The sequence below is a fragment of the Mchenga conophoros genome, linkage group LG6 (genome assembly GCF_057382185.1).
Source record: "Mchenga conophoros isolate Kocher_MC1m ecotype Shallow Benthic linkage group LG6, M_conophoros_male_GT1.1, whole genome shotgun sequence".
Lineage (NCBI taxonomy): Eukaryota > Metazoa > Chordata > Actinopteri > Cichliformes > Cichlidae > Mchenga > Mchenga conophoros.
This window is the reverse complement of record NC_140531.1, coordinates 12,488,934-12,593,140: the sequence shown is the minus strand read 5'-3', so window position 1 is coordinate 12,593,140 and position 104,207 is coordinate 12,488,934. Positions and strand designations below refer to the sequence as shown.

General features: G+C 40.3%; 6 protein-coding genes across 14 annotated transcripts in view; 3 read left to right on the top strand and 3 right to left on the bottom strand.

The window, feature by feature from the left end:
* Nucleotides 1-3,858: 3,858 nt before the first annotated feature.
* On the top strand, nt 3,859-55,042 carry mslnb (mesothelin b). 2 transcript variants are annotated; one of them, XM_085276239.1, is made up of 97 exons: nt 3,859-3,959; nt 6,230-6,327; nt 7,782-7,800; nt 7,912-7,945; nt 9,262-9,384; nt 9,613-9,812; nt 9,896-9,999; nt 11,324-11,436; nt 11,594-11,821; nt 11,946-12,020; nt 12,123-12,361; nt 13,001-13,085; nt 13,225-13,368; nt 13,496-13,698; nt 13,789-13,898; nt 13,993-14,111; nt 14,210-14,386; nt 14,738-14,769; nt 15,199-15,296; nt 15,435-15,457; nt 15,629-15,650; nt 15,742-15,769; nt 15,861-15,939; nt 16,031-16,177; nt 16,312-16,520; nt 17,251-17,351; nt 17,449-17,567; nt 17,671-17,847; nt 17,943-17,974; nt 18,075-18,172; nt 18,414-18,430; nt 18,522-18,543; nt 18,629-18,656; nt 18,756-18,840; nt 19,613-19,759; nt 19,873-20,084; nt 20,187-20,290; nt 20,536-20,654; nt 20,768-20,923; nt 21,162-21,376; nt 21,460-21,545; nt 21,885-22,021; nt 22,104-22,229; nt 22,307-22,497; nt 22,577-22,671; nt 31,108-31,235; nt 31,356-31,483; nt 31,569-31,686; nt 32,119-32,337; nt 32,436-32,606; nt 32,731-32,880; nt 32,976-33,040; nt 33,208-33,337; nt 33,745-33,824; nt 33,906-34,035; nt 34,182-34,372; nt 34,510-34,600; nt 34,714-34,837; nt 34,932-35,119; nt 35,427-35,588; nt 35,674-35,810; nt 36,550-36,692; nt 36,778-36,872; nt 37,120-37,666; nt 38,112-38,139; nt 38,239-38,323; nt 38,415-38,561; nt 38,675-38,886; nt 38,989-39,092; nt 39,338-39,456; nt 39,570-39,725; nt 39,964-40,178; nt 40,262-40,347; nt 40,686-40,822; nt 40,905-41,030; nt 41,108-41,298; nt 41,378-41,472; nt 43,899-44,026; nt 44,130-44,257; nt 44,343-44,460; nt 46,790-47,008; nt 47,107-47,277; nt 47,403-47,552; nt 47,644-47,708; nt 47,838-47,967; nt 48,375-48,454; nt 48,536-48,665; nt 48,812-49,002; nt 49,140-49,230; nt 49,344-49,473; nt 50,859-51,040; nt 51,829-51,990; nt 52,076-52,212; nt 52,480-52,622; nt 52,732-52,826; nt 53,087-53,381; nt 54,483-55,042. In XM_085276239.1, exons 2-97 carry the CDS (start codon nt 6,276-6,278, stop codon nt 54,566-54,568), a joined length of 12,459 nt encoding a protein of 4,152 aa, XP_085132365.1. In that variant the 5' UTR covers nt 3,859-3,959; nt 6,230-6,275; the 3' UTR covers nt 54,569-55,042. The 2 variants fall into 2 exon arrangements, with proteins under 2 accessions (XP_085132365.1, XP_085132364.1); XM_085276238.1 differs by lacking the exon at nt 3,859-3,959 and having other exon boundaries at nt 6,192-6,327.
* On the bottom strand, nt 53,455-57,086 carry LOC146572226 (lipopolysaccharide-induced tumor necrosis factor-alpha factor homolog). Of its 2 annotated transcripts, XM_085276262.1 has the most exons (4): nt 56,958-57,086; nt 56,779-56,808; nt 56,504-56,636; nt 53,455-55,352 (listed from the first exon to the last, which is right to left on the bottom strand). In XM_085276262.1, the coding sequence occupies exons 2-4, from the start codon at nt 56,801-56,803 to the stop codon at nt 55,244-55,246; spliced, it is 267 nt and encodes an 88-aa protein (XP_085132388.1). In that variant the 5' UTR covers nt 56,804-56,808; nt 56,958-57,086; the 3' UTR covers nt 53,455-55,243. The 2 variants fall into 2 exon arrangements, with proteins under 2 accessions (XP_085132388.1, XP_085132389.1); XM_085276263.1 differs by having other exon boundaries at nt 56,779-56,967.
* A 3,599-nt stretch (nt 57,087-60,685) lies between these two features.
* txndc11 (thioredoxin domain containing 11) lies at nt 60,686-71,195 on the bottom strand. 3 transcript variants are annotated; one of them, XM_085276244.1, is made up of 14 exons: nt 70,938-71,195; nt 70,633-70,823; nt 69,456-69,552; nt 69,143-69,262; nt 68,624-68,721; nt 67,620-67,749; nt 67,442-67,535; nt 67,126-67,238; nt 66,804-67,007; nt 65,644-66,337; nt 63,982-64,169; nt 63,628-63,740; nt 63,232-63,312; nt 60,686-62,711 (listed from the first exon to the last, which is right to left on the bottom strand). In XM_085276244.1, the coding sequence occupies exons 2-14, from the start codon at nt 70,755-70,757 to the stop codon at nt 62,192-62,194; spliced, it is 2,577 nt and encodes an 858-aa protein (XP_085132370.1). In that variant the 5' UTR covers nt 70,758-70,823; nt 70,938-71,195; the 3' UTR covers nt 60,686-62,191. The 3 variants fall into 3 exon arrangements, with proteins under 3 accessions (XP_085132370.1, XP_085132372.1, XP_085132371.1); XM_085276246.1 differs by lacking the exon at nt 70,633-70,823; XM_085276245.1 differs by lacking the exons at nt 70,633-70,823; nt 70,938-71,195 and adding an exon at nt 69,971-70,084.
* A 2,546-nt stretch (nt 71,196-73,741) lies between these two features.
* LOC146572224 (bifunctional apoptosis regulator-like) lies at nt 73,742-82,551 on the bottom strand. Of its 2 annotated transcripts, none has more exons than XM_085276258.1 (9): nt 82,102-82,551; nt 80,648-80,957; nt 79,633-79,731; nt 77,974-78,067; nt 76,804-76,976; nt 76,578-76,722; nt 76,260-76,439; nt 75,785-75,981; nt 73,742-74,860 (listed from the first exon to the last, which is right to left on the bottom strand). In XM_085276258.1, the coding sequence occupies exons 2-9, from the start codon at nt 80,947-80,949 to the stop codon at nt 74,668-74,670; spliced, it is 1,383 nt and encodes a 460-aa protein (XP_085132384.1). In that variant the 5' UTR covers nt 80,950-80,957; nt 82,102-82,551; the 3' UTR covers nt 73,742-74,667. The 2 variants fall into 2 exon arrangements, with proteins under 2 accessions (XP_085132384.1, XP_085132385.1); XM_085276259.1 differs by having other exon boundaries at nt 82,375-82,551.
* A 2,934-nt stretch (nt 82,552-85,485) lies between these two features.
* Nucleotides 85,486-97,749, top strand: LOC146572223 (uncharacterized). Of its 2 annotated transcripts, none has more exons than XM_085276248.1 (12): nt 85,486-85,862; nt 88,636-88,798; nt 88,896-89,323; nt 92,359-92,560; nt 92,849-92,901; nt 93,175-93,325; nt 93,413-93,496; nt 93,604-93,678; nt 93,791-93,877; nt 94,239-94,316; nt 95,945-96,187; nt 96,611-97,749. In XM_085276248.1, the coding sequence occupies exons 1-12, from the start codon at nt 85,854-85,856 to the stop codon at nt 97,393-97,395; spliced, it is 2,358 nt and encodes a 785-aa protein (XP_085132374.1). In that variant the 5' UTR covers nt 85,486-85,853; the 3' UTR covers nt 97,396-97,749. The 2 variants fall into 2 exon arrangements, with proteins under 2 accessions (XP_085132374.1, XP_085132373.1); XM_085276247.1 differs by having other exon boundaries at nt 93,410-93,496.
* A 1,844-nt stretch (nt 97,750-99,593) lies between these two features.
* The window catches only part of LOC146572222 (uncharacterized), a 7,072-nt gene continuing 2,458 nt past the window's right edge, over nt 99,594-104,207 (top strand). Inside the window, exons 1-5 of one of the 3 annotated variants that reach the window (XM_085276256.1) lie at nt 99,594-100,129; nt 101,661-101,735; nt 102,202-102,324; nt 102,403-102,530; nt 103,645-103,706. In XM_085276256.1, the coding sequence (XP_085132382.1) occupies nt 99,894-100,129; nt 101,661-101,735; nt 102,202-102,324; nt 102,403-102,530; nt 103,645-103,706 (624 nt within the window). In that variant the 5' untranslated portion in view covers nt 99,594-99,893. Of the gene's footprint in view, nt 100,130-101,631; nt 101,736-102,201; nt 102,325-102,399; nt 102,531-103,644; nt 103,707-104,207 lie in introns of all 3 variants that reach the window. The other 2 variants (XM_085276255.1, XM_085276257.1) reach the window with 2 other exon arrangements.

Genomic DNA, 104,207 nt, shown 5'->3' with positions numbered 1-104,207 from the left:
CCAGAAAATGTCCTACTTTATTTGCACATTTATTTATTTTACTGTGGATATATTGTTAGGAAATAATAATAAAAATAAATAAATAAAAATGAAAACAAAAATCTATCTATATTAGATAATGAAAAAACAGGAACGTTTCTGTCATTTAATTAAATCTACTGTATAACTTTACTTCTGGTGTAATATGAATGGCTGTAAGGGATTCCTTTATCAGGACAAGCTGTAAAGATTATGAAAATATATGTGAATGTGTAAAATTGATTCCCGCCTTTACATTTTCCAAAGCTGTCGTCTGGGTCAGATTAAAGTGTTTTCTGGGCGATTCTGAAAGGTCAAATGCACTGCAACTTAAAAAGTTGCAGAAGCACATAAAATACATCAGAAAGAGAAAATAAAACACCACAAAAGCACACATACAAAAAAAGAAAACTCACAAAACATAACTGTTCCATGATTTGGGTGAGACAATATTGTGAGGGAGCAGTCATAGGACAGTGAACTAACAGTAAAGGTTAATACCAAACATGTATATACAGTTTTAAATGAACCATGCAGTTAAAAAACACATCACCTGCATCTTTTTCTTCCCCACAACACAGATAAATGCTCAGTTCTTTCAAGCGTGCCTGAGGGCAGTTCTTCACAGCTGCCACATTATTGTCTTTCTTTGTGTTTTGTGTGTTTTTGCAACATTTTCCTATTTGCTGGTATTTTCTTAAGTTGCAGTCCAGAGCCTTATGTTTACACCTCTGTCATATGCCAACACTTTTTTTTCTTTGCAAAAGATTAAAAAAGACAACAACAAAAAACTTTAGAGATATTTACAGGCTCCATGCAACAATATATAATTAGAAAATATGCCACATGTCCTCCCTATCCTATTACCTTCAAGGGTGGCTGATATAATAAACCCTTCTCTCATTTCCTATATACAGTTCGTTATATTGTTATAAGTATTGTTATATACAAATACTGAAATATAATAATAATAATAATAATAGTAAATTAAACTTTTTGTTAATTCATTCAGCAAATACTCATGTACTGTTACATGAGCCAAAACTTTCGCAATACAATTTTATTTGCTCTCCTTCCAGCTCGTGGTGACCACACTGAGCACACAGTGAAATCATTTAACCTGAAGTGACTCTTTGTGACGTAACAGTGATATTTATAAATATTTCTCTTGAGTTGTGGACCCTTGTTGTTTGTTGCCTATTCCATTATCATAATAATTTTGAAATATGGTTTATTTAGTAGCGCTTCTGCTTCTCTGAGGAGGAATATCTTAATTTCTAAAGCATCTAAACACCAGTTAAGTGATGTTTAAAGAAAACAAGCATCAAGACTGATAATGGGTTTGAATATGGAAACATTGGGGTAAATACAAATGTTTGCAAATGTCCTTGAGACCACAGAAGAAGCTTGGCAGATGAAAAATGAATCAAAAAACTCAAGGGTACAGAGAGCCGGGGAACACTGGGAAGTGAACCAGCAAACAAAACAAAGTGATAGCAGGGGACACCACTGTAAGTCAGATGAGAAACGGCTGGGGAGTAATCATGAGGCCGTATGCCGAGGGATCACTCAGGTGATGTAGGTCAACAACAGATCTCTTAGTCACACCTAAGAGACGTACAATCCCACATCTCATGGTTAACCTGTATACTTACAACCAAATGTCATGATTCATAGATGGATGCACTTTGAGATGCAGATGTTGGACCTGCAGCAGCATTTAGGACCAAATTAGGTTAAATTACAACATGAAACTGCTCGCAGTCTTGACCAAAACTAGCAAAAAGTGATTCAATGTTAACCTCAGAGGATTGTGCAACATAACAGGTTTCACACTGACAGTAAATTCTAGTTTAGAGTAAGTCACAGTTGTTTATATTAGACACTTTACCAGCAACTCTTGTCGAAGACAGGAACGGGTACATAAACAATGTGTACATCCACTTTGGGCAGACAGTAAGAGACATACACAGTCTGGTAGGTGGAGCAGCTGAAGTTCCTGGTGCTGAGACAGGACAAGAAGTGCTTGGTGATGGATTTCAGCAGCGGTTTCATGTTGACCTCCATCCACATCTTGAACAGATCTTGATTCAAACTCCAGGCCTCAAGGGGCGGTGTCCTGCAGGTTTTAGATGTGTCCTTGATCCAATACAGCTGATTTAAATGGCTAAATTACCCCCTCAACATGTCTTGAAGTTCTCCAAGCACTGGTAATGAACTAATCATTTGATTCAGGTGTGTTGACCCAGGGTGATATGTAAAACCTTCAGGACACCAGCCCTCGAGGCCTGGAGTTCGACACCCTGCTGCAGAGGGACTGCTGCCAAGTCTAATTCCCTCCACACTCAACACTGTCCCGACAGTCATGCTTGATGTCTGTGGCAGCAGTGAAGGAGAGGCTTTATTCATGTGTTTCACCAAAAAGCTAATCAGCATTCATATGGTTACATATAACCTAATGTTTAGAGCAGTAAGTTAGCATATCATGGGATGGAAAATATCCATGTTGTGACACAGCAAAACAAAAAGAAGGAGCAGAAAAACTCATTGTATCCCTCACTGGTCTTCTGAAGAAAGCTTGTTGAATTCATACCATAAATGATGCACGTGTCTGTTGTGTTCAAGAAAAACAAGTTCAAGATAGCATCTGGGACCTTCAAATTTATGACAAGTGGAAAAGTTAAATGGGAAGAAAAAAAGAAACTTACGGGAGAGCTGAACATGACCTGAAAGCAATGTGTTAATTAACCCTAACATCTGACTGTGATTCATTAAATAAATAGCCCAATGCCTCCCAAACATCCATGAATATCAATAGCCATGTTCTTTTCATAAGTAGCTAGAGAGATGTAATACGATACACTGAAAACAAACAATGTGCATAAACAAACCGTCAACTTTAAGAGGAGCAATAAGACTTGTTATACACCAGCGAGTGTGAGTTAGGATTGTTTTTCTTGAAGTGCTCAAGAGTGTGTCACTCACAGATGAACTGCGGACAGATTTGTGAGGCTGTCTAAAGGTTCTCATATGTCCTTAATAATGAACTAATGTTAACTCGCCGTTAATTCACCGGCTTAAATTAGTACATCTGGACATCACGTTGTAATAAGAACCTGGTGCGTGACATCAAAAGTAGTTCAAGGTTGCGTTGCGTGTGTGAAAATGGCTTGATTATAGTGAGACAAAAAGGTAATGGAGACATGCCGTGATTTCTTCTCCTTTTTCATATTGTGAAATAACTTTGAAGTATGTTCTCACTGCACCCGTCGGACACCATTTTTCCTGAATCGATTCACTCTGGTAAAACCTGTATTCATTTCTCTTTTCAGCCAGAGCAGCAAACCAGTTTAACTGGATCTGCGTGTGCATGCCATGCTGTGTACGTGTTTATGATAACAGGCAAATGAAGCCTCTCAAAACCCAAAATAACTTGTTTTCAAAATGATTGGACGCAGCATTTACTGTAGATATGTTGATTTTACAGAGCGAACGACAAAAGTTACTAAATGACAGAGGAAAGCCTGAAGACTGACAAAATCTCTTTTTCATCATTGGGAAAAAAGTCAGCCTTTATTTTGGTGTCTACAACAAGTTGCCAAGAAATCCAAAAAACAAAGTGGAAGTGCAACCTGCTATTCAGAAATAACTTTATGCTGTATGTCTCTTGCTCCACTTTATACACACATTCACAGACAAAGCAGCAGATTCCTTGCCGTCATCTACATAAAAGCTCTGATTACAATATGATACACTCCTACAAAAAAAGAAAAAGGGCCAGCCCTCTTGAGCAACAGGTAGGATTCAGCCATCATCACCGGTGTCACAGTCACAAGGAAACACACCCTTCACTCGTGCGCCGGTGCCTCCAGTGTCAGAAGACAGTGTTTAACAGAGGCGATTTACAAGACCTGAACAACTCTACCTACAGACGTGATCTGGTAAGAAATCTGGCTTTGATTTGATTTGCTGTTTTATCATTTTAAGTTCCTACTCAGCCTTGAAACTCCATCAAAAGGACATATTGCTCATTTTAAAGCTTATCACAGACTTAACTCATAGATCTACTTCTATTCAAGAGATGTTTTTAATCACTGCTGCATGTAGGCTTGTTATTCAGTAGCAAACAGACGCAGACAAAGCAGAAAATCCCTTCAGCTCATAATAATTTGGTCTTTCTTGCCCTGCGAGGGTTTACCTCCAGTGACAACGCGCTATTTGCGGATTGCATGCATGGGAATAACAGCTACCTTATTAAACCAAGAGTCTTCAGGTTGGTGTGTTATCCTCGAAGAAATGGCATCACTGTGCTCTTTACAGTGGTACCAATAAAAAATATGACTTTCTAAAGGAGATCAAAATATTTTACTCTTGTTCATAAGAAAATATACTACACTGAAAAATCTTTAAACACAGAAGCAGGAAAATATTAAATTCAAAGTGCATACAGCAAATAGTACAAGTTATTACACGTCTATAAGTAAAGCATAAAAAATAAAGTACTTCTTATATTTACTTATTTTTACTCGAACATAAAAGGCGTCTTTAGCGGGGATGGCTTGTTTTATTTTTTCACGTTTTCTTATTCTCTATTTTATTCTCCACAAACTGACAGTTCAGATGACTGCCAGTAACAATGCAGTACTATTTGCTTTATATATCTCAAGCTAACATTTAGAAAAACAACAACTCTGAAATGTCATTTTTTATATATATATATTACATGTGTTTATTTTGAAATGTTTGCAAATTTGGCTATGCTGTGTAACCAGCATTAAAAGTACTAAAGTTTTCCAACACGTTCTGTCTTTGAAAATGGCAAATTATTCACAAAGTGTCTCAGTGGTGTTGGTCTTTCATCCGACAGGCGTACAAAGGGCCGAGGAGGAGGAGGACTGATACTGAGCAAACATTTTAACCTTAAATAATTATTTGTTCTCGCTGTTGCAACATATGATGAGGCATAAACAGGGCGAGAGTTTTGGGGGGAGCCGATGTGTAAAATATTTGTATGATAAGAACTGCACAATTTATCTATAACATTATAGGTTTTTCTCTTCTTTTAGTAAATGATTACATTTTGACTGTTGCTGGATTAGAAATGGTCATTGTGTGTGGCATAAGTAAAAATCAAATTTGACCTCTTTTTTAAATTTTTTTTACAAAAGTCTTGTAAAATAAAAAATAACAGTTGAGGAAAAACTCAAAAAGCTAAATAAGTCATGTTGGTTTTGTATGTTTCGTGAGTGTGTGGCCGCTTTGTGGAAACAAACAAACCTCCCAAATGCAGATCAAAGCTGCTCCTTATAAAGTAATCACATGTATATTGATAAAGCTTTTGGTCACCATATCAAACCCCTTACAAAAGAATTGACATGTAGGTGGAGGCCCATGTTTGGTTTGAGTGACTAACGTGTAAAGGAGCAGCATTTCAAGATACCAGCATGACTCTCAATATTGCGTGCGAGAATGTTTGTACTTCTTTATATGTTTCTCAAGGAACAGAAGCAAGTGCCTAACATTGTGACAATGGTGTCCACGGCCAAGCGTAACGATGAAGTCATCGGTGCATTGCGTGATTTCACTGTACTCAAACAAACGGACAGTTCTGTGAAAAGCAGCAGCAGCAGATTTGGATAAAGTTTTAGGTCATTTCTGAAGGAAAGTGCCACAAAAGTCAAAATTAGAAGGTTTGTTAAAGGAATCACTCTACTAGTGATGACAATTTGCAATGTGGTTTATGAGCAGGGTTATGTGAAGGTTATCTTTGTTTTCATTGTTATAAGCCGTGTGAGGCAGGGTTTCAGCATTCTTTCCACTAATGCTTCAGTTCTCCCATCATGCTTTATTGTCACTTTGTTATGGGTTACTTTAGGTGGCTGTATGTAAGACATCTAACAGCCACTCCCTGATTCCTTTCAGCCACTAAACACACAGGCATTCGAGTGAAAGGTCAGTAATAGACTGACTTTTCATTGTTTGCCTAAAAAGATTGGTTATATAATGTTTAAAGCTTTAGATGGCTTGAGCCACAAGCAGTTCGCCCCTAATTTGATGATGTCTGACCAAGATGTGATATATAGCACTTTGATACTGAGTGCCAGTTATTTAGACATCCCGATCATTAATCCACCTGTTAGTTATGTGATGCCTGTAGTTCCTGTAATGCCTGGATGACTGTGTCAGCTGCTTTCTCTTCTTCTCTCCCCAGTGATTTTCAACACAAAGCCCTCACATCTCATGAGACTGGTTGCATTATGAGAGCTCGCTACCTGTTCCTATTGGTTTACCTACTGGGGAGCTCCTTTGGTAAGAGGAAGTTTTGTGTGTTTAATGTATATATGTATAAGAATCAGCAGCTCATTAAAAGGAAAGACCGGTGGCATGATTGGGGGAAAAATCTCCTAAACTGACAATAAAATCACATCATTACAAATGTTGTTGAGATATTTTCATGTCCCTTTATTCCCATGACCTATGAATCATAAGGAACATGACTATTGTAGCCCCACAAACATTACTCTGCTGCTGTAAATACGCACTAGAACAATAAATCTGCATTCATCCACACAAGCTTTATTTGCTCAGGTTCAGTTAATGTTGATTAAAATCTTGCCAGAGTGTGGAGGGAAAGTACTCAGCTGATGTGCTTTGCTGACACTCACATAAGACCAATGGCCATTTTGCCTTGGATAGTAGATTAAGAAACTTACACATGATACACTTTAAATACTATAATCTAAAATTAACGTATTAATATTTATAAGATAATATTAATACTTCTTTTTTTTAAAAACCCACTCGTGTTCAGGTGGCTCATGAACTTCTCGTAACTGTCAACTTTGCTTTTGATGCTTTTGATGAGGACTACTTTCAGCTGTGGATTTATACATATTTGTTTTTTCATGACACCAGTATTTATTTAAGCCATGAATAATGAAAATGAGTCAAAATGGTGCAACAATGGTGCGGTTCATGGGTGTGTTTAGGTAGTTTCTAGACAACAATAACGGGCTTAAGCAGATAAATAACAATGGGTTATTTCTTAGAATCAATTCTTACCACTGGTTTTACAGAAAATGTTTTTATCCTTTTACTGTTTATATTTTATGCTTTGTAAGGTGGCCTTGGGCTTTAGAAAGGTGTCCAGAAACCAAATTATTATTATTAATATTATTATTGTTATTACAAAACCAGAAACATTTTGACCAAATATTATTTCAGCAGCACAATTTTAAAGCTACGTGTACCTTCTTGGTCATTTTGTGACATCTTCTCCCGTATATGATGCCAGTATTGTTGACAGTTTCAACACTTCTCTGTAACCAGTCTCTTAGAATAGAATAGGAGCTTCTTTTTAGCATCAGCATTTTAATAATATACACTCGAGAGAGAAAAAAAAGCATTTTACTATTACAAATATACAAATCCGGGTGGTTTTTGATGCCCTTCTACAACCTCATTAAACAACAAGCTGGGACTTTGTGTAAAATTGTAACTGAGAGGTGTGGATTGTATGCTTCTGAAAAACTCAAACCAAATCATTTATACTAAATCATGTCACTAATTAGCCCCACACAGCCTTTAAAGCAGCAATTTAAAAAACAAGAAAAGAGTTTAAACATTTGGTATGCTATTTCCTGGCTAATTTTGCATTAAAAATAGGACTTAAATAATTTCCAAACTCTGCTGCTTAAACAAGTTTTGGGGAAATGCATTGGTAGGATTCAGCTCTAACATGCAACTCTGTCTTATCCCAACAGCAGGATCCAGTGCACAGAGGTAAGATCAGGACACAGAAACAGACATAATATTTACACTTGTAAATTTTACACTCTTCTAAATGCAATAACCTGTATAATCTTTATTTTCTGTAATTGGTGGATCGTGCAGTAATGGAGTATGCACAAAAGATGCCTGCACACAGGTTAGTGTAACTGTAGCACAACACAACACAAAGCTACAAGTACAAACGTCATATTGTTATTGCTTTCTATTCTTTTAAAACATTTTTTCATGCAACATATGTTGAGCTGACTTTGAATATATGCAAACAGTCAGTATGGCTAGGATATTATTTCGTTAGCGTGGTTGCGAGATCACAGGTACCGTCATGAGATTCTTGTTATGACTAAAGTTGTCAAACTGCCCAAAACGCATACCAAAAAGATCAAGATTAGCTCATGACCTGTTCACATCGTTTTTTTCACTGAGCTTGATTAAATACTTTTGAAGAGTGACTGTGAAAACACTGGGTAGGGCACTGGTGTGGGTAAACATGTCAAACAATAGATTTCCCAGTATTTGATGCGAGTATGGCGAAATGCTTTATCACGTTAAGAAGATGAAAGATTATGTTTCATGACAAATATTTTCAATATTAAAGATTTTTCTGTGTTATCTATGAATACATTTTATTTCGGAATTAAATCACTTCTACTTTAATAACTTTTATTTTGTGACATATCCTGTTTTAAGAGCATTAAGCAAATGTTGTAAAAAGATTAATTTAGCTAGCTAGCAGCTAAATTAACAACACCTACCTTATTATAAGAACAGGAGACAGTTTAGAAATTAATTCAAGTGGCATAAATCTCACAGCATAGCATAATATTGTTCCGATTTGTAGTGTCAGCCCAAAGTTCGCTAAGATATGCATCTGAACAAAATCTCCCCTGGGCAACTGGAAACAAACTAAGTGCTGTTTATATGTGTATATGTATATAACAACGATCAGCATAGAATCAGCACACCTAAATCAGATACACTTGCCATAAAAACTGCGTCATCTATGGTGTGAACCTGTTGTTTAAACTAAATGACAACAGTAACTTCAGGACTTCTGACATAGTCACATTTAAAAACAAACTCTTTATATATCTTGCTATAATAATTCAGATCATTTTTATTGTCTTATTTTATTCTTTTTTTATTTTAACAGTTATTTCACATAATAAGGCCTTCAGTGTGGTGCTGTGGTGTTTTAAACAATGATGTTTTTATTGTTATTCTTTATGCTGCTGCCATAATACAGCAATTTCCTTTGCGGGATCAGTAAAGTATTCATATGTACAACTATATGAGAGGAATTATTAATCATGCAACCAGGCAATCAGTGTAATAAATCACACTCAGACAATCAGGCACAATTAATCTCATTGCTTTTGCTTTTTAGTTATTGAAATATTATTTTTGTTTTTGGTTTCCATCTTAGTAATTTTTCCACTTGTCATAAATTTCAAGGTCCCAGACGCCACCTCGAACTTCTTACAGTGTGTGGGCCTGCCTTCGACAGACACGGGCGCAGATGAAATGCGAAAGCTGAAAGGAATTCTTGAAGCCACAATGGATGTGTACACGTTTATGGTATGACTTCAACAAGCATTCAGCAGAAGAACAGATGTTACAAATTCCAGTATGACCAGTCAGGGATGGACTAAGTTTGTTTTTTTATTCTGTCACAACACTGACATTATTTGTTGGTCACTAACTTATAAATCCTGTTGACAGTAGGTTTCATGTAAGCAGATGAATGCTGAGTAGCTTATTGGTGAAACATGTGAGTATAAAGCCTCTCCATCACTGTTGCCACAGAAATCAAGCATGACAAGAGGACCAATTTTGAGTGTGGAGGGCGCTCTGGAATTAGACTTGACTGCAGACGCTCTACAAAATCAAGATCTGGTCAGGATGTGGTTGGAGGTCAACATGAAACCGCTCCTGAAATCCATCACCAAGCAGTTCTTGTCCTGTCTCAGCACCAGGAACTTCAGCTGCTCCACCTACCAGACTGTGTAGGCCTCTTACTGTCCTCATCTTTATTTCTGTAATTTTGAGATTTTAGTATAATAATCCAACATCCCACGTCTCCTCGCAGAGTGGAGGAGCTCAGTCAACACTATTCTGAGATGGATCCAGTCAGGCAAAAGTGGATCTACACATTCTTTATGTACCCGTTCCTGTCTTCGGCAACAGTTGATGGTAACGTGTCTAATACCAATAACTTTTTCTTCCTATAAACTAGACTTTACTTTCAGTACAAATATGTCACACGGTATTGTGAGGTTAGCATTTAATCACTCTTTGCAAGTTAAGGTCAAAAATAGAAACTGTTTCACATTCATATTCCAGCTAAACCTTAATTTATCGTAACTGCTGCTATAGGCCTAAGCGCTGCATTGTGCATGTGTTATCAAAATTGTACTTACACAGGTTATCAAAGTGTTATCTAATAGCTGTTAAAGTACTGCAAGCAGATTTGGAAATGACCGTGTGCCGGGAAATGTATCTGTATCGCCTTTCAGACACTCACACCGTGGCCCTTTACATGAAAGTTACAGTGCCAGTCTTTGTAGATCAAACATGTTAACATCATCTTAATATTTACATATTTACAACTCAAAGGCATGCAATGGTATTTCCTACAACTTTTTTCTAGAAGTGTCTCTCATTATCATGTGACCCTCAACAACTCTTTCACAAGCAACAAAGTTGCTTCTTGCTTGTACTGGCATGGAGACAGCACAGCACACAGCTAAGCATCTAATCATTTACTGAGGTTTGCTAAACGGTGTGTGGATGTGTTCAAAACAACAAATAAATAGGTTTTCTCAAAAGTTTTGAATGTTTCTGTACCAAATTAGCAGCTGTCACTAACTGAAGGTGCCAACGATGTTATAAATGTCATTCATGCAAAAAGCCTGTTTGCATAATAACGTCCAAATAAGCCTCTTGCAACAACTTGTGTTACTTTCTTGAGGTCTTTATTTGGTGGGTTTTGAGGTATTAAACAACATTTGTAGACAGAAAAAACAAATAGAAATAGCTTTTAAAGTGTTTAAAGGCTTTAACAAAAAAAAGGAGGCACCAAACTTACTAGATTTGGAGCAGTCACACACACAAAAACCCCGACAGGGAACACTGTGCAGGGAATGGGGTGGGGATTGCATTCTTCTGTGACAAAGAGGAAAATCATTGTCCAGAAGTTAAACAACACAGGACAGGGTCAAAGTGCAGCTAGGGCTAATAATGTGTTTTGTTCTTAATTAAGTTATTTGGGTTTTTAAAATGGATAAAATCAAATTTAAAAGAAGAAGCAAAGTTCTCATGTTAGACAATAAAGCATCAGAACCAATCAAGTGTTATGTTTTACTAAAATATGTTTGCAGTTTTTATCTTTGACAATCTGCATTTGTCTGCAGACAGACTGAAATTCATTAAGTCACAATTAAAGCTTCAGTTTGTTCAAATGTTGGAGCTAACTGCTAGTATGTACACAGTCGGTCAATGTGTGATCTGTGTGCAGGCTGTGTGAGGCCAGATGAGGGCAGTGCGGAGTGGCTGATGAAGAACTTTGGTGCCTTCAGTGTCATGGCCCGCTTGAAGGACTTTTCAGAGCTCAATGTGGTCTTCAATGGAGTGAGTTAAACTGAGCCTTAATTAAGATTTTATGAATTTTATACAGCTGTTTTTATGGCAATCTGGACACTACAGAGAACTCCACCACAACAAATATCGCTGCTCCACACTTCTTCCTGTTCTTCTTCTCTTACTCCTTTTTTTTCTTCATTCACAGCTGGAGGTTCTTAACTTGTTGTCTCCAGCACAAAAGGCCGAGCTGCTCATGAGCCCTTATGTTGCCAGTTTAGACAATGGCACATTAGCCTTGGTCTTCCACAGTCTGCTAACAGGGGAATCTGGCCCATCACCCACTGCTGGCCCTGGATGGGGCCCCAACTGGACAACCCCTGGGTACCCACCCTCCTATCCAGTACAGCTGTCACATCAGCCAGGCCTCCAACAGGTACAGTAACAGAGTGCGCATCCACCTGCAAAAATAATTGAAGATGTTTTCATCTCTAGAAAAAATATTCATAAAAAATTTAATTCAGTAAAATTTAACAGCCTCTGCTTCATTGCACATCCAGGTCGTAAATGGATTCATGTCAGCCTTCAAACCCATCGGGAGCTTTGTTCATAATTTTGTGTCCTTCACACGTGAGGTACACAAACACACGCGCACACTCATGTGTTGCCACTCTCTAAGCTGTCTAAACAGCTCTACAGCCAGTTAGAAAAAATGACCCCTGACCTGTTTTTTCCAGAGAAATCCGTCAAATATAAGAAGCACCACTTTGACCCAGTTCCTGCTCAACTGGACTCTTTCTGAGCTGGCTGGCAAATACCAGCCAAGCGCACCTGAGGTCCCAGAGGGACCTAACTTTGATGTGACAAATGTAGTAGACTGGTATCATTACGTTGTGAAGCCGCTGTTACGGAGGTTTTTGCCCGATGAAGAACTCCTGATGCATGAAAACATCACGCTCGCTTTCCATGAAGTGTTGTAAGTCGGAATTCCTCATTTACATTAATGGTTTCCATTGAAAATAGGAAAACTATCAATAATGCATCAGTGATGTAGACACATCAGCGGCTCTAAAGCTCTATCCAGCAACGCTCTGTTAAGCCTGTTTTAGCTTGTTTTTTTGGTTTGCTATGCTGTATAGTGACCCCATTCTCTTTGCTGTGCTTTTAAAAGCTCAATTTCTTCTTACGTATTAGTGCAGACTGAAATTAAGCTAAGAGTGGTATTAGAAAGCCAGTCTGCAACTAAAACAAATCTTTAAATAAATACCACAGTAATTAGCAGTCAGAGGCTTTAGCACCATTTAGGAATGATTATTTTTCTAATTAAGTAATTATCTGGTTTCAAAATGTGAGGAGAAATATACATAAGAGCATCTCATAGTCACTCAAGGTCAGAAGAAATTCACTAAGTCAATGTTACAATTTGCAGTTTTACGTTCCTTGTAGAACCTTCGTACTTGTCACTCTTTGAGGAACTTTTGTCAATTTCACATGTGCTAGAACACCTTTTAAAATGTGTCTGTTTGCCAGCATGGTCAGTGTGAACGTTGCTGTGCTGTAAGATGATGCATCACTATGTCTTTTGTGTTCAAGCGTGTTCTTTAATTTTGTGCAGCCGTCTGGACAACAGTATGGACAACATGACGGTGATTGAAATCCAGGATGTCTGTAGCATCACCCTCGATAAGAGCCCTTGCGGGGTGAGGTTTTATTTACCTTTGATTATTGACACTCGAATGTTTTGAATTCTTCACTTAAATTCCTGACATATAAAAAAAAATTGAATGTCAAAAGTTTTTCTAACTTCTGTGCCGATGATTTTTCTTTCCGTGCCGTCAGCTGACCGACGCGGTGGCAAACGTGGCTCATGTCTTGCACTGCGCTGCTCGTAACAACCTGACCATGACAGAAGCCGTCGTCTTGAAGCTGGTTCTAGAGCTGACTCAACGTCTGAACTTGCTGATCAAGGAGCTCTCCACAGCAGTGAGTACTGTCCAACAGCTCCACGGTGACTTATAGCTTCACAACATTGCTTTCATAGGCTTGTGTTTTCACTACACACATTGCAGCTTCAGCAAATCAATGCTTCCTCGTTCTTCATCCTCTGTAGAACTTCACGCAGTTGGAATCCGAGTTTAAGCAGATCTTCAGCGAGTCAAACTCAGCAACTCTGACCCAGGAGCACCTGACGGACCCAGCTTTCATCCAGCTCTGGTTCAAGGTCAAGCTGCTGCCCCTCCTGCCCGACGTACAGCCAGAGCTCCTCTCCTGCCTCAGCACCAAGAACTTTTCTTGCCCCGTTTACCAAACCCTGTGAGTCAACCGTTTTCATTTCTCTTTCATTTAACGAGAACGTGGTTTGGTGCAGTCGTTCTCACTTTGTCTTTGCCCTGCTGTGTGCAGTGTGGCGGCGCTCAGTGAACGCATGAACTTTTTGGATGCTGATCCGATGTACAGCAGCAACATCTACGAGTACTTCATCTACCCCTTCCTGCTAAATCACAACACCTCGGGTAAGAAGAGGACACAGACAACACAGATTAACACACAGATACTACAAAACCAGTTCCTTTGGCATTTATGTTAATGTTTGTACAAATGCTTCAGACCCCCAGTGTGTCTCTGCAGTTAATAACAGCGCAGAATGGCTGCAACTCAACTTTGGTTTCTTCTCGAGCTTTGCCTCTATCTTCGACTTCTACGCACTCAACCCTTATTTCTCTGGAGTAAGTTTGCAAAACACAGATGTGCTCAGACTTAACAGAAGCAGTAATTTTACTATACAGTAATTGTGCTCTCCTCTTCTGCTTTGTAACCCGCTCAGCTGGAGGCTCTTGACCTCCTGACTCCAAATCAGACGGTAGAGTTGCTGCTGTTGACTCTCCCAACTCCACCAGAGAAAGACGTTGTCATCAGCCAAGTGTTTAACTTCCTGACGGAGTCACCTGCAGCCAGGAAGTACCCAGAGGTCCTCAGCGCTTTGGTCAGGCTCGCTGGAGAGGTAACAGCTTTGGCTGAGATGTGTACACAGCAAAATCTCCCGTGTTAAATTAACACTAGAGAGTGTACTGGAATATTTCTAACATTTTGAGTTATTTTCCAGTGTTAGAACATCAGCACTGCTCGGTGTTAGTCATTGTTAATCTTCAAAACTGACTAGGTTACTTTTAAACATATAACACTGTCAAAAGTGTTAATTTAACACTCAACAGTGTTGTATTTAACACCCAGAGGAGTGGACCCATATAGACACTCTCCAGTGATAATTTAACACTGGAGATTTTGCTGTGATAGGTGTTGAGCATGCTTTAGCCTTTCTCAAATATTAATCATAAAATATGCAATTTTTCAGATCAATCCTTCCTGCGACATCTACAAACAAATGTGAGTAACTTTAACCGGTTTTCTGACTAAATGAACCTCACAATTCTTTCCAAGCTGTTTTGTTCAGTGAATCAGGAGAGCTCTCTCACTGCAGACTATACCTGCAACCATGTTCAAGCTAAGGCTTCGTAGCAATGCATTAATGGCTAAAACTGAACCACTGCTATTGCTATTATTAATTCAGAAATGAAAACAGAAAGAGAAAGAAATGAGATTACAATATACATTGTGGCATTAATATAGCTTATTAACTGGATTAATACAGGATAATGTAGAAAATTAATTACATGACAGGTAGTCATTTTTAATGCAGATTTAATTTCAGCTTTCAATAGTGGACATCACAAAAACAAGGTCTGAAGGTCTGATTGGGTAGCTCTCTATATACTCTTTATTTACATGTGTGTTTTGTGTTCTTTTGTATTCCAGCTTTACACAGCTCTATGCAGCCATACCATCTCTGCCTCCAGAAATGGAACCAGTCACCTGGGCCACTATAGAAGCCCTGATAAACATTGCACCTGTCGGTACGTTTCACTGCCTCACAAACACAAAGACAAGAAACGACTGAGTGCACAATGTAATGGCTTAAGCTAGTCCATGTAAGTAGACCTAAACCTGTGCTTTTGCTGACTGAATATTTTTTTATTTTCTGATTTGGACAGAGTGCGTGCCGGCGAACCTCAGGGTGAGATTTTTTCTTCTATACAATTTAGTTTAAATCCTAACAAATCACAACAACTGTTGTCTTTTCTGCTCATATCACATCTTAATTTGAATGCTCTTAAGCTGTGGTTGTCACAACGGTTTGAATAATATTTCAATCATTGTTTTAATTTGTTAATCCCGTCTTTTACAGTGCCCGGTAATCCCGCTCAATGGTAAGACTTTTTTTGACTGTTGCCAGCGTAAACACTAATACATTCTGTTTGTATGATTTCTGAAAAGAAATAATTTTCTGTTTTTTGACAGAAACTCAGAGCTGTGCAGGAGTCAACAGGTAACCCTTTTAATAGGATTTACATAGTAAGCAATGCTACTGCAGTTGTTTTCTATTCTGACGTGTATTTCCTGTCTTGTGTGACCCAAAGCTCTGATCTGCTGTCTTACTTGGACACCTTTAATCAAGTTCCCTGCAACGTCCCCTTGGAGGAATATGCCTGTGCACAGGTAATGATTTACTTTAACAGAGCCGGTGAGGACTCATTACTGTTTATTGCAGAGAATAACTACACGTCCTCTGTCTCTTTCACACATCCAGCTGGACAACTTCACAGCCAATCAACTGGCATCTCTTCTGATGTGTAATCTTTCTGGGAACAGCGCCCACTCCAAAACTCTGTGGAAAATCCTGCTCACTAAAGTCTCCAATGTTTTAAACCCAGCCCTGGACATCCTGGCTAACATGGTTAATGACTTTAATAAGCTTTAACAAACAAATAAGGATTCATGAAATGAATCATTCAAACACTAAGTTACAAGAATTGTGACCTGGGGAAAAGTTAATCCGCCTTTAAAATAACTCAATTATCTCTTGTTTAGCCGATGCCCGTGATTCCATCAGCGCCACAGGTCTTGGATGTGATTGGAGAGATCAGAGTGTCGCTGCTGACAGATGAGCAGCTGCAGAACAGCGAAGTTATCAGGTTGTGGTTCTCAGGCCGCCTGAGGAGCTTCTTGCCTTACGCATCAGGAATGTTTCTGCGCTGTCTCAGCAGCACAAACCTGACCTGTCAGTCATACCAGGAAATGTGAGTATTTGTCAGAATTGCTGCTGCACACGCCCAACAGCATGCATCCAGTGTGGTTCACAGTTCACGTTTTGATTTCCAAGATTCATCTGTGAAGATGAACCCTTCAGAGGATTTCTGCAATTAATATTTCTAAATTTGATCTGAACTTCATTCAGGTCTAGAATATTTCGTGTCGTATCCATTAATAAAAAAAAAACTGTCAGCGAATGGAGTGTGGAGTTGTTAAAGAAAGACGCAAAGGGCATGGCAAATCATAGGGCATGGCAGAGAGAATTAATCTGCAAAAGTTCACAGTTTTACTTACAATGAAATCTCAGTTAGCTGTTAGTTTGCTATTTTTCATATTTAAGATGAGTAATTACATAAAAAAAATCAGTCGTAAATGTAAGGAAGCGATAATAACGATTCATTATCAGATAAAAACAGTCTGGAAAATCACAAACAAGTCAGTAAAGCTGGCACATGGCATGAAAGTAAACCAACCTTCGCTGTAACATCAAGAACAAAAAGACAAGTAGGACAGGAAGTGTAGAAGGCACGCAGATGAGACTAAATCAAGAGTCGAAATACAACAATACAACAACGGTTGGTTTAGTCAAAAATCCAAAGGGTTCTCTGTTATATCCATGCAGTACAAATATAAATTTGTTTTTCAGTTACAAAATGTTATTGGTTAGTTAGTTCTCTTTTTTTTTCTTTTTTCTTTTTGCCGTGATTTCATTTTCAGACTGCAGACGTTTATCAGCCAGTTTAACCAGATGACCTCAAACCAGCAGCAGTTGGTCTTGCAGGATTTCATACTGCAGTTCCTGACGCAGCCACGCTCAGGTACGCGCATGCTTCGTATTTTAATTTAACAACTAAAAAAATAAAATTAAAAATCAATCATTTACAGTTATTTCTACTTTTTCAAAACTTCTTCTAGATTCCAGCTGTGTGTCCACCTCCAACAGCACTGCAGTGTGGATACAGCAGAATTTCGGTCCATTTTCAGCACTTCTGTCGCTCACTGAGCTGATCCATCTCAACCCACAATTCAACCCTGTGAGATGGGACTTCGGTTAATTGACGCGATTTTAAAAAATACAAACAAACAAAGCTGTGAACTAATAGAAATAACTCTCACTTGTTTCGTATTTCCTTTTAGATTGAAGTCTTGACACTCCTGACTGCACAACAGAGCGCAGAGCTGCTGTCGCTGTCGCTTCCAAATCTGCCGGACAAAGCTGTCATCATCAACGCGCTCTTTGACTACCTGACCGTGTCTGCTGAAAAGAATAAATTCACAGAGTTCCTGACCAACCTCACCGTGTTCATTCACCCGGTAAAAAGAGCAGCTGCCTTCCTGTTAAGTCATCATTTTTACTTTCCTGTGCTTGTTAAAGTAATGAATGATGTTTGCTTTCTTTCTCCTCCAAGGAAAACTTCACTTGCTCTTCATACAAAACGCTGTGAGTTTCACATCTACTTATACTCGGCACTTTTGAAGTGGTTAAACTTTTTTATATAATCTGGCACTATGATTAAAATCTGTGTGTTTACATGTTACAGGTTTGCCAGACTGGACTTGGCCATACCTGTGGTTTCTCTTGGCATTGTTGCAACTATCACACAGACTAAAGAGGCTCTATCCCACCAACTACCACCTGGTGAGTGTTACATCAACATAAAGATTTAGAACACTAATTCTCAAAGTCTTATATCCAGCTTTGCCTCTTCACTGTTTCATCTTATTCCACACACCACCTACTCTATGGACACGCTAAATGTAAATTGTCAATAATTAGCAAGCGTCAGGAATAACATCCAGTCTAACTGTAGCTTATTACTGAACTGATTTTTTTTTTAAATACATTAAACTGATTTGCATTTCCTGTGTTTTTATTTCAGACTGCATCATTGGAGAGGTAATTGTATGTTTTAGATTATTTGTTTTGTCTTACATTAGTCTTAATATAGTAGATTTGTAATGTGCTCTGTGTCTGTTTCTCTTACAAGTGTAATGTCAGCACGGCAAATGGTAAGTTCTCCACTTCTTTATGCATAAAAATGCAATTTTTTTTATTGTCAATTTATAACTTTTTTTTCTCCTTTTTTTGGTACAGAAACGGAAATCTGTATCGGTTTGAACAGGTAGGATTTACATGAACCTGTTGGAGAGTTTACTTTTTATGCAACGTTGTCCCAGATGTCAACAAAGTACCAATCACATGTTTTATTTTGAAACCACAGAACAGCAGTGCAGCTCCAACTCACCAGTGCACAGACGAGCGGAAACCTCTGTGACTTGGCCGTTGAGCAACTGGCTTGTGCCTCGGTAAGAGCGTCACATAATCTTTTTTAATTTATTTATTTTTTTGCCTGTCCCATTTGGTTCTTTAGCCGTCAGAATAGTTGTCTGAAGACCAGCAAGGATACCCAACGGATTTACTTTGCCAAATGGATCATCACGGCCTTGCCGTATTGGTCCATTTGATCGACCTTTGTTGTTATCATTTATTTTATTTTATTTTCAGTTGTTACAGACGAGACAGACATGACTGAGGGATAGAAAAGGGAGAAAGAAAGATGAAGGAAAAGAAAAACAGAAGGGAAGAGGGACAGTGAGGAAGGGCACTTAAAAAGAGAAAGAAGAGAAAAAAAATCTCCTGGATCACCTGTTGAGAGAAAAAGAAGAGAAAACAAGCAAAAAACCAGAGCAACATACTAAACACAACACCGTCACGTTAATCTAGCTAAGTGTAAACAGCAGTAAATACTAAATATTGAATGTTGTTGTGCAGCACGCAGGACCGACAGCGCACAATGTGCTTGGAAATAGCAGCCAATAAAGGTGTAGTTTATGTCTATGAACAGTGAACACCCATGTGCACACCTGTGTGGATCAGCGTGCTTGTATTCAAAAGGTTTGACTGTGAGTGAACCGAGCCGCAGGCCCAGAGGCCGGAGGCCCGAGGGCCCCTTTGCCCCAGAAGAGGCCTGACCAAGCAAAAAAAAAAAAAAAGCGTCACATAAGTCAACAGCCGTCTGTGATTCAGCTCGTTTTCACTTTCACTGTGGAGTCTAAACTGTTCTCTGTCGTCACGCAGCTGTCAACAATAACAGCAGAACAGCTGGCAATGATACTGAAGTGCAACCGCTCCTCCAGCTCGAGTGGGTCCAAATCTGTCTGGAAACTTGTCCTCTCCGAAACCTCTCAGGTCCTGGACCAGGCTCTGGATCTGCTCGTCAACACGGTATGAAAGCATTACACAATATTTTGTAAGACGAGAAGAACCTTCTGCAAACCGTCTGTTGTTGAAAGATAAGAAAAGTCAGTAGTTACATCACATTTTGATCTTTGTTATAGACTCTGGACGCCAACAACCCAGCAGTGTCCGTGATTCTGGACACCATACAAGAACTCCGAATAGATACTGTCAACACGGCCACCCTCAATAATCTAACCTTCATCCAGACGTGGTTTGGCCGCCGCCTTCTCCCATTTCTGCCAGCTGTTTCACCTGACTTCCTTTCATGTATCTCCACAAAGAACCTGACTTGCAGCTCCTACCAGGCCATGTAAGAAATTAGACCATACAAATTACATCAAATGTGACTGCCTTTCTTGGTATACCAAAAGCCTGCCATTTTTTAATTAATCTAATCCCAATTTCAATTCAGTCAGCAGATTTTGAGTCAACTCCGGCCACAATTGACGTTTGCCAGGCAGGTGTCTGTCTACACGCACTTCATTAAGGTTTTCCTGACCAGGAACAACAGCACAGGTACACTGCTGTATTACAGCCCAGTAACAATCAATGGCAGCCTATTAACAGTTACAGTCTATGTATTGTTCACGTCACATCTGAATTAATCCAACATTCACACATGTTGATAGAATTGGTGGGATTCAGGAATACAGTAATCCAGGGTGGTCACGTGTATTGCAAAGTGACATAACAATGTATGATAGATGCTTTTCCTTCAGCACAATAAAGCTGAATTTCCTCTGTGTGTGTTTGTGGTTCAGACCCCGCCTGCAGCTCAGGCATTGCCACCAGTGCACAATGGCTGCAGGTGAACATGGGAGGTTTTGCCTATCTTGCGACGTTCCAGGACATTCAGACGATCTACTCCAACTTCTCAGCGGTGCGTTATGATGCACTGCATTTTCTGTCTTTACATCTGTTTTCTTGTGGGGTGGGGTTTCCCTCTGTGATAACCACAACTGTCACTGACAACATGTGTGTTTGCATATGCAGATGGAAGCCTTGTCACAGCTCACGGTCAGACAGCTAGCCGAGGTGTCCACAACACCTGGCCAGCTCACAACTTCTGAGCAAGTCAACATGGTGATGAAATATGTGCCTGACCAGTCTCTGGCTGCCTTCTTTGATGATTTCTCATCTGTTCTCCTGGTGAGCATACATCATGTTATAAAGTCACCTGGTGTGTTTTGTTGATACTAGAGGTCAAGTCAAGCTGAGTTTATCTGTTCATCACATGTAAAACATTCATACGTTTTGTGTTTATGTTTGCAATGATGGTAAACTCTAACATTTTTCTGGTTAGTCTTCTCACACAGAAGTTGAAGAAGGTCCTGTTACACCTGTTACATCTAAAAAACATGATTATTACTTTTGGTTTTTTCTACAGGCTCCTGAAGACGCATTGCCTTCAGTCGTGAGGTCAGCCATGTTGCAAGTTGTGTTTGATCGTGCAAACCTCTCCCTTCCTTCGATGAGTGATGCGGACGTAGAGGTGTGGCTTACCTCCCGGCTGCCACCCCTGCTGGTACAACTTTCACCAGGACAAGTTGCACCTTACTTCGGAATACTGGCAGGACGGAGCTGCAGCATTGAGCAGCTGGGGTGAGCACAAAGCTTCAAGCACCATATATGGAAGTATTTAAGCAATCTGACTGGAAATAAACCTTTGCATTTTTTTGTTTCAGTGTACTGAACCTGAACATGACTATCTCAACGCTCAGCACAGACACACAGCAGAAAATCTATGATCAAATCCTCCAGACCCTCGGAGGTAAAGCTAACCCAGGAAACCAGTAAACTCAGCTTTAATTTTTTTTTGTTGGATGCTTTATGAAATTGGGCTGTAACATTCCTGTAAGCGAGTAGCCCATTCACATTTCTTAACATAATGGCTGCCAGCCTTGTGAAAGTGAGAGAGGAGTCAGACATTGAGTTTTCTCCTATGCTCGCTCTTGTTATTTTTTCATTAAACATGTATGTTTGTCACATTTTATGTGAATACAACAACAAGTAAAACTTTATTTATTTATTTTATTCCAGATGGCTTAACAAAGCATGAGGCAAAGTTCCAATATTATAACCTAGTTTGTGTCTCCACCTTTTCCTCTAGGTCCAACACCTCTCCGCTGCTACAGTGACAGCTACAACACCAGTTTCTATGGTTTCCTGGAGCAATCTTTCATGGGTTTCCAGTTTCCCAACCTCACCGCCTTCCTGTCGCTCATGCCTCCTGACAGAATGAGTCTGGTGTGTTGACTTGAAAGATATCAGGAGTAAATATGATAAAGCAAGAGGAGAATGTCTTAATTTATGTCTTCTAATCTTCTAGATCATAAATTCCATCCCTCCATCGGAGCTTGGGGATTACCTACGACGTCCTAATGTTGTCGACAACAACGCACAGCTCTGCATGCTCTTCAACAGCTACAGCCAGACACCACAGTTTCTAGAAACTGTACGTAGCCCAAGGCACAAGCAGAAATGCAAACACAATGCAATGATTAAACACATTAATCTGTGCATTGCCTCCAGGAGTCTCTGCCGGAAGCGGTGAGGCGCTCCATCCTGCCCTGCGTCTGGCCCATGGCCCTCAGCAGCACCCAAACGTTGGAGGTGGATGCTTGGTTTGACCAACGCCTCAAGAACTACTTGCCCTTCCTCACAAAGAGCCTGATCAGTCCCAGTGTCATAAACAGCACCTCCTGCCTGGCCTTCCAAAAACTGTGTGTTTTACTACAGCACTAAATCCTGCTTTATATGTTTTTTTGTTTTGTGTTCTGATTTAAATTTGTTGTGTTTCAGTGTCTCAGTCCTTGGGGTATACAACTACACTACTGCTGACTTTGTGAGGGGAGACGTGTACAACACCATCAGGACTTACCTTTACGTCGGCTCAAGTAAGTCTTTCAAGAATGCCAGGGTCAAGGATCAAGTGGGATGCTAATTCAAGTGGGGGGAAAAAGACATTGATCAAATGATATTCTACATGAAACTGAACAGCAACCACATGTCACCTAAAAGCACAACTGCCTGAGCACAATTTAAATTAAAAGGAAAATTTAGTTGTACACTGTTAATAACAACACTTCACCGAGTTCTTTTGATTCCTCAGAGGCATCCGATGGAAGACGAAACACTGCTCAGTAGACCATTTAATACTTTATTACTTCTAGAAGGGAGATGCATCCTGCATGACACGCTGCCGATCCCAAAATGCTGCTGTGCCCCTAACAGTTTTATTATAGAAGCTCTCTCATTCTAGTCTAAACAACAGTGTCTCAGTAACTTTCCACTAGAGATGGTCCCCTCTTATCTACAGGCAAACATGAGCGAGAGTCTGCAGCTTTCTACTCCCAAGGACACCTGGTCTCATGCCTTTATTTTTCAGGGCTGTGTCCGCTTAAAATACATTATATAACTTTATAACACTTATTATTAAAAAAGCATAGCATTATTGAGGCACTGCACATTATTTAATTCCAACAATACAAAATTCAGGGAATTGCAATTTTTCAGTTTCCCTTCATTTTGCAGCAGATTGTTGTGCTTTGGATATATCTGTATATATCTAATACTCAACTGTGTGTAACAGTAGAACAAAGTCAATACACTCAGTAATGTGAATTATGAGGATACAGTATATCTCTTAAGGTTTGCTGATATTAGCCAACGTTGTCACTCTCTGCCTTGCTACATTAATACCCGAGAAAGAAGCAAAGCATTAACATGATAACAAAGAGCTCAGACAACCATACACATACAAAGTAATTAGCTCCTTTGCTGTCACTAGTAGATCTTCATTTTTTGCAGTCAGCAACCCTTTATTCAGGACTTGCTTTTCCTTTAGAGTCATTTTCTTTAAAAAAAAAATTATTTTATTCACATACACATAGTATAGTACACATACAGTATAAGTACATTAAAAGCAAGACAGCAGCAATTTTTCACTGATGCTTGTCCCCGTCATCGTTCTTAATAAGGTTCAAAGTGTCACGGGTTGCCAGGGCAAGACGTCTGAATTATAAAAGGACCCAAACTGCAGGTGGCTTCTGAAGTGAGCGAGCTTTATTGTGACAGTGATGTACGAAACAAAGGAAAGGGTGGCAAGAAACAGAACTGAAAACACTCTAAACTGGGGAAAAACTAAAACTTAAACAACAAAACCTGAACATGAGTGAGGGTAACTAGCAGGGAGGACAGCGCGGGGAGAATGCACAGGCAGACAGAGGAAGATGCACGGAATGACAGAGGGGAATAACGCAGACGAACCATATTTAAAATTAAAGGAATTTGGAATGTACATTGTGCCTGGGTTTAGAGTGTTTGGAAGAGAGTCCTGTCTCAGTCAATTATAGATTATGTGAGAGGGAGGGTGTGTGTGTTTAAGGCCCGGATGGCTTGGGGATAGAAGCTCCTCTTGAGTCTCTCTGTCCTTGCCCGGATGATGCGGAACCTTCTACTGTTACACCCTGAAAAGGGGCTGAAAAGGGGATAAGTCAATGACGACGCTCAGACACGATGCTTCTCTTTCAGCAGCTTCATTGCGAATGATTCAGAAATATAAACATACATACAAAAGTATTAAACATCCTAACAACGATGTACAGTCTCTGTTAGTTGTAAGACAATATATCTCAAGACTGTTTTCTTTCCTTTTCTTTAAGTTACGGATTAAATTGAATGTAAGAATTTACAAAAACAGCTTATGAATCAATAAACAAACTTAGACCATTAAACTGAAATGTACAGAAAATAAACAAAATATTCATATAAAAACACTAATAGGCATTTGTCTCTTCATACAAAATAAACATGTTCTTCGTCCAGATCAAATGCAAAATGCACACAATGTATGTTTCATACACAGTCTGGCACGATAATGCTTCATGCTAGCCACCAACAGAGCGCTTAGCTTAGCTTGCTGCTTATAGCTTATCCTAACATCACAGTTAACACAGGTCATCTAAGTATTCCTAGTAACCTCTTGGTACATTTGGAAACACGGTCAGTACAACTCAACATACATATTTGTAAAGTCCAACAGCAGAATTGCACAATTATTACCTGAAAAGGGGATAAGTCAATGACGACGCTCAGACACGATGCTTCTCTTTCAGCAGCTTCATTGCGAATGAGGCATCGTGGCCAGAGCTCCCCCTTCCGGCAACAGCAGGCATAACTAATCAATCACGATCACTAAATCACATGGATTATTCCCCAGGCTCGACAAGTAGATCACAGATTGAATGTTACACAGGTTGTAGTCACATTAAGGATTATTATCCGGTTGAACATAGTCATGAACTCTTTTAACTATTTTAGCCTGTGTTACATTACGTCTCTTAATGGGACTTCTTTTACCCTTGTTTATACATTTACATATTTGAAATAAATTGAATAATGTATTGGGTAACTTTTAACCACAACTTTTTACTCCATTATGGACTTCAACAAATAATCAATCTATCACACTACCAGATTGCAGAAGTTGGAACGGGTCCTTCAGTATCTGCGCTGCTCTAGTCCGGCATCTCCTGGTGTAGATGTCCTGAAGCGGGGGGAGAGCAATCCTGCAGCAGCGTTCTGCTGTACCTGTCATGCGCCGCGGCGCGCGTGCACAAAAGGATCCAGACGCAGACTCAGCGCTAACAGAAAAGACACTTTATTATAATAACGAAAGGCGACCCGGGAAAACTAGGGAGCAAAACAAGGAACTAAAAACCCAGGGAAACAAGGACACAAGGAAGCCGGGATCGGGACCGTGGGAGGCTGCAATAGAAAGGGGAGAGGATTACTAGGGAGCCGGGAAGCGGGGAAAACACATCAGGACTGAGTTAGAGTAGGGGGCTTACGATAGAGCGGGACCGTGGGAGCTCGGGAGGGAAGTGTGGCAGTTCGTGAGCAGGAAGTCCGTGGAGATAGCGAATGGGCAAGATGATGCACCAAATGATCCAGTTGAGCCGGATGACAGGCAGGTGGCAGACGCCGAACGCCGGGTCGAAACCTGGACACAAGTAGGCGGATTAAACACAGTTCCAACCAGAAGTGAATGCATGCTTTCGTGGAAGTCTAGTTACCACTGTGAGGTGATTAACAGACTGGCGTGGAGCATCCGTCAGTGCCGGGTTAAGTAGCTCTTCATGTAATCACCGCGATGGAGAGCAGGTGTGTCGGTGTTGGCCCGGCCCGGGGGTGTGGCTACCCGAGCATCACGCATTCCACAGACACAGGACGACGGACCATGACAGTACGGATCACTCTCTGGAGAGCTTTTTGGTCCTTCACACAGCTGTTCCCAAACCACGATGTCATGTTCTGTGTGAGGATGCTCTCCACAGCGCCTGTATAGAAAATCCTGAGGATCTTTGGAGAGACCCTGAACTTCCTCAGTTGTCGTAGGTGATACAGGCGCTGCCTAGCCTTTTTGGTCTGGACCTGAATGTGGGCAGCCCATGTCAGGTCTGAGGAGATGTGGACACCAAGATACTTGAAGGACTGCACCCTCTCCACTGGAGCTCCATTGATGATAATGGGCTTGTAGTCTCTGTGCTGACTCCTTCTGAAGTCCACCACCAGCTCCTTGGTCTTGCCGACATTCAGCTGGAGGTGGTTGTCCTGGCACCATAATGCCAGATTCTTCACTTCGTCCATGTAGGCTGCTTCATCGTTGTTGGAGATGGCACCCAACACCACTGTGTCGTCAGCAAACTTCACAATGGTGTTGGAGCCGTGGGTGGCCACACAGTCTGAAGTGTAGAGGGAGTAGAGCAGTGGCGAGAGGACACATCCCTGAGGTGCTCCTGTGTTGATGGTGATGCTGTTAGAGACGCATCTACCCACCCTCACCACCTGAGTTCTGCCAGTGAGGAAGTCCAACACCCATGCACACAGACAGCTGTTAAGTCCCAGATCCCTCATCCTTTTGGGAACAGTCTGCAGGGCACTATTGTGTTAAACGCTGAACCAGAGGAGGAGCCAGACATTTGAAACACCCGGGGCTTAGCCCTAAAGGGTAGTATGCATGTGGGATTTTTTTTTTTTTTGAGGGGGGGGGGGGGGGGGGGTGTAGAAATGACTGAAAGATTAATAGGCTCTGTTTTGAGTTTTGTTCAAAAAAGAATGACTTCATATAGGGAAATATATATATCACACATGCAGGACACCTTAAACTAGTTTTTTAATTGAGCAGCAAGACAGAACGAAGTCGGGGCTGTATCAAGACACAGGGACTAAACCCCAATTCAACCAGACCCAGAACTGATCCAGAATTAAAACAGGACTACAACAGTTCAAAAGCAGGATTACTGAGGACTTAACCAAGACAGAACCACAATCAGAACTAGATGATAGTAGCACTAAAAATCATCATAGACCTGCACTACACTTATTTATTTAATTCTACCAAAGTACAATATTTAGATTGAGAAAAGTTTATATAATTATTTAGCCTTGTTGTGCAAACAAGCCTGCAGAACTTAATAAATATAGAATTTGAAAAATAGCAAACCTAAAAAGAAACACTAGGTACGAGATACATGAGTACCTATGATACAGTGATACTTTTAGTAAGCAACCATTTGACTAACATGTGTGTCTCACCTGCTCTTGTTCATCTCTGTTCTGTCCTTATTCTCCTCTCTCCCTCTCTGTTCCTCTCTCTCCCTCTTTGTGCTGACAATCATCAAATATACAGTTGAAACCAGATATTTACAAACTCTTCAGATCAAAACACAAACACTTTTTTAATTGTAACATCAAATCAGACTAAATGTTTATTTTTTTAGATTGATAAATATAAAAACATATTTGTTAACTTTAAGAGTAAAGAGAGAAACTGTCTGTGTTTTTTAATTGCAAATGGCACCAAATTGTATTCAAATTGAGCCACACTTATGGAGCTCCACAGTTCTTTTCCTGGTGTTTTGGTTGACATCTCTTGATTTTCCCATGTCAAAGAAACAGGCTCTGTGTTTTGCCTTATATGCATCCACAGCTGTGCCACCAATTTACTCACATGGACTCTACTAACCTATCAGAAGCTTCTTCAGCTCAGAATGGAATCGTCTGGAGTTTTCTTATTAATTAACAATAAACTTAGTGTACATGTACTCCTAAATTTAATGAAAGTGATAAAAAATAGACAGCTCTGTCTCTCTTTATTCTGACATTTAACTAATTCAAAATATATTTCAATATTTATCTAAAACAAAAGTTTACTCTAAATTGATGTTGTACAGTAAAAATGTTTTATGTTTTCTCCCTAAAGTGTATGTAAATATCTGGTTACAAATGTGAATATCCTGCTGTGTACTGAAATCCCTCTTGTTTTGCATAGAAATATACTGAACAACAAAGCATAATATATAAAATAACATTTACCTGAGTTTTTTCTTTGAAAGAACCCTCTAATGTCCATTCTTATATTTCAGTACATAACTGAAACCGAATTAGTCGGGGAGGGTAAGAACTGAAAATATGAAATAAACACACGTAAGCTAAGACTCTCTAAAAAATAGCATTTGTTCGGCTTTTCATTTCGCCATTTGTTGATTCACTTGAAGAGCAAGTAAAATAATATTGGTCAAGTGATCAGTTTCATATCAATCTTTCGTGATGCACCGTCATATTTACATTATTTGTACGGTACGAATGATTTGCTTTGGTACCTGCTCAAACTTAAGCTCTCCTTAGTATGGCTGGCTCCGTCTCTCCAACAGCGGACTCACGGGCAGCAGCTCCCCCCGCCCCCTCGCTCAGTCGCTTAGTGCCTGAGCTTGGATCATACCAATATCAGGGGGGGATTCACGCACAGTCGTAAATTCCCACAGTGTGCACTATGTGCTTCGAATATTGTGTGTACTTTTTGTTTTATACAGTTGTCAGCCAGGCATCTAACTATGAAAAAATTACACTCCAAAATACCCCGGGCTTCTGACAAAACAACCCGGGCTTAAGCCCCGTAAGCCACCCCCCCGCTCCGCCCCTGCGCTGAACTGTAATCAACAAACAGCATTCGCACATAGTTACCCTGTTTCTTGTCCACGTGGCTGAGAGTGGTGTGTAGGACGTGGGCGATGGCATCCTCTGTGGATCTGTTGGATCTGTAGGCGAACTGCAGCGGATCTGTGGTGTCTGGGATGGAGGAGGAGATGATGTTCTTCAGCAGCCTCTCAAACACCTTCATTACTACCGAGGTCAGTGCAACTGGCCGGTAATCGTTCAGGGATGAGGGTTTGCTGTTCTTGGGCACAGGGATGATGGTGGATCTTTTGAAGCATGTGGGGACCACAGACTTCGCCAGGGACTTGTTGAAGATATAAGTGAACACACCTGCTAGCTGGTCAGCACAGCAGCGCAGCAGACGGCCGGTGATGCCGTCTGGCCCCGCCGCTTTCCTTGTGTTCACTCTTCAATGCCGCTCGGACGTCATGCTCCGCGATGCTGGTCACTGGTCTCTCGCTGATGACGTCACTGTCCTTGGTAGTCAGGCGGTAGATAGCATTAGCCGCCTGGCTAACCTCAAAACGGGCATAGAACTGATTCAGCTGATTGGTGAATGCAGAGTCGGCGTTGATCGGCGCAGTGTCCCTGGCTTTGTAGTCCCTGGCTTTGTAGTCCGTAATGGTGCGTAGTCCGTGCCACATACTCCGTGTTTCGCCCTGGTGGAAGCGGTACTCCCGGTACCGGCATTTGGCATCTCTCACTGCGCGCCGCACGCCGTATGAGGCCGCTTTGTAGGCGCTCATATCGCCAGTGGCGAGACCCGCGTTGTAGGAGGCGGTCCCGCGTTTACTGCAGTGCGGATCGATCTGTCCATCCATGGTTTCTGGTTTGGGAAGCAGGGCTACAGCTTTGTAGCCCTGCTTGTATGGCGTGTAGCAGTGATCCAAAATTCGATCCCCCCTCGTTGGACACGAGACATGCTGGTAAAAGTTTGGCATGACTTGTCTGAGGTTCGCTTTGTTAAAGTCTCCTGCTACAATGAGGGCTGCGCCCGGGTCCTTGTTTTGAAGCGAACTCAGCACATCATGTAATTCGGACAAAGCCATACCTATATCCGCTTGGGGTGGGATGTAGACCACCGTGGCGATGACCGAGGTGAACTCACGGGGCAGATAGAAAGGGCGGCACTTAATGCTCAGGAACTCCAGATGTGGCGAGCAGCCGCTGGAAAGCGTAGAAATGCTCCTGGCATCACACCACTTTCTGTTTACCATGAAACACACTCCTCCACCTTTGGTTTTGTTCGACTCTGCTGTTCTGTCCACGCGGAGCACAAACAATGAATCCGACGGAGTTACGGCCTGGTCCGGCACGGTGGGGGTCAGCCATGTCTCCGTGAAGCACAGAATGTTGCAGTCCCTCATGTCACGTTGGAAGGTGACCTTTGCTCTTAGGTCATCAATCTTGTTCTCCATGGATTGTACATTGGCCAGTAGGATACTGGGCAGTGGTGCGCGATGCGCCTGCTGTCTCAGTCTGTTCCTAATACCAGCGCGTTTCCCCCGGCGCTTCTTTGTTCTACGCCTCAGATGAGCGGCCCGTCCTTTGTTGTTCTCCGCGCCGCGTAGAATCTCTGGCAGCCAGGAAGGGTCGGGTTTAAAAGTGTCCAAGATTAGATGTGCAACCTTGTCACCGATGTTTACAAGTGATCCGCTGTCGTATACTATAAGACTAGAAGATTTTGGGATGTAAACCAGAGCAAAAAATAAGTAAAAAACAAGAAAAGTGGATAGTCGGAGCGGAGCGGTCAGGAAGGCGTCTGGACGTGGCCGCGCCATCTTGGTTAAAAGACACGAACCTTCAAAATAAAACAGGAAACACAAAGACTGAACACAACACACAAACTTAACACAGACTGGGGGACACAGAACACAGGAACATGAAATGAAAGGAGAGTACAAAAACCCAGAATAAACAAAACCACAGAATAATAATAAACTTAAACATAAACACGGAGTCACAGACTCTGGACCATGACACAAAGATTTTGCCTTTTGTAACTTTGTCTTGATTTAACATTTTTGGATTTTAAATAACTAAAAAAACAGGACAGTTAATGATTGCTTTAACTTTAAGGAAATTATATTTGCTTATATTTAGACCAATCGGCAGACTGTTGGATAACATTGTTTATTCCAGTAAAATCTGCCAGCTACTGTAGTAACAGTTTGTTATGGGCAGCATTTTTTATTACTTACTTTCTAGATTTGACTTCGAGAATTTACAGCAATTTAAAAAAGGCTATGCTGGAGTAAAATTACTATAGATTATATTTTTATTTATTCTGATCTTTATCATTAGTGTTTATTGTTCACATCTTTTTTTTCTAGCCTCAAATCCAAAGTGTTACTTCCCCAGCGACTCACAACTGAATTCCACAGCTTGGTTTGCTCAGTACATCGGGTCTTTCGTCTCTTTCCTCACTCTGGACGATGTTGTGACATTTGGATCTGAGTCGGTAAATAATCGACATTGGTGGAAATTTTGAACTGACGCTTTTCTACTTGGATTCAAATGCAGCAAAAAAACAGTTGATAATTTCATGACCTACAGACGTGCTTTTCTCCCCTCCTTGCAGGTCATTCAGGTCTTCACAGTGAACCTTCAGAACATCGCTCTTTTCAACACCTCTGTCTTACCTGCAAACCTCACAGAGTACTACACCACCCTTTTGTATCAACAGGACAGCAACTTCAACCCCTTACTGTGAGTTTAAATCTATACAATATCTTGCGTTCTCCAGCCACAAATCCTGCATTTTTCTGTAAGTGTTGTTTAACCTTCTTTGCAGCCTTCCTATCTTGTTTCGGTGTGTCGCTCCTGGTCCAGCATTTACCCAACTGAGTCCAAGCAACACTTTGATAGTTCTGCAGAATCTCACAGTTCTCTGTACGAACCTGGACCCACAAGTAAGAAACATTTAAAGAAAAGAAAAACAGCTATTTGTGCAGTCTGCTGCAAAAACCTAACTACATTCAATACAGGATAGGTAAGGTCAACTAGACATGAATGTTATAAGATTTCAATCTTTCAGAGATTCAGCATCTTGCCTGGTATTTTGGTAAAAAGTAGTTTATTATTTCCTTAAATTTGTCACCCACATAAAATTGGGTTTAGTTTCACTTGCAGGCTCCTGTTTTGAATCTGATGTTTATTATTTAGAGTGGTGTAGAGCTCTTTGTTCTGGCGGTACGTGATTTTAAGAAGGGTGAAATGGAAAGATGAATAAAAGAGCACTAAGCTCTCCTTTTATTAACTTGATAAAGTTTTGTTCCCCAGAATATTTACACTGTAGACATAAGTTTGACTCTACTGACAAAGTTTTCCTCTCACGTGTGAAGGTCACAGCTGCTTTGGCAGGTAACTTTGGTCAGAACATTGACTCCACAGTCATTTCTGCCCTCGGCAGCCAAAGCACTGGCATGTCGCTGAATCAGATCAGCTCAATCAAACCCCAGGACTTAATAAACTCCATCGGCACTCTCTCCACTGTGACGGGCTGGAGCGAAGGCCAGGCCATGACCATCATCCAGTCTCTGCTGTCTTCGGGCATCATACAGGTTGCAGATTTTAGACTGAATCCTGACTTTAGAAAAATCAAAGTCATCTTTGTGGTCATGTTCACTTATGCGTGTGCTGCTTCCATCCTTTCCACCAGATCAACAGCTCATCATCGCTGATAAGTCTGGGCACTCTCATCATTGGTGTACCTTCCAGAGTGTTCTTGAGCATCTCTGGTAATCAGCTGATAAGTGCCTCCCAAACTCCTTCACTGGTGGCAAACCTCCTTTCTGGTCCTCAGATCATCCAGCAGGTCTTTGTCAGTCAGGTATGACAGGTTTTCTGTTATAACTTGAGCATGATTTGAACTGCACACTTCCATCAGCTGCTTTGGATAAAGATAGAAAGCTTTCCACAGAGAGTTAACTCACAATGCTTCCATCTTCTCTCAGATCATATCAGTGAACACCAGCAGCGTGCAAGTGATCCAGAACGTTCCCAATGACCTGGCCACTGAGATCCCTCGATCCCTGCTGGTGGGCTTCTCCAGTAGCAACGACGTTATAACCATACTCAACAGAAAGGAATGGAAACAGCAGCAGGTAGAAGATGAAACCCTCAGCTTAGTTTTTATTGTCGTGTTGTGCTACATGCCTGTTATTACAGACTCTTTTTGTTTGTTTGTTTGTTTTGTTAGGCTGAATTGTTCTTTGAGTCGGTAGCTACAGAGAGCGCCTCTGCACAGCTGGGAGGTCCAAACAAGTGAGTTCAAATCAGTCTGGGAGATCAATCAAATCAATCAAAACAACCTGCAAATGGGTTTGAGTAGAGCTAACAGTGTATATGTGTGTGTGTGTGTGTGTGTGTGTGTGTGTGTGTGTGTGTGTGTGTGTGTGTGTGTGTGTGTGTGTGTGTGTGTGTGTGTGTAGTTTGTCATCCTCTGTGCTTCAAGGGTTCACATGCACTGGAGTGAGGAACATTGGCAATGAGCAAGTCAAGAACCTGATCAAAGCCTGTCGGAGGTCAGGCAGCAGGAAGGTTAAACTAGTGGAGTCTCAGGTACAGTGTTCAAGGCATTTATGGGATATTTAAAATCTCCTTCATATCTGCTCAAATATTAAAAAGTGAACATATTGGACATCATAGGAGAAACTAACAATTGTTTAAAACACACTTAAAACAATATATACATACCCTGTGAATCGGGTTATATAGATTACACCGTATATAACTCTGGCACATAGAGTTAGGGTAATAAATGTTTGAACAAAGATGCAATTTTTGCATGTTGCAGCTGCACACCACCACAGTGGATTAAAGTGCAGACTTCCAGCTTTGGTGGAGAAGGCAAATTACAAAAATGCGTTACCATCCAACAAGTCATGGAGCTTTCTTACACATGTTCTCCGTCATAAACGGGGACGATACAAGGTGCTAATTATTTTGCCTTTTTTTTTAATCAACAGCTGACCTGCATGTACACTTACATTAAAGACGATGCTGCCAACTTCAACCTCTACCCTCCAGATGTGCTGCTGTATTATGAGTAAGAATCCTGTCTGTTTGTTCTGAATTAAAGCTGAATGGTGGATGCTACAGCTTGTCACACTTGTGTTTCCTCTTGCAGTTACTCACTGGTGCCGCAGGCCAGCTGCAGGGCCTATTTCACAGAGTTGGGAAATGCAGACTTCTCTGTCTTCTCTGCAGCGCTCAGCTACAAGCGCACTGCCCTGTTTGAAAACGCAAAGAGCTGCTTGGTGAGTCCTCGAACCACACATCACTTCTTGAGCTCTAAAGATTAGATGTATTAATAATTGCATGAAATGGAAATAACTGTCATCACAATAAGGTTTTGTTTAATGTTTTGAGTTGAAATGAATTTCTGTTTCTTTTATTTTCAAAGGGCATAACAAACACAAGCTTAACTAAAGATGAAATATCAGTATTGGGAAACATGTGCTGCATCCTGGATGCGTCCTACATCCTAAACTCAGATTCATCCATCTTGGAAAATCTCAAAAGCTGCCCCAGCCTCACTTCTGCTCAAGCAGCTGCTGTTCAGGCTCAAATGACTAATGGCAACACAAGATATGGGTACGCAAAACGCTTCACCGCTGTGGCAGATTTTCATTCCTGTTTGTTTGTTTCCTTGTCAGCAGATTTACATTTTTACATTTGGCCCTTTCTGTCCTTCATAATAATAATCACCGTTCTGTTTTCGTGATAACCAGAGATCCTTCAGTGTGGACTGAGCAAACTCTGAAAGACCTCGGGATGCTGCCGCTGTATATGTCTTCAACCTTCTATGATCACTTCAACACTGTGAGTAATACATGACCGCAAACATTTACATTTTTTGATTTTGGTTTCTGTTTTTTGCTGTTAACCTTGTTCTTTATGCGCATTTCCTTCTTTCCCTTTGTTCTTGTGAGCAGAAAACAAAGAACAACTACTTGAGGTACTTCCTGGGTGTTCTCAAGGAAAACAACGTGGACAGTCAGAAGATCGGGGAGCTGAAGAGCGCAATAAGGATGTCCATTCCTAATGAGGAATCTACAGGTTGGTTTCTTTCTGTCAACTGCTTGGTCCATGTATTAGAATCCAGAGAGAATTTACTGTTTAACCAAAAATTGTTTCTCTTTCTGTGTTTCAGCCACTGACTGCACTTTGGGATTCATAAACCGTGTGACTCTTGTTAATCTAATATTCCCCTTAAACTATGATATAAATCAGTTCACCAGCTGCCTCAATTCCACCATTGTCAAAGACAACTTGGATGCCCTCGTTAACCAGGTGCAGGAGCAGAACTACACAAAGATTGTTCTCAGCAAGTTGCGAGAGGTAAGTGGCAAAAAAACTCCTGGAGCCTATCCCAGCTGGCATAGATTTAGAGGCAGGTTAGGCCCCTCCTGGAGAGCAGGTTTAACACACAGAAGCATTCAGAAAAACATAACACACATTCTGACCTACGGTCAGTTTAAAATCAGTATTCGACCAAACCCCGTGCATGTTTTTGGACTTTGGAACGAAGCATGAGAACCAGCACAGACACAGGGAGGGCATGCAAAGTCTGCAACGCTGACAACTTCTATTATTTAAGCTTTTGCTATCTAAATTTGAGTCTAAATATCTTCTGACTTTTTTATAGGCTTACAGTGCCAGCGGCATCATCCCAGAAGATCAGGTTCAGATCTTAGGAGCAATGTCCCGTAGTGCCACAATGGAAGACATCAACATGTGGACTATTATTCAGATCGACACACTCGCTTCTTTGATGGATGCTTCAAACGGGCCGTGGGACCCGGTTCTGGTGAGCAAACAGAAGAAAAAATCTGAACGTGAGCTTACTTTACATGCTTGTGTCTTCACACCGATGCTTGGTTCTCCTCATCAAGGCCAAAGCCATCATCTCCAAGTATCTGAGTGTAAAGGGGAACAGTCTCGGCAGTGTGGAGCTCAACGCCATTGGAGGACCAAACCTGTGCGCCCTGGATGATGTTGTTATCAGGAACATTTCGGTTGAAAGCATCAAGTAAGGCGTCAGAGCTGTGACTGTGCATGAGTGTGTGTGTGTTTGGAGGTTATTTTTACATCACATTAGCAGCAGGTTCTCAGAGTTTTACCCCTAATACTGCTGGATAAACAGAAACTCACTCAGGAACAAGGTCACACGGAGCTCAAATTTTCACTCGCGACAGGGAAGCAATTGTCTCCAACCCACTTCAACTTGCTTTCCCCCTGTAGGTTGTTTTTATTGGTTACACACATGAATATTCATAGAGCTTGTTGCTGTATTACCTATGAGAAATTACTATAACTGGTTACAAAGTGTGATTGTGTTGTGCAAGCGTGATTATACATTGTGTGTGGTTATATGATGGGAGTGCAGCTCTCCCAGATTGTTGTTGGTAGAATCTGTTCTTCTCAAGGCTGCTTGTTCCCTTTATCAATGTCATGCACGTAGTCATATGCGTAGGTTACCTAGATAGCAAGCAGAAGCATTCTAGCTTTCTAAATGGCATTGTGTAGGTTTTTAAATGGCAACCTACAACACGTACATTAAACCTAACACAGGTAATATCTGGAAGGTACAAGAACATGTTGGCTAAAGGTCTGTCAGGGATCCTGTACTTACAAAGGCAGGTGAACCCACATAAATCTTTAAATTATTATTTAGATAACTAGAAAAAAAAGTCTGATTTAATGATAAATAATGTTATATGAATTCCATAAACTCAACACACCATTCCTGTGTGTTTTATCTCCTGCAGGAACGCCGATGCTCTGGACATATCCAGCTGCACCACTGAGAAAAAGCAAGAACTGTTTTCCCTCACATATGAAGCATTTATCCCAGACAAACACTCAATCACTATCTCCACTTCCAGTTACCAGCTCATACAATCTTACCTACGTAAGCAAACAGACCCGCATTCAAAAAAAGCATCATTTAAACAGCTGAAAGTTAACGTACCATTAATTTTTTTCCATTCTTGCAGCGGGTGCAGATCTTAGGTTTATCCAAGATTTAGTGTCTGCCAATATCAGTATGGACGTCCCGATCTTCACTGGGCTGCTTGAGAGTGTTATACAGGTCAGTGCTGCATGTCTGCACTTTGAATTCTGAATTTTAGACTAATTTTGAAAAAAGGTTTTTATTTTTTTTATTTATTTTGGGGTGGGGGTCTTGCATCATAGTTCCTCAATTTATTTACTTCACTCAAACCATTAGATGGGGCTGATAAGTTGTAAAACTAAATTGTTTTTTGGTTCTGTCAAAGAATAAAGTAAGTGTGTTTATTTGCTCATAGGATAAAATGTGTCTGCTCTGTTCTCCATAGAACCTGACTGTTAGTGATGTTAAAGGTCTTCTTGGCACCAACCTCCCACTTTTGAAGTCGTATGAAAATGTGACAGTGGTGCAAACCTGGATCAGTTCACAGTTTCAGTCCGATCTTAATGGTCTGGGAGTGGGGCTTACAGGAGGCAAGGTTAGCCCCACCACCACCACTACATCAGACACATCATCAACAACATCAGGGGCAACTTCATCGATAACATCGGGGCCAAATTCATCAACAACATCAGGGGCAACTTCATCGATAACATCGGGGCCAAATTCATCAACAACATCAGGGGCAACTTCATCGATAACATCGGGGCCAAATTCATCAACAACATCAGGGGCAACTTCATCGATAACATCGGGGCCAAATTCATCAACCACATCAGGGGCAACTTCATCGATAACATCGGGGCCAAATTCATCAACAACATCAGGGGCAACTTCATCGATAACATCGGGGCCAAATTCATCAACCACATCAGGGGCAACTTCATTGACATCATTGGGGACAACTTCAACAACTGGATCCAGCAGCACCACGCGTAAGTATTACAAAAGGTAGCATGGGGTAAAATATTCAAAGACACCTCAGATAAAGCAGCAGTACCCAAGCAGGGCCCAAGTGTTAATCGAGAGCACAAGAAGTAAGGGAGGCCGAAATAAAGCAGGAAAACATGAAATGTTAAGCTAGCGGTGGACCTTCTGCTGCAGATTCAATCTTTTAATTGCTCATTTTAACATTTTGTCTCATATCCTGCTGTTTTGTTACGAGTATGTAGAGATCATCTTACATCAGAAGCACTGACAAGAAAAACAAAACAAAACAAAAAACACATTGGTGGTGAAAGGGAACTTGGTTTTTACTTGCGAGATCTGCAGTGTGATTAATGATGGCAGCATGAAATCTCATATCCTGCTGTGTTGATGCATAAAATGTAATTTTTTGTCAATTTATAACTTTTTTTCGCTCTTTTTTTTGTGGTACAGCAACAGATATCTGTATCGGTTTGAACAGGTAGGATTTACACGAACCTGTTGGAGAGTTTACTTTTTATGCAACGTTGTCCCAGATGTCAACAAAGTACCAATCACATGTTTTATTTTGAAACCACAGAACAGCAGTTCAGCTCCAACTCACCAGTGCACAGACGAGCGGAAACCTCTGTGACTTGGCCGTTGAGCAACTGGCTTGTGCCTCGGTAAGAGCGTCACATAAGTCAACAGCCGTCTGTGATTAAGCTCGTTTTCACTTTCACTGTAGAGTCTAAACTGCTCTCTGTCGTCACGCAGCTGTCAACAATAACAGCAGAACAGCTGGCAATGATACTGAAGTGCAACCACTACTCCAGCTCGAGTGGGTCCAAATCTGTCTGGAAACTTGTCCTCTCCGAAACCTCTCAGGTCCTGGACCAGGCTCTGGATCTGCTCGTCAACACGGTATGAAAGCATTACACAATATTTTGTAAGACGAGAAGAACCTTCTGCAAACCGTCTGTTGTTGAAAGATAAGAAAAGTCAGTAGTTACATCACATTTTGATCTTTGTTATAGACTCTGGACGCCAACAACCCAGCAGTGTCCGTGATTCTGGACACCATACAAGAACTCCGAATAGATACTGTCAACACGGCCACCCTCAATAATCTAACCTTCATCCAGACGTGGTTTGGCCGCCGCCTTCTCCCATTTCTGCCAGCTGTTTCACCTGACTTCCTTTCATATATGGCCACAAGGGAACTTACTTGCAGCTCCTACCAGGCCATGTAAGAAATTAAGACCATAAAATTACATCAAATGTGACTGCCTTTCTTGGTATACCAAAAGCCTGCCATTTTTTAATTAACCTAATCCCAATTTCAATTCAGTCAGCAGATTTTGAGTCAACTCCGGCCACAATTGACGTTTGCCAGGCAGGTGTCTGTCTACACGCACTTCATTAAGGTTTTCCTGACCAGGAACAACAGCACAGGTACACTGCTGTATTACAGCCCAGTAACAATCAATGGCAGCCTATTAACAATTACAGTCTATGTATTGTTCACGTCACATCTGAATTAATCCAACATTCACACATGTTGATAGAATTGGTGGGATTCGGGAATACATTAATCCAGGGTGGTCACGTGTATTGCAAAGTGACATAACAATGTATGATAGATGCTTTTCCTTCAGCACAATAAAGCTGAATTTCCTCTGTGTGTGTTTGTGGTTCAGACCCCGCCTGCAGCTCAGGCATTGCCACCAGTGCACAATGGCTGCAGGTGAACATGGGAGGTTTTGCCTATCTTGCGACGTTCCAGGACATTCAGACGATCTACTCCAACTTCTCAGCGGTGCGTTATGATGCACTGCATTTTCTGTCTTTACATCTGTTTTCTTGTGGGGTGGGGTTTCCCTCTGTGATAACCACAACTGTCACTGACAACATGTGTGTTTGCATATGCAGATGGAAGCCTTGTCACAGCTCACGGTCAGACAGCTAGCCGAGGTGTCCACAACACCTGGCCAGCTCACAACTTCTGAGCAAGTCAACATGGTGATGAAATATGTGCCTGACCAGTCTCTGGCTGCCTTCTTTGATGATTTCTCATCTGTTCTCCTGGTGAGCATACATCATGTTATAAAGTCACCTGGTGTGTTTTGTTGATACTAGAGGTCAAGTCAAGCTGAGTTTATCTGTTCATCACATGTAAAACATTCATACGTTTTGTGTTTATGTTTGCAATGATGGTAAACTCTAACATTTTTCTGGTTAGTCTTCTCACACAGAAGTTGAAGAAGGTCCTGTTACACCTGTTACATCTAAAAAACATGATTATTACTTTTGGTTTTTTCTACAGGCTCCTGAAGACGCATTGCCTTCAGTCGTGAGGTCAGCCATGTTGCAAGTTGTGTTTGATCGTGCAAACCTCTCCCTTCCTTCGATGAGTGATGCGGACGTAGAGGTGTGGCTTACCTCCCGGCTGCCACCCCTGCTGGTACAACTTTCACCAGGACAAGTTGCACCTTACTTCGGAATACTGGCAGGACGGAGCTGCAGCATTGAGCAGCTGGGGTGAGCACAAAGCTTCAAGCACCATATATGGAAGTATTTAAGCAATCTGACTGGAAATAAACCTTTGCATTTTTTTGTTTCAGTGTACTGAACCTGAACATGACTATCTCAACGCTCAGCACAGACACACAGCAGAAAATCTATGATCAAATCCTCCAGACCCTCGGAGGTAAAGCTAACCCAGGAAACCAGTAAACTCAGCTTTAATTTTTTTTGTTGGATGCTTTATGAAATTGGGCTGTAACATTCCTGTAAGCGAGTAGCCCATTCACATTTCTTAACATAATGGCTGCCAGCCTTGTGAAAGTGAGAGAGGAGTCAGACATTGAGTTTTCTCCTATGCTCGCTCTTGTTATTTTTTCATTAAACATGTATGTTTGTCACATTTTATGTGAATACAACAACAAGTAAAACTTTATTTATTTATTTTATTCCAGCTGGCTTAACAAAGCATGAGGCAAAGTTCCAATATTATAACCTAGTTTGTGTCTCCACCTTTTCCTCTAGGTCCAACACCTCTCCGCTGCTACAGTGACAGCTACAACACCAGTTTCTATGGTTTCCTGGAGCAATCTTTCATGGGTTTCCAGTTTCCCAACCTCACCGCCTTCCTGTCGCTCATGCCTCCTGACAGAATGAGTCTGGTGTGTTGACTTGAAAGATATCAGGAGTAAATATGATAAAGCAAGAGGGGAATGTCTTAATTTTCGTCTTCTAATCTTCTAGATCATAAATTCCATCCCTCCATCGGAGCTTGGGGATTATCTACGACGTCCTAATGTTGTCGACAACAACGCACAGCTCTGCATGCTCTTCAACAGCTACAGCCAGACACCACAGTTTCTAGAAACTGTACGTAGCCCAAGGCACAAGCAGAAATGCAAACACAATGCAATGATTAAACACATTAATCTGTGCATTGCCTCCAGGAGTCTCTGCCGGAAGCGGTGAGGCGCTCCATCCTGCCCTGCGTCTGGCCCATGGCCCTCAGCAGCACCCAAACGTTGGAGGTGGATGCTTGGTTTGACCAACGCCTCAAGAACTACTTGCCCTTCCTCACAAAGAGCCTGATCAGTCCCAGTGTCATAAACAGCACCTCCTGCCTGGCCTTCCAAAAACTGTGTGTTTTACTACAGCACTAAATCCTGCTTTATATGTTTTTTTGTTTTGTGTTCTGATTTAAATTTGTTGTGTTTCAGTGTCTCAGTCCTTGGGGTATACAACTACACTACTGCTGACTTTGTGAGGGGAGACGTGTACAACACCATCAGGACTTACCTTTATGTCGGCTCAAGTAAGTCTTTCAAGAATGCCAGGGTCAAGGATCAAGTGGGATGCTAATTCAAGTGGGGGGGAAAAGACATTGATCAAATGATATTCTACATGAAACTGAACAGCAACCACATGTCACCTAAAAGCACAACTGCCTGAGCACAATTTAAATTAAAAGGAAAATTTAGTTGTACACAAAATTCAGGTAATTGCAATTTTTTTCAGTTTCCCTTCATTTTGCAGCACCATAGATTGCTGTGCTTTGGATATATCTGTATATACCTAATACTCATCTTTGTGTAACAGTAGAGAAAAGGTATCCGGTCGTTAAGTAATGACGTGATGAATCCTACTTCCGGGCCTAAAGTAGTCTGAGTTTAATATGGCTTTTGTGTTGTTAACTTGTTTAATGTTTTGTATTTTCTTCTATTTAATCTCAAAAATCTCCTAAAACAGTCAGTGATCCCTGTTGACCTCCCTCGGCTTTTATTATCGCTAATCATTTATTTAAGCTCAGTTTTTAAAACCTTAGGATGTAACTACAGCCCAGCCCATGCAGCAGTATACGAATGACTAACCTCGTATTGTGGATGGATTATCTCAGTTGTTCTCCTGGCTGAAGTTTGGTCCTTTTACAGCATCCTGCCATGCGATTACATTTGTTACTGACCACCGAGAACACTCACGTTAACTTTTATTGAGTGGAAAAAAGTTAGCTTGTTTATATTATGCTAACATAGCGGGTTACATAGTGTGGGTTACTTCAGTAACCCTACAAACGTCACTGCTGTTTAGTTTTCTGTCTTCATTTATGTTGGAAGTGATAACAGAGCTGTACGTTTTAATTTGTTTCCAAAACCCCGCAGTCAGGACATGCTATATTGTATTTAGATAGAAGCTAGCGAGCTAACCTCCTGCTAACTTCTAACTCCGTTAAATGTCATAAATTCCATTTTCATGGATGCCTGGATGTTAAACTCAATTGTTACACCTGGTAGAGCAGAACGTTGATCATTTTATTAAAGATGAAAGACTTTAGACAGTTTAGTAGGTAGAACAGTGGTAGTACAAAATGGCAATAGAGTACACATACAGTATAAATACGTTAAAAGCAAGACAGCATCAATCTTTCACTGATGCTTGTCCCCGTCATCATTCTTAATAAGGTTCAAAGACTTTGTCTTTTATAACTTTGTCCTGCTTTAATATTTTTCAATTTTAAATAAACCATAAGGACATCTTATTTTCGATTTGCTTATATTTAGACCAATCGGCAAACTGTTGGATCACAATGTTAATTCCAGTAAAACCTGCCAGCTACTGTAGTAACAGTTTGTTATGGTCATCATTTTTTATTGCTTACTTTTTACATTTACTTCAAGAATTCACAGCAATTAAAAAAACGCTACGCTGGAGTAAAATGATTATAGATTGTAGAGCAGGGCGATATGATCAAAAATATTTATCACGATATACATTTGAAAATTTGCGATAACAATATAACTGACGATATAATTGACACTTGACAAAATACTTTATAAGTCCACGACTTTATTCGTGCAAAAAAACAAATCAACGTATTTTCACTTAAACAAGCAGCTGTTTTTTATGAGCATTAAAGTTATATAAAAATTTAACAGTGCAAATGCAAATTCCTTGCTGACAGTTTAACCAAAAGGCATTTCCAGTACAAATTGGCCGACATATCCTCAGCATAACCATGTATAATATCCACAAAACTTAAAAAGAGGTTAAACACACACAATACGGTAATATTATGTTGAAGCACAGTACATATCACTCCGCGAGGCTCCTGCCTATGATAGCCGTAATGCTCCAACAATCCATCAAGCGGTGCGGGTTCGTAGCTTAGCAAAGTTGTACTAAAACATTTCACAGATTTTCGAGCGCCATGTACCACATAAAATCGTTTTGAGGTCAGTAAACACAACCAGAATTCATACATAAGGCACATGGGGTTATAAGGGGCACTGTCGATTTTCAGAAAAAATTTTCAGAAAAGGATTGATTTTAAGTGTGCCGTATTTTCCAAAAAACACGGTAATAACAACAGCCTGCTAGCATGCTCTACCAAAAATAGTGCTTTGTTGTGTATCTGACGGACGAAAGCTAAACAATTTCCACACCACTGAAGTTGCAGCATTTTTACAAACCAATTCTGGTTTATCCGTTTCATTCAACGATCCGCTTTCACCCTTCTCATTCTCTGTCGGCGGCACGCTTTTTCCGCCATGTGCGTATTAAAAAAAGGCACTGCGCATGCGCGTTTTACCCATATTCTATTGCGATATTTAATTTTCTTATCATTGCCTGACATTATACCGGTATTACCGTGAATGCTATGATATGGCCCAGCCCTAATAGATTGTATTTTTATTTATTCTGAACTTTATCATTATTATTTATTGTTAACATCTTTTTTTTTAGCCTCAAATCCAAAGTGTTACTTCCCCAGCAACCCACAACTGAATTCCACAGCTTGGTTTGCTCAGTACATCGGGTCTTTCGTCTCTTTCCTCACTCTGGACGATGTTGTGGCATTTGGATCTCAGTCGGTAAAGAATCAACATTGGCGTAAATTTTGAACTGACGCTGATTTTTTTTTCTACTTGGATTCATTTCATGACCTACAGATGTGCTTTTCTCCCCTCCTTGCAGGTCATTCAGATCTTCACAGTGAACCTTCAGAACATCGCTCTTTTCAACACCTCTTTCTTACCTGCAAACCTCACAAAGTACTACACCACCCTTTTATATCAACAGGACAGCAACTTCAACCCCTTACTGTGAGTTTAAATCTATACAATATGTTGTGTTCTCCAGCCACAAATCCTGCATTTTTCTGTAAGTGTTGTTTAACCTTCTTTGCAGCCTTCCTATCTTGTTTCGGTGTGTCGCTCCTGGTCCAGCATTTACCCAACTGAGTCCAAGCGACAGTATGATAGTTCTGAAGAATCTCACAGTTCTCTGTACGGACCTGGACCCACAAGTAAGAAACATTTAAAGAAAAGAAAAACAGCTATTTGTTCAGTCTGCTGCTAAAATGAATAGTTATGTCTATAACTTCTGTTCCTTGAAGGAGAGGAACGAGGTACAACACATAAGTATAGGATATCACGCCCTTGCATGTCCTGGCTGAAGAAACCTTTATTCACGCCTGTGGTGACATGTGCACAACCCCGCCTGGACTGTCATCACAGTCATCCCTCAGTTTGATAGCCGCTCTTCACCGACCCAAACTGCTCAGTGGGGCCACCTTGTGTTGTACCTTGTTCCTCTCCTTCGGGGAACAGAAATTATAGACAACTATTCATTCCCTTTCAGTCGATTTACTCGGTACAACACATGGGACATACATACACGCCCTGCAGAGCAACCAGAATTGAACCACCACCACCTTAGTGTGCGGTAGACCCAGCATAAAGAACAGTATGAGCCACCGAAGGGGCTGTAACGTCCAACCGATAAGACCGCACAAAAGTATGCGGTGATGCCCAATTAGCTGCTGCACAAATACCAGCAACAGTCACTAATTTTCATATCCACTGACTCCACTGACACCCCCTCCTTCCTGTGCTGAATTGTAGCGTAAGCGAATCATTCAGGACTCACTCACCCCCTCCCTCCTGGCTCATAGCTTCTTCTTCTTCTTCTTGGTTGGCAACCAATGTTAAGGGGCATTACCGCCCCCTGGCACACAGCTCAGTGGACATTTAGATGAGAAAATATATATTTGACACATTTGAGGAAAATACTAATAAAATAAAATAAAAATAAATAAAATAAATGTTCCCTTTAGAAATATATATTTTTTGCTCTTTAAAAATAGTTGTTTTTCTTTTTCAATCACTCATCCTAGAAGTAAGATTTACATGAAAAGAGAAACAAATTAAGTCTGAGTGAAAATGTACATTTTTTGCACTCTCTGGTCAACTGACTCAGTGAATCAAATGACTCAAAAAACCCGATTCACTTTGGTGAGTGACTCATTAAAACTCGATTCAGTAAAAAGAATCAAATTTACCATCACTACTCCACATCAGCCACGCCGCTTTGCTAGCTGGAACACCAGTGTCGCCACATAAGGACGCTGTCATAGCCTGTCAATGACGTTGATTAGCTGCGTATGTACGAATGTGAATCGCATCATTGGCTGGACTATGGGATAAGGTGGCATCGTTCTAATCCCATATGGTAGCAGCCAGTCACTTACTGACTAACACTGCAAAACAGAATTGTTAAAGTTTTAATTTTAATTCCAATTCAAGTTAGATTTTTTTGTGCGCAACGCAGATTTTCTGTGTGCAGAGGCTGTGCCAGCAGTGCGCAATTGCGCACGCGCGCAGCTTAACATTGCTGATGGCTCTTTTTTGCTTCTCATCCTTCACCATCTTTCACATGATTCAGTTTATTTTGAAAAATCTCAACAGGATCTTGAGCTTTATTCTGAAAGGTGTATGTGGAAAATAAACAAGCGGACATGCGATGGTTTTGCCGTCGTTAATGCTAATGACAACGCATAAAAACAGGCGCTTGTCCGTCTGTAGTTTGGTTATATTAAATATAAGAGAAAGAGAGAACTTTAAGAAATTAATATAGCCACTACAGTGACCATCAAAACGGTGAAAAAATATTGCCATAAACAGTTTATTTTGCGACACCAGGAAACAAATGATAGCGTAAAATAAAACGATAGATGTTTTTATATCGTCATCCGATATATATCGTTATATCGAACAGCCCTAAATAAAACCACATTTCTGTAACATTAGTATCTCCTTTTGTGCGTAATTTTATATTATTGTTGATAATAAATTACTTAAAGTAGCAAAACAACCTGAAGAGCCAAAAAAAGCCGGCTCTTTTTGGTGAGCCAAGCCGAAATTCCCATCACTAGTACCGAGTGATTCGACTGAAAGGGAACCTAACTTAAGAAATGCACATACCTACATTCAATACAGGATAGGTAAGGTCAACTAGACATGAATGTTATAAGATTTCAATCTTTCAGAGATTCAGCATCTTGCCTGGTATTTTGGTAAAAAGTAGTTTATTATTTCCTTAAATTTGTCACCCACATAAAATTGGGTTTAGTTTCACTTGCAGGCTCCTGTTTTGAATCTGGTGTTTATTATTTAGAGTGGTGTAGAGCTCTTTGTTCTGGCGGTATGTGATTTTAAGAAGGGTGAAATGGAAAGATGAATAAAAGAGCACTAAGCTCTCCTTTTATTAACTTGATAAAGTTTTGTTCCCCAGAATATTTACACTGTAGACATAAATTTGACTCTACTGACAAAGTTTTCCTCTCACGTGTGAAGGTCACAGCTGCTTTGGCAGGTAACTTTGGTCAGAACATTGACTCCACAGTCATTTCTGCCCTCGGCAGCCAAAGCACTGGCATGTCGCTGAATCAGATCAGCTCAATCAAACCCCAGGACTTAATAAACTCCATCGGCACTCTCTCCACTGTGACGGGCTGGAGCGAAGGCCAGGCCATGACCATCATCCAGTCTCTGCTGTCTTCGGGCATCATACAGGTAGCAGATTTTAGACTGAATCCTGACTTTAGAAAAATCAAAGTCATCTTTGTGGTCATGTTCACTTATGCGTGTGCTGCTTCCATCCTTTCCACCAGATCAACAGCTCATCATCGCTGATAAGTCTGGGCACTCTCATCATTGGTGTACCTTCCAGAGTGTTCTTGAGCATCTCTGGTAATCAGCTGATAAGTGCCTCCCAAACTCCTTCACTGGTGGCAAACCTCCTTTCTGGTCCTCAGATCATCCAGCAGGTCTTTGTCAGTCAGGTATGACAGGTTTTCTGTTATAACTTGACCATGATTTGAACTGCACACTTCCATCAGCTGCTTTGGATAAAGATAGAAAGCTTTCCACAGAGAGTTAACTCACAATGCTTCCCATCTCCTCTCAGATCATATCAGTGAACACCAGCAGCGTGCAAGTGATCCAGAACGTTCCCAATGACCTGGCCACTGAGATCCCTCGATCCCTGCTGGTGGGCTTCTCCAGTAGCAACGACGTTATAACCATACTCAACAGAAAGGAATGGAAACCGCAGCAGGTAGAAGATGAAACCTTCAGCTTAGTTTTTATTGTCGTGTTGTGCTACATGCCTGTTATTACAGACTCTTTTTGTTTGTTTGTTTTGTTAGGCTGAATTGTTCTTTGAGTCGGTAGCTACAGAGAGCGCCTCTGCACAGCTGGGAGGTCCAAACAAGTGAGTTCAAATCAGTCTGGGAGATCAATCAAATCAATCAAAACAACCTGCAAATGGGTTTGAGTAGAGCTAACAGTGTGTGTGTGTGTGTGTGTGTGTGTGTGTGTGTGTGTGTGTGTGTGTGTGTAGTTTGTCATCCTCTGTGCTTCAAGGGTTCACATGCACTGGAGTGAGGAACATTGGCAATGGGCAAGTCAAGAACCTGATCAAAGCCTGTCGGAGGTCAGGCAGCAGGAAGGTTAAACTAGTGGAGTCTCAGGTACAGTGTTCAAGGCATTTATGGGATATTTAAAATCTCCTTCATATCTGCTCAAATATTAAAAAGTGAACATATTGGACATCAAAGGAGAAACTAACAATTGTTTAAAACACACTTAAAACAATATATACATACCCTGTGAATCGGGTTATATAGATTACACCGTATATAACTCTGGCACATAGAGTTAGGGTAATAAATGTTTGAACAAAGATGCAATTTTTGCATGTTGCAGCTGCACACCACCACAGTGGATTAAAGTGCAGACTTCCAGCTTTGGTGGAGAAGGCAAATTACAAAAATGCGTTACCATCCAACAAGTCATGGAGCTTTCTTACACATGTTCTCCGTCATAAACGGGGACGATACAAGGTGCTAATTATTTTGCCTTTTTTTTTAATCAACAGCTGACCTGCATGTACACTTACATTAAAGACGATGCTGCCAACTTCAACCTCTACCCTCCAGATGTGCTGCTGTATTATGAGTAAGAATCCTGTCTGTTTGTTCTGAATTAAAGCTGAATGGTGGATGCTACAGCTTGTCACACTTGTGTTTCCTCTTGCAGTTACTCACTGGTGCCGCAGGCCAGCTGCAGGGCCTATTTCACAGAGTTGGGAAATGCAGACTTCTCTGTCTTCTCTGCAGCGCTCAGCTACAAGCGCACTGCCCTGTTTGAAAACGCAAAGAGCTGCTTGGTGAGTCCTCGAACCACACATCACTTCTTGAGCTCTAAAGATTAGATGTATTAATAATTGCATGAAATGGAAATAACTGTCATCACACCAAGGTTTTGTTTAATGTTTTGAGTTGAAATGAATTTCTGTTTCTTTTATTTTCAAAGGGCATAACAAACACAAGCTTAACTAAAGATGAAATATCAGTATTGGGAAACATGTGCTGCATCCTGGATGCGTCCTACATCCTAAACTCAGATTCATCCATCTTGGAAAATCTCAAAAGCTGCCCCAGCCTCACTTCTGCTCAAGCAGCTGCTGTTCAGGCTCGAATAACTAATGGCAACACAAGATATGGGTACGCAAAACGCTTCACCGCTGTGGCAGATTTTCATTCCTGTTTATTTGTTTCCTTGTCAGCAGATTTACATTTTTACATTTGGCCCTTTCTGTCCTTCATAATAATAATCACCGTTCTGTTTTCGTGATAACCAGAGCTCCTTCAGTGTGGACTGAGCAAACTCTGAAAGACCTCGGGATGCTGCCGCTGTATATGTCTTCAACCTTCTATGATCACTTCAACACTGTGAGTAATACATGACCGCAAACATTTACATTTTTTGATTTTGGTTTCTGTTTTTTGCTGTTAACCTTGTTCTTTATGCGCATTTCCTTCTTTCCCTTTGTTCTTGTGAGCAGAAAACAAAGAACAACTACTTGAGGTACTTCCTGGGTGTTCTCAAGGAAAACAACGTGGACAGTCAGAAGATCGGGAAGCTGAAGAGCGCAATAAAGGCGTCCCTTCCGGATGAGTCAAAGCGATCTCCAGGTTGGTTTCTTTCTGTCAACTGCTCGGTCCATGTATCAGAACAGGGATAGGCAACCTTTCTGATGATGAGTACCATCTAAAATTCCCTCAGAAGTCAGTGTGCCATATGATTGCATTAGCAATAAATTTAATAACACTCTATATTAACAGTTACACACTATATAGAACAACTTTATACAATTATATTTTGTCGCAGATGTTGGCAGCTATCAGCGAATAGTTATCAGGTATTTTGAAACAAAAAAAAGACTTTTTATCCATAACAGTAAATGAACTGTACAACAGAAAATGCAAATGCTATTTATAGTCTCCTCACAACAATGATAAGAAAAATAAACTGGGCCAATATGGCATGTTTGTTAATACAGGGATACACATGTTAATGTGATCTCTGGTCTCCCACTCAGAGACACAGGTCTCCGAGTGACCTGTGAGACCCCATTGAAGAGCCATAGGCTGTGGATCTCTTAGGATCTCGCTGTTGGGTTTGTAATAATAATAATGGATTGGATTTATATAGCGCTTTACAATGCCACTATTCATTCACTCTCGCATTCACACACTGGTGGAGGTAAGCTACGGTTGTAGCCACAGCTGCCCTGGGGCAGACTGACAGAAGCGAGGCTGCCATATCGCGCCATCGGCCAACACCAGTAGGCGGTAGGGTAAAGTGTCTTGCCCAAGGACACAACGACCAGGACAGAGAGCCCGGGAATCGAACCGACGACCTTCCGGTTACAGATACGCTTCCCAACCCCCTGAGCCACGGTCGCCCACAAAGGTGGAACAGAATTGAAAATGGAATCGGAATCATGAAAATCTTATCAATACCCATCTCTACTTATGAATAAAATAAAGTTCACTATCAGTAACATCATAGCACCCACTCAGCTGTATAAAAACTCCGTCATGCTAGCTAGTACACAGTACGAGTTATTGCAACTGACGGTAAAAAGTCAGCACAACGAAAATAAACTGCACCTAAACTTGGTTTATATCTGACCCAGATAGACTGCAGGTCATAACTTCTTACCTGAAGTTCAGTTCACCTGACACTCGGACCGGCGGCCGCCTCGGGTCTCTCCTCCTCCTGACTCCCCTTTCCCTCATCCACCTGCTGGCCTCTGTGGAAGCTCCGTCATAGCCACCAAACAACTGAGTTATTTTTACACATCGACCAGCATCTGGCCAATCCACCACTTTCACTGTTTATAGCGTTGACAAAAAAAAAATCATCGGCCCATAAAAATGAAAAATCACCAGTCCAGTGATGGTGCCATCAGTTAACCCTTCTGGCACGCATGCTCAGGGTTGCTGACCCCTGTATTAGAATCCAGAGAGAATTTACTGTTTAACCAAAAATTGTTTCTCTTTCTGTGTTTCAGCCTGCACTTTGGGATTCATAACCCGTGTTACTATCGTTAATCTAACATTCCCCTTAAACTATGATATAAGTCAGTTCACCAGCTGCCTCAATTCCACCATTGTCAAAGACAACTTGGATGCCCTCGTTAACCAGGTGCAGGAGCAGAACTACACAAAGATTGTTCTCAGCAAGTTGCGAGAGGTAAGTGGCAAAAAACTCCTGGAGCCTATCCCAGCTGGCATAGATTTAGAGGCAGGTTAGGCCCCTCCTGGAGAGCAGGTTTAACACACAGAAGCATTCAGAAAAACATAACACACATTCTGACCTACGGTCAGTTTAAAATCAGTATTCGACCAAACCCCGTGCATGTTTTTGGACTTTGGAACGAAGCATGAGAACCAGCACAGACACAGGGAGGGCATGCAAAGTCCACAGCACTGACTACTTCCATTATTTAAGCCTTAAATTTTAACTCTGTGATACCATGTGTCATACATGGCTTTTGTGAGTCTTTAAGACCTCAACATCACCAGGTCAATTTTGTTTCTGCTGATAAACCTAAATAAATTGTAGAGGAATGTCAGATGTAGCAAAGATGATCCAAATGGAAGATTCAATAAACACTCCACTTTAAAAAAATATACATAATTTCCTGGCAATTACCTCATGATTCGGGCTTTACAAGGTTAAGTGATATCATCAGCATCTGACTGGGGTTTCTTCTCTCTTGGTCTCTTACTTTTTGTGGCTATTTATTTTTAAAATTCCACAGAAACACGTGAGGAAGTTAAATGATTAGAGTTTACAGTTTTTGCTGACGATCTTTTAGACGGTTAAGCATGAGTCTATACTTTTTTCAAACCCTAAATCCTTGTTTTGTTTTTGAGGTGTTTTTGCATTGTTTTGTTTGTTCTCAGCAGTTTTTCTCTTTGAATAGTTTGCTATCTAAATTTGAGTCTAAATATCTTCTGACCTTCCTAAATTTATAGGCTTACAATGCCAGCGGCATCATCCCAGAAGATCAGGTTCAGATCTTAGGAGCAATGTCCCGTAGTGCAACAATGGAAGACATCAACATGTGGAGTATTATTCAGATCGACACACTCGCTTCTTTGATGGATGCTTCAAACGGGCCGTGGGACCCGGTTCTGGTGAGCAAACAGAAGAAAAAATCTGAACGTGAGCTTACTTTACATGCTTGTGTCTTCACACCGATGCTTGGTTCTCCTCATCAAGGCCAAAGCCATCATCTCCAAGTATCTGAGTGTAAAGGGGAACAGTCTCGGCAGTGTGGAGCTCAACGTCTTTAGAGGACCAAACCTGTGCGCCCTGGATGTTGTTGTTATCAGGAACATTTCGGTTGGAAGCATCAAGTAAGGCGTCAGAGCTGTGACTGTGCATGAGTGTGTGTGTGTTTGGAGGTTATTTTTACATCACATTAGCAGCAGGTAATATCTGAACAAGAACATGTTGGCTAAAGGTCTGTCAGGGATCCTGTACTTACAAAGGCAGGTGAACCCACATAAATCTCTAAATTATTATTTAGATAACTAGAAAAAAAAGTCTGATTTAATGATAAATAATGTTAAATGAATTCCATAAACTCAACACACCATTCCTGTGTGTTTTATCTCCTGCAGGAACGCCGATGCTCTGGACATATCCAGCTGCACCACTGAGAAAAAGCAAGAACTGTTTTCCCTCGCATATGAAGCATTTATCCCAATCACCCGCTCAAGCACTATCTCCACTACCAGTTACCAGCTCATACAATCTTACCTACGTAAGCAAACAGACCCACATTCACAAAAAACATCATTTAAACAGCTGAAAGTTAACGTAACTTTCATTTAATTAATTAAATTTTTATTAATTTTTTTCCATTCTTGCAGCGGGTGCAGATTTTAGGTTTATCCAAGACTTAGTGTCTGCCAATATCAGTATGGACGTCCCGACCTTCACTGGGCTGCTTGAGAGTGTTATACAGGTCAGTGCTGCATGTCTGCACTTTGAATTCTGAATTTTAGACTAATTTTGAAAAAAAAAAAAAGTTTATTTATTTATGTATTTGTGGGGTGGGGGTGGAGGGGTCTTGCATTATAGTTCCTCAATTTATTTACTTCGCTCAAACCATTAGACGGGGCTGATAAGTTGTAAAACTAAATTGTCCTTTTTTTTCTGTCAAAGATTAAAGTAAGTGTGTTTATTTGCTCATAGGATAAAATGTGTCTGCTCTGTTCTCCATAGAACCTGACTGTTAGTGATGTTAAAGGTCTTCTTGGCACCAACCTCCCACTTTTGAAGTCGTATGAAAATGTGACAGTGGTGCAAACCTGGATCAGTTCACAGTTTCAGTCTGAACTTAATGGCCTGGGAGTGGGGCTTACAGGAGGCAAGGTTAACACCACCACCACTACACCGGGTACATCATCAACAACAACATCAGGGACAACTTCAACAACAACATCAGGGACAACTTCAACAACAACATCGGGGACAACTTCAACAACAAAATCAACAACTGGATCCAACAGCACCACGGGTAAGTATTACAAAAGGTAGCATTGGGTTAAAACATTCAAAGAACAACACCTCAGATAAAGCAGCAGTACCACATTTCAACATTTAATATAGCACACTGTCTGCACATAGAGCATTCTTGTGCAGGAAGAGTGTGGGCAGGAAGGGATTTGTGTTACAAGAAGTAAAGGAAACCAAAATAAAGCATGAAAACATGAAATGTTAAGCTAGCGGTGGACCTTCTGCTGCAGATGAAATCTTTCAATTGCTCATTTTAAGCATTTTTGTCTCATATCCTGCTGTTTTGTTATGAGTATGTAAAGATCATCTTACATCAGAAGCACTGACAAGAAAAAAAACAAAACAAAAAACACATTGGTGGTGAAAGGGAACTTGGTTTTTACTTGCGAGATCTGCAGTGTGATTAATGATGGCAGCATTAAATACAGTAAATACTTAATATTTTCATATTATAAAAAAAATCCCAAGTCAGAAAAACTAGTACAAGCGCGCACTACAGCTCTGAATACAGCAAACTTGACATATTGATAGTGTAAAGATCACAACTTGATATGAAAAATGAAGATATTAAATATTTGGTTGACTACATACCACTGTTGTGAAATGAAAATGATACATTTTTAAATGGTGTTATAGGTGCACAAACACTAAGAACCATCGGTATGTGGCTGCTAGGCAACATGATGACAACAAAAGACATGATGTAGATAAGAACCTTAAAGGGTCTGAGTTGTGCCTGTGTGCCCATTTTAGCTACTCAACTCCTGATCATGTAGGAATTTGCAGACAGACAGAGATTTGGTGTATCATAGTAAAATTTTCTTTATATATTTTTAATGATGGACAGTTGTTTTGCATACTATGCAAAATATTGTTCTACCTTTAGACAGAATTGGACCATATAAATAAATAAATTATAAAAGATGCTTAAAAAGAACTGGCAGTGATTAATCGAGCAGTGTCAGAGTTTTCTAAAAAGCCCACTTGTTGAGGCTTTTGTGTGGTTGATATGCTAGTGTTCCACAAATAATTCAGATAAAGAAATTAAATCAAGGGCAAAACGTTTTATTGGTCTCTAATGTGACTGTACGTTTCTTTCCAGGCAATGCTCCTCCAGTCCGAGACGCTGGCTTCTCTTTCTTCGCTCTTCTTGTACTCCTCATCACTTCTCAGTATGTTGTAATGTAAAGACAACTTTTCTCATGGAAGATTATTGGAATATGAATTATAAAATGGTAGATAACTGGATAAAGGCTTGAAATAATTTTTTTGTTTTAATTTATCATTAATAGAAGGAAATAATGTTAAACAGAAGGGCATTTGCTTCGTTCCTTGTAACGCTCGCTATGAACAAAATAGTGCAGGTGCAATAAGACAAATTGTAAATGATGTATTTTTGATTACTAAATCTTCCTGAAACCTTTTCATGAACTATTTCTAAGGTCATATTTTTGCTTTATTTGTTTTCTATTTTTTTTATTGCTCCATTTAAATTAAGATATTTAAAAGGATGAGGACTCAACAGAAAAATGACAGGTTCGGGTGACGGGTAACAGTTTTCATGATAGCTCTTTCTTTATTCAGTCTTACTATGAAAATGTATTTGAGAGATCAATAATAAACACATTTTAAACAGCCTTAAAACAGTCATTGGAGCTCGTTATTTGGTGTCAGTGTTTTAATATTCAAAGGTTTTGAGAGAGAAATTGTTAAAAAGGTCGCCTAATTTCATTTGTACACCAACAGCAAATTAGTCACGAGATTATCAGTTATTCAATTATAAGGAAATGTTCATTAGTGTCACCTTTTGTAAGTGTGTTTTGTTTGCAAAAAGCCATGTATAAATTGATGCAGGTCTTTGAGTTATAAGCGTTTATACACCCCAAGTATAGTCTTGCAGATAGGACAGGTGTGCTTGGCATCCTTCAGGCGGTCCACACAGAATGGGATGAGGCAGCAGCCTAAAACAAAGCTGGAAATGACAGCAGCGATGGTCAGATTTATTTACTCATATCCTTTTTATTTTCTTTTTTTTTTTAACCTTCAAAGATCCATTCATTCATTCATTCATTCATTCATTCATGTAAGGTCATATTTTGTCACCATATCAGGACATGTGGCAGCAGATATCATATTTCAGTTTTTGGACATACTTTTCAAAAAATGAAATTGTCATTTTTACATTTATCAGGTCCGACAGATTCAAAACAGCTAGGATCAATTAAAAATGTATCCCAAACAAGAGCTTGGACCTCAGTTTAAAAGCAAGTATCTGCACATGTGCATCCAGCCTTTGTGTATTTTTCAGTCAGTTTCTCGTAATTACGCTTGGTTTATTTTTAGCAGCTAGTTTAAACATGCTGGCCCACTGGTATGATGCCACAACTGTGACAAATAAAAAACATAGGGACACCAGTAAACATGCAACCATCCACAGAAGAGGAATCACCTTTACTTCGCCAGGGTTTTCAACGTGTGGTGCTCACTTTAAAAAAAAATATTGGCACACCAACAGAAGTTTAATAACTAAAACCAAACATCTCCTTCTTCTTTCTATCACTGCACCACCAGCTGTGGCACTGTGGTGCTATAGCAATGTTTTTAAGTCTTAGTGTTATTTCAGTATTGTGCACGTTGGCATAAATTTTAATATGCACATAGTGGGAGAGTAATTCTACATCACTCAGTAATTTAAGTAAAACAACATTGAAGGATTGATCCAACTTGCATATCTGCAGCTGGAGGCTGTTAGCTTAGCTTAAACAGCTAATGCTATTGTTTGCTCTCCCTATGCATTCATGTACTAAACAACTAGAGGAATTACAGGAAAGATTCCTTTAAGATGAAATGAATAGGATCAGACTAGCATCAGATTCCAGCACCAACACTGATCTAAAAAACACTGTATCTGTGAGAGCTCAACGGCTTGACAGATTAATACCATCCATTGCTAAAAACTCACTCACTCACTGCAGTGACATTAATCTTTAGTCCAGCTTTTGCATGTTTTCACTTCCAAACAGTTTCCATGAGGTTTTCCAGCCACAGTGTGAGGAGCTGTATGAAATCTGTAAAATTATTTTATTGGCATAGTGAAGCAAACAATGCTTGAACTATTCTTACCCACAGAAGAAGAGCCCTCCACAGAAAATGTAAGTGAGCAAACCAGCAGAGTAGTCCACCTTGGAGAGGACTATCTGATGGCAGTTAGGACAGGCGATCTGAACCGGGCTGTCTCCCAGTGGACCGACCGTAGCTGCAGAAAAACAAGGATAGAGAGCACCAAAAGAGCAAATGCAAAAACAAATCAGGTTTTTAAATAAAATCACCAGAAATTAGAGCTCAGCTTTAAGAGTAACACGGACTACATAAATACAGACTGTATGGCACAAACTCACCAACAGGAACTTGTGCATTTGCCATTTTTCCTGTGTACACACATTAAAAAATGTGCATTTCAAGATAAAAACTTAAGAAAATGATCAAAGCTGTCCTAAATGTAAAAAAAAAAAAAGTCTGAATAACACAAAGATATTCAGTGTTAGACTTGATCTGTGAGTTAAAGCAGAGTACTTACAGTTTGGGGGGGGGCCGGATATGTGACCACAGCGAGAAGAGGTTTCAGTGCAGAGCTGAAAGGGCTACCTTCACCGTCAGCCTCCTTTACTTAATAAGTCATGAGATCCTTGGACTCTCAGTGTGAGCCTCACTGACCCACCCTTTTTCTGACTACCATCAGTGTAGTCTTATTCCTGTGTACATGCAGTTCTGCTGCTACACCAATAACTTGGTGTAGTGTTGTAGTGTATCTGTAGTGTATCATATCTGCTGCGAAGTGCAAAAGTATGCAACGAGAGCTAAACGATGCAAAAAGATATGAAAGAGACATTTCTGAGGAGACTGCTGCACAAAACCAGTAACTGAAGCCACATAATCCTGCATTCAGAGTGAAATTAGCAGCACATGTTCCCGCTGCTCCAAATTAAATGAGACGTTTAACCACTGGTGAGCACAGCAATGTTGAATTCATGCTCATACAGTGTCATATCTGTTCTGCATTTATAAAGCCACATTCTAAAACTTGTGCAACAGCATCATTTCATGCCAAATGTTCCCTTACACACGTGTGGTTGTCATTGGAAACTGAGAGAATTTAAATGCAGATTGAATGTGTAACAAGTAGGTAGATGGAGCGAAAAATAAAAAATAATCAGTTGTTGAACAGTTATTCAAGTAATGTGATCAAAACACATAAATGATCCCAGATCTGGGACAAATATGGATTTACAAACAAACACTGGATCCCAAATTTAGAATCAGTCGTGTCCAGGTTACAGATTAACCCCAGGACACACTGACAACGGCTTTGATGAACTCAAGAGGGAGTTTAAATTAAAAAGTAAAGACTTTTAAAGACTTCAGATTTTATCAAATTAGATAACAACTAGAAATATCTCAAGAGGAAAATGCAGTAATAAATATCTTGATTGAAGCACACAAGCAGATCAACGTACCTCTAAATCATACCAGGGTCTTCACAAAGAGAAAGGTCGATCCAAATAGGGGGGAAAAAAGTCATCAACTTTTGGGAAATTTCAGGGGAAAAAAATCCTAGGATATGAAATCCCTAAACATGTACTAAAGCTTTGGATAATAAAAGATGATGTTTGTGTAAATTTTTAGTCATTGCTGGTCAAACAAAACAATCCAGAAATAAATAATACACTAATAACAAGAACCAACACAAACTTGACTCTAAATGTTAAACAGTGGATGAAGGAGCCATAACCTGAAGTAATCACTTATTACTACAATGATCAGAAAATGAAGGGATAAAACACACGGTCCGAGGCCAGAGCCAGATATGCCACAAGTCAGTTACACTTTACATGTTGACCAGTTAACAGGGATCAGCAGTTGTCCTCCATGACCCACCACCCTGTAAGTAGAAGGCTGGTAATCACTCCAGGCTCAGAAACCCAACTCTGCCTTTAGGCTGCGGCATACAGTAAGCCCTGGCCTCCACAGAGAGACTAAATATCACCGCATCTTCATTTTACAACTCACATAAATATATTTAAATATATTTCAATCAAGTCATCTTATATCTGGCTATATGACATACCTGCACAGAGACAAAATATCACAGCAGTGTTTGTAGTGTGAGCTATAAGTAGACCAGAGTATCAGTGCAATCAAATACACACACCTTCAATTAATCCAACCCCATCACAGCCATTGATGGAGCAAATGTGACACACAAAACCAGTCCCAAACCAGTGCCACTTCCACAACAAACATGGAGATGAATCAATGTAGTCAACATTAGTCCACCGTGTTACAGGGTCATTGCAACACTTTCTTTCATTTTTCAGCTGTTCCTCTGTAGATTTGCTGCTGTGCTTGGGATGGTTGCATGGTCTAATATAGGCAAAGCTTTAGTTGTTTGCACACATGGCCTCATAATTGCCTCTAGAATACTTTGGTATACAGAGGAGTTCATGGTCTACTGTGACTGGAAGGTGCCCAGGTCCTGTGACTCTATAATGAGCCCAAATTATCACCCTCCACCGTCGTGTTTGACAGTTGGTATGAGGTATTTGTGCTCATTGGTTTTCTGTTTCAGTGCATAATGGTCAAACATCAGCTTTTTGGTTGTTCCAGAAGTCTTGTGCCTTGTTCAGATACAAATTCACAAGCCTAAATTTCTTCCAAACAAGCCGTACTTGTTCAAGGTTTCCTAATTAAGCTGTGACAGACTTTTTAAAAACTAATTTAACAATCTAAGCAGTGTTGGTCAAGTTACTTGAAAAAAGTAATCAGTAACTAATTACTGATTACTTCCCCAAAAAAGTAATCCAGTTACTTTACTGATTACTTATTTTCAAAAGTAATTAATTACTTAGTTAGTTTTTAAAAACACGATTTACAACCTGAAGAGGTGATAAAGCGATAGATCTTTCAGCCCAATTCTACTTTTTCTACATAATCCATCATACAAAATGTAATCCAATGGAAAAATCTCTTTTTTTTAACTTGTTTTATCAGTTTTAATCTTTTAACTTTATGCATCAAGCAAAAATTTAATTATATGCAACATTCTCTGACTGGAAGAAATTTGTTTAATATTTAAACCTATTTTCTGCACATTCCAGCACATAAAATATTTTTTGTGTTTTCACTCACTCTTTCAAATAGATGCAAGTAAAACACAGCAGAAAATAAATAAAGTCAAAGACTCAGCGGTCCTGTTGCTCTATTTTCACCTGTAAAGCAGGACTGGGGGTAGGCGGAGGTTCACCCTGGTGCAGGTGTGCCGCGGTCAGTTGAAGAATCCGCGACTTTCTCTGCGAGTTTCCCATTACGTCGTTACGCACTCGGTGCTTGCTTGGACGTTTAGGGGTTTTTTTCACTGTAAAAAGAAGTTTTCTTCCCACGCACAACGGACGCTAACGTTTTTGTAACTTTTTATGGAATCAAACTCAAAGTAAGGTCAGTACTTCCACGCTTTAAACGCTGCACGCTCATACTCTCTCCCACAATCTATATGTGATCCATTGTTGATCTGCACACAGCTGTTGTCACTAACGGCGCACTCGCTTACGTCACTGTCGTGAGACATTCTCGCAAAAAAATCACGGTTTTAGTAACGCAGTAACGCAGCGTTCCTACGGGAAAGTAACGGTAATCTAATTACCGTTTTTGCAATAGTAATCCCTTACTTTACTCGTTACTTGAAAAAAGTAATCAGATTACAGTAACGCGTTACTGCCCATCTCTGAATCTAAGCGACAGCTATAGTCTTAGATGAAGCTCCTGGGGTGTTTTTTTTTTTAAAGCAGCTCCTTTTAATATTGCACTCTGACCATGGGCGAAGGTTGCTAGGATGTTCACTCTTGGGAAGACCAGTTGATTGTTTTCAATGCATAATGATGAACTACAGTTTGTTTGGAAAGTGCCTCACAACCCTCCCAGAATGCTGCAGACCGACAAACTGCCAGACGTTCAGCTTTCACAGAGGTGCTCACACCTGTTCATGATCAGTCAATCGAGCACCTTCTTATTTCCTATAGAAGCAGTAAGGATGAAGTTAGTTTCCCACACACTGCTTCTCAATCTTGGCCTAATTTGTGTTAAATAACCAATGACACAGCATCACATGTCACGTGTTGTTGTTCATCTAACATTTTAAGTCCTACAAAGGACCACATTATTTTATTTATTATCATGTCCTTACATGTAAAAGCTGGTATATCAACTGTATCTCAACACAACACTGTGCTCAAACACAAAGACGCACATCAATACAAGAAGAGTTTTAATCAGTAAAAACCAGTGCAATATTTCACATGTAAACAATTGCAGCATGTTAATAATACCTGAATAGTTACATAGAAATATTTAGTGATTCAAGGATTCTTGTAAAAATAGATCAGTTTCACAAAACAACCGTGTCCCCTCAAAAACACACAAAAAAAAAAAAAATCAAAAAAAAAATCTTACCGATTGTTTCGAGTCCACTTAATAGCTCCAAACAAAACGAGGGGAGCATGTATTCGGCATGAAATTACTTCTCAGTTTTATTAGTAGCCCTCTCCCTGCAGCCAAATTCTGCACCACCAGTACTGCAAATGCATTTTAAAGTAAACAATGGAGGAAAAACATAGCTGTGTTTTACAGATTTCCGGAGAATGTGATGAAAGCTACTCATAAATTCCTAAAAGTCAGCTAGCACTGAACTATAAATGCCAGATAGGAATTAAGATTCAGAGCTAGAGTTGTTATTCAGTGTAAAAGTATGTACTTTAAAGGAATTCCTACCAGTATGTTTTTATCATTTGGATGTTTCATAAAACACTAAGGAAGCCAATCTGTTCATCATGTACACACACACACACACAACTTAAAAAGACAAGAACTACAAGTATGAAAATAAATCAAGCACATGAACGTGTCACATGAACTATAATGAATCAACGTGAGCCAATGCTGCTTGAATTTTAGGAATTAATGGGGAACGTTTCCAGGAGGTTAGTCATGTGACTCTCAGCTCACAGAACAGCAGGTGAAGTCATCCTGCGAGTTCTTGGAAAGTGCCCGGGGCCTTCTTTCAGAGCTTTATTTGTTTTCAAGTCCAGACTTCCTCAGTGTTTGATTACAATTTCCATTTATGCCTCCAAAGGTTAAATAGACAAATGTCACGAAGTCTGGGATTTTCACATTAAGAGTATCGTAGCCTCCCTTTCCAAGCGAGGTTTTCCATGCGAAACACTGCGTCATGGGTGAATCACTTAAACTCACACTGCAGAGTATATCACTGCTCTTCAAATGTACTAACCTTGACTTTTGGATACAGGTGAGTCCAGCCCATCCATGGTGTTTTTATTTTCTAATAAAGAAACTATCTTGCACTTGGTTTACAGTAATTAAAGGAAGCTTCGTTTGGCTGCAGGGTGTGTCCAGATTCTCTTGTTATTCCTTCACAATTAACAGTCGATAAATCGTTGCAAGCGCAGCATCACAGCTGGGAAGTCTGAATTGGAAAGTTGGCACGGAACTTTAAAGAGTTGGACGAGCTCATATGATCACAGCACAAGAGCTGCGTGTTTTTTCTTTCACTGCCTTCCCACCTGTCCTACTCATCTCTCCTTATATTCCTGCCTGACTGAGTAGCAGTGTTTCTTGGAAGATGGTAACTGTCATCTTTTCTTTATTTTTGCTTGTGAGAAAATTTACTGGGCGTTGCCTTTTGCAGTTGAAGAGGATCTCCTCATGTCAGCCTTATTTTCTCACAGAAAATAAGGCTTGTGCTCAGGAGGCCAAATGGCTTCTTTTCTGCTCCGTCTCCTTCCTCTCCACCTCCGCCTGCTCTCTAGCCTCTGTCCTGTCCGTCAGCGCCCTCAGCAGGACCCTGAGCAGTGTGTTCTCATTCAGCAGATTTTCAGAGGCGTCTGCCAGCTCCTGCAGCCGCCTCACTGCCTCACTGAGCTGCCGGCTTTTCTCCCGGTGCTGCTCCTCTAAGCTCCGCCTCTCTCGCTGCAGCTCGGCGTTCTCGGTCTCTAAGGCGCGGGCCTCAAATTTCAGTCGTCGGTTGTCTCGCCATAGTTGCGCGAGCTGTTGGGAGAGACGCTCCCGGGCGTGATGCAGGGCTTGAACTTCACGCTGGAGTGTCAGAAACTCTGACCCAAGGAAAGGACTGTGTCCGGGACCTTCTGTCTCAACAGACGGTTTGTGCACGTGATGCAAAGAGCCAGAGTGCTGCAGGATGAAGCGGAGGAGGTTGGGTAATGTGATGGGAAGGTTGTCAGGAAACTTCACACTAAGGTGTTTTCTTAAAGGGAAGAGAAAAAGAACACAAGAGTGAAAAATATTCTGTTGAAATTCACTGATGAAAGTTTTTTTGTTGTTTTTTTAACTGAGGTGTCAAGAAGGACTAAGAATCAGACGGGTATTCGAATAGGTCTTAAACACATGAATGAAGCCACTTGAAAACTGTTTAAAAAATAAAGGCAACTTATTGCAATGTAATAATTACTAGCTACATTAACAGAGAGATATACAAAGTAAAGCAGCTAGCTTGTAGTAGGCCATAAACCTAATCACTCATATGTGGACTATGAGTAGGACTTCAATAAAATGTATTGTTTTACATTTAGAATGAACACTTTGGCATTTCAGTGTGTATCATTTAAGTTATATCATTATAGTTATATCATTTGCAGTTATAGTTCCACTGAGGCAGTGTGAAGATCAAAGCTATTTTTTGCAGAAATATGAGATCCAACCCCCCCCCCCCCCCCCCCCTTTGGCCACACCCTTGTTTGTGCACACCTCTCTGCATTTATTCTTACCTGTATCTGGGAAAGAAAAGAATAGAGGGAACATGATCCACCATGAACTCCCAGGGGAGGTCATTACGTGCAACATTCACCCTATGCAAAGGAAAAACAAAGCTGGCATCACTTTTTTTCTTCAAAAATGAGGGTCACACTGCTAATATTCTCTCGTATGCTTTACACGCTTAATAAAATAAATATATGGGAAACTGTGTTTAGGTCACCCGGTTTCCGAAATGTTTTAAAATATGCTTTTTGTTACATTTCAAAACACAGACACCTCAATCACACATTATACACTAACCTGACACTTTATTAGGTACACCTTGCCTTAATTCTTACTCAGGCTATCATCAAAGGTACACTTACAACCGGGACTGCAGAAAAACTGTAAACAGACAGTAACTGTACCTGGCCACTGTGATGGTGCCATTTCCCTGTAATAATCGGGCCAGCTGGATGATGATGTGGTTGAGAACAGAGCAAAATCCACACCACTGAGTGTAGTAGAACAGCAGCACGTCCTACAACACACAAATTGGCATCATCAGGAGTTTAGCAAACTACCTGCTTCCATAAGTAGAGCACGCAGCATACTAAGCCTCCATTAAAATCACGCTTGCAGCTGTAAAAAGCAGCTGTTTTTATATCTTAATGTTTTTATTTTTAGGTGCATGGAAGTTGCTTTACAGAAATTCTTAAAAGAAATTCAGAATTTCACAAACTGCCTTGATTTGCTGAGGGTGTTTCAGAACGCTTAGTCACCTTTTGAAGGTCCATGACGGAGGGCAGGAAGGAGGAAGTGGTCAACTCTGTGATGAGGAAGCGTGGAGGTGACTGCGTGTGTTCGTCTGAACGCGACGCCTCCTCTTCAGCTCCCTTCCTGTCCTCCTCTCCAACCAAGTGTCTCTGCAAGAGGCTGTAGGGAGCGCTGAAGTTCCTGATGAAGGCCTCTGCAATGAAACGCACAACATGAACACAGAATTAGCCCAAGAATACGATTCAAATGGTAAATGGCCTGTATTTGTATAGCGCTTTACTAGTCCCTAAGGACCCCAAAGCGCTCTACACATTCAGTCATCCACCCATTCACACACACTGGTGATGGCAAGCTACATTGTAGCCACAGCCACCCTGGGGAGCACTGACAGAGGCGAGAATCTTCACTAGAAGAAGCTGGAACTCGACCCAGCGCCCTCATTATACTTTTGATTTATCAGCCACTAAATGTTTGACTTTTGGTCATTAACCTGACTCGTCATGTGAGATAATATGACTTGTGATTTCTTTCAGTATTTCTAAATATCGGACATTGTAGTGAGAGAGCCGCTTGAGTCTATTTTGAGTAGAGTAAGGAAGAGGATCTTTTAAAGAAAGTGTTTTTTTTGGACGATTAAAACGTTGTTACAGGCCAACTTCCTGCAAACCAGACGGCCTGAATTCAATGATTTTTATAACTTTTATGCCAACTTCACACTGTATCTGGCCAGATGTGTGCATGCACCATCACAATGTCATCAAGGACAGATGACTCATCTTTACAAAGGCCCTAAAGACATTTGTAGAAACCAGTGACTGACTGATATATTGGAGGTGGATATTTTCGGCTAATATTAACTATTTGCCAGTGTCAGTATCACCATTTATGACGGCCAATGAATGAAAATTAAAAACGCCAAGGAGACTTGAACAACAACCTTCAACCATGTTATGAGTGTTGCCACTGTATAGTTTGTCTAACAGAGGGCACTCCTCCAGCAGCTTCCCTGTTGGCAACACACACAACAACCAGGTGACCTGAAAACAATTCAATTGTATTTATATGGTGCTAAATAACAACAGTCACCTCAAGGCGCTTTTTATTGCAAGGTAAAGACCCTACAATAACACAGAGAAAACCCCAACAATCAGACAACTCACTTTCAGCAAGCAATTGGCGATAGTGGGAGACTAATAATAACTAAAGATTGAATGCAGAGTGTTGTATAAACACATAGTGGGTGGAAAAGGGTGAGTAAAGAAAAACCACTCAGTGCATCATGGGAAACCCCCAGCAGCCTAGACCTGTTTGAGAAAAACTAAGGGAGGATTCAGGGTCACCTGATCAAGCTCTAACTACGTGCTTTATCAACAATCAAAGTTTTAAACCTTTTTAATCTTAAAATTAGAGAAGGTGTCTGTTGGCTGGATCCAAAGTGTGAGCTGGTTCCACAAAGAAGGGTCCAAAAACTGAAGGCTTTGCCTCCCATTCTACTTTTAAATATGCTGGGAACCACAAGTAACCCACTAGTCTGAGACCGAAGAGACACAATATGGGATTTTGAAATCACCAGATGTCTTAAAAATTGCAAATCGTTTGAGCTCCCAGCTTTTGGGACAAAACAAAACCAGCCCGTGTTACATGAATGAAAGTTGTCCATGTCTTACCCAGAGACTCTGTTAGTGTGGCTGCTGGAGTGTGCTGAAGAACATAATGAACTTCATCCTTCAGGTTCACAATAGCAGCAAACGACCCGTCACCGCCCCTATCATCTTCTTGCTCAAGAGAAGCACTTCTGTTGCCTGATGCTCCGAGCCTGACTGCCAGAGGCCAGTTCAGGGCAACATCCAGCACATAAAACCTGAGTGTCCTGTTGGTTTGACAACGGAGCCCGGTGATGCCGTCTCCCTCCGGCTGAGGGACAGAGAATGGAGGGATCAAGGAAGGAGGAACGCTTTGCATCTCTGACTCCTCTTTGGCTTGTGATTCATTGAGCTGAGGTTCTACTTTTCTGCAGCAGGCACTGTATTGACTAAATGGGCTGTAGCTGTCCAGAAAATTGCTACAGCCCATTGCGGTTGCACTATTAATGGACACGGGGGAAGGGAGCTGGTGGAGGCAGCAGCGTCTGAGATAAGTCTGAAATATGTCTCCTCCCTGGATCGAGGGAGGGAACAAGCAGTGCAGAGGTGAGGTGGCGAAGCTTGGCCACGAAAGGCTGAGGCACACCTCACACACGCTTGTGCTCGACTGTGGGAGGACAACTGACTGGCAGCACAGTGAGTGGAAGGAGAAACTTTTGTCCCAGCTGGAGTGGTGGCTGTTGTCACAGGAGTGGTAACGCACAGCAATGTCTGCAACCTAGAAAAACAAAATGGGTTAAAAATGATTTAATCTGCAGAACTTAAGGAGAATAATACAGTGTTTAACAACACAATTACAGAATATACACATACAAAATAAGTTCTAATATAAAAAGCACCTGAGGAGGAGGAAGATGACGCTTAGACCCAGTAATATAGCCATCACCATGTCACCCTTTCAAACTCCCTCAAATCCTTATGCTTGCCCGTTTTCCTGCTTCTTACACTGTAAAAGTTCCCTTTACCAGCATACTTAATATTTATTTAAGTCTCAGTTACACGATCAGAGAAACTGACCTTTTTTATTTTTATTTTTTTTAATACAGGGCAGCTAAATGAAGATGGGTAAGCCAGATGACATTAGCTCAGTGTATAATAATAGTATAGCTGCAAATCAAATCTGTAAGAGAATAAAGCGTTTCTGTCATTTCGAAAATGATATTCGTCTGATTTTTTCTGCTCACCTGCTGTAGCGCAGGGCTGGGCTGTGATCCCAGAGGATCGTGCGGCACAAACAGCAGCAGTGCAGGGCCTTTAGTCAGCTCCTCTTCTAACAGGCGAGACTTCGTTCCCGGGGGCTGCAGCCACTGGAGGACCGTCTCACGGTTTTCAAACACCCATCTACAAATGGCCTCAGACGTAAAGTTAAGGTCGTTCCTGGGGAAAATCTTAAACAACAGATGAATAAACATACAGCATCATATACATCCACAGTTTTAAAGTCATTAGTGTTTAATTGCTTTTTCTAGAAGAACCACATCTACAACATGCGTTGACGCTGCTTACCAAAGAGGAGTTAAATCTTCTGTGGAGAAAAACCGTTTCATCCTCTGTTAGTGAGATGGCTCCTGCCACCTGCTTGTTGGTCACGACCCCAAAACGTACAACACCACGGAAATCTGCACCATAAAAAAGAGAAACTTGTGACTTCAACCATTTATGTTCCCTTTATCGTAAAATGCACATTTAGGTTCTCTCTGCTTCAACCACTGCTATCTTTTCGTCAACAGCAGCCTCTCCTCGAATTCTAATCCCATGCTTGACAAGCCAAAATGTTTATCATGTTAACAATCAGCCTTGAAGCTGCGTGATTACTTCTTACCCCTTTTTAGGACCTGCAGGGCAGAGGACAGAAATGTGATGTATCCTGGCGGCTGGGGGGAAGAGTTAAACTGGAAGAAACCCACCACTCGAGGCTAGAAACGCACAAGACGCAGATCATTACAGTTGGCTGCACTCTGTGGGTGATTCAGTGACAGAAGTGTAAAGCTCAAATATACCTCGTGATAGGAGAGGAACTCTTCAACATGACCTCTTGATGGGAGGTAAGTCAGTGGTGTGATGACTCTGAGTACAAAACTTTCTATGTATGGAGCCAAAAATGGGCCTCTATACTCTATTGGCCCAAACCTGTGGAAAACACAGATGCTAATAAATATCAACAAATCATAATTAAATTACAATTAAGAAACAAAACATTCAAAGGGTTTCCCACAGTTTTGCATTAAAATACATCTTTAGCCTCTCTAAATATGCGCGTCTATGACTGAAGTTGTGTATGAACAGCCAAATACAAAAGTAAATAAAAAATTATTTCATTCATAAAAGAACAAACAAAACATACTGATTGCTTAAACTCATACATTTCATCATTTCTGGATATGAGCTCATTTTGAATTTGATGGCAGCAACAGGTCTCATATCAGTAGGGTGGGGTCAACAAGAAGCTGGAAAAGTAAGTGGTACTAAAAAAAACCCAACAACAACAAAAACATTTTGTAATCTGCTTAATTTACAATAGGTCAGCAACATGATTAGGTATAAAAGAAAGAGCATCTTCAAGAGGCAGAGTTACTATTCCTATGCTATTAAAACTTCTGAAATAATTTTTCTCTACATAATACTGTGAAGACTTTCACTAGCCCACCCTCTGCGGGACATGATACCCTCAAAAAATTCAAAGAATCTGGAGAAATCTCTGTGTGCAAGCGAAACAGCCAAAAATCAATATTGGATGCTCATGATCTTCAGGCCCTTGGGAGGCGCTGCATTAAAAACAGGCATGACTCTGTCAAAGAAATCACTTCATGGGCTCAGGAGCACTTCCAGAAATCACCGTCTGTGAACACAGTTCGGCTGTGCCATCTATCATGCAAAGAAGAAGCCACGTGCAAACATCGTCTTCTCTGAGCTAACGTTTATGGGGCTTCCCAATTCGTCTTTGTCTGCTAAAGCTATTGAAAGCAAATTCCCACCATAAGTGAAGAGAAGCCCACCGTCTCACCTTCTATAAAACAGATGGATGACGGGGTAGTGATAGAAGCGGTTTTGCCTCCTGCATTTCCCCTGACTCCACCAGCAGTTAACAGCCACAAACTGCACCTGTGTTTGTGTGTTTGAAGAGACACATTAAGAAACAAAGATAAGCAAAATTATGTGTAGACTACACACAAAATGGTGTAAAATCACACACTGTAATGACTCATGTACTTAACAAACACGCCCATAACAAGTCGACTATGAATTTGCATTTGAGAGAGAGACACAAGCTAAAAATGTGTGAGTGTGTATTTAAGCTGAAGGGAACAGATTTTATTAACTCAACTATGTCAGAGTCACTCTTTACTGCAGTCTGTCAAGCTGCTCCTATAAACTCTTCCCAACACTTTGCGTCACAAGCGATAACATAACACGTGTCCACGTAAGAACAATCTCCAGCTTCCTTAGTCTTTGCCCAGTAAAGCACATCTAAATATTTGATGTTTAAACAATCCTGAGTGGTGGAGGTTCCGTTCACTTGTACCTGTTTGGCCAGCTTCTTAGCGACCTGCTGCACTTCCTGTCGCGCAGCCATAGAGTGAGCACACCATGGTGCATAGAAGAAAATAAAGGACACCTCGGCCACACTCCTGAGACGCTCCACCTGTGAAGAAAAAAACCCTTTCAATCTCACAGAGCACCACAAGTTTGATGACAACAATGCCAAAACATTTAACTGGAGCTTTAGAAACCCTCTTAGCTCTTTCCATTTGTTCCCTTTTACAATTTGAGCAAATGAAGTATCAAACAAAGGAAAATACAGTGAATGCCATCAAGTCTGAATCCTTGAATTTCACCTGGTCAAGCTGACCCAAGTAGAGATCCACCACCGGGGCGTCAGGAGAAAAGAAACGCACCGGAGGCCGAGCTGCTGCCACCACATTCTTAGCACGACTACAGAAATAAATGAGAAGAGTAACGCTGAGGGGTGCAAAGAGATCACGGTCACATAATAAGATCTTGCCAGGTTATTAAATCCATAAGCTATAACTCTGTGTCACTTCCGCGAGATTCGCTGATCATGGCAGTGTGTCCATCATCGGTTGATGTTAATGCTACAGGTAACCTCCAGCCTTGCATACTACTCTGAGTTGCACATATTGGAATATGCATGTGTTAAATTTGGAAAATGAGAGTAGAAGCAATGGTATTTGGAAATGGAGGGTATGCTAAGCTGCATACGAGGGGAGGAAAGGCTATATGTTTGCGTCCACAGAAAGCAATGTGAAAAACTGTGCTGTGTTAAACATTCTGCCTCCCCCAGAGGCTATGCAAAAATGTCTCTACATCGTTACAGGGGGAACAAAATTACCTCAACATGACGAGAAGCAGAATTTGCCTGGTATAATTTGCGTGGAGTCGGTTTCAAGTTTCAGTCTTTGTAGCAATTATCGTCTCAGCTGGGTTTTCGAGAGGACGACTGAGTAACTGCTTAGCCAACAAGTCAATCGTTCAGCAACAGTTGCTACACTTTAGGATTTCAGCACTTTCATTCACCATAACTGAATGACAAGTGGTATAAGCTTTGAAGAACCGTAAAGTTGCAGAGGCCAAAGCTGCAAGATGATGACAGCACAGTGTGTCAGGGCTGTAACCAGATATTACTATTTAAACATTAATAATCTCATTATGATCTCCCTGCAATCTTTTCTGGGTTTTATCTGAAAAAACTGTAAAAAACGCCCAACCTTTCCTTGAAAGATTAAGGCGATGTCCTTAGTTAATCTCATTGTCTACAGTACACGTCAGTTTTAGATTAGCAGCACTAATAATGAAGCCCTTGTTTGTAACTACTGTAGACAACGAGTACCGGTAGTTCATTCACGACCTAACACTGTTACAACGCCGCTCTTCGCTCACCTAAATAACCATTACACTTAGCTTTTGTGTTTTAAGGGGTCTCGTGTTAGCCTGGTCACACACAAGCAAGCTCACGCTGTCAGAGGATAAACAGAAGCTCGTGCCCATGTTTACCTGCACGTGAACTTGACGGCCAAAACGAGCAGGACGCCGAGCACGATAGCCCCGCAGAGCAGATCCGGTCTCCGGGCCATCAGAAACAGCACCTGCCGGAGAGACTGCCGCACCCGGCGCAACATTACAGCTTGTCGTCACCTCTCCGTCCCATTTATACGCCCCGACTACCGCTCAAAGCATCCATTTGCCTAACAGGGGGGGAGGAGGGATGGGTGAGGAAGACTGGTTCGACGGAAACAGCTAACCTGGATTGGACATGAGCAGTGCTGGTGTGTAAGGTGTTCAAATACGGTCAAGCCAACCTTTCTTCCACACGTAGACTTTTCACTTCCGCAACAACGACACCAGGGGCAGGAAGTAAAGTCCTCTACGCGAATAAAACGCGTAGTGCGTTTAACGCTTTAATGGCTGTCTGAGTTTAAAAAATGTCACTGACAGTTAGCTTACCGGATGTTAAAGAGGAACGACACTAGTCGTAATAATTACAATATTTAAACTGGTCCTCGGTAAGCGATTTTATTCCTTTTTCCGTATGGCGCAAAACGCGCTCTTTTCAGACCGTCCCTACGTTGTTATGGCGACAGCCGCTGCTGCTACGACAGTCGTAAAACACTAGGGGGAAGTTGTTTTAAAAATGAATCGATAAAACTTTATTTAAAAGCCGCTTATTTACATCTAGAGTAGAATTATTTAAAGTGCCCGGGACTTGTGACTGATTGTGAGACTGGAGAAAACTCTTTTCTCGTGTTACTTTGCTTCGTATAAAAATCACTGCATCAAACTGATTCAGTTTATCCTAAAATAACTGAACACTGGGTGTGTAAGATTTTTTTATTATTATTAAAAAGGGTCTCTATAGGTAAAACATCACCTGATAAAATGGGTTGTCTTAGTGTTAGAGCTACTTTCTTATTAATCTTGTTATTCATCCAAATATAGTAATGTTGTAAATTGTTAGACCATTTTATTACCTTATCACTACTTACTCTTAATTATTGTGATATAATTTTAAGACATTGGCTGTCTTAAATGTCAAATGCTCATAATACAACTAAAACAATACATGTAGGACATGAGCATCACAGTTCTCAGGCTGTGAGCTTGACATTTCATATCTGGGATATCATGTCTGTAGAATATCCAGATCTAGAGTACTGTGCAAATATCTCAAGCTACTACTCTTTTCATTATATTTTGCTATGAAAATGGGAAATGGGGACAGTGATTTATTGAAACATCCAGTATATAAAACAAAAACAGAGTTTGTACATTTCTAATGTATTTGGGAAAAAAAATACTTGATTTTTTTAATGCAATGTCTCTTGTTCTGTTCTGGCTAAAGATGATCCCACACTCCTTCAATAATGTTGAGGTCTGGGCTCTGGGAAGACGAATAGAGGACTGATGGTGTTCCATTGTGTGTTTTTCCATCCATGTATGCTTTTACTGCACTGGAGCTGTGTGTGGGATCATTGTCACCATGAAAAATTAAGGCATTGCTAAGATCTGTTCCAGATGGAATTCATGGTGGATCAAAACGGTAGTTTTCTGTGTTCATAATTCACTCAATTTTGACAAGAACCCGAGTACCAAGGACTGAAATGCAGCTCCAAACCACGACAGAGGCCCCACCATGTGTTACTGATGGCTGTGCACACTTGCTTTATTTTATTAGGCCTGCCACTTCCTGTTTTTGTCTTCCACTTGTCCAGTTTTATCCAATAGCACACCACGCTAAGACATGCCAGGTATTTAACTAGTAGCTCTTTGATTCAGTTAGTTGGTGCACATGTACAACTCTCCTCCATATCTCTCAAAGTGGTGGGGGTTTTTTTTTAAGCATTTTCACAGATTCAAGCAAAGAAAGGACAATAAAGTACACTTTTTTTTTTTAGGCAGGAAGTAACAAAGTGCCAAAACATACATACACAATTTAAGTTGTCTCTTATTCGTAGATGAAACACCGATTCATCATGCATTTTAAATCCTTGAATGGTTCCATAAGTGGTTTAACAAAAAAATCTATTCTCCTCTGAAAATGATCAGGTACATTGACTGGACTGCAAATAGGTTTTTGAAAGATCTTCAGAAAGCCTGGTGAATGACTGCTTAAGGTTCCTTTAAAAATTACAAGAAGGTGCCTTGAAAGCAAAATAAAGACATGAGTGAATCAAAACTTTTGCACAGTACTGTAAATTCAGTTATACCCCTAATGTTAATGGCAATTTATGGAATTATTTTTTAGCTTTTACTCACTGACTTTTGATAGTTGATTGTTGATACAGTCTGTGTCTGTATCAGAACTTTGATGACTAAAACAAAAGAAAATGAAAAAAAAAAAAAAAAGCACTGAACTCAAAAACATCAAATATATATATATATATTTATTTTTGAAAAGTGAATTTCTTCACTTTGATATATTCTGTTCATGTGATGAGAAATATTTTAAAGATTTTTAGATATTTGATTAACTTATGTCTCATGAAAATCATAAACCTGTATCTCACATTATTAAAATATTTCCTAAGGTAGCAAAGGATTTTAAATCCAGACCCTTTAAAAATGTTGTTTTTGCACTCAGCAGTTGGTTGAGGCTCCTTTCAGAATGAATCAGAATTTAGAAAGTAATTTATATGTGGCTATGAATACTCCTTCAGATTTAATATAAATCTTTATTTTGTAAAGTCTCATTCAAAAACAAAAGAGCACAAATAATAATAATAATGATCATCACAGTGTAAGATTTTTCAGTGCAAATGAACATGTTTAAAAAAAACAAAAAGACCAAAACCTAATTTCTGATTAGCTTGGTCCACCCATTAAATGGAAACGTATACTGTAATTTACTTGAACAATTTTTAAAAAGTGCAACAATATTTCTCAGCAGTGTGAGAAAATAAAAACAATTTTTTAAATTTTTTTATTTATATATATATATATATATATATATATATATATATATATATATATATATATATATATATATATATATATATATATATATATATATATATATATATATATATATATATATATATATAAATAAAACTTCTATTTAAAAGTTTTATTTATATATATAAATAAAAGTATTTAAAAAAAAGTAGAAGTTTTATGCATTACCTAAACAAATAAAAATAAAAAAACCCCACAATATTAAAAATTTCAAATCTAAGCATCACAAATCTTGTGAAGGCAAATGCTGGAACCGCTGGAACAAACTTCATAGAACATTTGCTCCGCCAGACTGTCTCTGTTTGCACTTGGAAGGGTGCTAAAGCCTGAGAGGCCAAACAGACTGCTGAACTACAAACCTCATTTGACACTCAGTCATGTTACCAAACATCACAGAATGACTTCTCACACAGCTCTGTAGATCACCGAGATCACACTCACAGTGAAAATGTAAGAAATGCATCAGAATTTATGCAGAGTTATAAATACTGCTTCAGATTCTGGATGGATAATCCTGAAGCAGCCTGAGGTTATTTTTTCTAAAAGTAGATCACATGCCAGAATGATATTTGATAACAGATGCAAAAACATGTATCCTTACATGTCTTGTTCCAACTTCACTGACTCTGTATAAGCATAAAAACGCATGTTCTATTGGACTACAGCTATGCCAGGGCTACAAAGCTTTCAGCACCGCGTCGTGATTCCAATCTTTACTCCAGCGAGTGTTTAAACACATCTTATCATTCCGCTTACCACCCCGGACCGTTTAGGCATCGTGGTTTGTGAATGCACTGTTGATGCAAAAAGATCACTGCAGTGATCAACCCAAGTCAGACACTGTTACTCGTTTCTCACCTCATTGGTTTTGTTTCTCCTTCAGTAGTCCGGTGCCTCTATTGTTCAACACAGCAACCATCCGGCAGACAGAGAAACAAATCAAGAACCAAGATAAATTCCCCAACAGTAGATAAAGCCAGTCTTCAATGTGTTTACTGCTAAAAATAAACACTTCTCGTCAACTCATTTGCTGCAAATTGTCCCACATCAATTGGGCACCTCCTCATCCAGTGCAGTCTGTCACAATGCTACTGTTTCAGGGTGCATTAACTGCTGCACCACCAGGTCGATATTAATGATGGGACTGAAGTAGAGTGCCCAGTAGAAGAGGCAGTTGCACACAAACTGCGGGACAAAAGGCCAAAGAAGGGCAAATGCAAATCCCTGAGTTAGCATTTTCCACAAGTGGCTCCACATCATTTGTGGAAGAGTCCTACAAAGAGAGGGAGAAAACAAGTGTCATAAAACCACTACTCAACAGCTATCAACCCAAATCTTGTAATCTTGTACAGGAGATACCAAATCCAGTTCCAGGTAATACACAACAGACAGTATAAAACATGGTCGTAGTCTCTAGGTCTGAAATGTAAAGCCAAGGCAGAAGTGCCAGAAATCTTTCTAACAGCCAGCAGGGGGCGACTCTGGATACAAAAAGACTTGCAGTTGCAGAGAAGTCTGTGCTCCATTTGTTTTCATTAGCCAATAGGTGATGTCACCATCACTACATCCACCTTTTATACAGTCTATGCATACAATGCAGAAAACATGACATTAATACAATGGTTTGCACAGAACTGCAAGGAATGTTTAAGCAGGTCCTGTTTTCCTTCAGCGGGACGTACTGCATGTCTTTCAGATAAGATAATATTTACACTTAACCAGCATTTTAGGATAAAAAATTGACTTTTGGAGCTGTTGAGTTTCAGTGTTTATATTCCTGACTGGCAGGAATATTCACTTACTGTGTCTGGGTCTTATCAGTCACTGAAATTAAGTAAAAACATTTTTATCTAGGTTCACATACCCATTAATTTGGCACCAGAAAATGTTCCCAGTAACACTAATATGCCTTGTGATGACCAAAGTATGCCACGTGACCACAGTATACACATCTTTTATTTCGACTATCACTTCCTTCTCAAAGTTAGTATAACAAAAGTACAATCTGATCTTACTTTTTGCCATAACACACATACCCAATGACCGTAACTGTATTAATAACTAGATTTTTATTAGAGAGTATTTATCAAACTGTGCAGAACTAATCTGGATTGAGACAGTTTAAAATCTATTTCAGTGTTTGCATAATAAAAACAAGAGCAAAAAGAAAATCACCCAACCCTCACACTGCATTTACCTGATCCTGGCTCTCATCCACAGTCTCCATAGGGCGCAACCTTCAAGGACAGACAGCAGCATGGCATTAACAATGATGAAACGGGATGTCCAGTAGTGAACGGCCAACCAGTCCCAAGCAAACTCTGCGATCAGCTGGTATGGAAGCAGACAGTATTTCACAAGAAACTCTGCCCATTGTTGCCAGCTGGGATCCACCTAAATTAATAAGTTTTAAAAGAGAGAAAAAAAAAAGGGGGGGGGGGGGGCAGGAACAAAACATGTAACCTGAATAGTCATATGCATTGCACATGGAGCAAAGTTTAAAGAAGTCTAAACATCTTCATGCTCACAGCGCCGTCTTCATCTAATTACCAGAAGCAATCACAGCATGTAATTTACAAAAGGTCCCCAGTGTTTTCATTTTCAGCTCGTTACAGTATATTACAATTTATTATTCATGTGTCATTTCAGTGGGAAGTTTGTCTGGTTTGTACCTGTGAGCTGACAAAACTGCTCTCCACTGGTTGATCGCTGTCTGTGACGGCTGGACAACAAGTGTGCAGGAAGGGCAGGAAGGTCTCAGAGTAGTCGAACAAATACAAGTAAAAGATTGTGAGACGAGGGGAGCGCTTCAGTGCGTACAGCAAGAACAGAGACTTCCCCGCATTAGCCGCCTGACAGAAACAGTAAAGAGACGGTTCTTTAACTGTGGAAATGCAGATGTGCTGCTTCACCAGCAAAACACAATGTGCAACTTGTAAAGATGTTAATAATACTGAGCATCAGCCATTCTGACGCAGAAGTGTGGTCACCTTGTATTCCCAGAGGTTCTGGGGAGGTTTGACCCCAAGAGCTTTAACTCTTTCCAGTTCAGCCAGAATAACCCGTCTGTGAGCCGGATTTTCAATGCTGTAAGGCGATTTCAACAACTCTTCTTCCCCCAGCATCAACAGGAGCCTGAACCAGAGAAATTATCATATTGATTTTAAAAACATTAATGAATACATTTCTTTAAAAAATAAATAAATAATAATTCACCTTCCATTGACGTTCTCCTGCTGGAAGGGTTCTTTGTACAGCTGGGCCCAGGGACCTAGGTTTTCGAGCCAGGATACAACCTCTTCAGGTGTCCAGTGAGACACGGGCTTAGTGATCAGCAGGTCATGCTGATCCACTGGACCACTGCTCCAGTGATACACCAACACCATCACCTACAAACATACACAGGAACACTGGTCTGAATAGTTTAACCCAGGGGTGGGCAATCTCAGTCCACGAGGGCCGGTGTCCCTGCAGGTTTTAGATGTGTCCTTGAACCAACACAGCTGATTTAAATGGCTAAATTAGCTCCTCAACATGTCCTGCAGTTCTCCAGAGGCCTGGTAACGAACTAATCATGTGATTCAGGTGTGTTGACCTAAGGTGAGATCTAAAACCTGCAGGGACACCGGCCCTCGTGGACTGAGATTGCCCACCCCTGGTATAACCATTACCTCACCTTGCAATAATAATCCAACTTCACTAGATGTCGCTACATTTGTTTAACTTGAACCTGCAGCTGAGTTGGCCCAGTCTATATTTCCACAACAGATTGCCCAAAGCATCCAAAATAAACTGAGGCTTTGCAGAAATGACAACACTTAGTTCACCTAAGACGACCCAATAATCATCACCATGAACTGAGGTCAAAAACAGAACTATGTTGTAATCTGTTTACTTATTCCCTGCACCGTACACACTCAGACATACATTTTCAGCCACGTGGCAAAACACAGGGGGACGTTGTTCCCAAGTGCCTCAATATTACATAATTTTGATGCTTTGGTTAAAAGACAACAAACTAAACAATTACAGGCTTTGCAACATGTAGGGTTAGGAATGTAGTAATGTTTTGATTCTAAAGAGGTCCACAATTTAGAGATGGAAAATCAGGTTATATTCAAAGTAACTTGGCACTAGCAACTGAGACTGAGGAGGACATGCCCTCTGCTAGTCACTTAGGGTACTAGGAGACACATGTTCAACGAAAGCATAAGTAAGACACAAGGCACTTTCAAAACGAAGAGCCGTGTCTACCTTACACATACCGTTTATGAAATCAGCACAAATCCTAATAAAATGGGCAACTCATCATTGCCGTTGCAAGAAAATCCAGAAGGTAATGTTTAAGAGCAAGGAGGCATTTCTAACCTGCTTGTGTGTACTTACAGCCACACATGTGAGTGCAGTTAGGACTCCAGAGAAGAAAAAGCCTGCTCCTTTGTGCTGGGTTGTCTTGGATCTACCCAGGTTGTCACCATATCTAAGATGAGGAAGACAAACATGAAGGATGGGCTTTGTAAAGCTGGCCCAGTTTTATTAAAAACCCAAAATAAATGAAGTACGTGCAAATAAATACAAGTGAAAAATGAAGGAGCCGTCAGGCAAGTTGGCAAAGATGAGATCAGTATGGCAAAGGGTCAGCGTTGAGTTTAAAGCTACTTAAAGTCAGTGCCAAACAATGGTGTGTGTGCAATGCTGTGTTTCAAGTCATCATCATCATCATCATCATCATCATCATCGTTTATTTTTATAGCACTTTAAGAACACACCAGGCAGACCAAAGTGCTGAACAACACAGATCAAAACAACTACCAAATTAAAAATACCATAAAATCATTACATACAATAAAATAAATAAGAAGGTGTCAGTTTCCTACAGAGTTAAACGCCAGGGAATAAAAATAGGTTTTCAATCTGGACTTAAAGACCTGCACTGATGACGCTTGTCTAATTTGGAGGGGAAGATTATTCCAGAGCATCGGAGTACAGGGTAACCACAAGAAGGACAGACTATTGGAAGCTCTTTTTCCACATAAGCATTTTTCCCAGTTCACAGCCATTTTCTACGATTGGTTTGTGTGCTGAAGCAGCACTCACTCCTGTGACATTACGCAATCTGACCCACAGCCTGATCATGTGGATAAGTATGGCGTCACTGTGTGCAGTGCGATAACCACTAGGGCAAATTTGCTCTCTGTGGAAAATCTACAACACTGAAAATTCAATCCCAAAACATTCCAGTCATGAGTCTCATTCATTCCAGGGTTAATAGATCTCTTTGCAAAGCGTAACGCATGAAACTGCAGCATCTGGAACTTAGTTAAGAAACGAAGGTGTGAGGAGCAGACTGATGGATCATCCATGGCTAAACCTCCTGTTGTACGAGCTTCCTTTGAGTCAGTCAGCATCATACTGAAGGATGGAGGAATTAAATCACTGTATCTGGTAAAGACCCAGCAGACAACTCATGGCTGAGTTAGTGAGTCTGCTCCACAGCCAGTTGTGGCTAGTGTATATCTCAGGGTTAGCTCTTTGGGCTTCTGGAAAGCTGAATTTAAACCGGTCAGATTTCCCAGTGAGCATGATTAAGACCAGGTCACTGTCCACACCTCCAGATGTATCATCTTCCCTGTAGGATTTTTTGGCACCACCAGGCCATGTCAGCTTTGTAAATTAACAATTTATTCAGAATTGGTACTTCTTGGAGTTGCATTTACATTTACTCTCAGGGCTGCTTTAGCTTTGAGCCTCAGGAGAGCACCAGCTTGTATGTGCTGTCTTTGAAGCAGGCTGTGATGTCAGCAAAAAGGATTAGTGAATCAAATGCTTCACGTTTGTTTGCAGCTTTCCTCTGATTACAGGAAGGTGAGACTGAACCCAGTCTTTGGAAATCCCAGCTTTTCAACATGCATGCAATGTTAGACTGCCCATGGTGTGAAACGTTAGTTGCTAAATGGCTAGACTTGTTTTTAAATTGACAGTCTTCATGGACTTTACACCAATATATACATATATACACCAAAACATATTTGAGAATCAAAGTACCTCTGGAAAGCCAACAAGCTCCGGGAGATTTTGGGGTTTGCTTGGATTTCCGCTTTCCTCCGCTGTACGACCTCACCAAAAAGTTTGTCAGTTGCATCCCTAAAAAGAAGAGGATTACATATGATTATATCAGTTTGATATCTATATCAAACTAAGCAGGACTAACTTATCTCCGCGGAGCACATGAAGATAAACCATCTTGACACAGCAATGTCAAGGAAAATTTGTGGGCAAGCTGATAAATACTTCTTTTCTTTTCTTTTTTAAATTCAATGGAGAGACGAGTGTCTGAACGACATCTTCGATCTTGGCAGCTGTTTTCAGCTGCATCTGAGCGAGAACATTTCCACATCTTAGGTTGAAACATCAGTATGTCAATCAGTTGTCATCCATTTCTTATAAACCGCACGTCCTTACCACAGATCATTAGTTCCTGGTTACTCTCATGTCAAAATATTTGTGTCTAACATTTGCTCTCGTGTCTTTCAGTAGAACAAAAAAACGGTCATGTGACTGCGAGCTGCGTGTATGAGAGAGAGTGAAAGTGAAACAAATCACAGATATTATTGTAAAAGTGTTCACCTCTAATGTGGATTTCGCTGTGGTGAAAACATCACCAAGCTTTTTTTTCTCCATGAAACATAATCCTAAAGAGATTAGAGTCTTGTCCTAGAACTGAAATGGGGATCTTCTACCACTAAGAAAAAGCATCAAACTTTAGGCTTAATGTACTCAATTTATTTTTAGGATTTACTAAATGACATATCAGCTAGCTTCTTCCCAATCTTATATTGTGCTTTGCTCTTCAATAAGAGGTTATGGTGAAACAATAATGAATGTCTGCTTCTGGTGTAACTGCACACATCATTACTGGTCATCCAAACTTTCCATTTCTTAATAAAGCTAACTAAGCAAGCTTAGTAGAAGTCGCCAGTAAGTCTCTGTGAGATGTGAATAAAGCAGCCAGAATATCAAACATTAACCCACTGATATGGCACAGCTATGAGAAGCATACCTCAGCAGTATGTTGATTTTAGGAAAGCCTTCCCACTTCTCCCGGCACTCTGGGCACTCATTCTTCTGCGAGGACTCCCACCATAGAGCGAGACAGTGCCGACAGAAGTTATGACCGCAGGTCAGGGTAGTAGGGTTGACCAAGATGTCATAGCAACAGTGACAAGAAAATTCATTTTCTGAGATGCCGCTCGCTGAAGACTTTAACTGAGGAGGGTCGGAAGACTCGGATAAGAGAGAAGACTCATCCATTAATTCCTCCACACTGTCATTTGCTGAATTCAACTTCATCTGCTGCAACATATCCAAGTCTGAAGGAGACACAAGGTTAATAAGCCTTAAATCAGAAACTATAACATTTTAGGTTTTAAGTAGGATATGGGTGCAAGCTGTAAATCAGCGGTCTCGAACTCAAGAAATATATTGTGCCCTTGAAGTTAAGTTTTTTTGTTAGGGAGGACTGAGTTGTATAAACATGTACAAACATGTTGGATTGGCTGTGTTAGTTCAGTGAGAGAATTATTTGTAAAGAAAACAATTTTCACTAGCAGTCAAACACTAATGTGTACACTTATGTCTGCATTAAACACTACTTTTTTGGAAATAGGTGTCGGTGTTTTCTTGTTCGTACTACTTGAGCACTAAAGTGGCCCTCCAATGAGATGACAGTGCCAGCAGTGATCCACGGCTCATTTAAGTTTCAGACCCATGCTCTAAATGCGTCACGTAGAAAAATGTTTACTTTAAAAAAAAAAAAGAAGAAGAAGAAAAAGAGATAGCAGTGCTTCCACCAAGCCTATCCTCGGCACTACAATCCAAATATATTTGCCAACAACAGTTCTTTTAACATTTCAAAACTGCATAACTGGATGGCCCTGTGCTTTGCTCGTGCTTGATTTAAGGGGTAAAGCGACCAGTCATGTTTTTGCTCAGTAAACAAATATTTTATAAACGAGAATCTGTTTTTCTGACATGACATCTCGAAACTCAAAACACTGTACAAACTGAAAACAGAAAGTAGTTGGCATTTTCACTGGATTTGACAGCTTTCGTTTCATTTCCATATCACGTTTTTAAATTCTTGCAAAAAAAGTGAACTTGAAAACTCAGTAAATGGCTAAAAATAAATATATCCCCACACATCTGAAATCTAAAGTAATACTGCAAGCATTTAAAAGCAAACATAACCATAATTAGTTGTGGCTGAGGAACTATGATTGAAATTAATTCAAAACTATGGTACTTGGGATAGGATGTCAGCAAGCAATTAAAGCGCGACTTCTGACTTAAAGGCAGCTAAATATGACAAGTACTTAAAAGTCACTTGATTTCCGTATACAAACAGGGGCTCGTGACAGCACTCTGTCAAACAGTGCAACTTATTTGATTTTCAAATAACAAAGGGTGAACCATTACCAAGTCTGAATACATAAACAAAACAGTTTGCTCACTTACTGTGACAGCACGCAGGTACAGTTTAACAGCCCTAGACGTTAGCTTCACTCTCTAATTAGCTAGCTAGTTGCTAGCTATGCGCTAGTTGCACATCGGTTACTGCTGATCTGCAAACATGGGTTAACTACAATTATTAGTACCAAACTGCGCTATCGTTAGCTTCAAGGCTTACATGCTAGTAAGCCAAACTTAGCTCAACAGTACGCGCTGATTGCTAAGTTACTAACTGCTAACTGGTGTGGTTCAGTTGGCTAACCTACAGTTGTTACTCGCCTCAGGACTGGTCTCTGACAGGTGACCGACTGCAGAGTGGCATGACTATCCGGCTAATAACTAGATTTCAGGCTCATTTCGCGAGTACAACTCAACGTATCCACACACAGTAGCAGTTCTCAAGCAGTTCTGCTCTTTCACAGCCTCCTCCTGCAGTGGAAACCCCCACATGCAAGCAACCACAACCACGCATGCGCCTGAATGCGTACCTGCCACCCGCCTACCTCACAATGTTGTCACCGGTCACCGGTGAGGAAGAGGTCCGGTGTCCTCCTCCTGGGTAGAGTGAGAGCTCAATCCAGCAGACGTGACTTTTTTTAACACCTGCGTCAGTTCAGCGCAGATCAGATCCTGAGGCTCATTTTTATTATTCCTCAGCACCACATTATAACATTAAAATACACACAAGCTTTTTACAGAGACCCTGTCGGGTTTACAGTGTGTTATGCTTCTTCATATTATCCTAAATCACCATCATGATGGCAGAGTGGCAGAAAGTACTTGGCACAGTGTAATCGGTTCATTTTATGCTGCTTTCACTCTTCTGCTTTACTACAGTAACCGGAAATAAATGTGCTTCTATTCCCTGGAAACACTGGTATTTTGCAGATTAATATGAATAATAGTGAATATAATCAGACGGCGAATAAGTTTTATAACTCGAACACAATCCGCGTCTAAAGTACTTCAAATTAGTCACAGCCTTTACTTGCTACTTTGAGTAGTAGTCAGTAACTACTTTCTTTTTGTGCTTTTACTTCAGACATCAATTGTGAGAGTTTTATTTCTACATTGTGATCATGTGTGGAAGCAAATGCATGTTTATTTTTTAGGCAATGTAATCTCTCGTGAATAATCTTTTTTCCTGTCCCATAGTTTTTTCTCATCAAAATTTGTCTTATTTCATTTTAGCTTCTGAACTGATTTGAATACTATTTGACTTTGTTTGAGATCTGAGACATTTTCAATAATGGATGCTTAAGTTTACTCCAGTTACTCCCAGAAAAAAGTTTAAATACAGTATTATCATAATGATAAAAAAAAAATAATACCAGTTGATGGGAATACAAACTCTAGTCTAACTTTTATTTTAATTCTAATTATACTCAGCTTGAATCTGAGGAAAAAGGAGGAAAATAAAAAATACAGCTCTATTTTCAGTCTACATTGTAGAGGGTGGTTTCGCCTCTAAACAGGAAAATGTGTACAGTCAGGAGTTAAAGTGGGATTCAGCGGGTGGAGGGACCCTAAAATTGGATGTAATGACTCATGACTCAGTGTGTGTGTGTGTGTGTGTGTGGGGGGGGGGGGGGGGGGGGGATCACAAATCACAATCATTTCTATTGAGAGCTCAAGTAGATTTTCTTATTGTACAAGCTGTGACCAGCTGATCTGCTCCTCTTTGTAGATGTTCAACCAGATGTCAGCAGATGTTAGTGGATCTCAGCATCAGGGTTAGGGTTAGTTAATTCATATCAATGATACTCTGCTACACTTGATGTAACTTAACTCTGACCATGAAACCACGATCACTGTGCATCAATCAATCAATCAATCAATCAATCAATCAATCAATCAATCAATCAATCAATCAATCTTTATTTATAAAGCACTTTTCATACAAAAAATGTAGCACAAAGTGCTTTACATAGTTAAAAGCAGCCCACCCCACCCTCCAACTCACTCCCCACACTCTCATTAACAGTCACAGACACTGTTCTTTACATTAAACCCATCACAGTACAAAAAACTAACCTGTTTATCCTGCACTAACCTGCAGAGGATTTTCATGTAGCCTTAAATATCACAGTTAGTCTACCTCAGTTTGTTTGGCAGCATATTGCCCCATGTACAGACACAGTAAATGGTTTAGACACATGAAGACTTTAAGTTTTTAATTTCCCTACCTTTAAATGTAACTTCTTATCTTCCTCTCCTGTCCTGTCTCTCTTATCTTTCTCCACCTCTGAGTGAAATACCCTGTGAAATACAGCTGGACCTTTAGCTAGCAACACACTGCACACAAACAGTTAGTATGTTTGCTGATGTTTATTGACCTGATAGAAACACTGCATTTAAAATCACCTGACACTTAAAAAAAAGTCACTCCCTTTATGCTCCTCGTCTTCTGTAGTCCTAGCTACAGTAGATGCTGAAGTATTGCAACCACAAGAAACAAAACAAAACGAAAAACACATCATTTGTTGCATTTTCTTTAGTGAAATCTACAAAAAACACAAAAGATGGTAGTTTGAGAGGCATAAACGTGTTTTTGCACCAACACGCCCAAAGTCTGCTATCAGATTACAAATGAAATGCTAATGTTTTCAATGTTCTCTGATGAAGAAGATATGGGTGTATAGGATTTCTCAAATCTTTGTGTTCTGTTTTTATTTACATTTGACCCAGCATCCCAGCTTTTTAGGAATTGGGGGTCATAAAATATTATTGTCAAGTAGGAAAGCTTTTGGAAACAATCAGAAATATGGTTCGTCAGTGAACCAGGGAAAGGGTTTTACCTCACATATTTCAACAGGCTACATTTCAGTCTGCAAGTGTGCAGCAGGAAATAATAGTAATAAATTATCAGGAAAGAAGTAAATATGCATATTTGCATATCTATTTCACTTTCAGTGTGACTGCTTGTGGTGATGGACAGGTTGATGAGATCAGGCAGGAGTTTCCATAGACTGTGATGTTTGCAGACAACATTGTGATCTATAATGAGTAGGGAGCAGAAGTGAAAGAGTTAAAAGGAAGGTTTTTAAGATGGTAATGAGACCTGCTATAATATACGGTTTGGAGACATTGACAAAAAAGCAGTAGGTGAAGCTGGTGGTGGCAGAGTTGAAGGTGCCCGAATTGTTACTGGGAGTGATGAGGATAGGCAGGATTAGACATCAGAGGGACAGCTCAGGCTGAGCGGTTTGGGGAAAAAGTTAGAGACGCAAGGATGGCATGCGCACAGGAGGGGATAGTGGATGCTGAAGATGGAGCTGCAGTCAGGAGGAATAAAAAGAAGGATGTGGTGAAGGGTTGGGGTATGTCGGATGTGACAGAGGAGGATGCTGGGGATAGGGTGAGATGGAGGCAGATGATCCGCTGTGGCGACCCCTAAAGGAAGCAGCCGGAAGAAGAATGAGAATAGGAAAGATGTCTGAAAAAGTGGAGGGCAGAAAATGGATATTTAATTTTGTCATCTGTCTGTAGAGATGCACACCTTGTAATCACGGGGAGGCAGTAATTCAGCAGCAGCAATTTCAGCGTCGAAGAAGAAGAGGAGGAGGCGGAGTAGAAGAAGAACCGCTGTTTAAAAGAAAAAAAAGGAAAAAAGTGGTGGCGCAACACAGTTTAGCTAGCACAGAGTGCACGGTTAGTTCATGACAGCTGCTCCCATCCGGAATAACGCTTGTACTTAACCCCGTGTGTAGCCCTGTTTCTCCTATGACATCCTTCACAGTCGGCTCCGACCTCGCACTATGTTTGAGGTAACGTGACAGCGTAGCTGCTTTCAGGCTGTTACTGTGCAGCTGGCTGCAGTTTGCTGTAGCTGCTGTAGTTAACCAGTTAGGTAAATGCACGTCGTAAACAGGTTATCCTCGTAGGTCAGGGACACCGTATTACTTGAGAGTGCACCGGTGTGGACTTGATGCTAACCTTCTTACGTTCATGCACAGAACCAATTATGTCATTATAGCTTTAAAGCTAGCTGGTTAGCAAACGGTAATTGTTATTAAACAAGGCAGAGCTGCATTCATTACGATAGTACAATGACTTATACACTGCGACTGACTGATGGAGACGTGGAGGCATATATTCAGCGGCCAAGTGAAATAGTCAAGAATATTTTCCTGCAGGGGATAACGCAAGCAAACGAGACAAAACAAGTTTATTTTGAAAGGCTGTTCAGGTTGCTGACTCTTGGAACCCAAGAAAGGTCTAAACAGAACTTGCTGCTAAACTATTAAACAAAATCTAAATCTCTTGAAATGGATTGTTTTCATTTTACAATTGTATAAGAGAAATATTTTTACTTTTGTGAATTTAGAAACTTGAGAAAGCGTTTTTCTTTTCCCGGACACTAATATATAACTATCAGAATAAATCCAGGTTAATTTTTCAGACTGTGTTAGAAAATATTCTGCAGCACTTAAAACAGAAGTTTAACATTATCCTGCATGAATGCTTTATGGTAGGAAAGGTTATAATTTTACCAGGGTGGAATAATACAGACCACATTACATTTATGTGAGTTGGTCCGGGTCGTCGGGAATTATGTGTGTGCAGTCCACTTGGTAGCCTCATCAGCCTAAATTAATTGAGAAGGGGGGGGAGGCAATATTTGGAGCGTACAGTATTTAGTGGGGGGGGGGGGGGGGGGGGGTGTTACGTTGAAACTAACAGCAGATTCTTGAAGTCGTTCATACGTCCAGTTAAACGGGTCAGTTAAACTTTTTAGGCTGGGATACAAATCAATTCAAGTTCATGCTCGAGTTTATTTGGTAATTTTAATGCATATTTAATACGTTTCTTGACATTTTGTTGGTTGGTATGGTTGTTAAAGACATATAAACGTTAAATTAGTAAGGTAACTAGTTAAATGGGATTCACTGGTGGTTGTTTCGTTGATGATGGTTGGTTGATTTTAGGCCAGTTTTAACATGTTTCATAATATATCTGCTAAATGTACTCTAACATTGTCATATCGAGGCTGTGTGCTCATCATCTGTGTTCAAAAAACAAAAAGTGAACTTTTAGAGTTTATGTTTGAGGTGATTTCCTTTTCGTGGTGTGTGCGGTTACAGCCTGTGGCTCAGGTGTATTGTTTCTTTATATTATATAATTAATGCACAATTATATAATGTTTACATTACACAGTATTAGTACCAGTATATCAGTATTGCACTTAACGAGAAGTATACAAGAAGAGACATATTTCAGTTATGTTGTTACTGTTGATGTTGCATAATTTGTCCTACAGGGGGCACTCTGAAACGTCTATGTTGGTAACGTGTTTGGAACGGCAGCCATCAAAGCAGATCGAGTTATCCACGACTTGTTATAACAATAAAACAAGATGGTTATGTTAGTAAGGACTCATAAATAACAAATCACAACATATAATCTCTGTGTTTCATCTGTCTGACAGAAAAAGCAGCTTTTATATCAGATTTTTAAAAGCACCAAATATCGGTTTCTGTATTGTTCTTAAAAATCTTATATCAGCCGGGCTCTAGAACATATTATATCAGATGTTTATTCAATTCAATACAAAATGTATTTGTATAGCACATTTAAAAACAACAGAGTTGACCAAAGTGTTTCATCGGTTAAAAACAAAAGAAAACAATAGAGAAACAAATACAGATAAATAAGAAGACAGTGAATTAACAATAAAAACATAAAACAGGCCTGATGGTACTCGTACTGAACTCGAATTAAAAGCCAAACTAAAAAAGTGAGTTTTAAGATGCATTTTAAATGACTGAATAGACTCTGAAGTACGAATCTCCTCTGGCAGATTATTCCAGAGTCTGGGTGCTGCTACTGCGAAGGCCCGATCTTCTCTATGCTTCAATCGAGACCTTGGTTGTGCTAAGAGCAACTGGATAGATGATCTCACTGCTCTTTTGGGGTCATACATGTTGAGGAGTTCGTTTAAATAACTAGGCGCCATATTATTTAAAACTTTAAAAGTAAGTAAAAGAATCTTAAAATCAATACGATATTTTACAGGGAGCCAGTGTAAATTTGCTAAAACTGGCGTATCAATTAGATGTTGTAAGAGTGGTAAGAGTTTTTTTTATTCTTGCCGTCATTAATCTAAGTAGTTTTACTTGTTTAACCTGAACTCTCGAGTCTAGGATGTAACGCCATATTATGTAATCACTTGACAAAATGTTATCTGTTTTATAATTGACCAAAATGGATGTTTAACTGCTGTATTATGTCAAGTAAAAGTATTCAAAATGATTAAGTTATTGTAAATGGCCTGTATTTGTATAGCGCTTTACTAGTCCCTAAGGACCCCAAAGCGCTTTACACAACCAGTCATCCACCCATTCACACACACATTCACACACTGGTTTGTGGCAAGCTACATTGTAGCCACAGCCACCCTGGGGTGCACTGACAGAGGCGTAATATAAAAATAAACAGTAACTTCTGATGGCTTTATATAGCAGCTCTTTTTTCTTGTGTGAAACTTGAGCTGTTGTAGAGTAGATGACCTGTTTTTCCTTCTGTTTGATATCTTAATAGGATCCTGAACTTCAAGATCCTTTATCACTGAGTCTGAATGAAAACTGCAGTGACCAGTCTTCCCCCAAAAAAGCACCAGCAAGCCCCGACTACACCTGTGAGATTCCAGAGATCCGAGTAATCATCAAAGAGGAAGAGGATGGCTGGACTGTGAGTGAGAATAGTGAGTGGAGAATCTTGAATTATAGCTTCTCTTCACTACATGATACACACATTGTTGCTCTTTGTGATTTTTCACCTTTTTCATATATTAAACGCAGATGAGAGCCTCAGCTCAGAGAGAGAAAAAGAGGATGCTTCTGTAGACGGCTGCCTTCCCCACCAGAAAGCGAGTGGCGTGGAGAGCTCTGCTTCATATGGCGTAAAGAAACCCCAGAGAGGATGTGCAGCGGAGAAACGGTTTGAGAAGCCTTGCCCTGCCACAGAGAGCCTGCAGAGACACAAGCTCGCGAGCTCCGATGAGAAACCGCAGATTTCCTGCAAATGTGGGAAGGCATCAGGAAACGTGACTGTACATCAGTGCAATAACACAGGAGAGAATCCCCTCTCCTGTCCAGGACGGGACATGACCCCCGGTCACAAAAGGAACGTGAAATCCCATCAGGAGCGCTGGGACCGAGACCAGAGAGCATCTTTACACACAGAAGAAGAGCTACAGCAGACCGAAACGTCAGCACCTTGCCAAACTGTATGTTGTTTTAGATTTTGTAGATATTATGAAAAGATCAACACATGAAGTTTTCATTGTTTGTTTTTTTTAGTCATCTAGCTTACTAAATTTTATTTATGTGTTATTCGTGAATGCATTTATAATGTCCCAGTCGGCCTCGTGCAGGAAGGTGTACATGTTTGTTCTTAAAGATCGGGTCTTAAAACTCATGTGACCATTAAAACTCATCCCTCGTGTTCATGCTGCCCATTAAAAGATCACATTCTGTTGTTTTTGAATATGAGTACAGAATCAGTCCTTGTGCTGTGCGTCTCAAATCAGTTTAGATCTCACAGGTTTAGATCTGACAATCTGCTAGACACGATCACATGGTGACAGTCAGGAGTAAAAACTCCCTTTTAACTGGAAGAAATCTATATTTTGATATTTTACGTTTTTGACTGCAGTGGAGGGACGATGATAAGATGAGGACTTCGTAACATTGCTTACATTATAAACACTTTAGGAAGGGATGTTTTTGTGTGGCGCATACTAAAGGAATGACATGTTGTTTTAAGACTGACTCAAAGAATGTAGCTTTTAATTTTCCCCTACCAAGAGTGGTCCAGCTCTGCTGTGTTAAGTACAAGAAAATGTTACTAGAAGAAATCCTCAGTGTTTTCTTCAGTTTTAATTCTCTCGTGCCCTTTTTTTAAACTCTGTAAGTCAGGGGTGTCAAACTCAAATACACAGTGGGCCAAAATTCAAAACTGGAACAAAGTCGCGGGCTAACGTTAATATTTATTGAAATATATTTATTCCTCCAGATATAAGAATGAATCTTTTCTTATGGACTCAAACACATTTTGCTAAAAAACTGAATATGGAACAAGCAAAGCTTAATTCTAAACAATATATATATTAGCTATATAATACCAGTAGGCCAGCTCTAATAGTAATTTGGTGTGGCTTCGCGGGCCAAATGTAATTAGGCTACGGGCCAAATTTGGCCCGCGGGCCAGAGTTTGACACCTATGCTGTAAGTGATTGCTTCTTAATGTCACGGTGTAGTGCTGCTCTGTTGGAAGCTGTATAAAAACAAAGTGAATTTTGAATTTCCCACTATTTTTCAGACCTTGTTTTTTTTACCTTTTTTCCCCTTAAAATTTAGAAATAAAATGCTTATTTGTCCTAAGTTTTGACTGCATGACTTGGAAGTTCCCCAGTGTGAGACTGCTTTTTATAGTTTTTAACTTTTGAAACTAAAATTGGATCTTTTGGGTTAGATGGGAGAAAACAGCAGTGATAAGTGTGGTTAGTTGTATAAATAAGACATGCATTTTGTTATATTTAAATTAGTGGTAATGCTGGAAAATCTGTGCACTTATATTCTTCTTGCTATGTTTTGTACGTTGGGATATTAACTCCCACCTCTTACATGCAGTATTGTCACTGCACTGTGTGTAAATACAGAGAACACTTTCCTTTTATTCCAAAACCCAGCTCACGCTGACGTAACACGCTCATAAATCTGGCCCTTTGGGTTCAAAATACTAATGATGACTTTCCACGAATATGCAGCTACTCTCTAAGAGGCTTCATTAATCTTGGCGTTTTTGCAGTTGAATGTTTGATGGCTCCAATTTGAAATGTCACATGCGTTAGGGCAGAGGATGAGAATAGGAAGTTGTTTTTGTGTGAGGCCCTTTGTTTCAGTCGGTCCAGTGAGGTCCGGTGTTTTTGGACAGTGACACATTCTTTGCAGTTTTGCCTTTGGATTTGAAATCAAGCATTCAATATGTGATTGAAGTGCAGAGTTTTAGCTTTAAGACATAATTTTGTTAAACTTCTTGAAAGAAGTTTAACAAAATTATGTCTTTAACTTTAAGAAATGCAGGATTAAAATCATTTGACAAACTAACATAATCCTAAATTTAATGGTTGTTTTTAATACTTGGATAACAATTCTTTGCAGTCATGACTGCCTGAAGTCTGGCAGCCACGGACATCACCAAATGCTGTGTTTCCTCCTTGAGAGGCTCTGCTTGGCCTTTACTGCAGACACCTACGGGTGTTGGTTGTTTGTAGGTCTCTTTGTTTCAATCTGGTCATTGAGGAATGTTTCATTTATTTGCATTGAGAAACATTTGGGTTGCTTTTGCACTTTGCTTTGAGTATTAATGATTTACACCGTAAAGCACTGTTCAGTCAGTTTTGCAGCATGTGGGTGAATCTGAGCAGACAGTGTAGCCCTGCACACATCACAATTCATCCTGCCCCTTCTATCAGCGGTCACATTATCAGTAATCACCTGCTTACATTGGTTAATGCCATAATATTGTCTCCACCATCATCATTGTTTGATAGATGATGTGGTATGCTTCAGATCATGAGCTGCTTCTCTCTTCCATACTTTTCTCTTCCTATCATTCTGGTACCAGTTGAGCTAAGTTTCACTCAAAGCTTTTTTTTCGGAACTGTGGAGACTCATTTTGATGTTTTCTGGCTGATTTCGTCTTCCTGTTCGTGAGTGTAAGCAGTGGTTTGCACCTTTCTGTAAACCCTCTGCACTGCATTCATGTAGGCAGAAGTTGTTTGCCTTAACCAAGGAAAGGATTCGTCTCATAAGTGTATCTATCAGGAGGCTGAGGCGTAGCGCTGGCCATTTTTCCCTTTTGGACTCAAATAAAAGGATAGCAAATACAAATTCAACAATGATAAACAACTCCAGAAACTTTATCTGCCTAATTTGTCATGGAATAACAACATAATGGACCTTTTGCTCTTAGATTCTGACAATGGGAAACAATGTATAAAATTGGATGGCTATAATTTCTACATGGTTAATGCAATGCTTTGGTTTAAACCCCCTGAATTAAATCTGCAGGTCTGTACTTCAGTCTTGATTGTTTCAGTTGAAATCCACCAGTAGTGGTGTAACGAGTAAACATGACAAAACTGTTTCATTGTCCAGAACCTGCAGATAACTTTGTCATTCAGTAGCTTCTTCGCTTCCTTGTGACAGATGTGCTCTGACGTCGTGAATTCCTTTTAGCTCTGTTTTCTGTTTTAAGAATTCTCCTAAACGTGAGCACCCGAAGTCACGCGGGCTCAAGATGGCATCTGAAAACTTAAACGACCAAACGCTACATTTGACTGTAAGACTGCATGCAGGGGAGGAGGAGGAGGAGGTGGGCGAGGAAGAAGAAGAGGAACAAGATGAAGAGATTGGAGGATTAATCAACTCTGATGGAGAAGTGGTTGAATGGGATTCTGGTGAGTTATCAGCACCGCGGGTTTAATGAAAACCCACGACTTCTGCAAACAATACTCATTTATTTACACAAGGGTCCTTCCTTGATTCTGTTTCTCATGTGAATTTGTAAGCTTATTGGCTAAAGAATATCTTAAATAACAGAAGAAATGCATTAATAATCTTTCCCAGATACTCACAGCACTCATAGTTTGCATTTAGTTTATCACTACATTGACATTCCTTCTTTGTCTGGATTGCAGACTGTCAGTTTTTTCTTTAACCTAAGGTAACTGTTTTGATTTTTACAGCAGGCAGCTCTGACCGAGGCTCTGATTGCTCAGCAGGTCCTCCGCCTAGCAAGGTAATTCATTTTAACACAGTTTATCAGTTTAATGTCTAAGATTGGGTAATTACTGCATCTCAGTCACCACGGGAGTGCTTAGTCTTGTAGTGTCGACTGTTGGTGTCATAAATCAAATCAAAATTGCTCATTTGCATCTGCAGCACCACTCTTTGCCTCCTGCCCTACACACACCTACTGCCACTGAATAGTTGGGATGTTGTACATACAGTAGTTTAAAAACTGACTTTACAGGTGGGCTTCTGATGTTTTTTAATGATTGTGATCATGCAGGAGTCTCAGCTGCGAGGCCAAAGCCAGAGAGACAGCAGCAGCCCGACGCTCATCATGGAGGTTGTTTCTGTGGGGGAAGATGAAGAAAGGGAGGACGCAGAGGAAAAAACAATAGGGGCAAAGATGAATGCTGCCTCCCCCTCATACTGTGGTAAACACAAGTGAAGGAAAACCAAAAAACTGTTAAATAATCATCACATTTGGTCCTGAGGTTATTTTGTTTTGCACTTGTTAGCAGAAAAAAGACCAAGAAGAACTAAAAAGGTTCCAGTAGTGTATGTGGAGAACTCAGACACAGAGCTAGATGTTCCTGCAAATGCTGGTGAGTGACATGAAGTAAAAAGGTAGCACTCGTGGCACATTCAGAAGAGATGGAAGGAGACCATCAGTGTAATAGATTTCTTTTCCGCTTTTTTCTTCATCCGAAAGCAAAACGAAGAGGCAGAAGAAAGATTTCTCGAAGTCCACTGTTGCCAGCTGAAGACTCAGAGGCAGATGCAGGAGGTCAGTGAGTGATTCTTGTGTTTTCTACTGCAGCTTAACGTATGTTAACTACTCTGAAGTTACGTTATTATGACTTCATAAGTCATAATTAGTCTTTTTCTTTATCTTAAAGTATCACAGCGTACCCGAAGAAAGAGAAATTTGCATGCAGCAGCAGAACCGGAAGAATTAAACTCAAAAAATACCCGCCGTGCTGCTGGTAAGAAAAGAAAAAAATAAGCCTGACTCTTGAATATTACGTCCAAACTTCAGATATTTGCTTATATGCTGTGATTCCTATAATTTATCATCCTTATCTTTATAATCTCTTCTGCTATTTGCACATTCTTTACTGTAAATTCCTAAGTTAATTTGTAAATTTTTGTAGTAAACTGTAAATTGTAAATATTGTAAAACTTTTCTTCTGTCATTTAATGGTCGGGCATTGTACAGCTACAAGCATTTCACCCCCATGTCATACTGTGTATGGTTGTGTGTGTGTGTGTGACAAATAAAATTTGAATTTGAATTTGAATTATATGCTGTGATTCTTAAAATCTATGACTTAATTTTTTCAACAGCAAAGCGACCGTATAGACAAAGGAAAGATACCAAAACATCTGGTGAAGCAGAAGGAGAGAACATGGCTGTTTCACCAGGTAAGAAATAATAAAATTACCTAATCAGTGAATAACCAGCTCAGTGTTCAGCTGAGGTACTAAAATGGTGTTTTCTGAAAACCCAGAAAAGCTTTTCTGGTTCAATGCTCATTTAAAAAAAGACCGAGGAAAAGTGGAAAAATTTTTGTGGTCAGGCAAATTGAAATATGAAGTTCTTTTGGAAAATATAGATGCCACGTCCTTTGGACTAAGGGAAAGGGACCAGGCAGCTTGTTATCAGCTCTCAGTTTTAAAGCCTGCTGTGATGCTATGTGGCTGCATTAGTACCTGTTAAATTGTCAGTTTGTGCATCTGGAAGGGCACCATCAGTGCTGAAAGGTATAAACAGGCTTTAGAGCAAATTACGCTCCCATCCAGAAATCGTTTTGAGGGAAGGCCTTGCATATTTCACCTCAGGTCACACATGCTCCCAGACTCTGTTAAAAGAAGAGAGAATGATACACAGTGGGAAAAACAGCCCTGTTTCCCACTGTATCATTTCAAGAAATATGTTTCTTGACATGATACATTTCCTTAGTTCGAGACATTTGATATGTTTTCTAGGGCTGTTCGATATAACGATATATATCGGCTGACAATATAAAAACATCTAACGTTTCATTTTACGCTATTGTTTGTTTCGTGGTGTCAAAATAAACCGTTTACAGCAATATTTTTTCATCTTTTTGATGGTCACTGTAGTGGCTATATTAATTAAGTTCTCTCTTTCTCTTATACTTAATATAACCACACTACGGACGGACAAGCGCCTGTTTTTATGCGTTGTGGTTAGCAACAACAATGGTAAAACCATCGTATGTCCGCTTGTTTATTTTCCACATAAACCTTTCACAATAAAGCTCAAGATCCTGTTGAGACTTTTCAAAATAAACTGAATCACGTGAAAAAGCAGATTTTTTACGGATGAGAAGTAAAAAAAGAGCCGCCAGGTGTTAAAAAATAAACCTTAGATTCAAACGTTAGAACAGGCTTTCCCCCGCAGCACGCCGTGTAATAAATACACGTCGTGTAATAAATCCCAGTCGATCAGGAGCTTGTGAAATACTCAGTCTGGCACCAGCAACCATGCCACATTCAAAATCACTTAAATGACCTTTCTTCCCCATTCTGATGCTTGGTTTAAGCTTCAGCAAGGCTTCTTGATGATGTCTACATGCTTAAATGCATTGAGTTGTTGCCATGTGATTGGCTGATTAAATATTTGCATTAAGGAGCAGTTGAACAGATGTATCAAACAAAGATTCTGGCAAGTGTATAGAGTATAAGCTTTCTAATGATAATTTCAGTGTAAACAGTTTGGAAGCATTTAAAGACAGAATATTATCTGAACATGTCTTCAACATGCAACAGAAACAGGCCTTTAGAGTCTCTACTCTTTCTTTATATGCATAATGAGTGTAGGGGTAATGAGATCTGTATATAAATATCTTCGGGCCAAAATGTTGCTGCTTCTGTTTTTCATTCCTGTAGGTGTCAGATATGTAGGATTGGTTTGACTTTGAACAGATCGTTTTGAAGAAGACTTCAGTTTGTGAGCTACACGTCATGTTTGAGCTTTAAAATAGAAGCCTCACCTTGTAATTTCCTCTTGTTTTCCATCTCCATAGACAAGAAGCGCCCTGGCAGAAAGATGATCTGTGTACCAATTGAAATACCTCCTGAGCTCCTGAAGAAACCCAAAGAAAAAATGGAGTACCACTGCTCAGTGTGTGGCAAAGAATTCCCACATGCCTACAAACTAGAGCGGCATGAGCTGATCCACACAGGAGAGAAACCGTACTGCTGCTCCATCTGTGGCCGTGGTTTTAACCAGAAGGGAAATCTCAAAACGCACTACAAAGTCCACTTAGGTGAGAGCTGCTAACAACGCAAATATAATACTTGACAAGCCAGAAGCATTGCATTGCACTGTTGCAATACAATGGTGGCATCTTTCACTACTTTTAACATTGGCACTGTGTTTTATTTGCTCCAAATGCATTTTTATCTTGGAACTGAAGATGCATGATTTATAGTTTTTCAAAGCAGCATTTGCCATTTATACTGCTGATAGATTTGTCTTGGTCATTAACTAGGAAAATTGTAATGATTAGTATATAATAATTAACCAATTTAAGTTTTGATCTCCTACCTGTTAATCCTATGACCTGAGTTATTTGCACTTTTACCCCAATGTAAAAGTGAGGTAAGCCTAAACTTCTATGAACTGCAGAGGTTGTTATACCTCAAAGCAAAAGAGTAAAACATGGTTTGAATCTTCCACTTCTCTGTAGGTCGTAAGGGTGCTGTGGATTTTGATGATGAGGTGAATCCCATAGCGTCAGAACTCTCTGAATATTTAAAATCCCTGCCTGGCGAGTCCAGGATTCGATCATCCCTCCGTTGCCTGGAATGTGGAAAAGACTGTGACAGTCATTCAGCTTTGCAAGCACACCACATCACTTCACACACTCAGACAGCCTCTGAATCAGGCCCCATCAAGCCCGGCGCACCACCTCTTCTCTTCTGCCGCCGCTGTGGCATTCAGTTTAGTGAAAAAGAAAATCTGGAAGAACACATGAAGACCCACATCAAGGAGAAGCCCTACTCCTGTCCCGACTGTGGCAAGAGGTTCATTAACGAGAGTTACATTCAAATCCATCAGCGCATCCATACTGGGGAGAAACCGTTCCTCTGCTCTCAGTGCGGCAAAGGATTCCATACTGCCTCCTCCCTCAAGCTGCATGAAATGCAGCACTCCGGGGAGAGACCGTTTGCATGTTCCATTTGTGGGAAGACATTTCGGATTAACTCTTACCTAACAGCGCATTACCAGACCCACATTAAAGACAGGCCATTCATTTGTAGCATTTGTGGAAAAGGCTACTCCAGAGCAGAGGAATTGAAGGTGCACCACAGACTTCATACCGGAGAGAGACCCTACGAGTGCGGGGATTGTGGGAAGAGTTTCATTTATCGTCAGGGCCTTCGGCAGCATCAACGCACACATGCTGGAAGACGCATCGGGCCAACCAGACAGCTTGGTAGACCAAAACAGCAGGCCAGGCTTGACATCTAACACTTAATCTATCGATGAATTTTTGTTGTTAACCGTGTTTGAAAGTATTGCAGTAAATTGTGTTTTTCTTCCTTCCATTCCTCACAGCTGCAGAAAAGATGATTACTGTGTCTAAAAAATGTACACCACAGACTTCCTGTGGGTTGCCAAGAGTTTGACAGTTTGTTGTGTGGTTTTTCTTCTATCCATGTTTTCTAATTATGTTTTTATTTACCACCACTTGTAGCTCATCTGTATAAATTTGAGTGCCTTTGTAACCTGCATGCCAAATACTAATTAATGTTTAAAAAAAGATCATGCACTATATCCTTGATATTTTAAAATCCATGTTGATGGAATACAGACATTTTTAAGAAACAGAGATTGTTTGTTTTCTGTATTTGATATGGCATCTTCATATCAGGCTACAGGCCGAATTAGACAGATGGTTTCTCTCAAAAGCTCCACCAGCCAGGGTGCCGGTTTGGCTCAGTGGGTGAGCCAGGGATGAGTTAACAGTAGGGATGGGTACCGGTGTCGGTTCTGACATAAACGGTAGTAACCAGACCGAAAAGCAGCGCACATTTCGGTGCGCTTTTTCGGTGCTTTTTTCCCTGAGCTGTGATACACTTCTAGCCAATCATTTTACGTTTCCGAGGATAGTAGGTGGGTCCAGGTACTTTCGTTCTTTTAGAGCAGAGCTACAGATTAAAAATGCCCACGGCGAAGCGGTCAAAGGTCTGGCTGTACTTCACAGCAAAATATGCAAACTCAGCAGCAACAAGTGCTTTAAGCTGATACTGTCAAAGGAGGTAACACCTCGAATCCGATGAAACACATGGCGACGCATAGCGTTTTTTTAAAAGCCGAGAAATGCGCCGTATTTGATAGCTTGCTGCGAGACCTCACACCGAGCGCATCTACTGCGGGTGTGGTGCCTGTTATCGGACCCAGATTTAGCAGCATCCCCCAAAAACACGAAGAGGAGAGTCCTGGCCCCTAGCCCTGCCAGTGTAGCAGATGTGATGAGGATGATGATGCAGCAGCAGCCGTTCTTCTCTGCGTGAGTAGCTTAATGTTGTTTGTGTGTAATTTACGTTGAGTAGGCTCACCACGTTATTACATTAATGCAGGTAGTGAACTAGCAAATCTCATCATAGCTACATGCGGCTGTCTTCTTGTTTGATGGCAGATACTCCCTTCACCCTGGCCAAAAAGGCTAAAATGACCAAAGAAAAAGAGGGAAATGGCTAAACATGAGAGGTTTTTGGACAAAGTTTGTGTTTTTTCCATTGTTTAAGCACTGCTTCCAGCCAAGAGTGATACCATATATGCCCCATAGCTGCAGAAAAGGCTAACATTGTTATCTTTTTACAAAAAACCAGCTGAACATGAGAGGTTTTTGGACCAATTTTGTGTTCTCCATTCTTTAAGCACCGGTTTGAGCACCGTTTGAGCACCGGCACCGTTTCAAAAGTACCGATTTGGCACCGGTATCGGATAAAACCTAAACGATACCCATCCCTAGTTAACAGAAGCTATGACTCATTAAACTTGGCAATATTTTCCCAGTCTTCTATTGTCCAACTTTGGGAAGCCTCTTTGGACTGTAGTCTCAGTTCCTGCTCTTAGCTGGCAGGACTGGCACTCATTGTGGTCTTCTGCTTCTGTAGCCCTTGTGCGTCAAGGTTCGGGGATGCTCTTCTGCATACCTTGGTTGTAATTTGTGGTTATTTTAATTACTGTTGCCTTCCCACCAGCTTGAATCAGTATGACCATTCTCCTCTGAGCTTTGACATCAACACAATAGTTTCAGTCAGAGAACTGCTGGTCACTGAATATTTTCTCTTTAGTTGACCATTCTTTGTAAACCCTAGAGATGGCTGTTTGGGAAATCACAGTAGATGAGTAGTTTTTACTGAGACCAGTATGTCTGGCCCCAACAATCTTACCAGGTTCGAAGTCACTTAAATCGCCTTTCTTCCTCATGATGTGTACATGCTTAAATGCAAGCTGTGGCGACATGATTGGCTAATTGCGTTTTATGATTATTACTTTTACAGTGCAATCACCACACAGTTATACTTTTGGGGTCTTATTGTCAGTAACAGGAATGCAATAAATATTCTGAGAACGCACACACACTTATCTACATAAATAAAACACAGACTCATTCCATATCAGCTGACCAAATTTTAAAAAAAATTCCCAGCCTCACCATCTCTGATTTGGCTTAAAACATTCCAGGATAATGATACACTTCTTATTAATAGAAAAACTGCCCAATTTTAGCTCTCTAACGTTATTAATTTGTTCACTAAATGCAAAAACAAAACTACATAACTGCATAAATTTAACATCAAATCCATGTAATTACAAAGATATTAGAACTTTAAAAAAGAAAAAAAAAACATTCATATCGCACTCGAAGAAGACGCTGATCGTGAACGCGCTCCGCTGCCCCTGTTCTCCGCGCATGCTCTCTTTAATCGCACCGTCAGGAAAAGTTTGCAAACACAATGGCTGAGGAGCAAGCTCAGACATCAAACGAAGAGCCCGTTCCTCTGTTCCTCATAACATCAAACACGGCACAGCAGAATAAGAGAAAAAAGCTCGCAGACAAAGAGCGCGTTGAGGAGGGAGTGTCAGATGAAGCCAGGATAAACATCGGAGCCGCTTTTCAGAGGTGGAGGGAGATACGGGAACTGAAAGGGTTCAAAACTGATGCAGAGTTCGCGACATTTCTGCTGGACAGGTAATAATACCCCTAAATATAATGGTAATAATAATAGCTCAGCTTCATTTCGTTTTGCTTCAGATAAAACACAACATACTGACTGAAATGACGCATATCTTGTGAGTGATGTTGCGGTGGGCTAATGCTAGCTTGTTCCCAGTACTGAGGTTTGTGATGAGCGCGTGAGTGTGAGGGGTTGTGTCAGGAAGGACATCCGGTGTGAAAAACAAAACAAAACAAAACTGCCAAATCATACATGTGGAGCTACAAGATGTGAATAAAGAGCAGCATGAGCTTTAGAAATAGGTTCACTGAGCTAAAGCTGAGTGAACCTAACCATTAATCATATGTTGATTAATGGTTTTCTTTCGTTTTTGATGTACTGCAGAATATTTTTATAAAATCCCAAGCCAGGAAAATCACCTTCATGTTTTTCTGTGTTTTATCTTCAGCTAATTTGACACAAAGGCATCTGCTGTGATGATTACACCTTTGATAAAGTCTTGCAAGTGTCAGCTTCCTTTTTATAGATACAGAAATATGTAAATGTACTGATCTGAATTATGTTTCTGACTATCTGAGGCAAAATTTCCCAGATGCAAATTGAATTGAATCGAATCGAGGATCGAATCGATTTGGGACCTTGTGAATCGGAATCGAATCGATTCTAGAAATTAGTGACGATACCCAGCCCTAATAGTCTCCTTTGCATTAAAAAAGACGACCTTCTTTCGGCTGCACCCTTTAGGGGTCGCCACAGTGGATCATCTCCCTCCATCTCACCTAAGCATCCTCTGTATGGAAATCTCATTCTTTATTATCTGTATGTTTCTGATGTAACCCTCCTTTATCTGGGCTTGGGACCGGTGTACACTGGCTTATGCACTCACGTTGTGTTTCAATAAATGGAAAAAGGAAAAAGAACATGAACATGAATCAAGTTGGAAAAACATCATGAAGTCTAAGAAAGTTTTTGAGTTGTTGACATCATACTCAAATTAATGGCACATAAATATTTCATTAACCGCAATACATTTGATTAATTGTGCAAATGTTTGTTATTCAAATAAATATTTTTCCCACACTTAATCTGTAATATGGTAATTGTTTGTAACCATAGACTGTATATCAAAGATGGATGTAAGCACATCACCCAGTGCTCTGGAACATTGCATTTTGAAGCCTCAACGTTAACGCTTTGGCCATCATTATGTAAAGCAGAATTCAAAGTACATCAACTGACCCCATTTGTGGGCATTTATCTATGCAAAGTGAAGGATTGTGGGTATCCCTCCTACACAGTTGTCCTTCCTCAGCGTGTAGTGTGACAGTGATCACCCTATGAAGAAGTAAAATGCTGAGTGATTGAAAATTTAGAACAGAGAAGAGAGAGTTTACCAGGCCTAAACGTGAGGTTATAATGTTTTTGTTTTCCATGTTATGAGTTAGCTCTTGCATACTATGCTTTTGTGCAATTATTTAAATAATTAGTAACCAGATGTAATTTTTCTGGATTTTAGTTTGACCTCCATGAATTGATTTTCTGCAGAGATGCTGACTTTGAAAAGGAAGAGCTGAGTTTCAGTGAAGCAGAAAAACCTTCTGCTCAGGTTTCAATGTCAAGGTATATGTTTTTTTTATTAATAGTATTTATTAGTTGTTTTTTTTAATTAATTATACTGTTGTCACAGATTATAATTTCTAGGTCAGACATATATGCATACCTTGTACAGTTAGATCCTGTATTGACAGACAAAGTTCAATAAAACAGTCATAATCTGAATGAATTGCAGACTTTTACGGTTTTTTAAAAAGTAGTACATTAGCAGAATTGCAGAAGTTTTTCTATACAGTCTTGTATTTTTCAAGGTCTCATATGTAATTGGACAACTTCACACTACCGTAAATGGAATGCTTATTTTTAATGAGTGAAAAGTCAACTTGTCCAAAACAAGTATGCATAAAACTGCAAAGCTATTTGTCATCCCTCAAACTTGATGATGACTTCAATTTCATCGTAATTCCCATACACACAATATTTACATCAACTTATAAGTCATTGAAATAATGTTCGTTTTCCTTCGCTGTAGTGTTGACCGTGCAGAGAACTGGGTGTGTTCTCCGGGCGAGGACAAAGATGTTTCAACATCAGAGGATGAGGATGGCGTCAGTGACAATAAGGATGAGGACTACATCCCTCCAGTATACATTCAGTAAGCCCTTCATTTAAAAGTTCAGGTTCATGAAAAGTTGTTTCATTTTTCTCACTGTCTTCCCTGTTCCTCCAGCAGTGGCAGTGCCAGTAAAACTAACATGCACTCGGATGCTCCAGAGTCTATCAGCAAAGGGGACGCTTCACATGAAACTGCAGAGCCAATGGAGCAGCTGCCAGGGGGCATGGAAAAAACGAAAGTCCAGAGTGAGGACAAAACTGGTTATCCCGCATCCATTATTTACTGCTGACTGATTTAAACACCAGCAGCAGTTGTGTGAGATTAGAAGGATTTTATATAAATGTCTCTGGGTCGGGTGCATCAACAGATCGTTATGAAGCCTGGGCTTCACTGATAACTTAGTTTTTGTTTGGACCAATTTGTAGGATAGATATTGTGTACAGCATCCACCAAACAAACCTAGTCTTACTTATACCTGCTGTTAGCATGTGAGTGCCCAGGTCATTTTGGCTGTTGCCTAGCAACCACAATGTAAATTTGTCGTTTCAAAGTTGGCAGCAACTCTGAAATAAGACAGTGAACAAAGTCAACGGAAGATCACACTGATTATGTAAATCTCTGACAACTCTGTCTTTTAACTTTAGCATAAGTGTTACTTTGACAATATGAAAAAAAGTCTGAGTTACAAGCCTTTCAAGCACGTGCAGTGGGTCAGAATTTAGCTTTTTAAGTCGCCATATCGAGATCGCCCCGTGAAGTTTTCTCAAGATCAAAAGAATATTTAACAGATCTTTAAAGGAAGGAAGTTACAGTTTCAGAGAGTCACTGGGCTGAGTGGGTGCACTGGGTCCTAGTATGCAATAAATGGGGATTATTTTCAGCTTTCTGTCATGTAATGCTGCTTCTGAATTAAAAACACTGGGGCCATGTTGGTTCAGCCTCTTTATTCACGACAGAGTTCAAGCCAGTATTTTAAAAATGTTATTGAACACTTTTACACAGGAAAGGCAAGTAGGCCTTGAGTTAATGTAACCTGACAAAGTTTTTTACATATCTTTAATTTTTCTTTTTAAAATATGTTTGCTTGAAGTATTGAGTAAAACAATATTACTATAGCAAATCGGTTTATTTAAATATGCTGTAGTTTAAAGAAGTTGTAGTTGTTAACAGCGCTGATAGTGGATTTCTCCAAAAAAAAAAAAGTTGACATGTGCTATCCTCCTGAGGTTTTCTTTGTTACGATGGCAACACATCCCCACAAGTCACTGGAGAAAAGTTAAACACCAAAGTCGTCATTATTTTCTCTGTAACTTGGTGCCTATAATGTTATGCTGATTTTTGTGTCATTTGTTCCTACAGGAAACAGGCCTCATCATCAGCTTGGAAACCAGGAAAGGAATGCTGCCAACAAACACCTTCAAGTGAGCAAATTTACACCTTATAGATTAAGACTTCTTAAACTGTTGATAGCTGTGCACCTATTTAAGGAGGCGGGGTGTGATTCAGGGCTACACAGAAAAACTACATCCATTAAAAACCTTTGCACAGCATTTTTAATGTGTCCGTTCAGAGGATGGACCTTTTTAAAGGGACCTACACTATTATCAGTGATTACAAGCTCCAAAGTTTTATTATTGGACTCTCATAGAACAGTTTGGAATGATTCATGGTTCAAAATAATCCCTGTTATTTTATACTTTAAACCGGGTACCCGGGACAGGCTTACTGAAGTCTTACCTGGATCCAGACTCAGGGTATAGGCTTGGGGACAAGCATTTGGTTGCTCAACCTGAAAAAGGATGATGTGGGTCCATCCTCTTATGGGCCCACAACTCACAGAGCAGGCCATAGGTGTTCGGTGATCTGTGGCAGTCAGAGGCGGAGGCCCTGGCTCTCTGATCCTTGGCTTACAAATCTGATAC

Bases quoted from the DNA above. Each gene is read 5' to 3' on its own strand.
- mslnb (XM_085276238.1), top strand. From the start codon at position 6,192: ATGACTGTGTCAGCTGCTTTCTCTTCTTCTCTCCCCAGTGATTTTCAA. The intron at 13,699-13,788 runs GTGAGTCAACCG...TGCTGTGTGCAG, and splicing joins TGCCCCGTTTACCAAACCCT to TGTGGCGGCGCTCAGTGAAC. The intron at 21,377-21,459 runs GTGAGCACAAAG...TTTTTGTTTCAG, and splicing joins TGCAGCATTGAGCAGCTGGG to TGTACTGAACCTGAACATGA.
- LOC146572224 (XM_085276258.1), bottom strand. From the start codon at position 80,949: ATGTTGCAGCAGATGAAGTTGAATTCAGCAAATGACAGTGTGGAGGAA. The intron at 78,068-79,632 runs GTACTTTGATTC...TCCTCATCTTAG, and splicing joins AGCTTGTTGGCTTTCCAGAG to ATATGGTGACAACCTGGGTA. The intron at 74,861-75,784 runs GTAAATGCAGTG...CTCTCTTTGTAG, and splicing joins TGGATGAGAGCCAGGATCAG to GACTCTTCCACAAATGATGT.
- LOC146572226 (XM_085276262.1), bottom strand. From the start codon at position 56,803: ATGGCAAATGCACAAGTTCCTGTTG. The intron at 56,637-56,778 runs GTGAGTTTGTGC...GTTTTTCTGCAG, and splicing joins AAATGCACAAGTTCCTGTTG to CTACGGTCGGTCCACTGGGA. The intron at 55,353-56,503 runs GTAAGAATAGTT...TGTCATTTCCAG, and splicing joins GGAGGGCTCTTCTTCTGTGG to CTTTGTTTTAGGCTGCTGCC.
- txndc11 (XM_085276244.1), bottom strand. From the start codon at position 70,757: ATGTTGCGCCGGGTGCGGCAGTCTCTCCGGCAGGTGCTGTTTCTGATG. The intron at 69,553-70,632 runs GTAAACATGGGC...TTATTTCTGTAG, and splicing joins GCCGTCAAGTTCACGTGCAG to TCGTGCTAAGAATGTGGTGG. The intron at 67,239-67,441 runs GTAAGAAGTAAT...TTTATGGTGCAG, and splicing joins CCTGCAGGTCCTAAAAAGGG to ATTTCCGTGGTGTTGTACGT.
- LOC146572223 (XM_085276247.1), top strand. The intron at 93,326-93,409 runs GTAAACACAAGT...TGCACTTGTTAG, and splicing joins TGCCTCCCCCTCATACTGTG to CAGAAAAAAGACCAAGAAGA. The intron at 93,878-94,238 runs GTAAGAAAAGAA...TTTTTTCAACAG, and splicing joins AAATACCCGCCGTGCTGCTG to CAAAGCGACCGTATAGACAA.